This window comes from Nomascus leucogenys, chromosome 9, assembly GCF_006542625.1.
Source record: "Nomascus leucogenys isolate Asia chromosome 9, Asia_NLE_v1, whole genome shotgun sequence".
Classification (NCBI taxonomy): Eukaryota; Metazoa; Chordata; class Mammalia; order Primates; family Hylobatidae; genus Nomascus; species Nomascus leucogenys.
In genome coordinates, this window is record NC_044389.1 from 65,319,138 (window position 1) to 65,463,316 (window position 144,179).

Below are 144,179 nucleotides of genomic sequence, written 5' to 3' on the forward strand. Positions count from 1 at the left end.
AGGGAGAGACATCCTAGCAAAAGCAGAGGCCATTATACACCTGAATATAGGAGAAGGAACACCTGTTTGTTGTCTCCTGCTTGAGGAAGGAATTAATCCTGAAGTCTGGGCAACAGAAGGACAATACGGATGAGCAAAGAATGCCCATCCTGTTCAAGTTAAACTAAAGGATTCTGCCTCCTTTCCCTACCAAAGACAGTACCCCCTTAGACCCGAGGCCCAACAAGGACTCCAAAAGATTGTTAGGACCTCTTGTTTCCAATCTGGAGATAACCCATACCTCAAACCTCACCTGTGTAAATGTTAGCAATTCTATAGACACAACCAACTCCCAATGCATCAGGTGGGTAACTCCTCCCACACAAATGGTCTGCCTACCCTCAGGAATATTTTTTGTCTGTAGTACCTCTGCCTATCATTGTTTAAATGGCTCTTCAGAATCTATGTGCTTCCTCTCATTCTTAGTGCCCCCATGACCATCTACCCAGAACAAGATTTATATAATTATGTTGTACCTAAGCCCTGCACCAAAAGAGACCCATTCTTCTTTTTGTTACCAGAGCAGGAGTGCTAGGCAGACTAGGCACTGGCACTGGCGGTATCACAACCTCTACTCAGTTCTACTATAAACAATCTCAAGAACTCAATGGTGACATGGAATGGGTTGCCAACTCACTGGTCACCTTGCAAAATCAACTTAACTTCCTAGCAGCAGTGGTCCTTCAAAATCAAAGAGCTTTAGACTTGCTAACTGCTGAAATGGGGGGAACCTGTTTATTTTTAGGGGAAGAATGCTGTTATTATGTTAATCAATCCGGAATTGTCACCGAGAAAGTTAAAGAAATTCGAGATCGAATACAACGTAGAGCAGAGGAGCTTCAAAACACCAGTCCCTGGGACCTCCTCAGCCAATGGATGGCCTGGATTCTCCCCTTCTTAGGACCTCTAGCAACTATAATATTGTTACTTCTCTTTGGATCCTGCATCTTTAACCTCCTTGTTAAGTTTGTCTCTTCCAGAATCAAAGCTGTAAAGCTACAAATGGTTCTTCAAATGGAGCCCCAGATGCAGTCCATCACTAAAATCTACCGCGGACCCTTGGACCAGCCTGCTAGCCCATGCTCTAATGTTGATGACATTGAAGGTAGCCCTCTGGAGGAAATCTCAACTGCATGACTCCTACTATGCCCCAATTCAGCAGGAAGCACTTAGAGCAGTCATCGGCCAACCTCCCCAACAGCACTTGGGTTTTCCTGTTGAGAGGGGGAACTGAGAGACAGGACTAGTTGGATTTCCTAGGCCGACTAAGAATCCATAAGCCTAGATGGGAAGTTGACAGCATCCACCTTTAAACACAGGGCTTGCAACTTAGCTCACACCCGACCAATCAGGTAGTAAAGAGAGCTCCCTGAAATGCTATTTAGGCTAAAACAGGAGGTAAAGGAATAGCCAATTATCTATCGCCTGAGACCACAGAGGGAGGGACAATGATCAGGATATAAACCCAGGCATTTGAGCCAGCAATGGCTACCCTCTTTGGGTCCCCTCCCATTGTGTGGGAGCTCTGTTTTCACTCTATTAAATCTTGCAACTGCACACTCTCTGGTCTGTGTTTGTTCCGGTTCGAACTAAGCTTTCGCTCGCTGCCCACCACTGCTGATTGCTGTCATCCCAGATGCTGCCGCTGACTTCCACCCCTCCGGATCCGGCAGGGTGTCTGCTGCACTTCTGATCCAGCGAGGCAGCGCCCACTGCTGCTCCCAATCGAGCTGGAGGCTCACCATTGTTCCTGCGTCGGTTAAGTGCCTGGGGTTCATCCTAATCAAGCTGAATAGAGCTTTAACACTCACCACATGGCCCAAGATTCCATTCCTTGGAATCTGTGAGGCCAAGAACCCCAGGTCAGAGAATAAGAGGCTTGCTGCCATCTTGGAAGTGGCCTGCCACCATCTTGGGAGCTTTAAGAACAAGGACTCCCCCCGGTAACACCATGATTCAATTACCTCCCACTGGGTCCCTCCCATGACACATGGGGGTTATGAGAACTACAGTTCAAGATGAGATTTGGGTGGGAACACAGCCAGACCATATCAGGCCCTGTGGCCACAGCATGTCTGACTGTTGGAAGAACACAGGGAGGCAGAGGGATGAACAGAGAGAAGGAAAGGTGTAAAGGCAGACCTTGTTAGGCCTTGTAAAGCATTTTAATGATTGGGGTTTTTAGTCTCAGTACAAGGAGTTCTGAGTGCTGAGTGATGAGTGCTGGAGGGTTTTAAGCAGAGGAGAGATGATGATGTAAGCTTTTTTTTTTTCTGGACAGGGTCTCACTCTGTTGCCCAGGCTACAGTGCAGTGGCACAATCTTGGCTCACTGCAGCCTTGACCTCCCAGGCTCAGGTGACCTTCCCTCCTCAGCCTCCTGGGTAGCTGGGACTACAGGTGTGTGCCAACATGCCTGGCTAATTTTTTGTAGAGTCGGGGTATTACCATGTTGCCCAGGCTGGTCTTGAACTTCTGGGCTCAAGTGATCCTCCCTCCTCGGCCTCCCAAAGTGCTGGTATTACAGGCATGAGCCACGTCAGGCCTAATTTAGCTTTTAGAGAGATCATTTTGACTTCTGTATTGAGGACACACCTTAGCAAATGATGGAAGAAGAGAGACTAATTTTTATATGTTATTATAAAAATCCAGGAGAGATAGCAGTGGTTTGGACTAGATAGTGGCAGTGGATGAATTCTAGTATATTTTAAAGGTGCAGCAGACAGGATTTGTGGTGTGCAAGAGAGAAGAGATGAGGATTGCTCCAAAGTTTCAGTGTGAGCAACTGAAAGATGGGTTGTCTCTAACTTGGGTGGGAGGAATGCGTTTAAAGAGATTAGATCAGAATGTGTTAAACTTGGGATGCCTTTCAAGTGAAAATGCTGTAAGGGTAGTTGAAGACACAGGTCTATGGTACTGAGGATAGAGGTCTGGCCTGGAGAACCTGGGAAACGTCAGTCCATGGCAATAGTTAAAACTGGAATACTGGACAAGGTCACTCAGAGAGTGAGTGTGGGTAGGAAAGACGAGTTGCCAGGACGGAGCCATGGGGTACTCCAGTGTTGGGATGGCAGGGAGAATGTGGCCCAGCAGAGGAAGTTGGGTGGAGAGAGAAGCAGGAGGCAAATTAAAAGGGCACAATATTCTGAGAGCCAAGTAAAAATGTTTTAAGCAGAGAGGTGGCAAGGGGGTGATCAAATTGTGAAGTGTTGCTTATCGATCTAGGTATATGGTAAGAAAAGCACTGAGAATCAAATAGTGCCAACCCCACAGATGGTCCCTTTCCTCTCTTTCTGAACTATGATGGCTTCTCTAATGATTCTTTGGAACTTCACCTCAAAGGAATGACAATGACTAAAGAAGTTGAGGATCCTGTGGTGGTCACTGGGCTGTTCACAAACGCATCTCCCATCGTGGGCACATGGTAGGAGTGCCATGCTTAGAGAAGGCCACTCGGTTTCCTTAGCCAGTGAAATGTAAGCTAAGTAACATTTGCCATTCCTGGCAGGAGCTCTGAGAGCCAGGGAGCAGTCTGCCACATTTCCTTGGCAGTGAGCGACTGTGGGAGCATGTGCCGAGAGGAAACGTCTATCAGCCAAGGTCGGAGTTGTTACAATGAGCAGAACCCCCTGCTGAACTTGGATAGACATCCAGTATGAGAAATAAACTTTAGTTTTATTAGTTTTATGTTGGGACAGCAAAACCTAACCTATCCTGAGGACGCAATGCCTAAATACAAAAATAATATAAACAGTGGTATCCAGTCTCCATTGATAACCAGTAGATTATACATTTCAGGATGCGAAATTTGACTTTTCCACACCAGGGATAGAGAAAGTCCAGCAAATAACATAGATGATAAAACTTGACCTCATTGTAAGTTCGCCTTTTTTTTTTTTTTTGGAATGGAGTCTCGCTCTTTCTCCCAGGCTGGAGTGCTGCAGTAGTGTGATCCCAGTTCACCGCAACCTCCGCCTCCTGGGTTCAAGTGATTCTCCTGCCTCAGCCTCTGCCTCAAGTAGCTGGGATCACAGGCATGCACCACCACGCCCAGCTGATTTTTGTATATTTTAGTAGAGACAGGGGTTCACCATGTTGACCAGGCTGGTCTCGAACTCGTGACCTCAGGTGATCCGCCTGCCTCGGTCTCCCAAAGTGCTGGTATTACAGGCATGAGCCACCTTATGGGACCACTGCCTTCTATTCAGTGCATTTTTGACTGAAACATTGCTGTGGGTGGATGGCTATATTTGGTCTTTGTCCCCAGTTCCTGCATAGAACTTCTAAAACCTTTGAAGTTTACTTAGAGAGATGTCTTTTGTTCTACATAATGAGCCCCTTTTGATCACACTTGAGTTTATGCTAATGAGGTCACTTAAGGTGGGGCCCCTGGATAACCTCAGGCTCAGGCTGGTCAGCAGAAACACCTCCTGACCTTTGAGCTTTGGGGAGAGAGGGCGTCTGGAGATCCAGCTCCATAAAATAAACTCCTTGAATGGTAAGATTTGCAGAGCTCCCAGGTAGACAAACACAGCGAGGTGCTGGGAGGATTATGCGCTCTCGGCAGGCGTGGAGCTCCAGGCACCTCCCCATGCCTTGCCCTATGCTTCTTTTCAATTTGGCTCTTCCTAAGTTGTAGCCTTCATCATAAACCTGCAAATGTAAGGATTTTCCTGAGTTCTGTGAGCTGTTCTAGCAAATTATTTGAACCTTAAGCAGGCAGTGTGTGGGAGCCCCTTTGACTTTGTAGCCAATATGGACAGAAGTGAGGGTCACCTGTGGACCCAGTATTTGTGACTGGCAGTGGAAGTGAGGCAGTCTTGTGGGACTCAGCCCTTAAACCTGTGGAATCTGACACTAACTCCGGGTAGTTAGTGTCAGAATTGAATTGTAGATACTCAATTGGTGTCAGGAAGAATCAGAGAATTGGTTGATGGTGTTGGAAAACACCCTACCAATATAATACTTAAGTTCATTTTTAACATAATATCTGACTGGGTTTTCACACGTTTAAATATTAGAGAAGAAATAGTGGTGTAAGAGGCAAAGAAATAACAATTATGCATAAAAGAATTTTATTTAGTGGCCAGATCCCAATGAATAATGTCAGTCATTGCTTGGTTCTGCTAAAATGTGGTATTAGATATATTCTTAAGAAAGTGTACAATTGCATCACCAAAAGCTGTTTAATTTGGATTGTGTAGAATAAAAGAAAACTACGTAAGTCTTTATTCTTTGATAAAAATTTTAAAATATAAAAATGAAAAAAAGAAAACCAAAAGCAGTATTCAAAACTAACAAATGTCACCTTGGACTATTTACAGTAAGATGCCTTTTTGACAGGAGAATCTTGTTCTCCGCTTGTTCTTTTCCTCACATTTTACTTACAGGGATTCTCACTCCCCCATCTGATCCCTATTCATGACTTCTTCCATTCCTGTCTCACATGAAACAGCCATCTTCCATGCTCTCTCACTCATCTTTGAGTCTCTCTCTGACACTCCTTTTTCCTACTCTTTTTTTTTTTTTTTTGAGACGGAGTCTCGCTCTGTCGCCCAGGCTGGAGTGCAGTGGCGCAATCTCGGCTCACTGCAAGCTCCGCCTTCCGGGTTCACGCCATTCTCCTGCCTCAGCCTCTCCGAGTAGCTGGGACTACAGGAGCCCGCCACCACGCCCGGCTAATTTTTTGTATTTTTAGTAGAGACGGGTTTTCACTGTGGTCTCGATCTTCTGACCTCGTGATCCACCCGCCTTGGCCTCCCAAAGTGCTGGGATTACAAGCGTGAGCCACTGCGCCCGGCCCTTTCCTACTCTTAAATTATCAAGAATTCTATTCAACAGACATTTATTGAGCACCTAATATGTGCCAGGCACTGCGCTAAGAGGTGGGGAAAAATACAGAGATGAAAAGACATTGACCTTTTCCTCAAGAAGTTCAGACTTTGGGTTGAATTAAAAAATGTTTTCTTTGTTTTTTTTTTTTTGAGACGGAGTTTTGCTCTTGTTGCCCAGGCTGGAGTGCAATGGCGTGATCTCGGCTCACTGCCTCTGCCTCCTGAGTTCAAGTGATTCTCCTGCCTCCACCTCCTGAATAGCTGGGACTGCAGGCATGCGCCACCACGCCAGGCTAATTTTTTTTTTTTTTTTTTTTTTTTTTTTTTTTTTTTTTTTTAGTAGAGACGGGGTTTCTTGACACGTTGGTCAGACTGGTCTCGAGCTCCCGACCTCAGGTGATCCGCCCGCCTTGGCATCCCAAAGTGTTGGGATTATAGGCGTGAGCCCCAAGCCCAGCCTAAAAAATGTTTTTCGTATTATATTCCAGGTAATCCCAGACTTCTATGGGGTAAATCTGGGGATTTCTTGAAAGAAAGTGCATTCGTGGAGGGTCTGTCCACTTGGCTCACTCCAACACAGTTTGAATTTGGAATTCTGCTCTTCTTCATGAAGCACAGTCTCAAAAGCCCACATCTACAGTCTGAGTTCTGAACTCTCAGCAGGTGGGAACTGGGAATTGTGGGTTGGCTAGCAGGGTGGCCAGCTGTGTCAATTTGGTTTTTAGGAAGGGTATCTTTTAATTGGCTTCTACAAATTCCAAATTTGAAAAGCCCTTAATCCAAAAAAAAAAAAACCTACTAAATTTGAGCAAAAGATACATATTAACAAAGTCTCCCTTGATTTGGACTTGCAACAAGATACTGTAAGGTGCCTATCTTTGATAAATGTCCAGCAGCAGCTCTTTTTATTACCTCTGCACATCCATTTTCTTTCCATTTTTCTGTGATATTTTCTTAGCTACTAATGTAAGCCTGCAGGTGACCTCAGTTTTTCTTTGATCATGGTTGAACCCAAAGCAAGCTCAGCTCTTGCATTTGGTCTACATCTTTGTCCATGAGGCTTAGAGAGACTCATGGTAGTTACTTAAAAGAAAAATAAACTATGAAATATAAAACATTGTACATGGCCTACTATGAAAGCAAACACTAAACCATACCTTCACTGCCCCCATCTTGTTCCAGGCCTGGCAGACCAGGTCCCTACACATATTCACATTTGGAAATCATTCTCAGTCACAGTGCATCAAGTCCAGATCACGATGGTGAGCTTTGCTCTCATAGTCTGTGGCATATGTCTCTCCTGGGATCCATGCAGCCGACCACTGAACAACGATGAAGGGGGCTTTCGTGGGAAAGTTCTCCTCACCATGCCTTTCCACAGGCGACACAGGGTCACATCTCAATACAATTTCCATCCTATTCGATGATACACTATTATCCATTCAAGAATATTAGCTCCAGATTCAGAACTTTCTCACGAGCTGGTTCCAAGCCCTTTGGAGCTGAAGGCAACGTCGGGAGTTGGCATCACTCCCAAGGAACATTTGGCCTGCCCTACTCGGTAGGGTGCTTGAGACATGTGGAGAGAATGGGAAGAGGAGGAAGTGCTGGGAAGGGGATGGATAAGTGATCATGCACTAGCTTCTTGCTCTGTCGTGCATATATTTTCAGTGTAACAACATGTATTTCAACACATAAGGGCTTGTGCTTTTTCATTAAAGAAATAACTCGCCCTGAAAAGCTCATTTGGCAAATGTGGCCATGATTGTGTGTGTGTGTGTGTGTGTGTGTGTGTGTGTGTGTGTGTGAGAGAGAGAGAGAGAAATGAGGTTCTGTGTCAAGTCCCGTGAGTGTGTCCTACTGGCCCCTCCCCCACTGTCACACCCACCTCACCAGCAAGGAAAAACTGATGGGTTACACCTGGTCAGTCTGATATTCAGAAGCTTCTGACAGGCTTTCTGAGAAGCTTAGGAAATTCTCCTGGTACTCAGAGCAAACAATCTCATAGCGGTAATGCCGGAACTCCACGGCAAAGGTGCCAAAATAAGACAGGAAGCACATGACCAGGCCCCACTGGACCCTGGCTGCGTACATGTGGATGCTCTGGGCCATGAGGATGAAGTCTGGGGAGAAGCAGTCAAGGAAAATACCCTCATCAGCCACATTAAAACTGGAATCTTTTCAGGGCAGAGAGAGATTATAGGAAAAGTCTGGCTCTCCTCATCACTAGCAAAACTGGTAGCCTGCTAGAGCTTGTTGAACACGAAAATCTATATGAATAATAAGTTAACATTATTGAGCTCCTACGTGGTGGTAGACATGCTTTTAGGTGCTTTCATGGATAGTGTCACTTAATCCTCACAACAATCCTGTTACCGTTGTTTTTGTTTCTCATTTTTACGTGTTCTATTTGCCCTTAAATACTCTCTTATCCAAATAATTGTCAGTTTGTTTAAAAATAGGGAAACTGAGACCAAACGGGTAAGTAACTTGCCTGAGGTCACACAGGTATTAATTGGCTGAGCCGGGCTCAAACAAGCACTCTAACTCCTGTGCCATGTATTCAATAGCCGTACTCTGTAGCTGCTTATGAAACTGGGAGATTAGGAAAAGGATTACAATTCCAAAGTAATTAGTTGGCCAGAAAAATTGAGCTATTTCAAAAAAAATCACTGCAAATGGTGAGCCGAGACTGGCCACTGCTCTCCAGGCTGGGGGACAGAGTGAGACTCCATCTTAAAAAAAAAAAGAAGAAAGCACTGCAAATGACTATGAATTCATAGTTATCGTTATATCTGCAGAAATAATTTTGACCATATCAAATTACTAACTACTGACATGTAAGTTGTGTTTGGCTCTGCAGTGCTACTAACAGTGTCTGAGTGGCTGGCCCGTCTGTCTCTTCTAATTTTCACTATTGTCTTTCAGACAATACTGTATAGACTAGTTTCATTCCTCGTATCGTATCTAAACTTGTATGATAAACAGATGAGGCCAGGTGGGGTAGCTCATGCCTGTAATCCCAGTGCTTTGGAATGCTGAGGTGGGAAGATCACTTGAGCCCAGGAGTTTGAGGCTGCAGTGAGCTACGACTGCACCACTGCTCTCTAGCTAGGGTGACGGCAAGGCCCCATCATTAAAAAAAGAAAAACAGATGAGACTCTTATGCCTGGATATATATATGGAGTGTGTGTGTGTGTGTGTGTGTGTGTTGTGTGTATCTGTATCTGTATATACACAACAGAATAAATGGAGGGAGGAGCTGGGAAGAAGGGTAAAAAGTTCATAGCATGCTTTAGTGAAAGGCCAAGTGTCTGAGGAACTAGATGCATTTACTTAGAAAGATCAGAAATGTCTCCTCAGAATTAGTTCTATCTTCTGAAATTAGACCTGAAATCGGGAAATTTTCAGAGAGCAAGAATGTGAAATTACTTCAGCCAAACTTTGCTCTGCTAACTGGGCCTTCATCCATTCACCTGAGAACAAAAGAAAAAAAAAAGATTGCACGTGTTCAGAAAGAGCATGAATCAGAATCATTTGGTGAAAGCTCAAAGCTTGGGATAGGCCAGGCAAAGTGGCTCACGCCTGTAATCCTAACACTTTGGGAGGCCAAGGAGTGCATATCACTTGAGCCCAGTAGTTCGAGACCAGCCTGGGCAACATGGTGAAACCACGTCTCTATTAAAACTACAAAAATTAGCCGGGTGTTTTGGCGTGTGCCTGTAATCCCAGCTACTCTCGAGGCTGAGATGGGAGGATGGCTTGAACCCAGGAGGCGGAGGTTGCAGTGAGCCAATATCATGCCCCTGCACTCCAGCCTAGGCGACAGAATGAGACCCTGTCTTAAATCACAAAAAACATCTCAGAATGACTTAAAGTCTGCACATTCTTCTGAACAAGGGTGCAAAACATTGCCAAAGCAATATTAACTTATTACTTAAATTAATGGAGAAAGCATATCTCCTTATATCTTATATTGGCAGAGTTTTGATCTTTTTGTTCATAAAGTATTTATTAGGTTGCTAGCAAGAACCAAGTTTTTTGGCTTGAACTTAAGTCCTTAAATGTTCTCTATCTAATGTGACTGTAGAACTTTGGAAAATCAGCAAAACGGTGGAATGGGAATTTGTGAATGAAGACAAAATAAGTAGTCCAAATACTCCACTAACTAGAGAATGGGCTCTTGAACTGTGTGTTTTCATACTTTATTCTTTCCCCCCTCATCTTAGGGTCTGCTTCTATTCATATTTTAGAGCTACTTTCTCTCTCTTTTTTTAAATTGATATACTTTATTTTTTTCTACCTATTTTTGAACTTTTGATTTTTATTTATTTATTTATTTATTTGTATTTCAATAGGATTTTGGGGAGCAGCTGGTGTTTGGTTGCATGAATAAGTTCTTCAGTGATGATTTCTGGGATTTTGGTGCACCCACCACCCAAGCAGTGCATAGTGCACCCAATTTGTAGTCTTTTATCCCTCAGCTCCCTCCCATCCTTTCCCCTGAGTCCCCAAAGTCCACTGTGTCATTTTTATGCCTTTGTGTCCTCACAGCTTAGCTCCCACTTATGAGTGAGACCATGGGATGTTTGGTTTTTCATTCCCGAGTTACTTCACTTAGAATAATGGTCTCCAATTCCAACCAGGTTGCTGCAAATGCCATTGTTTCATTCTAAAGCTACTTTCTCTAAGGTGGGGTCCTGTAGTGGTTAAGAGTGCAAGAGCTGAGCCTGAGTTTAAATCTTGATCCACCACACATTATCTGTGTGATCTTAGGCAAATTAAACTTCTCTGTGATTCACTGTTCTTACATGTTAAGTGAGGATAAAAAGAGTTGATACATTTAAAGTACTTAGAATAATGCCTAGCACACTGTCTAAAAATTGGTGATTATCACGACTGAAGATGTGTAATTGCATTTTCTGTACAATCTACCCTTTAGGAACCTTGATTCCTTTCTCTGGTTTCCTGAGGAGGGCCTTACTGGAGTGAACACTTCTTTTATTTTTGCCTTTTATTTTATTTTATTTTTTGAGTCAGGGTCTCACTCTGTCACCCAGGCTGGATTGCAGTGGCATGATCACAGCTCACTGCAGCCTCAAATTCCTGGGATCAAGTGATCCTCTCCCCAAGCCTCCCAAGTAGCTTGGACTACAGGTGCACACCACCACACCCTGCTGATTTTTCTAAAACAAATTTTTATAGAGACCAGGTTTTGCTGTCGTGCCCAGGCTGGTCTTGAACTGCTGGGCTTAAGCAATCCTCCTGCCTCAGCCTCCCAAAGTGCTAGGATTACAGCATGAGCCACAGCACCAGGCCTTTATTATTTATCTATTTATTGTTAGAGACAGAGTTGATCTTAGCTTGCTGCAGCCTCAAACTCCTGGGCTCAAGCAAGCCCGCCTCAGCCTCCCCAGTAACTGAGATTACAGGTTCTCGCCACAACACCCAGCTGATTTTTAGATTTTTTTTTTTTTTTTTTTTTTTTGTAGAGACAGGGTCTCCCTTTGTTGTCCAGGTGGATCTTGAGCTCCTGGCTTCAAGCGATCCTCCTGCCTCCACCTCCCAAAGTGTTGAACGCTTCTGATTACTCCACTCCATGGAATGAGTGACTGATCTGATTGGTGGGATGGGAACTGGCAGGCTTCTATTGGGCCACACTACCAGTAGGTGAGGTCACTACACTCCATCCTAAGCTAGACTCTCTTTGGGATCTGTGTGGGGCTAAGCGGAGTGAGGTGCTCTCTTCTGCCTTTCCCTGGTTTCTCTGCTTGTTACTGGGTGGTTAAGTTGAATTCCAAGGTGTGAGAGAGGAGACCTGCAGCATTTTCCTTTCCAGGTTTACTAGGATAAAGGCTGATTTCTTCATCCCCATCTGGCTCCTAGCATCTATTCTCAATTGGTTCAAACTCTGAGTGGAGGAAGGGAAATGAATAGCACCCCAAAACCTCAAATATTTGAGGAAAACTACACATGCAGCGCCAATCTAGTGCTTGAATTTGTCTTCCAGAAAAGCTTCATTATTTTCCTGAAAGATATAAATGTATTGGTCGTCTGAAATTCATTTCAGAGCTAATAAATGAAATGAAATAACAGGGCCATTAATAAAGTCACAAATGCATTTTTTAAGCTGGAGGAAAAAAATGACAATTCTGTTTTGGCTATGCATTCTCTGATTTTCACAAATAGAACTTTTACATCATTAGTGAAAGGAGAATGTATGACACCATTCCTGCAGATTGAAACAATCTGGAGAGGGCAGACCTTGTTTTATTTTTATTTCTCCATCTCCCCTTTGGCATGAAAAATTGGTCTGAGGGTTTTTGTTTTTATACCCATTTACCTTTGCCTTAAGATTCTGAGAAGATCTGGCAGAATATCCTAACCCACTGGGTTCTTCTACAGAGACAACCTACTTGTTTTCATCTGACTGGCAAAAGAAGCTTTTCACATTCAAAGGATACAGAGGACCACACAGAGAGTGATAGATGCTGACAGAATAACCCGTGGAATTCCAACTCTCCGTCCTTCATTCTTGATGTTGACCTTGAGTGTCAGCGCAGCCTGGATCCAGCAGGTCAATGTGCCAAATCCAAAGGTCAAGGAAGTTCCGACGTTATGGATTTCTTCATCATTCGTGAGCTTAGGGATGAATGGATAATGACACATGAAGGCCCATTCAGCAAAGAAGACAGGCAAGTTGAAGAAATATATGAGGGGAAAAGATAGGAAAAGAAATATCCCAATAATGGGATGTAGAAAGATTAGCTCTTTGTTCTATTCTCAAATGGTTTGAACTCTGAGGGGATGAAGGAAATAAATAATACCCCCAACCCTTAAAAACATTTGTGTAGAAAAAGTAAAAGAAAACAGCAGGAGAGTTACTGAAAAAGAAATGTTTCTACAAGCATACACCCCAAACTTTTCCAGGATAAGAAAATTAGACCAGGGATTTGGACATGTTTTTTTGTTGTTGTTGTTGTTGTTGTTTGTTTGTTTGTTTGTTTGTTTTGAGACAGCGTCTTTACTCTGTCTCCCAGGCTGAAATACAGTGGCATGATCACGGATCCCTGTCTCAAAGCGATCCTCCCACCTCAGCCTCTGGAGTAGCTGGGACCACAGGTGCATGCCACCATGCCTGGCTGATTTTTTTATTTTGAAGGAAAATTTGTATTACTTTGTTTTTTATGTACAGAAAACTCAACAGTGTACATTTAACCCAGCTTGGTGGCAAGTTCTTTAGCCTTTGCCTTTTTGAGCTTAGCAATGTGAGCCACAGACTTGGGACCCAGGACATGGCCTCCCCAGTGACGGCGGATCTCATCGGATCTGTTGTTGTAATTGGTCCTGATAGCTTCCACCAGCTTAGCCAAAGCTCCTTTGTCTTCCAAGTTAACCTGTATGAAGATGACAGTGGTGCAGGTCTTCCTGTGGACTAGACGTCCCAGTCTTGCCTTCCTCTTGATAATGCAGCAAGAGACCCCCATTTTACGACACAGGGCAGGCAGGAAGACAACTATTGCTTGATGGGATCCACATCGTGTGCAATCACCACCAGCTGAGCCTTTTTGTTTTCCACCAAGGTGGTGACAGTGTTAACTCCTGCTCGAAGGGCAGGTGGTTACTTAGTGGGGATGTCCTCTTTGCAGGCAGCTTTCTTCTCAGCCCTGGCCAACAGCTTCTGCTTCTTCTCTTGCTTTGTCTCTGGTCTGTACCTGTGGGCTAGCTTAAGCAGCTGAGTAGCTGCTTGGCGGTCCAGGGCCTGGGTGAACTGGTTAATTGCAGGAAGCACTTACAGAGGTTAATCGCAGGAAGCACTTACAGAGGTTAATCGCAGCTGCTTATAGAGGATGGCTGTCTGCCGCTGCAACCTGATATAGCGGGGCAATTTCACAAAGCGAGTGAAGTCGCTTTTGGGCTGGATGTCCTGTCCAGTGCCAAAATTCTTAGGCCTTTTCTCAAACCAGGGATTCACCACTTTCTTGGCCTCCTGCTTCTTCACGACAGCAGGGGCCAGAGCCACCTTCTTCACTTTGGCCTTCTTTCCTTTCAGCACCTTTGGCAGCAGGAGCAGAGCGCTAATTTTTTATTTTTTTATTTTTATAGAGATGGTGTCTCCCTGTGTTGCCCAGACTGGTCATGAACTCCTGAACTCAAGTAATCCTCCTGCCTCAGCCTCCCAAAGTGCTGAGATTACAGGCGTGAGCCATCAATCCTGGCCAATATATATTTACTGATGGAGGACAGCCAATTCTAGGGAAGTCAATATTTAATTGGCACAGACAACTAAAACCCTTTAAGCTCTGTTCTTCACTCTTGCAAAACTGGCCCGTCTATGTAATGTGACTAATTCATTGTTTGTTTGTTTTTTTTGAGACGGAGTGCTCCGTCGCCCAGGCTGGAGTGCAGTGACATGATTTCGGTTCACTGCAATCTCTGCCTCCTGGGTTCAAGCGATTCTCCTCCCTCAGCCTCCCAAAGTGCTGGGATTACAGGCGTGAGCCACCATGGTGCCTGGCCTAAATAATTGTTTGTTGTTGTTGTTGTTGTTGTTTGTTTGTTTGAGACAGAGTCTCACTCTGTCACCCAGGCTGGAATGCAGTAGTGCGATCTCCACTCGCTGCAACCTCAGACTCCTGGGTTCAAGCAATTCTTATGTCTCAGCCTCCCAAGTAGCTGGGATTACAGGCATATGCCACCATGCCCAGCTAATTTTTGTATTTTAGTAGAAACGGGGTTTCACCATGTTGACCACGCTGATCTCAAACTCCCAACCTCAGATGATCCAACTGCCTCGGCCTCCCAAAGTGTTGGGATTACAGGCGTGAGCCACCACACCCAGCCCTAATTCATTGTTAATGAGAATTTTTTTTAGTTTTATTTTCCCATAGTAATAAGAAAAACTGTCACCTATGAGCTTTTGCCACATATATAGAGACCCACAGTAGGACAACAGTATTTGAAGATTCATACTTAAGGCTTTTATAGAGGACTCCTGTTTAGGTTATTGCCATTGGCGGTTATAGATGTAAACTCCCCAAATCATTACCCACTGATATTTAAAAAATATATCCATCACTTTTTTATATTTTCATGTGTATATTATACATATATACATATGTAAATATATATATTTTTCAGATTATCACCATTAGATCATAATTTTTTCAGTCAATCATACTTCACCAAGACTATCCATTTCTCCAAAAAAAAAAAAAAAAGTCTATCCACGTCTTCATCAAACCTAGCATATATGTTTGTATATATATATATGTATTTGAGGTGGGGTCTTGCTCTGTTGCCCAGGCTAGAGTACGGTGGTATGATAAAAGTTCACTATGTATTTACATATTTTTTAAAAATTTTCTTCCTTTTCCTTTTCTTCAACATATATTTTTTAAGTGCACATATAAGAAAGTAAAATCTATTGTTGAAGACATAGCTTTTAAACCCATTGTGAAAGTATTATTTTTTTGAATTGCTATTGCCTTCAGCTGTTTCGCTGTTTGACATTGTTCATAAGGGTTGCATCAAAACAATATTACTTTCCTTTTACAATTTTTTCTATTGTATTTGGCTGTAGGATTTTTACCTCTTTTTTGGAAGAAGCCATGTTTTCTCTCACAGTTCAAAAGACATATTTTCAAAATTACTTAAAATAATGATACCTGAAATCAAATTTTGCTTTTAGAAAATTGGTTTTCCATGTTATATAAATCTATTAATTTATTATTTTTAATCTTTAAAAAAAGATAATATAGTGACATAGTTAAACTTAAAAAAATTATAATGAGGGATAGATTGAAAAGTCTGTCTCCCATCCCATATACTAGCCACCTGGTTTCTCCATGGGAAACTAATTTGTCATTTCTCATGTATTCTGTTATATTCCAGCAAACGTTCTTCATAAGTAGTGTCAACATTCATGGTCTTGAGTATTTGTGGTTCACCAAAGCCACCCAATCTTGGGGATTTTTCTAGGACTTTTGTAAAGAACAAAATGTGTTCTTAGTAACTCATCAAAGCCCTGGTCAAGAGAAACAATAGTGATTGAGCACTTTACAGCATGCCTGTACCCTCAGCACAGGCCAGCAAGTGGGGGAAAGACTCCCACCAAAATTTCAGTTAACATGCCCCATGCCTTACATTTTGGATCTTAACAGGATAAACTCTCAAATATTCTCCTGGTAATCACTGCCTCAGCCAATATAATCTAAGAATGCAGCTTTCTGGTTGCCTAGCTGGATATAGATGGGAGATAGAATAGTTAAAGGAATTGGTGGGATTGCCCATTTACAACTCACCAAGCAAAAAGTACTTACTGGGTTGCTACTATGTGCCAGGGGAAGTCTTTGGGAATGAGTGACCCTGGTTTAATGAATCAGCAGTGCTGAGGGTAGGACAAGAAATGGCCTTAGAAAATCCACTACTATTTTCATTAGGAACATTACTAAATGAACAATAGAATGCTGAGGGTCTTGAATGCCTATGTCATTTGGGGTTTCATTCAACAGACGGGGGAAGAGTGTCAGGATCAGTGTTTGCCCTCAAGGAGGAAGTTTCTAGCTGTAGTAGAAATAGCATAGGTTGGAGGTTGGTGGGGAGGGAGGGAAATCAGTCAACCACTGTCATAGTACAGAGGTTTCCTTGTCTATTTTACAAATAAAATCATTCTTGTCAAGAGTTGGGTAATGGTATTGGCAAGGAAAATTATGCTTAAAGGTTGTGACCTTGGGCTTCTGAATTTCTAGAAGAAGAGTTAGGAGTAGTATATCGTTATACAAGTCATAAGTGTTCTGGAGAAATTCTGGGCTTTCAAACTTGACTTCCACATAAATTTGCTAATCTGAAAAGCATCCTTTTATCCAGTAAGGATGTTTGGTGTTTAGTTATAGAAAGCTAATGATCCTATTGGTTTGCTAGAAAGGTACATTAGGATCCAATTTGTTATGAAAAAAAGTATAAACCACTTGGAAATCCTCTGTAGAAAATATACAGCTGTTCTAGTAGCTGCTTTTCTCAGTAGCCACACTGTATTTCATAGGCATATTTAACACCCTCGCACGTTTAAGAGAACTCAGGAAGACCAGGCTGAGAGACTAGAAAGGCCGAACTCCGGAGAACCTGTGCATATTAGGAACCAATGTTCCTAATTTTTTTTTTTCTTTTTGTGAGTCTCATCTTATTTGTTACTCAAAAAATCTTTTTCCTGACTAGATTCAGACTTAGAAGCAGAAGCTCGCAGAGAGGAAAGTCTGCATCTCTTCACAACTTTTTCCTTGCGCTTCCCTTTAGCCTCCTTCATTCTCTGGGCCGAAAGTTTAGCATATTCTGCAGCCTCTTCCCTATTTTTCTTAGTACACTGCTTCTTCAGAGCAATAGGCTGCTGTTTGTGCTGCAGGACACGTGGAGTAACAAGACGCTGAATCTTGGGTACTTTGGTCCTAGGTTTCTTACCTTCTTTGTTTAAGGGCTTTCTTACAACATACTGGCAGACATCATCTTCTTTAGAGACACTGAAAAGTTTGACCAGGCGCGGTGGCTCGGGCCTGTAATCCCAGCAACTTGGGAGGCTGAGGCGGGCAGGTCACGAGGTTAGGAGATCAAGACCATCCTGGCTAACATTGTGAAACCCCGTCTCTACTAAAAATACAAAAATTTAGCTGGGCGTGGTGGCATGCCCCGTGGTCCCAGCTACTCAGGAGGCTGAGGCAGGAGAATTACTTGAACCCAGGAGGCGGAGGTTGCAGTAAGCTGAGATCTCGCCACTGCACTCCAGCCTGGGCGACAGAGCGAGACTCCATCTCAAAAAAGAAAAGAAAAGTCTGCGGATTCTGCTAGCTCTTTTAGGCCCCAGGTGACGAGGCACCCTAGTATCAGTCAGTCCAGGTATAGCCTGCTCTCTTTTTCTCACAATAACAAAGTTGAGAACGCTCGGATTGGCATCCACAATGCAACCACGAACTAATTTTCTCTTTCTTTCTCCAGCTTTCCTTGGTCTGTAACAGGAATGTAACAGGCAGGTGGGCATGGCCATGGGTCAGGATACCCTGCTTGTTTCCACCCACAAACAAGAAACCTTGTTTGTTGTTCCCACCACTGATTCGGACCACATAACCCTTCCATTCTTCACCCAGAGCATAAGCAGCAACTTCTGTGGCCATATGCTTCTCATAAAAAGTACGAAGTTTGCGTTCATCTTCCACTTTAATGAGTTTCTGGCAGCCAATGGCTAGGAAGGAAATGTTCAGCTTCATCTTGAAGCAGCTGAACGCCTCCGAGTTGCTATGGAAAAGAGTCCTAGTTTTTAAAAAAAGGTTTGTGCAGAATTATATGGGCCATATGGTGATTATACCTCAATAGCTTTGATAGTCTCAGAAGTGAAGGTCTTACCAGTGTCAGAGGGAGGTGAAAAAGGCCAAATCAAGTACCTGAAAATTACCAAGTAAGGTCATTCCGAAGGAAGCCAGACACAGAGCCACCAATCCACTAATATTCAGCCACGGGTTTAAAACCTTCGGTTTCAGTTGTATGAAGCGCAGAACAGCTACCACAAGGGCTAGGAACAAAGCAAAGTCTTAAAATGAAAGAAATTAAATCACACACCTAGACTGTGAGGCAGAATTCTATTATTATTATTTTTTTATACTGCACTATTTTCTTAGGTAAGAGGCAGAATTCTAAAGCCGCAATGTGCAAAATTAAACTTTTCACCACAGCACATTTTACATCTCTGGAATGATCCACAATTTTTCAAAGAAACTTTCCATGCAATGCTTATGAGTATTTAGATGTTTTATTATACTCAATCTGGGGAAAGCAGAGAGGCAGAGAGGACTCGAGGCAACAGCGCTGTATGTTACTTGGGTGAGGCAAGGATGATAGGACTATGAATAGTGTTGTTCTCAGAGTTTTCAAAAACAAGGTCAGCACAGGACAGACTGGCTTAGGAGAGCACTGCAGAGGCTTGGCACACAACAAATAAGATGGGATAAAGACAGACCGACTCAGTCATCCTTTAGCTTAGAATAGTGTGGAAAATAATGATAGGGCAGGAACATAATGGGAAGAAGAGAAGGTTACCACATCTAGACAAAACTGCTGGTGCCAGCGCCATAAACCATTCCTGAGAAGAAAGATAATGGAAAGTGTACAAGTTCCTTTATTACTGGTTTTACTCTCACTTCCCTTCGATTCTACTTGGAGGTGTTCACTGTCAAACAACAAAGATAGTTAATCCAAATTAAAGAAGTGACAATATTCACACTTACGAAATCTGTATTTTAACACAGCAGATTGAGGGATTTGGTATGTACTAAAAATCGTACCTAGTATACCAAGAAAACTCAATTCCTGAAAATGATATTAATTACTCATTTTAAAAGTCCACTCTATCTTTTGAAGCAAATTGGTATCTGAGAATTTGAAGAGAGAATGAGGGAAGTTACTTAGATTTCAAATCTGACTTCTAATAGTAACCTTGGGATAGTCCATACTCAAGGCCGTAATCTAAGGATGACCTTTTTTTGCCTAGTGCAGAGATATTTTCATATTTATACAAAGAGTTGGGAGAGGTTAGTCTATAAATGATGAAAAATCACTTTCAATTAATGTAAATTATATCTACATGTAAGGAAACAAACTTACTACTAAGATAATTTATCTTGACATTAAGGTTCAGCAGGAAAGACAATTAGAAATTCAAGAATTACCCTATTTATACAGCAATTAAGTTGGTAATTATTTGCTAAAGGTTTTACTTTGATTACAGGCCATTATTAGTAGCCATTAATAAAGAAAATCTATCCATAAATTTGCATTTCTCAAGTATGTTAAATTTCATAGTGCAACCCTATGGCTTTAAGCTCGATAAGTTGACTTTTAGTTCTAAATACTTCTGATCAAAGAGTGGTATAAAACTTGATTAATATTTGGATTTTAGAAACAAAATAGAGATAAATCATGATTTACAAAAGTCTCAAATTGTTCAGCCCTGACATATCTTTTAGTATATGCTTCAGCTAGTACCAACTATTGATCGGAAAATTAATACACTATACCTGAGTTGACAGTAGTTTCTCAAACTATTGGTTTGAGGGACCTAGGTAGGAGTTATATCCGAAGTCTTTAACAATGACACTAACTATCCTAGAGGATGAAAAATAGGCACAATGTCTTATTAATTTTAGGATAGGAATAGGAGGAGGAAGTAGGGGAGAGGAGTAATTCAACACACGGCACTCCATCACAAAGTGATCATCAGCTAAAGAAGCCATTAGATTAAGCCTAGAGACTCAACACAGGCACCATAGGATATCCTTCTAAGAAGTTGTGTATGGCTGTTAGGACATAATAACAAGACACTAAGATAGCACACTTAATTTTTTTTTTTTTTTTGAGACGGAGTCTTACTCTGTCGCCCAGGCTGGAGTGCAGTGGCATCATCTCAGCTCCTTGCAACCTCCGCCTCCTGGGTTCAAGCGATTCTCCTGCCTCAGCCTCCCAAGTAGCTGGGACTACAGGCCCATGCTACCACGCCCAGCTTATTTTTGTATTTTTAGTAGAGACAGGGTTTCACCATATTGGTCAGGCTGGTCTTGAACTCCTGACCTCAGGTGATCTGCCCGCCTCAGCCTCCCAAAGTGCTGGGATTATAGGCATGAGCCTATAATATAGACGGAGTCTCTCTCTGTCGCCAAGCTGGAGTGCAGTGGTGCAATCTTGGCTCACTGCAACCTCCGCCTCCTAGGTTCAAGCAATTCTCCCGCCTCAGCCTCCTGAGCAGCTGGGACTACAGGTGCACGCCACCATGCCCAGCTAATGTTTTTGTATTTTTAGTAGAGATGGGGTTTCACCATGTTGGCCAGGATGGTGTCTATCTACTGACCTTGTGATCTGCCTGCCTTGGCCTCCCAAAGCGCTGGGATTACAGGGGTGAGCCACTGCGCCTGGCCGGCTAATTTTTTTTTTTTTAATGACCACTGATAGTATTACTCTTAGAACTCTCTGCTGGTCATTTTGTGGGATAGGATGGTGCTGGGACTTGATCTAAGCCCTAAACCCAGTTCCTGAAATGGCTCTTCATGTTGACCCACCCAAACAGTTTGTTCCTTTATGCCCAGGAGAACAGAGTTGATGGCCGCTCTCTTCATTATCTATTTCTGTCCAGTAAACACAGGACATGCAACATCTCCTGGTCCCTGCGTTGCTAGCTGTCCTATTTGTAATATGAATGGTAAGTCATCTTTTCATGAACAAATGATGAAATTCAGCAGGAAACAGAAACCTATCTGAAGACAGAGATTTAACCCAACACTCCTCGCTTCCAGAATTGCATTCTAAACACCACACTTTGCCCTTTTTTAACCTCTTAACTCCATTATTAATCAGATCAGGGGAGGCATACTTTGCTTTTAAAATAGATTCTAGCTGAATTTTTAGAATGATGGCTCTAATAAAGATTCTGCCCCTATAACAGTTTTACTAACACTTAAGTATGAATGGAGGCAGATTTGGACTGTTATGAAGTCCATTTTCAACCAAGTAGTGATTTAATTATACCTTCTTGAAAAAGACTTACAGGCCATTTCAAAGCCATCTTTATATACACTAACTTTTACCACATTCATGTTCCGATCAATAGATATATTTTTTTGTTTCATTAAAATTTTTAGATTTCACTAACAGTTTCAGAAAAGATTTTAAAAACTCTTCCTTCTGTGGTTTTTGGTATTTGGAACAGTCCTTTGCTATACAGGTGTCCCCTACTTAATTTTCCTGTCTATTTTTAAAAGAGCACAAATAGAATAATGGCTGATTTTTCTAATTACATTTTAAGTTCTGAGTCTGACTGGGTTTTTAAAGTTCAAAACTCAAATAACATCTCTTCCTTGCAGTTCTAAACTGGTACCTGGCCAAATTTTTGCTTTGTTTTGTTTCACTCTTTATGCATCAATGATTCCTATTTATGACTGCGGTAGAACACAACTGTCAATATGTTTTGCCTGAAGGAGGGAGAGTGGCTGCTATTAGGTGACTGAAATCATTCAGCTATTAGCTTTATCCTCACAACCTCCCCAGGGCAGAAAATTATATTCCTTTGAAGAAATTTGTCTTAGGTCTTTTTCTCTCCCACCCCGTGGAAAGAAATGCAGTTTCAAGACAAAAAGCATAACTAATTCTCTAAAGAAAATAATTGAGCATTCAATCTTTGATTAGTCTGTCAAAAAAGATAAAATATCTTTGCTAATTTTAATACATGCTACACTGACTCATTTTTAGATTGTAAATTATAATCTATACAGCTGCCAAAAAGCAGTGACTGATAGGCGGTGTGGGTTATTTCTTAAAGTCAGTTATGTAGACTAAAATAATAGTCTGAAGTCTAACAAGGGCAGGCCTGGGGAGATGAAGGTATCCACAGTTTAGAGGAGGAATCATTAGTAAACTGATTCTTTTTCACTCTCAGAGTTGATAAATAAATACTTGTTGGTTTGCTCCCATTGAACACTAATCTTAATCAATTTTATGTCTACCAGATGGCACTAAAAATGAGGAAAGATAATACAGAATAAACACTGGATGTTGTAATACCTTAGAGCAAGAGCTAGCAAAAGCTTAATTGCTTCTTGGTGGAGCAGGAAGGACTAGAGAATAAGATGATGACAAATGTCATCTGGAAGAGGGGATCTTGCTTTCATTGCTTTGTTTTTGGAAATGGTTTTGTAATTAGTCAATCATAAGCCTTACAACTGGATAAACTTGTGAGCTATAGAAACTGGGTTTTTAAAAATTATACACTTAAAGACTACTGGGAAATATCAATTTGTCTTAAGCATACAAAGGAAACAATATGTGGCTTCCAATGTGCTCACTGGTTTGTTTAAAGCCCAGTGGAGGACAGACAGCTGGTGACAGCTTTTTTATATTCCAGGCTTGAGTATCACGCTTAAATGAGGTAGTATTTGCAAATCACTTAGCATTGTTCCTGGAATAGAAATGATGGCTATTAATTATGGTTGTTGCCCCCTGTGGGATGATCATACGAATAGATGGCAGCCTGCAGGCCTATGTGCTATAATGGCAGAGGGGCCAGGAAAGGTCCCTGACCCTGCCATTCAAGGTTCACTCTTGGGGATTTGTGCTCTGTTAAATGCAAATGTTCCTTAGCAGCTATTTATGTCTTGAGATGAATAAGTTTATTAGGTCTTTTCAGAAGAATGGTGTCAAGAGTAGAAAAAAGGAGCACGTATAAAGCTCTTGGCAGCTCTGAGGCTGAAAGCAGTGACAACCAAACCTGACTGCCCAGGACTGGCCCTGGTGCCCACGGATGCACCAGATACTACAGGTGCCATCCTTCTTGATACTTGTGAATGTCTGGGATGTGAAAGTCCTGACTGCCAGGGGCATAAAGAGGAGAGCTTTTTTAAAGACTCGGCAACCCCAGCATCAGGGTATATTTAACTTTCTCCTTAGTGGTAGAGTAGCAGCCCAGGCCTTCCGGACACCTCCTGCTTTGGCAAATGGGATATGCTTTGGGGGTGGCTGGGGAGGGCTTTGACAGAAAGGTGGTTAGCTCCAGGGAAGAATCTTGCTAACTGCCCAGAAGCTCCCCAGTGTACTTCTTTTTGAAGCTTCAGGTTCAAGAGAGGCCTGATGGGCCTGACAGGAAACATTCTCCATGTTTCTCATGTTCTGGGCTTTCTGAACCAGCTAAGTTTCTGCCTGTGTTTGCGTGTTGGACCACCTATCTCCCTTGATTTTCCACTGACTTCTAAAGGTCTTCCTATTCTTACAGCAAATATTTAAAAAGAATACATTAAGAGTGAGTAGGAATTTTGGGGGGTGGAGGTAAAATAACAGGTTACTTCTTTGGGGGACATGTCCCACAAAGGTTGAATATTCCCTCAGTAATAATACCATCTCTTACTTGGAGTGAAAGTCTCACCATCAAAAGAACCACTTCCAGAACACCATTGTGGGAAGGGTGGGCTGTCTCTGGTCCTTCCTAACAGCATGCTGACAGTGACAGCTAGTTGACTCTTGGAGAGACACTGGGAAAGCCTGGCATTGAGGAGATGGTATGCAAGGTAGATTCGAAAAAGGATAGAGTGCATGGCTGGTTCCCACCATCTCCGAAGGACTACGCAGGGTCAGGGACGCACTCACAGAAGGATAGAATATTACAGGAGGGTCTTGGGCCCCAAAGAAAAAGTGAGGAACTGGGGCTAGATATGAGTACTAAAGGTTTCTTCTTCTTCTTCTTCTTTTTAAGCTTACTTCTCTATTTGCCAGCTTACTATGTCTATAGGCACAGGAGAGAGTGTAATCCTAATGCTAATGTTGACCTTTAGGTTTAAAGACAGTATCTACACACATCAACAAATATCACAAAGCCCATGCATTTTTTTCACCTTTGCTAGTGAAGGAATAAATAAAGCATTCCTTTCAAAGCAAATGTATTATACAATATTACATTCTCATGCAGGATTTTATATCCTGAAATATATTATTTTACACAGCAAAATAGATCAAGTCAAGAGTATCTGAAATGATAAAGATGGTAAAGGGAAGAGAAAATATAAGGACAGCAGGGTGAACATAAATGGATGTACAAGAGAAAAAGACTTAAGACAAAGAGCTGGCTTCAGCGTATTGACGTGGTATGAAACTAAATGATCAAATAAGCCCCTCATTGTTTTGATAAGGGTTTGGGAGAATTTAAAATAAAAAATGTACCAAAGCACATAAAGCATTCTTTACCCTCTTCTTACCTAGGAAGGCTGCCATGTTCATAACTTGACTAAACACACAGCTTGCAGGAGGATCATCACCTGCAATGCTTGAAAAAGATGAAATGTTTTATAGTTACTATATAAAAATCTATAATCCTCCTAACTTTTCCTATGCTCCCACAGGGCAGAAGAGAATTGCTGGGTTACCTTATATACGGTGCATGCTTCACACCAGGTTTCCTGGATAACAAAAAAAAAACACAGAAGCTCAGGTTAAAGCACTGTCATTTGTGTAGTTTAACCTTCCCAGTGGGAAAGTTTTTGCTAAATCTCTTGATGAACAATGAATGACCCACAGATAAACTTTACCTTTCAGCTGAATTTAATGGTAAAATTTTGTCATCTTCCACAGCTATGAAGTATCTATCAAAAAAGAATAAGTTTATAGAACAAAGAAATTGAAAAAAAGAATCATTTGTTTCCCAGTTTTATTAAACTAACTGCACTAATTCATATTCATTTTTTCTAACTGAGAAATGCTCTTTTACAATTCTTTACCCAAAGATCATCTAGTTCTTTGAAGCTCAAATGTCATTATTAGTAATATTTCCTTAATTTTCAAAACATCCCCAAAGTAATGGCCATGCTTATAAACTGGAAACTAGAAAACAAGGAAATAGACCTTATAACTTTGAGCAAACTAAAATTAGGGTTCAGTTTCTAACTTCTCAGGAATATGTGTCCTACCTTTCCTAACAAACTTTGAGGAACTAAAATGATTTTCTTAAAGTGAATATTACCTAAAATAAGCAAGTGTGGGAACATTTTGTAGTAAGCCAGGACTTCCAATGTAATGATATTCATTTTATAAACATATCAGGCCAGGCACGGTGGCTCACACCTATAATGCCAGCACTTTGGGAGGCTGAGGTGGGCGGATCACGAGGTCAGGAGATAGAGACCATTCTGGCTAACACGGTGAAACCCCGTCTCTACTAAAAATACAAAAAATTAGCCGGGCGTGGTGGTGGGCGCCTGTGGTCCCAGCTACTCGGGAGGCTGAGGCAGGAGAATGGCGTGAACCCAGGAGGCGGAGCTTGCAGTGAGCCAAGATCGTGCCACTGCACTCCAGCCTGGGGGACTGAGAGTCCTGAGCGAGAGTCCGTCTCAAAAAAAACACAAAAAACAAAAACATATCAGACCCAGGCATGAATAACTGGACCATGAACTGGACTGCAGATGGAATCCATGGCATGTTAGTGTCAAATTCGAAAATCTTGCAAATAATTAATTCATATAACCAGTTTACAAAATGTTCATTACAACAAGAACACATGAACACAAAATAAACTAGTATTCTTCACCACCTGCTTTGCATAACTATTACTCACTCTTGTTACTTACTTTGGTTAATAGGAAATGGGAAAAGAAATGAGGACTTTAGCAAAGTTGAATTAGTAAAATATATTATTTTAAAGTGTTTATAAATACAGTCATAAAGATATGCCATCTACTATTTTTTTTGGGGTGGGGACAGTCTTGCTCTGTTGCCCAGTCTGGAGTGCAGTGGCGTGATCTCAGCTCAATGCAACCTCTGCCTCCAGGGTTCAAGCAAGTCTTGTGCCTCAGCCCCCAGAGTAGCTGGGATTACAGGCGTGTGCCACCACGCCCGGCTAACTTCTGTATTTTTAGTAGAGACAGGGTTTCCCCATGTTGGCCAAGCTGGTCTCAAACTCCTGACCTCAAGTGATCTGCCTGCCTTGGCCTCCCAAAGTGCTGAGATTACAGGCATGAGCCACGGTGCCTGGCTGCCATATACTATTAAGGTTTACATTTTTATCTACATTGCACCTGAATCCTTAAATAATTAAATGAGCAAATACTCACACTATCCACAATCCAGCTGAAGTAAACAAAGTAAATACAAGAGGTAGGAACATCCATACACTGCATTTCTTCCCATCCATGCCTGTACCACTGAAATAAAATAAACACGTATTAATAATTAAGGCAAAACATTTACTTCACTCTTTCAAGATAGAAAGTTTAGTCTAACTGGACCGGGCACGGTGGCTTATGCCTGTAATCCCAGCACTCTGGGAGGCTGAGGCGGGCAGATCGCAAGGTCAGGAGGTCGAGACCATCTTGGCTAATACAGTGAAACGCCATCTCTACTAAAAATACAAAAAAATAGCTGGGTGTGGTGGCGGGCACCTGTAGTCCCAGCTACTTGGGAGGCTGAGGCAGGAGAATGGAGTGAACCCAGGAGGCGGAGCTTGCAGTGAGCCGAGATGGCGCCACTGTACTCCAGCCTGAGCGTCACAGTGAGACTCTGTCTCAAAACAAAAAAAAAAGAAAGTTTAGTCTAACTGAAAAAAAAAAGTGTATTTTATGAAACCATGATTCCTATTGGTATCATTATTCTCACCTACTCATGTGGGAAATCCCTGAAACAGTTAACATGGATGATTGTTATCTAGCTTAAATGTTCCAGAGTTTTAGTTAAGAATTAATAGAAAATTTATTTTTAAATTTTTTTTGTAGCGATGGGGTCTAGCTATGTTGCCCAAGCTGGTCTTGAACTCCTGGCCCAAAGTTATCCTCCTACCTTGACCTTCCAAAGTGTTGAGATTACAGGCATGAGCCACAGTGCCTGGCCAGAAAATTTTTCACAGAAACATTTATCCTTGTATAAGTATTGATACATTTAAGAAAAGACAAAAGAGTTTGGGTTAGGTTAGGACTTTCGCTAGAAGAGCTAAGTACCAAAGGTATACTTCAACCTACTTTTAGTACTAATATTAACATTTATGTATGTATGGAGCTGATCTGTACATAAATCTATAGGTTGGCAGACAAAGGTGTTAAAAACAAATGGTTACTAAATAAATTAGCAATTATCAGGAGGAAATGACAAATGCTTTGCAAATCTGAACTTTTCTCATGACATGTTATTGAGCAGCAATCTCAGGAGACTAAAGATGAATGCTCTGTAAAACAACGCATTGCGTATAACTTTAAATTAGTGCTAATAAATACACTGAAAAAAATACATATGTCTGGCGTTTTGGAGGTTACAAAAATATGTAAATAAAAAATCCCCCCGCACACAAATGAAGTGAAAACTAGAAGCTCCAGAAGTATCTATGAAAAATTATCAGTATTAAACATAAAGAAATAACTATCACTTTATGTCTTAACTGCCACACAAAATCTATCTGAGACATTGGATGCCAACATAATCCTTATGGCAAAAACACCTGTTCTAAGGAAATTAAGTGCCCTAGTAACCTCCACTGGGGACCTGACAATCAGAAGAACAATGTGATTAAATGGCACCTCTAGGGAGATATCAATGCTCTTTGAGTTTTACAATTAAAACAAGTTTCGTTTTTTTTTTCTTTTTACAAGTTTTTACAATTAAGTTTGTTTACTGCACTACCCCATTTGTGAATACCTCCAAGACATCTGCTTTCATATGCTGGGACTCTCTGGACCTTCCAAGTGTTGAGACAAGAGAGGAAACATGATGCTCGCTTCAGGCTGGTGAACCAATCCCTTCTGCAACATCTCAGGAGGTCTTAGTTCCCAGAACTGGTCTACCTGATTACGCAGATCTTTCAGACTAGGAGATTAGACACTGGGCCTAATAAAGTGTCTTTCAACAGTTGTGCCTTAGTCTAAACACATATCTGGGCAGTGGTGTTAAATAAATTACAGAATCTAGTTTACAGATCTAAATACAGAATAGAGTTGAAAGACATTAGAGCCACTTTCAATAATTTAATTTGCAACTAATCTAATCCAATACAATCTAACTCAAAATTACGGACACCCTACCTGTGCCAGGTACTATACCAGGTGGTGGCAATACTGAGGCGAGGTCTAATGAATACGACTATTTATACGTAATATTCTATGCAATATATAAAAACTATTGTATGAACTAGTGGTCCATGGCTTTCTAGTTTATATAATATGGAAGAACAGTGAACATTTTAAGTATACACAGTATTGCTAGTCAGTCTCTATTCATTTATTTATGTCCAAAAAATTGTGGGCTCATAATAAAGCTATCCATTATGCCAATAAAAATAATTCCATAAGTAGCCAAATGTAGAGGGAGCACAGAAAATAGGAGTGATGACTGAGTATGTAAACCAATTATTCTAGGTCTGCCAATGAAATAGGTTCCTCGAATAGGATCAGTACAGCTGAGATGCTTAGGAGATCTGGTTCCCAACCTTGGCTTTCCCAATAACTGACTAATTGGGTCTGGGTCGTTACTTAAATCTGTAACACCATTTTCTTATGCTGTTACAGAATCTAGGAGCTGAAATGTCTTTCAGCTCCCAGATTGTGAGATTCAACTAAATGAACACTATAGAATGCAAAGAAAGGGAGAAGGATGTCAAGGACAGAGTGGCAGTACCTTGGAGGTTAAGCCAAGTCTGGTATTTTATACCTTTGCAAAAACAGCATGATCCAAAGTACTCAGAATTATTGGCCCCAGAGAAAACGTTAACTATTGTTACAACAGATTGATGAATAAATCAGAATGATGACTTGTTAATGTACAATGAGAGGCACAATTGTCAAATGGACAAATATTCATGCTGGCTCCCCTTTTAGTAATGTCTATACGGGAGATCGAAATTTTCAAGCAGGGAGGTAGAGTGAAGAGGGTTAACAAGATAATTCTAAGACTATGGCATCAAGCTACAATAGCTTTATATACTAATTTCCTGGCCCAAGGTCCTGGGATGTCCCATTGAGCCACTGATTCTCATTTACCTGCGCTTGTCAGCTTATATTGTGACTAAAGAATTTGCAATAGAGAAACGACTTTGATGTGCTCTCTGCTCCAGGTACTGGGGAAGGACTCCAGGAGGTTCCTGGAGATGAATGTTTAATTTGGTTTAGTTTCACAGGACTCTCTGAGCTGCCTTGGCTTGACAAGTTCAGATACTTGACTGAAAGTACCTTTTTGCAAAGGATAAACAATCTATTAAATTAACTCTCTCTTTTTTTTTTTTTTTTTTTTTTTTGAGACATGATCTCGCTTTGTCACCCAGGCTGGATGGGGTGCAGTGACGCGATCACGGCTCACTGCTGCTTCAACCTCCTGGGCTCAAGCGATCCTCCCACCTCAGCCCCCAAGTAGCTAGGACTGCAGCTGCACGCCACCACACCTGGCTAATTTTTTGTATTTTTTGTAGAGACAAGGTTTCACTATGTTGCCCAAGCTAGTCTAGAACTCCTGAGCTCAAATTATCCACCCACGTGAGCCACTGCCCATGGGCAAATTAACTTTGTTAACTTTGCCTTACTGCTGCCTGAGAATTAAAGTTAAAAGTAGGAGATGGATCTTTTTCTTGCATCCTTCTAGACACCATGAAAATAAACTGGCCCATTGCTTCTAATCACATTAGAAAGTGTCACCCAAACTCTACTTATATTTCCTAGCAAGAATAAGTTCCACTCCTTTCCTGAGCTAAATCACGAGTTTCCTCCCAGCTAGAAGAGTACATTTCCCTCTTTAAGGAAAGAGGGGGAGAAGAATGGAATATTCCATACTCCTAAAATAGTTTTGTCTTTGCATTTTTTTTAAAGAGATGGCATCTCACTATGTTGTCCAGGCTGAACTCAAACTCTTGGGCTCAAGAGATCCTTCCACTTCAACCTCCCTAGTAGCTGGGACTATAGGCATGCACCGCCACACCTGGCTTGTTGTATCTTTACATTCTTTATTGTGCTTTTTTTTTCTTTTTTGAGATGGGGTCTCACTCTGTCGCCCAGGCTGGAATGCAGAGGTGCAATCTCGGCTCACTGCAACCTCTGCCTCCTGGGTTCAAGTGGTTCTCCCACCTCAGCCTCCTGAGTAGCTGGGATTACAGGCACCTGCCACCACACCCGGCTAATTTTTATATTTTTAGTAGACATGGGGTTTCACCATGTTGGCCAGGCTAGTCTCGAATTCCTGACCTCAGGTGATCAGCCTGCCTTGGCCTCCCAAAGTGCTGGGATTATAGGTGTAAGCCACTGCGCCTGGCCAGTACTTCTTTTTTATTCTACGTAATATTTACTCTATTGATATTATCTTCCAATAATACTTCACAGTAAAAAAATTAAAGATAATTCTTCCCATGTCCTAAATGGTTAATTATATCTAGGACAACGTCACCTCATGAGCTTCTAACAAATGGAGGAAAAAAGCCAGAACTGCATAAACCTTCTTGAAAGGGTTCTGGCATTTAGATTTGCTTTGGAAGACTCTCCTCCAAATGGTATCATTTATCCAAATGATTTGCAAAGCTGTTATCCAGATGGTCAGCTCTTCCTAGAGAGCCAATACTGCAAACTCTCTGTATATTTCTGTCGCATGTTCTTTTCTTCCAATAAATGTCATTCCCTAAGTCTGAGTTATCTTCACTCTCTTTTACTCAATCTGTGGTGTGAGTGAGACTGCACAGTGGGGCTCTTCAACACTTTGAGTCAGATGATGAAAATCCCCACCTTCTACCGCTCGCTTTGTGACCTGGCATCCCTGCAGTTCTCTTTGTTCCTCTCAGAGAAAATGACATGTAGCATGAGGTCTGCAGAGGCTCCCACTGTTGACATTTTTGTTGCTCTGGACATCTTCAAGCTGCAAATATCCAAGAGAACACCTGGCCACTTGAAAATGTACGATTTTGTGGAAGTGAACAGAGTGTTACTATAAGCCCATATTAATTTATTATTTAAGACTCTAACTCCTTTAGTTGGTTTGAAAAGGGGGTCTTTATAAAGTCAAAATTCACGGCCGGGTGGGGTGGCTCAAGCCTGAAATCCCAGCACTTTGGGAGGCTAAGGTGGGCGGATCATCTGAGGTCAGGAGTTCGAGACCAAGCTGGCCAACATGGTGAAACCCATCTCTAGTAAAAATACAAAAATTAGCGGGGTGTGGTGGCACGCACTTGTAGTCCCAGCTATGCGGGAGGCTAAGGCAGGAGAATTGCTTGAGCCCAGGAGTCGGAGGTTGCAGTGAGCCGAGATTGCTCCACTTCACTCTAGCCTGGGTGACAGAGCGAGACTCTTTCTCAAAAAATAAACAAACAAATAAATAAATAAAGTCAAAGTCACATGATTATTCATACTTCTGTCATCAAATTCAAAACAGATAGTTTGTACAGTGGTAGCTACTGAAGCTACAGAGTGAAAGAACATAGCATAGCATTACCCATGCTAACCCTTGAGGACAAACTTTCTATTTTATCAAGCTGCAAATGGAAATGGAAGCTACAAATGGAAAAATAAAGCCCAATCTTCATTTACAGCTTTAAAAACTTTATTAGGGCCGGGCGCGGTGGCTCACGCTTGTAATCCCAACACTTTGGGAGGCCAAGGCAGGCAGATTGCGAGGTCAGGAGATCGAGACCATCCTGGCTAACACGGTGAAAGCCCATCTCTACTAAAAATACAAAAAATTAGCCGGGCGTGGTGGCACGCACCTGTAGTCCCAGCTACTTGGGAGTCTGAGGCAGGAGAATCGCTTGAACCCAGGAGGCAGAGGTTGCAGTGAGCCGAGATCTCACCACTGCACTTCAGTCTAGGTGACAGAGCAAGACTCTATCTCAAAAACAAAAAACAAAAAAAAACTTGATTAGTGAGAACCACTTAAAACAATGACTGTGAAATGTCATTGTAGTTAATATTTCCAAGGGCTGGAAAGGACTTGCTTATTATAAATAGAAGGACTTTGTCCTCCCTGGGGCAATGGAGAGAGGTAGCTATAGTTCACAGATTCTGGAGCCAGGCTACCAGGGCTTGGAATCCAGCTCTGCCTCTTATTAGCTGTGTGTCCTTGGTTAAGCCTTCTCTGTGACTCTGCTTCTTCAACAGCAAAGTGGAAATAATAATGATATCTACCTTATAGGGTTTTACTGAGGATTGAAAATATGTTTAAAGCACTCAGAACAGTGGCTGGCATACAGCCAGCATTTCAATAAATGTTAACTGTATTATGCTGAAAGTGCTGTTCGGGGTCTTTCGTTATCTTTTTTTGTCTTGTAATTTATCAGGAAATGAGCTCCCTGCTGCAGTAATTTTTCATTCTGCTCTCAGGGCCAACTAGAATTAAGCAGAAATGATGAACGAGTCGCCCACTCATGACCACGACTGTCACAGTGTCCATGAACCAAGAGCATCCTTGGTTTGTTTTTTAACCACCTGTAAATCTTATTTTTCTTTTGTGTCATGGGCAAGTGTGAAGGGCTTTTATTATCTTATCATTCATTTGTAATTATAAGGGGTAATGATGAGGACTGTTTATTTTGTTTTTCCCCTAAAATGTTTGCAGGCTCTCAGATATAAATCAGCCTGGGAGCCTGGGGAGATATGCAACACAACCAACAAATGTCACACTTGTTCTGCTAACAATGAAAATTTTGTTTTCACTGAATCCTAAGTTTGGGAAGGCATAATAGTCAGGTGACCTGGTGTCACTTTAAGAGTATATGACTTCCCTCCATCTGCGGATATAAAAAATATTATTCAATTAATGAGGTCAATCCCCCTGTTCCCACAACATTTTTCATAAGTGCTGGCAAGAAACAACATGTAGTAAAGGATTTCTGTTTAACATTACCATTCCCAAAAGAATATGATGATTCCTAAGAAGAACCAATGGCAACTAGTTTTTCTCCAGTGCTGTCTTGATTTCTAAAAGCAATCACCTTCATTCAACTGACAGATGACTATAGGACTATAGGGATCCTTCCATGCCAGTGACCTAAGGATTCTTTTTCTCAGAAATCAATGGAGCACATTGTCCCAACACTATTTTTTTTTTTTTTTTTTTTTTTTTTTTTTTTTTTTTTTTTTGAGATAGGGTTTCACTCTGCCACTCAGGCTGGAGTGCAGTGGCATGATCATGGCTCACTGCAGCCTCAATCTCCCCAGGTTCAGGTGATCCTCCCACTTCAGCTTCCTAAGTAGCTGGGACTACAGGCGTGTGCCACTATGCCCAGCTAATTTTTGTAGAGATAGGGTCTCATCATATTGCCCAGGCTGGTCTTGAATTTCTGGGCTCAAGTGATCCACCTGCCTCGGACTCTCAAAGTGTTAGGATTACAGGCCTCAGCCACTGCGCCTGGCCTGTCCCTACACTATTGACAGAATAATCCCGGAAGGAATTCCCTTCTACCAGCACTTTAATTCAATAATACTGTCTTAGAGTTTCTATGCCAAGATCCTCTTCAGAGTCCGTTTATATCTTTAATAATAATAAAAATATTGCCCACATGTGGCAGATGTAACTGCCAACCCAACAGTCATTTCTCCTCTTTTTCTTAGCTAATAGAAGTCTAATATTATTAGGGACAGCAATGTGCTCAGCCCAAGCTATAGGTCATGAGTTGTTAAGCCAATCATAGTGATCTCATTTTCCTTTAACAAGTACCTTTCCAGACTCCTTTGAACCTGGCCCATGAGATGCAAGGGGAAGTCTACTGAGCAGCAAATGGCAAGAGTTTGCATCCTTGATAGTGGATGGTTTCTCTTATGCCCACCCTACTTCTCTCCCACTTGGGATGCTATAGTGAAAACATGTCACCTAGTACTATGGCAGCCATAATGTAACCACGAGACAAAAAAACATGAGGACCCAAAGTCAACATACTGAGAATGGCAGATTAGACGGTGGGAAGAACTGAGTCCTTGATAACATCATTAAGACACTACCAAATGCTCAATATCACCTACCTCCAAACTTGTAATTTGAATAAATTAAAAGTCATTATTGCTTTATTACTGTAGGGTGGTAGAGCACCAACATTCACTCTCTCTCCTTCCATTATAATTTGGTAAGCGGCTGCTCACCTACCTTATACTTCGCAGCCTCCTTTGCAATAAGTGTGGGCCTGTGAGTAAGTTCTCTCCAATGGAAAATAAGTGAAGGCTCATATGATAACAGGATTGTATTAATACAGGAAAATGTCCATTTTCTAGAGGAGTATACTATTTAGCAGCCAATTGTCACAATGTCTAAAATTCACTTAAAATTTTCATCAATGGGGTGATGAAAAAGTTTTAGAGACAGAGTGGTGATGGTCATACAACACTGAATATAATTAATGCCACTGAATTATACACTTAGCAATGGTCACAATGGCAGTTTTTGTTATATATATTTCACCAAAATTTTTAGAAGTTTAAAAAGCCATTTCAAAAAAGATGAAGTACCACCTCACCCATTAGGATAGCTATTATCAAAAACAAAAAGTGGTCTCTGGGCAGGGCATCTCTGAAAGAAAGGCAGCAGCCCCAGTCAGGGGCTTATGGATAAAACTCCCATCTCCCTGGGAAGGGCAACTTGGAGAAGGGGCAGCTGTGGGTGCAGCTTCAGCAGACTTAAATGTTCCTGCTTGCCGGCTTTGAAGAGAGCGGCAGATCTCCTAGCACAGTGCTCGAGCTCTGCTAAGGGACAGACTGCCTCCTCAAGTGGGTCCCTGACCCCCATGCTTCCTGATGGGGAGACACTTCCCAGCAGGGGTCGACAGACACCTCATACAGGAGAGCTCTGGCTGGCATCTGGCAGGTGCCCCTCTGGGACGAAGCTTCCAGAGGAAGGAACAAACAGCAATCTTTGCTAGTCTGCAGCCTCCACTGGTGATACCCATGCAAACAGGGTCTGGAGTGAACCTCCAGCGAACTCCAGCAGACCTGCAGCAGAGGGGCCTGACTGTTAGAAGGAAAACTAACAAACAAAAAGGAATAGAACCAACATCAACAAAAAGGACGTCCACACAAAAACCCTATCTGAAGGTCACCAACATTAAAGGCCAAAGGTAGATAAATCCACAAAGATGAGGAAAAACCAGTGCAAAGAGGCTGAAAATTCCAAAAATCAGAACGCCTCTTTTCCTCCAAGGGATCACAACTCCTTGCCAGCGAGGGAACAAAACTGGACGGAGAATAAGTTTGATGAATTGACATAAGTAGGCTTCAGAAGGTGGGTAAAAATAAACTCCTCCGAGCTAAAGGAGCATGTTCTAACCCAATGCAAGGACGTTAAGAACCTTGAAAAAATGTTAGAGGAATTGCTAACTAGAATAACCAGTTTAGAGAAGAACATAAATGATCTGATGGAGCTGAAAAACACAGCAGGAGAACTTCGTGAAACATCCACAAGTATCAATAGCCAAATCAATCATGTGGAAGAAAGGATATCAGAGATTGAAGATCAACTTAATGAAATAAAGCATGAAGACAAGATTAGAGAAAAAGGAATGAAAAGGAACAAACAAAGCCTCCAAGAAATATGGGACTATGTGAAAAGATCAAACCTTGATTGGTGTACCTGAAAGTGATGGGGAGAATGGAACCAAGTTGGAAAACACTCTTCAGGATGTTATCCAGGAGAACTTCCCCAACCTAGCAAGACAGGCCAACATTCAAATTCAGGAAATACAGAGAACACCACTAAGATACTCCTCGAGAAGAGCAACCCGGAGGCAGAGGTTGCGGTGAGCCGAGATCGTGCCATTGTATTCCAGCCTGCGCAACAAGAGTGAAACTCTGTCTCAAAAAAAAGAAAAAAGAAAAAAAAAAAAAAAAGAAAATGCGGCACATATACACCATGGAATACTATGCAGCTATAAAAAAGGATGAGTTCATGTCCTTTGCAGGGACATGGATGGAGCTGGAAACCATCATTCTCAGCAAACTAACACAGGAACAGAAAACCAAACACCGCATGTTCTCACTCATAAGTGGGAGTTGAACAATGAGAATACATGGACACCTCGAGGGGAACATCACACACTGGGGCCTTTCAGGGGGTGGGGAGCTGGTGGCGAATAGCATTAGGAGAAATATGTAATGTAGATGACCGGTTGATGGGTGCAGCAAACCACCATGACAGGTGTATACCTACATAACAAACCTGCATGTTCTGCACACATGTCCCAGAACTTAAAGTATAATTAAAAAAAAAAGGAAAAAAAAAGTAACAAGTGTTGGCAAGGATGTGGAGAAATTAGAACCCTTGTGCATTGTTGCTGGGAATGCAAAATGTTACAGCTGCTGGAAAATGGTATGGCAGTTCCTCAAAAAATTAAAAATAGAATGACCGTATGATCCATAAATTTTACTTCTGTGTATATAACCATACAAATTGGAAGCAGGGACTTGAACAGATACTTGCATACCCATGTTCATAGCAGCATTATTCACAACAGCTAAAAGGTGGAAACAAGTGTTCATAAACTGATGAAGGGGTGAATAAAATGTGGTCTAGACATACAATGGAATATTATTCAGACTTACAAAGGAAGGAAATTCCGATACATGCTAAATTATGTATTAACTTTGAAGTCATTGTGCTAAGTGAAATAAGCCAGACACAAAAGTAGTGAAATTCACAGAAGCAAAAGTGGAATGTTGGCTGTCAAGGGATGGGGGAAAAGTGGGAATGAGGAGTTATTGTTTAATGGGTATGGAGTTTCAGTTTTGCCACTGAACTGCACACTTAAAAAATCATAAATTTAATGTCACGATATTTTACAATTAAAAAAAAAGACAGTCATAAGGAAAATGTGTGACTAAAATCTAGCATGTGCCAACAAAGTCTGTTGACCTTAAAAAAAAAAAACCTGTCACCTGACCTAACTTGGGAAGCAGACCACATTTCTATTGAGCCTCTACCCAGACTGATTTGCAAAGAGAGATACAAAAGTAGAGGAAGAGTTTAGAAATTTGGTGTCTTGAAGGGTTGGAAAAGCCAGTGACTTCTATACCTCAAACAGCAAGAGACTGGAAATGAAAATAAGAGTTTTGCCTTCCCTCTCAACTCTGCTGTCTCAGAGGGCTCCGTATAGCTGCCACTACACTGAGACAGGAAAACATGGAGGGCAAGGAAGCAATGAAATAAAGCAGGCATATAGCCCAAGTCTTGGAAAGAAGGTTGGGAGAGAAGGCTGGCATGTGAACTGGCTGGAAGTTCTGAGTACCTGAACTGCATTAGCAAAGGGACCATAGCCAAGCCAGTAATATGACTGTTGCACTCTCAAACTTCCAAATTTGCACCAGCAGACAGTGGGCTGCAAAAGCTGAACAGCCACCAAGTGGGGGATAACCCCAGCACCCACTTTAGATTTGGCGAAGGAGGAAACTGAACACAGAGAAGCCCCTTCCCCAAGGGCAAGGCCAAGGGACACCAAGAGCATGAGCAAGGGCTCTCCTGAAGAGCAGAACCAGAGTCTAGTCAGGCAAGCTCCTCTTCTGCCGGGGCAGGGGCCATTCCCATTGCCTGCTGCAGGATCCCAGCCTCGCTACGGACCAGGGGCTGCTGTGTGCATTTCCTCCTCCTCTTTTTCCAATGGGAGTTTTAATTGTGTTTTTTTCTGCTCCCTGTTCTACCGTGGCATATTGAGTGTGAGTATGAGTGCAGAAGTGGGGAGATAACTTGCCTTTTAGTTCACAGGTTGCAAGACCATCAGGAACCATGTTGGAACGTAATGGAAATAATTCATATGTTACCCGGTGACCATGGATTTTCAGGCAGTGCATTTACTGGATGGGGCTTTGGTTTGTCTCCCTTGGGATGAAGCAAGTGTGTTCTACGTGTAGAAATTGGGGCGTTCACTGATTCTTGGTGGTCAGAGGCACTGACTCCAGCAAACACAGCCAGCTGACTATGAACATCCATTCTTCTCTTCTTCCACTGTGTCAGAAGAATAGCTAGGCACATGGCTGCCTGGCTACATGACTCTCCCCATCTTCCTCTGCACTGTGAAGTAGCCATGTGAATTAATTCTTGCCAATGGAATGTAAGCTGCCTGGCACATACTCATTTCCTACGAACTGGGACATGATGACCAAAAGACAGGAGCTATGCTGCAGATGGCCTGGTTATCATGAGCCCCTTCTCCCCTCACTGATATGAAATAGCCACCATGGACTGTTACGTGACAAAAAAAATTCATTTTTAAGCCACATTATTGTTGCCTTATTGTTGTTATAGCAGCTGAACCTTTCACTGTAGCTAATACATTCAGATACTCTGTTAATTGAAGCCCAAACACCTCACCTGATGTTTCACTCTGTTCTCTATAAAAATGACAAAGTCACTCTGTCCATTAGCTACTAGAGAGGTACATTGATTCTGAGGTGACACTAACTTAACAGAACCTTACTCTGGTGAATCCACTGATACCCAAGAGTTCCAAGTGACTAGGTGGTTCCCCTCAGCACAGGGAGGAATTAAGGCCAGGGAACGGGTTCCTCACTTAGCAGTGGCCCACCTTTGACATATACAATTTTTAGAAAGGTTTTATAAATATGCACACATATGTTTTCCTTAAAGATTTCACTGTATTTTACTCAGCACAGCACCCTGAGAAGTATAGGAATGGCTGGGTAACATGATTAATTTCATTTTATAGATGACAGTGAGGTGATTACTCCCAACATGACTGACTCAGCAGTTCTAAAGAAATCTCTTGGCCAGGCACGGTGGCTCACGCTTGTAATCCCAGCACTTTGGGAGGCCAAGGTGGGCAGATCACGAGGTCAGCAGATGGAGACCAGCCTGGCTAACATGGTGAAATCCCGTCTCTACTAAAAATAAAAAAAAATTAGCCGGGCGTGGTGGCACGTGCCTATAATCCCAGGTACTTGGGAGGCTGAGGCAGAAGAATCGCTTGAACCCAGGAGGCGGAGGTTGCAGTGAGCTGAGATCATGCCACTGCACTCCTGCATGGGCGACAGAGTGAGACTCTATCTCAAAAAAAAAAAAAAAAAGAATCTCTTCTAGTCCTTCAGCCATAGGCAGTGATTTCATGTGCCTTCCTACCCCTAAGGCAAAAACAAACAAACCAAAAAACTAAATCTGTACAGCAGCCTGACCACAAGCTAACTGAAAATGAGATCCTTGTGCCTGGAAGCCCCTGGTCTACAGCTTTGAAATAGCATCACAGCAACCCTCTTTCTGGCCCATAGTCACAGCTCCAAGTGCCAAAACAAACAGTGAGCCTTCACAATGCTGGCTCTCCTTGCTAGGCTCTGACATCAACACCTCAGGCCTGGTTCAGTGAAGAGAAACAACCAAACATGAAGCAAACCAGAGCACAACTAGAAATGCACCACTCAGAACCCCGGAGGACAGACAGGCCCAGAAAGTTCAAGAGATGGGGACCTGAGAAACAAACTCAGGTTGAATCTTATGTGGCTAATGGTAGAACATGAAGACTGAGAAATGCCAGGCGGATGCATTTGACCATCAAGCCCCAAACACTAAACTCGAACCTCCTCCTCAAACAAGCTGGCAGCTGCTCAGTGGATGTGTTATACCAGGGTGATAGTCAAAATGATAATTCTTCCATGCTCCATTCTAATGGGAACTCAGAACAGAGCAAGAACCATGAGCACATAGCCTGGATCCAGATTCTCTGGTTTCAAATCCAGGCTCTGCCACTGAGTAGCTGGGTGATACTGTACAAACTGCTTAAACTTCTTTAAGCCTCAGTTTTCTCATCTATAAAATGGGGATCATAATAGTACCTATTTCCCAGGGCTGTGGTGAAGATTAAGGGAGTTAACATATATAAGACTATTTGATAAGCACATGGCAAGCATTCAATAATTGGAAGCTGTTATTGTTATAAATGGTTGTCTCAGTACCACTGATGCCCATTCCATTTGTGGTCCAGGAAAAGAAGGTAAAACTGCAGATCTATTCCAGCTGAAAGATGACTGCTTAGGAACTCAGTGAGGAACCTGAGAGAGAATGTAGAATAAGCTTTTAATGTCCTCTTGGTGAAGCAAAAGGAACAAATCCTTCAAATAGTCTCTTAGAAATTACTTTACGCTGATGACTTCTTTGGAAGGACAAAACACATGTGAAATATACCAGATCATAAGTTTCTTGTCAGAGTTCAGACTGATGATGGGGAAGGTTGTACATCATCCTGCATCCTTCCTATGGCCAGAAGAACCAATCAACAACTCAGAACCCGAGCTCCCCAGAACGCTTAGGACCACTACATGACCAGAATGAAAAACAGTGAGACCAGGGACTTGTAAAATGCAGTTTACTGCCTGATGCCTGTCCTTCCAAAGCCTGTTGGTGCTCCACACACCTCGGGAAAGGTGACCCAATGTAGTTTCTCACTTCATACAGTACCCTGTACAAAAACCTACCTGGAACAGACCTTGTAAATTATCAGCCTTCCCTATCTTCCTCAAATCCTCTCATTTCCCACCAATGATGTCATTTCATGTTTATTTTAAGCACTTATAAGGTTATAGGATATGAATAAGAGTGTGTCCTCAGAAATAGGAGCAAAATCAGGAAGATCACTGTGATAATTAATTTTAGGTGTCAACTTGATTAGGCTAAAGAATGCCCAGGTATCTGGTAAAACATTATTTCTGAGTGTGCTTGTCAGGACGTTTCTGGAAGAAATCAGCATTTCAATCAGTAGACTAAATAAAGAAAACTCACCCTTGCCAATGTGGGAAGGCATCACCCATCCATCGTGGGCCCCGATAGGACAAAAAGGCAGAGGAGGGATGAATTCTCTCTTTTCTTGCGCTGGAACACCCATCTTCTACTGCCCTTGGACATCAGAACTCCAGCCTCAGCCTTGGGATTCCAGACACATACCTGCACCCCTCCCAGGCTCTGAGGCCTTCTGCCTCGGACTGAGAGTTACACCATCGGCTCCCCTTGCTCTCAGGCCTTCAGACTTGGACTGGATTGTAACACCAGCTTTACGGGGTCTCCGGCTTGCAGATGGCAGATCATGGGACTTCTGGCCTCCATGATTGCCTAAGCCAATTCTCATAATAAATCTCCTCTTATATATCTCTATATATCCTATTGGTTCTGTTTCTCTGGAAAACTCTGACTACACAGTCATCAGCAAAAGTGGCTCCATAGTTAACCAAGAAAATGAAGCACATAGAGCAATAACATATTCTAACAACAACTTGCAAGCACACTGCTAAGAGGACTGACATGCTTCCCACCTCTCCTTACAGAGACTAGGAAATATTCTCAGAAAGTAGTGACCGGGCTGGGCATGGTAGCTCATGTCTGTAATCCCAGCACTTTGGGAGGCCGAGGCAGGCAAATCATCTGAGGTCAGGAGTTCGAGACCAGCCTGGCCAACATGGTGAAACTCCATCTCTACTAAAACTACAAAAATTAGGCAGGCATATTGGTAGGCACCTGTAATCCCAGCTACTGGGGAGACTGAGGCAGGAGAACTGCTGGAACCCGGGAGGTGGAGCTTGCAGTGAGCCGAGATCAAGCAACTGCACTCCAGCCTGGACAACAGAGCGAGACTCCATCTCAAAAAAAAAAAAAAAAGAAAGTAGTGACCGGCATGAGCTGCTCCATGCCCTGGCCCCTGGCCGGTGTGGCCCTCAGCGGCTCTCCAAAGGCTCCAGTGTTGCTTACCAGACCCAGGATGCACTGGGCTTTGTCCTGGGCTACCTCTACAGGACAGTCCTCTCCTGTCCCTTTACAGCTTTTTATGCCAGCTGCCTTCTTCAGCTGCCTCTACTTCCCTATGAAGCGGATCATACGTTGACACCATTTTCGTCTCCTAGGTGGGAGGGTAGGGCAGGGCGGAGGTTGGGGGGGATCATCCTTTGAGACATACAAGGGGTTTCTCTTTTTGTTCCCTTTACCATTCCTAGACCAGCAGGCTCCTCCCTACTGGAGTTTGGCTGCCCAGTTTCTAGACAATGGGCACTGTTGTACCTTTCAGGACTTGCCACCTGCCTGCACAACTTCCTTCCCAGGATTGGAACCTGACTAATTCACCTTTAAAGCAGCTCTACGGTACTTGGTAGAGTACAAAAAAATGGACTGAGAGAATATTCTTCTTTTAGAAGTGGCTCATCAGTCATTACATAGCCTGTTCTCTTCCTTACATAACTATTTATAGCATATTATTTGGATTCTCAAATCAGTTATACTCCCCCCAATATCTTGAATTGTTCCTCGCCTGGGGTGAATTAAGGGCATATCCATTGACTGAAGAAGTTGAACCATTAGCATTCTCAGTGTGAACAGTGCCGTATGGGGGAGAAAACTGCTTTGATTCGGAGGACGAGTGTTGGTCTTCTGGAAAGAGACAACCTGACAGTAAAGAACAGCAATCTGCCAAACCTGCTCGACAGAAATATCCTCACTTCTTTTGTTGTAAATCTATATTTATCATGTCACCTTTTGGCCTACAACATGGTTTTCTGAACAGAGTTATTCACCAGAAAGGATTTTCCTAAGCAAACGACTATTGTTGCTTTAGCCCCATGGTGAATGCTGTGGTACCCCCTTATCCACAAAGGACACACACATTCCATGACCCCCAAGAGATGCCTGAAATCTTGGATAGTAACAAACTCTATATATAGGATGTTTTTTCTTTCTTCCTTTCTTTCTTTCTTTTTTTGAGATGGAGTCTCACTCTGTTGCCCAGGATAGAGTGCAGTGGCCAAGATCTTGGCTCACTGCAACTCCTGCCTCTCAGGATCAAGTGATTCTCCTGCCTCAGCCTCCCCAAGTAGCTGGGATTACAGGCACGTGCCACCACGCCCAGCTAATTTTTGTAATTTTAGTAGAGATGGGGTTTTACTATGTTGGCCAGGCTGGTCTCGAACTCCTAACCTCAAGTGATCCACCCGCCTCGGCCTCCCAAAGTGCTGGGATTACAGGCATGAGCCACCGAGCCTGGCCACAATGTTTCTTCGATACATACATGCATAAGATGAAGTTTAATTTATAAATTAGGCAGAGTAAGAGAGTAACAATAACTAATAATAATAAAATAGAACAACTATAATAATATGCTGTAATAAAAGCTATGTGAATGTGCTCCTCCCCATCTATTTCAAAATATCTTAATATTTTTGGACCTCAATTGACTATGAGTAACTGAAACTGTGGAAAGTGAAACCGCTGATAAAGGAGTCTACTGTGCATTTCCATTCTGGTTTAGAAAACAGTCTTATAAATTTGTCATTGTGAGGTGTTCTGCAGTTTGTGCACCTTCTAGTGAATGATGAAAGAAACCTGTCACACTGAGGGCTTAGACAGTGGACCTGGGCAGACTGGTCTTAGGCATTTTTGTTACCTTTATATTATCCGGACTTGTGAATTATATAGACATGCAATTCATAATTGGAAAGTAAAAACGCCCAGTAGTGCCATGCCTGAAACAGTTAACTGTTAATGGTTCAATATACATCCTCCTAGGTTCTCCCCCACATATGTGTAAGTGTGAAATTTTTTACTTAACCACGCGATGTAGACATCTCAGTGTGGACACCTTTCTATGTCAGCACCCACAGGTGTCCTCCCAGTCTTGCTCCCTAAACTTGCTTTGTCCGCCGTCTGCCTTGCTCCATGAATGGTGGTTCCATCCTTCCTCTTTCTCAGGCCAAAAGCCTTGAGATCGTCTTAGACACCTCAATTTCTCCCACACCCCACATTCAATGTGTCCGAAATCCTGAGCCAAAATAAGAGTTCAAACTGAACCACTCCTTGCTACAGCAGCCAGGGAAATACTATGACAGCACTGGTCAGATCATGTCATCCTTTAGCTCAATACCCTGCTAAGGCTGGGCACGGTGGTTCACGCCTGTTATACCACCACGAAGGTGGGTGGATTGTTTGAGGCAAGAGTTCAACACCAACCTAGGCAACATAGTGAGACTCCGTTTGTACAAAAAAATTTAAAAATTAGCCAGGTGTAGTGGCAGGTGCCTGTAGTCCTAGTTACTCAGAAGGCAGAGCCTTGAGCCCAGGAAACTGAGGATTCAGTAAGCACTATGGTCATATCACTGCACTCCAGCCTGGGTGACAAAGTGAGACCCTGTCTCTAAAAATAAACAAACAAAACACGCACAAAAACTGGCTAAGCCCCTACCTCAGAGCAACTGTCCCTTCCTCTCTGACTTTACGCACTACTCACCCCTGGCTCCAGCCATTCCAGTCTCTTTGCATTACTCGAACACATCAGACACCTCCCTGCACAGGCCACGCATATGGTGTACTGTCCCCTGTCCCGCCAGAAAGGCACATGGCTGCTCCCTCACCACAAGTCTTGGCCAAAATGGTACCTTCTTGGTGAGGCCTTCCCTGAGTATCCCATTGAAAATCCCCTCACCCCTAGAATTCCCTGTGTCACCCTGCTATATTTTTCTCCATAGCACCTAATATTACATTTTATCTATTTTAATCCCAGACTTTCTTCTTTCACTAATTGCAAGCTCCACGAGGGTAGGGATTTTTACCTTTTGCTCCTTGTTTTTCCCCAGTCTCTAAAACAAGACCTCACCCATAGCAATGTTCAATAAGTATCTGGTGAAGAATAAATGAAAGGCACTGTGCTACCAAATGGGAAATATAAGATTGAAAAAAGCAAAACAAAAGCAGAAGCCTTGGCTAAGGGAAAAGAAGTGTAAACAAATAACTACAGCATGCGGAACAGCCTGAAAATTGCCGTACACACATAGAAGATGAATTCTTACATCCACACAGTACGAGTGATTAATTCTGACCTTGGGGATTAGAACAGGGTCCATGGAGAAGGTAGCATTCAAGCTGGGCCTTGGGTAATAAACAGAATTGTAAGATGCTGAAAGGGAATGGAAGGCTATCAGCAAGAGTATCTTGGTGAAAAGGAAATGCAAAATGTTTGTGGAGAAGACTCGGTGACGCACAGGGGATGACACACAGGGTAACTGGTTGAGATGTGATGTGGGAGGTGAGGTTGGAGAGGCATCCACAGTCAGACTGTGTGGGACCAGGACAGAACGCTCAGGAGGGGGACTGAAGGGGGCCATTGCTTGGGCAATGGGCAGCACTGACTTATTAGTGATAAAGTGAAGGTGGTGCTTGGAGGATTAAATTTGCTCTTTGGGCTGGATGCAGTGGCTCACGCCTGTAATACCAGCATTTTGGGACGTTGAGGTGGGAGGATTGCTTGAACCTGGGAGGTCGAGGCTGCAGTGAGCCATGATTGCACCATTGTACTCCAGCCTGGACAACAGAGCGAGAACTTTATTAAAAAATAATAATAATAATTTACTCTTTGTTTGCTCTTTGTTTATGGTATTCTCCAAAACCATAAAAACATGTGAGGTAGAAACAGGTTAGGAGGCTACAGGAAGAACTACCACCCCCATATTCTAACCACAGCTCCCTGCCTTGGGAGTCCTCTGGTCTGAAATGGTAAGACTGAGTGTGGCCAGTCCTGGTTATCTCACCAAAATCCACAAGCGACCAAAGTGAAACAACGTGGAGAGACGAAAACACTGGATACTTTTGAAATGGCTTTGACAAGATGGGAGTAAGCTCCAATAAGACGCCGCAGAACACATTCTGGCAATCAGTTAGCAGGCAGTAGCCCTGGCAATTTTATTTCCTGCTGAGTTAAATGATAAAATTACAAAGGAAACGAGATGCTTGCAGGTTTATTTGGGTACAAAGGAAGTTCAGCATCTTAATGCATGAAATCAAAATTTGTACTTCCCTGAGAGGCATCAGATAGCATGGTGTATGGTCTTTAGGTTCTGCATACTGATAAAAGAATGAAAGAAAAGAGAGATGTTACAGAAAAAACTATTTAATGACACTGGTTAAAGCACAGTAAAGCTGACTTTTTCAGAACCATGGAGACAGGTACAGGGACATCTGCAATGCGATTTGCAGTTAGGAAGAGAGATTGGGCTCAACTCCAAATACAGCATGAGCAAGTGGGAATCTATAGCCAAGGAGCTGGGTGGGGGGCAGTGGACAGAAAATCACTAAGAGGAAATATCAGGGATAAATGGGGATTCTGGCTAAACCAACCTAACGGGATTCTTGCCGAAGACACCAGGTTGATCAGATGTCACCTGGGGGATGGTGGAGACTAGAAAGCCAATAGGGAGAATGATCAGGTATTGAAGGCTGGGTTTTTTTTTGCTAAAACGGGATTTTACAAGGCATTCACGGGTGGGCCCAGTAGAAGGTTCAGGAGCCCTGACTAAGTTGAGTCACACGAAGAATCTTTGTCAGAGGGTAGGGTCCAAATGATATAGCTTTGATGAGTGGAGGAACACCACGGTTCTTGGTCCTCATGCCAGTTTAGATAAAATGACACGGACACACGTGGAGTGGTTTTAAGGAGTTTAATAGGCAAGAAAGAAAAGAGAAAGGCAGAAGGAAGAGGCTCCCCCGTACAGAGCCAGAGGGATGGGGGCTGGGGGGTGCTCCAAAACCAAAAGAGGAGGTCCCCACCTGTCTTGGATACCAGTCAGGTATATATACAGAGGTTGAAGGAGGCGGTGTTTGATTTGCATAGGGCTCAGGGGATTGGTTTGACTAGGCATGTCATTTACGTAGCCCTGCGAAAAAGCTGGCCCTCTCACCCCAGCCTTTTAATATGCTAATGCATTGCCATGATGTTCTACACACATGGGGATATGTGGGGGTGGCCATGTTGCCAGGAACATGTGAGGCAAGGGCGAGAAGGCTGCAGGAATCGCCATTTTGGGTGGACCCAGTTTTTAATGGCCTGCATTTGTACATCAAAGGTTGCCGGCCTGGCGGGGCCTTACAAGAAACTTTCCGGAAATGCTTTAAAAAATGAAAACTTCCCAAAGACCCCTTTTCCTCTCTATTTGCCTAAAATAAATTCTTAATAACTCCTACAACACAAATAGCCTTTTTTTTTTTTTTTTTTTTAAATAACTCAGGCTGGAGTACAGTGACATGATCTCAGCTCACTGCAACCTTCACCTCCTGGGTTCAAGCGATTCTCCTGCCTGAGTCTCCTGAGTAGTTGGGATTACAGGCGCCTGCCACCACACCTGGCTAATTTTTGTATTTTTAGTGGAGATGGGGGTTTCACCATGTTGGCCAGGCTGGTCTCGAACTCCTGACCTCAGGTGATCCGCCCACCTCCATCTCCCAAAGTGTTGGGATTACAGGTGTGAGCCACTACACCCGGCCTCAAATAACCTACTTTATTAAAACACAACAACTTTGGGAGGCCAAGGCGTGCAGATCACGAGGTCAGGAGATCGAGACCACCGTGGCTAACATGGTGAAACCCCGTCTCTACTAAAAATACAAGGAAAAAAGAAAAGGTTAGCAGGGCGTGGTGGTGGGTGCCTGTGGTCCCAGCTACGCGGAAGGCTGAGGCAGGAGAATGGCGTGAACCCGGGGGGTGGAGCTTGCAGTGAGCCGAGATCACGCAAAAAACAAAACAAAAACAACACAACAACTAAAACATGACCGTAATTCAAAATCAGGTTACAGAATCTAAGTTTATTTCATAAGTATTTTCTTTTTTTATTTTTGTGTTGAAAAAAATCTATTTTTTCTTTTTCCAAAAACATTCATTGTGCATTTAGGTAGACATTTCTAAAAAGAGAGACATGTGTCTTGGGACCTCTACGTTTCATTATTTAGCTGTGAATGGCTACCTATTTCTTTTAAATCACAAACAAATTACCTGCAGCTTTCTTTAGTCTCTGCAGAAAATTACTCAAGTAATTGTCTTTATTATATCTTTCCTTCTTATTTATATAACCACTGAAAAAGGAGATTTTCATTCACTTGACAAGTATTTACCCAGTGCCTTCCCTGGGTCAGGTATTGTGTTGGGTAGTAGGAAGGTACAATTATGAAAAAGGCAGACTCTGACCTGAAGGCATCTAGAGGAGGAGACAGACACAATTACGTAACCACGAATGCAAATGTAGCAACTTTGATAATGCAAACAAGTTCTACAAAGCCCAGACTAAGGCAAACATAATCCCACCTGAGGAAGCTGGGACAGATGAATAGAGGAGGTGACATTAAGATGGAATTCACCAAGTAGATAAAGCTAGACAGGCAACCTGGGTAAGGGACCGCTCAAAGCCACAGAAACACGGTGTGATTACAAACTAAATGAGAAGGATTTTTACCGATAGGGAGGATTACAGCATGGCTATAGTACTGGGGGAGCAGGAACCTATTGCAATGTTCTCAGAGAGAGACACAGGTATACTGAATCAAGCATTGTGAAATCAATGAATTCAAGAAATATTTTGGAGGTAGGAGGTGACAATAGAAAGAATGCTTGAGGCATTTCATTCTTGCAAACGCAGCTGAGACAGGGCAGGTAGTACACACCTTTCAATGAATAGAAACTTTAAAATGTACTCTGCTAGTGAATTTACGTGTTTGGAATAAAGTCAGCTGGGGCTTGGTAAAGGAGAAAAAAATTGTTGCATTGACAGGATCTGTAGATTTTGTTATAAAAGATAGATATGTAAATGAACGTACATTCTGAGAATCTGATCAATGCTGAAACTGAGTAATAAAACCAGAGCTGTATTGTTTCCAAAGTCTAGTTCAGTGATTTTTCTCCACTTCAAGTAGCTACAAACCAGAAAATCTAATTAACGATGGGAGGTGGGAGGGATGAAACTAACGATTTACAGAAGGTAAAGATTTATGAAAACTCGATATTCAGGATAAAGAAAGGGGGGTAGAATAGCTCTTTAATTAAAAGATAACATTCGATTCTTTGTTTTTCATTATTTCATCTTTTCAAAGATGAAAAGATATCCAGCCCTTTCTCTCTGGCAGAAAAATGCTTAACAGCATCTGAATATGGTTATGAAATGACACCCACGGCTGTGGATGGACATTAGTCTGTTTTTCTGAGCCCCCACGAGACAAGTCCCTAAATTCTGCCACAGGGAGGCCATATGATCACATGCACACAGCCTCATGAGTGGGCAGGGTGGCTGTGGTTTACTCCCTGGGTTGTAAAACCGTCCTTGCCCAAGGCCTGATAAAAGCAGGTAGTGGAGAAAGGCTGCAAAGCCCATTTCTTAGGCAAAAGAAAAAAAACTTTTGTTTTGTTTTTTGCTTTTCAGGCAGTGTTTTGCTCTGTCATGCAGGCTGGACTGCAGTGGCATGATCATGGCTCACAGCAGCCTCCACCTCCTGGGCTCACGTGATCCTCCCACCTCAGCCTCCATAATAGCTGGGACTACAGGTATACTCCACCACACCTGGCTAATTTTTGTATTTTTGGTAGAGACGGGGTTTTACCATTTAGCCCAGGCTGGTCTCGAACTCCTAGGCTCAAGCAATCCTCCCACCTTGGCCTCCCAAAGTGCTGGGATCACAGGTGTGAGCCACTGCGCCCGCCCAAGATAAAAAACTTTGATAGGAAAGTACAGAAAAACATTTTGGGGTTGTGGCTGAGGAGATGAGGACAACTGTATTTGAATCCAAGGAAGCAATAAGAAGAGGTAGAAAACATTTCTTCTGGCAATCAGTGCTAGATATCTGCTCAATTGGCCGGGTACTCTGAATGGTCAAACATATCATTTGGCCTTTGGAATCACCCTGCCTAAAAAAGTATTTCCTTGGGAAATAATAACAACGACAGTAATAATGATGATGACAATGATGATGACAGGATATTGGCAGCAGTTAATATGCCGTGTGCCTAACATTCTGCCTAGTACTTTACATGGATTCTCTTATTAATCCCTTACAGCAACTCTGTAAGGTGGAGACTATTTTTACTGCCAACTTACAAATGAAAATATAAAGGCCTACAGAGGTTTAATATCTTGCTCAGGGTCACACAGCTAGTAAGTGGTTGAATCCAAGCTCCTGGGATATTATCACTGCAACTAAACTTTATTATCCCTTATGACACTCATCGCTTACAAAAACCTCTCAATTAATTATAATGCTTAGATGGTCTTCTAATTAATTAAAACTAGATGGCCTTGCTTTCTATCCTTACTGATAGTCTTTCTAAAGTCTATCCTACCTCAGTAAAGACTACATACTGAGCGTAATTATGCCTTTCACTGGTGACGAGGTTTTTTTTTTTTTTTTTTTTTTTTTTTTTTTTTTTTTTTTTTTTTTGTTGACCGAGGGTCTTCGGTTAAGAACCATGATTTTGTCTCCCCTGGCATGTGTTCCCCGTGTAATTCTTACCCATCTTTCCAGAACCGATTCCACTGTCAGCCAATCTAGGAAAGGTTTCCCTCACCACCCAGACCATACTGGGTCTTTTTTTTTTTTTTGCAAACAATTGCCCATATCTCCTATTTTACTTCACACAGTAAACCTAAGGTATTTCAGCTTCAGTCATGTAGATATTGTGGTGGCTTTGTACTGTGTCACCTTGGCTCACCTGACCTGTGTTTCCCAGAGTTTCCTTATCTGTGTGTTTCCGGTGAGAATGGACACAAGAGACATTTTCACAGGTAATTTGGAGGTGAAAGTGAAGCAGCAGCCATTTACAAAAATGCTCCCATTTTATTTTGGAATTATTTTAGATGTTCAGAGCCATTATGTTCTTATGCTCTGAGGATCAGGGCAGGTGCTTTTGCGGCTCGCACACGTACTTGTTTTTCTCTGGCTCCCCTACTTGGTGTGGGGCATCTGCTGGGCCTGCCACTGCTCCCCCTTCCTCTAGATGCTTCTTGGGCTTCTCTGACTGCTGGGTCAGGAGTGTGTTTAGCTCCATGACGAAAGGTACCCTCTTTCTGCAGGACACTCACACCATCAAGGTTGACGAGGGCTGACCGGGTTCCAGTGTCCTTGTGGGTCCGGGTTGATGCTCATGAGTTCTAGCTGAGCTTGTGGCAGGTTGTTCTCCCTCCATGCCTCCTTCCCATCCATCTGTCCCTTCCCAACTCTCTGCCCACTGGATTTCTAACTCCAGCATCAGAAGTGAAGAAAACAGCTTCACACAGTTTAACCAGCTCTACAATTAAGTAAGCTCAAATCCCTGCAAACTGTGTGTGTATCCATCATGGTTTTGCTTCTCTTTGAACCCTGACACAGATAGATATAAAGGGGTTGAAAGCTTGAATCCAATGAAAACATCACCTTTGATTGGTAAGGTCTCATTCTGGTAATTTATTCATATCCAGAAGTCAGGTTCAAGCAAAGAAGAAAGGAAGAAGAAAAGGCAAGCAGAGAGTGAAAAGGGGTCATAGGAGCAGGAAAAATAAAAGTAATTTGTGATAATGTAATATATGTCCACTTTGCACAGGCACCAGGCCAGTTCTAGAAATACAAAGACTAATATTAACCTTAGACCTCATAATCTATGGGGGAGGAGGACCTTTAAAGAGCTAACTATAATAGAATAAATGCTATATAATTGGCATGAATAAAGTACTACAGGAACATGGAGGAGAAAGTCATTAGTTCTAACTGAGACGACCAGGGAAGGCCCTGCAGGTGAAGCAGCACTGATGCTGGGCCACGAAGAATGAGTCATTCACCAGTGCAGGGGCTCTCGAACTTCAGCAGGCATCAAAATCACCTGCATGGGCAGTTGCAACAGAAATTGCTGGGCCCCACCTCTGAAGTTCTGGCTCAGTAGGCCCCAGGTGGAACCTGAGAATTTGTGTTTCTACAAGTTCCCAGGTGATGCTGATGTGCTCCTGGCCTGGGGACCACACTTTGAGAACCACAGCTGTAGTGAAAAAAGGTGGGGGATGAAGATGGCACGTGTTCCAAACAGAGCAGGGGCAAATGGAGACAGGCATAAAAATTCATTGGAAATTTATTTCCCCTGCCCACAGCCCCCTCTCTCATTCTCCTCTCTCTCTTACTATTTCTAGTTACTTTTCCTTGTTCTTTTTTTTTTTTAGATGGAGTCTCACTCTGTCTCCCAGGCTGGAGTGCAGTGGTGCGATTTTGGCTCACTGCAACCTCTGCCTCCTGGGTTCAAGTGATTCTCCTACCTCAGCCTCCTGAGTAGCTGGGACTACAGGTGTGCACCACCAAGCCTAGCCAATTTTTGTATTTTTAGTAGAGACGGGGTTTCACCATATTGGCCAGACTGGTCTTGAACTCCTGACCTCGTGATCCGCCCGCCTCGGCCTCCCAAAGTATCCTTGTCCTCTTTACCTACTGTCTTGGATGCATCAAGTTTTATGGTGTCTTTGAGGCACAAAAGTGGAGATGTACAGAAGGCAGGAGACAACCAGGGTCTCAAATTCAGGTAAGTGGTCAGGCTGGACATGTTGATTTGGGAGTCTATACAGAGTGGTAATAGAGGGAACATGAAAGCAGGCGGCAGTCAGCACACACAGAGAGTGTGTGAAGGGAGAGAGGAGCCAGCGGGAGGGCAGGGGAGGAGAGCACAGAGCACAGGAGAGCCAAAGACAGAGAAGCACCAGCAGTGGGAGGACAAAGGGGATGCTGCCAAGGAAGGGGAATGGGAACGATCAGAGAAACAGCAGAAGCACAAGAGAGTTGTTTTTTGTTTCTTTCCCTCCCTCCCTCCCTCCCTCCCTCCCTTCCTTCCTTTTTCTTTTTTTTTTTTTGAGACAGAGTCTTGCTCAGTTGCCCAGGCTGGAGTGCAGTAGCACAATCCCAGCTCACTCCAGCCTCGACTTCCTGGGCTCAAGTGATCCTCCCATCTCAGCCTCCCAAGTAGCCGGGACCACAGGCACATGCTACCATGCTTGGCTAATTTTTTTGACATTTTCTAGAGATGGGATCTCACTATGTTGCCCAGGCTGACTCAAATTCCTGGGCTCAAGCGATTCTCCTGCCTTGGCCTCCCCAAGTGCTGGGATTACAGGTATGAGCCACTATGCCCACCTGTAAGAGTTTTGTTATGGAGGTCAAGGAGTGGTCAACTGTCTCAAATGCCACAGGTGAGGGCTGGAGAGAGGCCAAGGGATTGGCTAGTGAGTCGATCAGTGATGGCCTTTATCAGAGCAGTTTCAGCAGGACTGTGGAGACAGACTTCCCACTGCAATGATGTAAGATGAAAGGGAGGTGGGGAAGTAGAGAAAGTAAATGTGGGTTACTTTCAAGAGAAGCTTGCCCGTGAAAGAAAGGAAAGATGTGCAGGCATGAGTAAAGGGAAACCTACCTAAAAATTAAGAGAGAAATCTGCTTTTCAAAAAATAGAGAATTGAGCATATTTTATGGTCAATAGGAAAGAGGTAGAGGCTGAAAGTATGGAGAGAGGGAGGGAATGTGCAGGGCTCCGTGTGCTGCAGGAGAATTCAGAGGAGGGGCTCTCAGCCCAGGAGGGGAGGGCTGAGACACAGGAAAGTGAAAGGCTTGGATCATGCCTTTCGCTCTCTTTCGATCTCTCTCTTTCTCTCTCTCTCTTTCTCTCTCTCTCTCTCTCTAGAGAGAGTGAGAGAGATGGGGGTCAAAGGGAGGTCAAAGGAGGGATGGAGGAAGCAAGAGAGAGAGAAGGTAGTGGGAGATACAGAGGAGTGAAGAGATATGAATTTGGAGTAATCATTGAGGTGAGGAGGGTGAACAGACTTATAAAAACCATCCTGTTCAGGGGCTAGCCACGGTGGCTCAAGCCTGTAATCCCAGCACTTTGGGAGGCATAGGCAGGTGGATCATGAGGTCAGGAGATTGAGACCATCCTGGCTAACATGGTGAAACCCCGTCTCTACTAAAAATACAAAAAATTAGCCGGGTGTGGTGGCGGGTGCCTGTAGTCCCAGTTACTCGGGAGGCTGAGGCAGGAGAATGGCGTGAACCCAGGAGGTGGAGCTTGCAGTAAGCCGAGATTGTGCCACCGCACTCCAGCCTGGACGACAAAGCAAGACTCCGACTCAAAAAAAAAGAACAAAACAAACTAAAAAAACACATCATGTTCCACACTGAAGGCCTAAATTTGCCTGGAATTCCTAAGTTTGTCTCCACAGAGTTTTTCTTCAGCAGTGATCAGCAGCCAATATACAATGGCATAAAAGGTAGGTGGCTGTATGAATCCATTCTCACACTGCTATAAAGAAATACCAGAGGTTGGGTAATTTATAAAGAAAAGAGGTTTTATTGGCTCACAGTTCTGCAGGCTGTACAGGAAGCATAGTAGCTTCTGGAGAGGCCTCAGGAAACTTACAATCATGATAGAAGGCGAAGGGGAAGCAAGCACGTCTTACATGGCCGGAGCAAGAGAGAGTGAATGGGGAGGTAACATACACTTTTAAATAACCAGATCTCATGATAACTCTATCATGAGACAGCACGAGGCAGACGGTGCTAAACCATTAGAAACAACTCCCATCATCCAATCACCTCCCACCAGGCCTCACCTCCAACACTGGGGATTACATTTTGACATGAGATTTGGGTGGGACACAGATCCAAACCATATCAATGGCAAATGGAGCCAAGGCAGGGCAGATACAGCAAAATAAAAAGAAGCAAAGATGGACACTCAGTAAGGAGTAAAGATCTAGTAACTAAGACAGGAATAGCAAGAAGAAAAATAAGGTGCCTGAGGAAACCCGTCTAGATGAGCTGCACTGAGATGCCTTCGAGACATTTAGGAGAGAAGTACAAGGATAGAAATATAACCTGTAGTTCAGAAGAGGTTAAAGACAGAGGTTTGGAAGTCGGATGCATAGAGGTGCTGATTCAAGTCAAGGTCACTGTTGCAATAACCTAGGTGGATTATGTAGAATGGGAAGAAAGGATGGAGCCAAGGAGAACACTCATGTTTAGGGGGCAATGGAGGAATGGAGGCTGAAAAAATGGTCATGGAAGGGCCAGGCATGGTGGCTCACACCTGTAATCCCAACATTTTGGGAGGCCGAGGCGGGTGGATCACCTGAGGTCAGGAGTTCAAGACCAGCCTGGCCAACATGGCGAAACCTCATCTCTATTAAAATACAAAAAATTAGCTGGGCGTGGTGGCGCGCACCTGTAATCCCAGGTATGTGGGAGGCTGAGGCAGGAGAATTGCTTGAACCCAGGAGGTGGAGGTTCTAGTGAGCCAAGATTGTGCCATTGCACTCCAGCCTGGGCAACACAGCAAGACTCTGTCTCAAAAAAAAAAAAAAAAAGGGTCATGGAAATAGAGGAAAGAATGTTGTCATGAAAGCCAAGGAAAGAAAGGTGCAAGACAAAGAGGTGGTCAACAATGTCAAATGTCCTTAGAGTTCAACCAGGAGTAGCACTGACAGGAGTCTGCTGGATTTAGCAATTCAGAGGTCACCGGTGACATTGGCATGAAAGGTGTTAGTAGAGCACTGGGTCAGAAACCAGGTTATAATTAAGTTGAGAAAGGGATGGGAAGAACTCTGGCTGTAAACAAACAGATGGAGCAATAGTTCAAAGAACAGTCAGGATCAAAGAAATATTTTTGTTTTTTTTTGAGAGAGCTACAGTAAAACAGCACACTAGTACTGAGCATTTGTACAGGCTGATAATAAGAAGCCAGTGGAGAGCTGAAAAGAGAGTATGAATAAGACAAGATAACATGTTTGCTTATCAAGTTAGCAAACTTTTAATCAAAATGACAATGCTGGTGAGAATGCAAATTGATATGCAAATATTTCTGGATTTGTCAAATATGTAGGAAGATGCAGCCCAGGCTATATTCAGGGATAAATTGGTGGTCTTAGATATTTTCATTATAGTAGAGAGAGAAAGGAGGGAAGGAAGAAAAAAAGATGCACCCTCTTCATGAATTTAGAAAGAAACACATAAGGAAACCAGGAGGGTGACAATAACAAAGTAAAAGCAACAGTCAATGAGCTTTTTAAGACAGCAAAATTAACATGAAGAAATCCTAGAGCTGCTTCTAAAACCACTATCTCCACCATAGAAAACTGACATATCAAGTATCTGAAGAAAGATATGCAAAGTAGTGTTATAAAGTATCTATAATATATATTTGTACTGATGGGGGTATGTGTGTTTATATATGTATGTATATACATACATCTATAATTGTATATACATAGAACTTTAAGTTATAGGTTACAGCAAGGCAAAATAATTCTTGTCTATAGGCATGCAAATTCTGTTCTGTCAAGTAAACTTTTTTTTTTTTTTTTTGAGACAGAGTCTCACTCTGTTGCCCAGGCTGGAGTGCAGTGGCACGATCTCCACTCACTGCAAGCTCCACCTCCCGGGTTCACGCCATTCTCCTGTCTCAGCCTCCCAAGTAGCTGGGACTACAGGCACCCACCACCACACCCGGCTAATTTTTTGTATTTTTAGTAGAGACAGGGTTTCACTGTGTTAGCCAGGATGGTCTCGATCTCCTGACCTCGTGATCCGCCTGCCTCGGCCTCCCGAAGTGCTGGGATTACAGGCGTGAGCCACCATGCCCGGCCTCAAGTAAACGTTTAATTGACTCTTCTTTCTCCCACCCTCCCACAAAACAATGACTTTTGCTACCATTTGCACATTTATTTCAATATTTGTTTATGAATCAATGTTGTTGGTCCATAGATGTGTCCACTTTTTGAATTCTCTTTTTAACTGGTTATAACATCTGCCTGATTCCCTCACTGATTAACATGTACCATAAAGTAACACGTTCATTTATGTATTTGTATGAGAGCCATGAATTTGTCTTTTTCTGACAACTATCCTTTAACAGTTGCAAACTTTTAGGGAAAAGCTGATTTTAATGCTAAATCAATTATGCTCAAATATGGAAAATTATGGAAAGCTACTCAAACTTTTTTATAGGCTATTTCTGATGCCAAAAACTGATAAGCATATCTCCAAAAAAAGAAAACTACAAGCCAATTTTATTTCTGAACAAAATATATCAACTCTCACAGTTTTGAGCTGATGCAGTTTTACAATTATTTATGAATTTTTTTACATATCCACCATTTATGTCTTAGACAAACAAAAAAGACATCAATTATTACTGTCCTTAGATCTTGTAAGCAGTTTTATCAATTGGTACTTCAGAAAGATCTCTTTTAACTCCATTTTTCAATATATGGATTGTCAGGCAGCTTTCCCAAACATGCCAGTAAGTACTTTGATAATTTTTTCAATGACCATAGTTTAAGGAGTAGTTAAGCTAGATTTGTAGAAACAAATAAGGAAGACCAAGTCCAAAGCATTAGCCTCTCAATAAAATATAAAGCTGCAGAAATGTTATCCGCACAATGAAAGAATGTAAATCAGGAAAAAAGGTACCTATCACCCCAGGTTTCAATACTAACAAATCTGGTTTGTTTTAGAAGAGGTTACCATCTAGAACTTTCACATTACTGAATTTAGTTACAGATCCAAAACTAAAGTTGGTGCTTTATCCCTAATCCCCTTTGAAATCTTGGTTTTGGTAACTGGAGTTCTGCCAGACAAGCTACATTTTAGAACAAAGTCTCTCACAGTTGGTAAGAAATTGCTATTCTAGAAAATAAAACTTAGAATATAAAGAAAGAGTAGGCCACCACAACTTACAGGGTTGTTATGGGAACAAATTAAGGGTGGGTTCTATTAGTGTTTATTTTGCAATGTTTATTTTGCAATGTTCTGGAAGCTTTGGACAATGTGAACAGCTAGAAATAACAAGTATAATTCTGTAAAGGAGGAGGCAAAAATAATTTGTTTCCAGGTGATAGGCTTATTTACCAACCAAGCCCCTCACTTCACCCCTGCAAAAAATTTAACTGAAAAACTATTACATTTAACAATAGAGCTTAGCAAAGTGGCTGAATACAACACAAATATCTAAAAATCAATAGCTTTTCTGTGTACTCACAAAAATAATTAGAAGATATAACAGAAAAAAGAAGCCATTTACAATGTGCAAGATGTAACATATAAAGGGAAAACTTTGCTAAAAGATAAAAAGACATCCCAAATAAATGGAGAGACAGTAAAAACTTATCAATTATGTGCAGATTACTTTACAGCAGTGTATGTTTAAATGGGGTCCAAGGATTACTGCCTCAAAAATCACCTCAGATGCTGATTAGAATACAGATTCCTGGTTTACAGATGCCTATCTTATATAATCGGAGCAGAGGGAGGGTAAGTTTTCAAGAAACTTGTCTTCTTAACATGCTCCCCAAGTGATTGTAGTACACATTAAAATTTAGAAACCACAGCTTTATGTAGGTTTCATAAAATTCCACGAACATCCCAACTTCATCTAGAATGAGAGCCGTGAAGGGGGCTGGCCTAACATATGTTAAAGTGTATAATACACTTAAACACAAAGTATTTAAAGAAAGTATATCATAAACTTTAGTAATAAAAATAATGTGGTTTTGTAAAAAACCCAGCAAACAAATCAACACAACTGAAGAAACAGCACCAAGACAGACTCCTACATTAAGTTACAACAGAAGTAAAATTGTTTCCGTGTCAATTCTTGCATTCACCAGAGAACTGCTGCATCTTTTTCACCCAGTTTGGAGGGTTTGTTTGGATGAATCTGATGCTACACGGTTGTCTTAGTCCATTTTCTGTTGCCATAACAGCATACCACAAACTGGGTAATTTATAAAGAATAGGAGTTGATTTGGCTCATAGTCCTGGAGGCTGGGAAGTCCATGATCAAGGGGCTGCATCTTGTGAGGGCTTTCTTGCAGGGACAGAATACGGCAGAAGGTGTCAAATGGTGGGGAAGGGCAAGCACAAGACGGAGAAAAACAGGGCTGAACTCCCGTGACAACTAACCCACTCTCTCAATAACAGCATTAATCCATTTATTAGGGTGAAGCTGTCAAGACGTGATCATTCTTAAAGGTCCTACCTTTCAATACAATCACAATGGCAATTAAGTTTTGGCATGAGATTTGGAGGGGAGATTCAAACTGTAGCAATGGTATAGAAGCAATTCAGGTGGGGAGGCCACAGGTACACCTCAGAGGTACAGTGACAAGGAGAAACCACGCAATTCCCAGTCAGGATGTGTGGCCCATATGTATAAATATGTAATAAAACATCTAAAAGGGCCTTCAAGTTGGAAGAAAAAAGGGAACACCCAAGGAAATGTAGGCATTGACCTGGGATTGAGTTGTTTCTCATGAGAGCAACTCTTTGTAGTAGGTTCTAGACTGGGTAGCAGCAGTAGTTTATGCATTAAAGAATATCTAATATGGGGAAGGTTGCTAGTGTAAGTTAATTTTTAAAATAGGGTTTCTCAGCAGAGGCACTATTAATATTTTTAGCTGAATAATCCCTTATTGTGGGGGCTGACTTGTGCATCCTAAGGTGTTTAGCACCATACCTGCCTCTACCCATTAGCTGTATGTAGCACCCCCCTCCCTGCTGCAACAACCAAAAATATTTCCTGACATTGTCAAATGTCCCAGGCAGGGTTGGGAGTGTTGTGGGGAGGGGCAAAAATCACCTCTGGTTGAAAACAACTGCTTTAAAGGAATCAGTGAGGAATATAAGAATTATTTAGGACGGGCATGGTGGCTCATACCTGTAATCCCAGCACTTTGGGAGGTGAAGGCAGGTAGATCACGAGGTCAAGAGATTGAGACCATCTGGCCAACACGGTGAAACCCCGTCTCTACTAAAAATACAAAAATTAGCTGGGCCTGGTGGCAGGCGCCTGTAGTCCCAGCTACTTAGGAGGCTGAGGCAGGAGAATCGCTTGAACCCAGGAGGCGGAGGTTGCGGTGAGCTGAGATAGCGCCACTGCACTCCAGCCTGGCAGCTGAGCGAGACTCCATCTCAAAAAAAAAAATTATTTAATAAATGTGCTGGGAAAATCAATTTTTAAATGGGGAAAAAATGACCCACCTATTTAGATACTCATATCACACACATACACTATAGGTGAAATAAAGAGTAAAAATGTAAAACTTGAAAACTATAACATGGCTAGAAAACTTACGTAAATATTTATCTAATGTCTGGATAGAGAAGCATTTTCTAGGCTAAAAAACAAAGAAAGAACAGCTGAGCATGATGGTGCATACCTGTAGTCCCAGCTCCTCAGGAGGCAGAGGTGGGAGGATCGCTTAAGCCCCGGAGTTGGAGACCAGCATGAGCAATATAGCAAGACCCCATTAAAAACAAAACAAAAAAATGAAATATTGATATGTTTGACCACAGAAGGCTAAAATTCTGCAAAATTAAAAGGTAATTGACAAACTAGAAAAATACTTATAAGCAATACGACAAAGAACTGGCTAATATTCTTCATATGTAATGGTAGTATTTATAAGAAGAGCACTAATGCATTGAAAGAAAAATGGGCAAGAGATGTAAACAAAGATTTTACAGTAGAACTACAAATATCCATAGTAAGTGCACAAAAGTTTTGTTCAACTTCACCAATTATTATTATTCTTATTATTTTTTGAGACTGGGTCTCACCCTGTCACCCAGGCTGGAGTGCAGTGGCTCAATCTCAGCTCACTGCAAGCTCCGCCTCCCAGGTTCACGCCATTCTCTTGCCTCAGCCTCCTGAGCAGCTGAGACTACAGGCACCTGCCACCACGCCCGGCTAATATTTTTGTATTTTTTTAGTAGAGACAGGGTTTCACCATGTTAGCCAGGATGGTCTCGATCTCCTGACCTCGTGATCCGCCCACCTCGGCCTCCCAAAATGCTGAGATTACAGGCGTGAGCCACCACATCTGGCCCAACTTCATCAATTATTAAAGAAATTTTAAAATAATGAATTTCCAATTTTACTCTATCTAAGAAGAAAAGATATTTTTTAAAATGGTAATACTTAATGCAGGTAAAGAGGTAGACAAATGGGTATTCTCCATACCACTGATGATGATAAATGAGCAGGTCCTTTTACGCACTTTGGAAAACAACTGGGTAATAAGTATCAGGAGGCTTAAAAATGCTCCCATCCTTGACTTCGTATTTCTGCTCACACAAATTCACAGTAAGCATACCGGACTGAATTGTGTCCTTCCAGAAGATGTGTCCAAGACCTAATCCCCATTACCTGTGAGTGTCATCTTCTTTGGAAATAGAGGCTTTGCAGATGCAATTAGTTAAGGATCTTGAGAAGTGATCTTCCTGGATTTAGGGTGGGACCTAAATCCAATGACTGATGTCCTTATAAAAAAGAGGAGAGGAAATGGACACACATAGGGAAGAAGCACACATGAAAACAGAGGCAGAGATTGGAATAATGCTGCCAGAGAAGGCCAGGATCCACCAGAAGCTGGAAGAGGTGAGGAAGGATTCTCCCCTAGAGTCTTCAATAGGAGCAGGGCGCTGTTGACAACTTGGTTTTGGATTTCCGGCCTCCAGGACTGTGAGAGAATAAATTTCTGCTGTTTTAAGCCACAAAGTCTGTGGTAATTTGTTGTGGCAGCCCTTGGAAACTGATACACTAAGGAAGCAATCCAAGATGTGAACAAAGGTTCATATATAAAGATATTCATCTCTGCATTATTTTTATTTTATTTTATTTGAGACAGAGTCTTGCTCTGTCACCCAGGTTGGTGTGCAGTAGCGTGATCTTGGCTCACTGAAACCTCTGCCTTCCAGGTTCAAGTGATTCTCCTGCTTCAGCCTCCTGAGTAGCTGGCACTACAGGCACCCACCACCAAGCCTGGCTAATTTTTGTGTTTTTAGTAGAGGCAGGGTTTCACCATGTTGGCTAGGCTGATCTCGAACTCCTGACCTCAAATGATCCACCCACCTCAGCCTCCCAAAGTGCTGGGATTACAGGCATGAGCCACCGCACCCAGCCTATGCATTATTTTATAACAGCAGAAAGTTAGAAAAAAACTTGAAGCAATGAAAAACAGACGAAGGAGTAAGTTATAATGTACCTATGATTACTTCGCAGCCATTCAAATATGTTTTTGAAGAATTTCTAATGCCATAGGAAAATGCTTGTATATGCAGAAAATTCAGGATATAAAACTGTATGTACAATGTAATCCCCAAATGTAATTACATATAATATATACTTATTGCCCTGATAAATAAGATGGGTAAAAAAAGTCTGAAATAGAAAATAGCATAAGTCAACAACATACTAGAAGAAAAACAAACCATGACCCAGGAGAGTTTATCCCAGAAAATTTACAGTCATTATTATCAACAACATATAATATATTAATGAGTCAAAGCCTTAGAACCAACTCAAAAGATGTTAGAAAGACATTTGAGGGGCCAGGTGCAGTGGCTCATGCCTGCAATCCCAGCACTTTGGGAGGCTGAGGTGGGCAGATTGCTTGAGCTCAGGAGTTTGAGACCAGCCTGGGCAACATGGCAAAACCTTAACTATACAAAAAATATTATACAAAAATTAGCCAGGTGTAGTGTCGCACACCTGTAGTCCTAGCTACTCTGGAGGCTAAGGTGGGAGGATCACTTGAGCCTGGGAGGTCAAAGCTGCAGTGAGCTGAGATCACGCCACTGCACTCCAGCCTGGGGAACAGACCTAAACCCTGTCTCAAACAAACAAAGACAAAAGATATTTGATAAAATTCAGTGATCATTCCTTACAAAATAGCTAAGAAAACCAGGAATAGAAAGATTCCATAATGAGTATCTCTCTTTTTCAAACTCTTTTTTCATCCAGCATCATTCTTTGGGGTGAAAGGGGAGCTTTCCTATTAAACAAAATTAGGATGAATGAATACTATTATCATGATGATTAATGCTGTTCTGGCAGTTTTTACCAATTCAGTAAGATGAGAAACAAAAATAAGGGGTCTAATTACAATAACATAGAATTATTATCTGCAACAGCAAGACCAGAGAATTGATTAAAATATTATTGGAATTAATGAGTGTTCATATAATGAATTGGATAAAGGATAAAAATCCAAACAACTTTTAAATATACAGGAAAAAATAGAAACATTTACAATAGCAACAAAACCCATAAAATATTGAGGACTACCTATAAGAAATGTACATGAACAAATCCCACAAAACTACTAAGAGACACAAAAACTTGAATAAATGTTCCTGGAAGGTAAATTATTAATAGAATACTGTGAAGAAAACCACTCTTGCCAAATTTAGAGATATCAGAGAATTCAATAGAAAAACTTAACGAGATTAATTTGGAATTTGACAGTGTTTCTAATGTTCATCTGGAAGAAGGAACTGTTGAGGCAAACACCTGCACGTAAAATTGGTGTCTAAGCCCAAGTAAGTCATAGTCATTCAATGTTTCTACCTATTCTTTTTTTTTTTTTTTTTTTTTTTTTGAGACAAGGTCTTGCTCTGTTGTCATGGCTCACTGCAGCCTTAACCTTCTGGGCTCAAATGATCCTCCCATTTCAGCCTCCTGAGTAGCTGGGACTACAGGTGCATGCCACCATGCCCGGCTAATTTATTGATTTTTTTTTGTTGAGATAGGGTCTCACTATGTGGCCCAAGCTGGTCTCAAACTCCTGAGTTCAAGCAATCCTCCCCACACCTCAGCCTCCTAAAGTGCTGGGAATACAGTGTGAACAACTGCGCCTGGCTATTACCTATTCTTTTAATTAGTGTTTCATTACCTGGGAAGCTTCAAAACTGAAGGGTGTTTTCTTAAAAAGGTTTTGCTTTTTTCCCTCTAAGCATTATTATTATTACTATTAATATTTTGCATCTTATTCCTTTTTATCCTGGCTAGGTTCTTCTAGGGAAATGCAAACCGTTGCAAAGCTCTGTGGTTATTTAAAAGAAGCACCCATTGAAACATTTTTATTTACATAATTACTATATTTTTATCTTGATATAAAGACAGGTTGATTTATTGTTGTGTGCTATTTTTTAATTGACAAATAAAAGTTGTATATATTTATGGCATACATGATGTTTTGATATATGTATGTACGGTGGAATGGATAAATCAAACTAATTAATATATGCATTATCCCACATACTTATTTTTCTTTGGTGAGAACACTTAAAATCTACTCTGTTAGCAATTTTCAAGTATACGATATATCGTCATTAGCTCTAGTCACCATGATGTACAATAGATCTTGTGAACTTATTCTTTTAAGACAGGTTGATTTGAATCCCAGCTCTGTCTCTACTAGCTGTTTGAATTTAAGCAATTTATTTAATCACAGTGCATTCCAATTTATTTATTTTTGAAAAGCAGATTAATGTACCTACCTCAAATATTTGTTATGGGGACGCAGTCACATAATTATTATCTTGTGCAGGGTTTGGCACATACTAGAAGCTTAGTAGGGATGATTTAAGTTATATACTTTCTAACCTTCTATTCCTTTCTCTGTATTTCCCCAAAGTTTTCTTATGTAAATATTTAACCCTGATTTTATTCAATCTCATAATATGGGTAGATCATAGTTGTTCACATGTATGTCTGCTATGCTCAGCTGTAATTTCTTAGAGAGAAGAGGCAATGTTTCATTCATCTACACATCTATACAGCTCCTAGCTCATTGCTCTCCTCATTTCAGATAACCATCAATGTGAAAAAAACAGAAGAAAAAGAAGGAACAGAGAGGGGGAAAGAAAAGGAAAAGGATGTTGATTATAATGATGGATGTACTATGTTTGTACTCTAGCAACAACATTTTATTTCATTATTTCTTTAATAAAACTTCAGTATTAGATGATATTCTAAATTAGTACAAAGAGATGACTTGAAATGTACAAATCAGACTAAATCAGTGAGGAGCCCAAAATAAGCCACAAATCAATCTGTACACATTTATTGAATTCCCACTATGTACTTAAATACTGAATTCCCACTATGTACTTAAATGACAGTGGGGTTCCGGCTCTTAATTCAATAGTCTATCCGTGGTTAAATAGTGATGAAATGTTGATATACTAAAACAGCCCAAGTCTCATGTATTCTAAAAAGTCAAGAAATATATACTTATGGTTCCCATAAAAAGTCAAGAAATATATACTTATGGTTCCCATAATAGTATCAGCCCTGCCTTGCTCTATAATATTATTTTGTTTTACCACATATGGTCTGGACTCTAGGGCCATACTTAATGCGCAGTGAGGTAGAAATACAGCTGCCAAGAGAAAAATGTTATTCATTTATTTTTTTACTTACACATACAAAACAAGGACAGTTTTCCTAAATGCCTAACTGGAAAGCTTATAATAATTTTAATATTATCAACTTGGTCTGAGTCTTTAATGAGAAGATACTAATAAAAAATGGCATCTAATAAAGCTCTTAATTAAATATAACCAAATGCAAAAATATAGGAGGAAGCCAGTCAATGTTTAGGAAAAGGTAAGGTTTATGGAATAAGTGAGTCTTAAAGCTGTGGACAAATGTAAATAAATAGAACGGGCCAGGGATGGCATTTCAATGTGGGAACCATGAAAACAGAAGAAGACAGGACAGGGTTCAGATCACTGGGCAGTAAAAGTCTACATAAGAGAGGAACTGGAAGAAAAATGTGGACAAACAAAATGGGTTCAGATTATACGTGGCCTTGAATGCCAATCCCTGTAGCTTGGATTTGGTCCTATAAATAAGTAGTCACTCAAGAGGGCTCCCAGATGCAGGGAGACCTTGTGAAAGTGAAGTTCAGGGAAGATGAGGTAAGCAGGACCTATGCATGAGACCCCAGTGGCCAAAAGGCAGGAGGTAGGGAAACCAGTGTGGAAACTACTGCAGGGTTTTCACACATCAAACCATGGTTATTTAACATTGTCTTAAAAATTTGTAATGCATGGGAGTTATCAGACTTATTTCTAAACAGCAAGTGGTGGAAGAAGAGAGTAGGTAGAAGAGTTCCAGGCAGGTCAGTTGAAGCTCAGTCCTTCTTGGAACCTTATATTTGCATCAAGATGATCGTCAGTGTCATTAAATGGATCCAGGTGAAAGACACACTAGCTGGACCAAAGAAAATGTGAAACTGAAAGGAATTACCACTAGTTAAGACCAGGAAAGACACAGTACTGAAAGTACTTCATGGGGTCTCCAATAGTCACAAGACCTCATGGAATAAATATTACCTTTATGTGAATAGCACTTTGCAAAATGTTTCATGCACTATATTAATGACTGTTATGTATATAGCACTTACTATGTGCCAGGCACAACTAATGCAACAACCCTAGGAGGTAGGTACTAGCATCCACTTTTACAGATGCACAAAAGTAATACCTGTCCAACATCACACCGCTGGGAATGCTGGAACCAGGATTGGGCCCAGGGGGTCTAACTCCAGGACCTGTGCTCTTAACACTACACTCTGCTGCTTCTCATTCTACTTCCTCTCCAGAACAACCTGTAAAGTAGGTAAGATCAATCTTACTTGTTCAACAAATATTTACAGAGTTCTCACTTGCAAGGATCTATCCCATATATTGAGTGTCCAGTGGTGGATGAGCCATGACCCTTACTTTCAACCACATACAATTTAGAGAGCCAGACAGACAAGTATATCCACATTTTACTGCTGAAAAATGGAAACCTAAGCTTAAATAAATAACTTATCCAAGCACACAGCCAATATAGCGGGTGATTAGGCCAGGACTTGAATGCTGATATTACATCTGCAAGTCTAATGCTTATTCCAAGAACGTTGTTACTACTTTTTCTAGCCTACTAGAAAAAAAAACAAAAGAAAACAACAATATAAAAACCAGAACTAACTAGTCTAGCCAGATTTCTACAAAAGGGCCTCATCTTGGATGAAGACAACATTGAATGAAGAGGCTGTGACTCTGATGCAAAGAGTACAGGTTACCTATGCCAAGATACAACATACTCATTCAGGAGCTAAAAAATGTAGCATTTCAAACATGAAATGTCCTGTCATCAATCAATATTTTTCCTAAAATTATTTCAGATGCTCTGGGTAAATCATTCACATAGGGCCACTTCTCTCAAGGAAAAATCAAGAGAAAGCCTTGTGGGCTGAGAAGCTGAAGACCACTCCAATCAGTTCATTTCCACAGTAATTAAAACTGTTTTTCATTTTTCCTTCTGTCCCTTCAATGTCCCCTAAGGGAGGCCTACAGATCCTCTTTTGATACATAAGAAAATTTTCCCAAACTACCTAACTACACCATTTTGCAAGATTTGTTTTACCAAATTTCGATGGCCTTTCTGAGCTTGTCAGTGTGAACCACTATTACAAACGATCGGATATTAACTGCCCCTCACCGTCCAGGTGTAGCTGGCAACATCAAGTGCAGCAAATATTCATTAAGTTTTCACCTACCAAGGTGCTTAAACACCCTAGGGTGCCATGTCGGTAGATCTTTTGATTTGTTTTTATTTCCCATAAGGGTCCTGTTTGAGGTCAATCATACATGTAGTGTGAGCAGCTAGTCATTATCGCATGACTTGGAGGGTGATAATAGAGGCCTCCTTTGCCGTTAAAGAACTCTTGTCCCAGCCTGTCAAAGTGGATGAATTTAAGGAAGAGAAGTTTGATCACAGGGAACTAGCAGGGTTATAAAGGAAGTTAACAGGTATTTATTGAACATGCCTGACGGGCCCAACACAACAGAAGGCCCTGCCCACCTGACCCAGCATAGGCGCCAGAGTTGACCAGTATCATTAAGATCGAAATGTAGGGCCGAGCACAGTGGCTCATGCCTGTAATCCCAGCACTTTGGGAGGCCCAGGCAAGTGGATTCCTTGAGCCCAGGGGTTCGAGACCAGCCTGGGCAACATGGCAAAACCTCGTCTCCACAAAAAATACAAAAATTAGCCAAGTGTGGAGGTGCACACCTGTGGTCCCAGCTACTTGGGAGACTGAGGTAGGAGGACGGCTTGTGCCAGGCAGGTCGAGGCTGCAGTGAGCCACGTTTGCACCACTGTATTCCAGCCTGGGTGACAGAGTAAGACTGTGCCTAAAAAAAAAAAAAAGACTGAAATGTAGCGTTTTTTTTTCAGTCTTCCAAGATTGAATCAGAAAGTGAAACTCTGGACAGACCAATATCAAGTTCTGAAATTGAAGCAGTAATTTAAAAAAATCTACCAATGAAAAAAGCCCCAAACCAGATGTATTCACAGCCAAATTCTACCAGATGTACAAGGAAGAGCTGGTACAAATTCTACTGGAACTAGACAAAAAATCAAGGAGGAGGGACTCCTCCCTAACTCATTCTATGAAGCCAGCACCACCTTGATAACAAAATCTGGTAAAGATGCAACAAAAGAAGAAAACTACAGGCCAATATCCCTGATGAACGTAGACACAAAAGTCCTCAACAAAATACTAGCAAATCGAATCCAACAGCACATCAAAAAGTTAATTCCCCATGATTGCATAGGCTTCACTTCTGGCATGCAAGGCTGGTTCAACATATGCAAATCAGTAAATGTGATTCATAACATAAACAGAATTAAAAACAAAAACCATATGATCATCTCAATAGATGTGGAAAAAGCTTTCAATACAATCCAACATTCTTTCATGATAAAAATCAAGAAGCTAGGCATGGAAGGAATATACCTCAAAATAATAAGAGCCATCTAGGGCAAACCCACAGCCAACATTATACTGAATGGGCAAAACCTGGAAGTGTTCCCCTTGAGAACTGGAGCAAGACAAGGATGCCCACTCTCACCACTCCTATTTGACATAGTACTGGAAATCCTTGCCATAGTAATCAGGCAAGAGAAAGAAAATAATCAATAGGAAAAGAAAAAGTCAAACTATCACTCTTTGTGGGCGGTATGAATCTATACTTAGAAAATCGTATAAACTTGGCCAGGTACAGTGGCTGACGCCTGTAATCCCAGCACTTTGGGAGGCTGATGCTGGCAGATCACTTAAGGCCAGGAGTTTGAGAATGGCCTGGCCAACATGGCAAAACCCTGTCTCTACTAAAAATACAGAAATTAGCTGGACATGGTGGTGCACACCTCCCAGCTACTCGGGAGGTTGAGGCATGAGAATTGCTGGAACCTGGGAGGTGGAGGTTGCAGTGAGCGGAGATTGCACCATTGCACTCCAGCCTGGATGACAGAGCGAGACTGTCTCAAAAAAAGAAAAAAAAAGCTACGAGCCAAATCAAGAACACAATCCCATTTACAATAGCTGCAAAAAAACAAAACAAAACAAAAAATCTAGGAATATATCTAACCGAGGAGGTGAAAGATCTCTACAAGGAGAACTATAAAATACTGCTGAAAGAAATTACAGATGACACAACCAAATGGAAAACATTCTATGCTCACAGATTGGAAGAATCAATATTATTAAAATGGCTGTTCTTCCTAAAACAATCTACAAATTCAACACTATTCCTATCAAACTACCAATGTCATTTCCCACAGAACTAGAAAAAACCTATTCTAAAATTCACATGGAACCAAATAAGAGGTGGAATAACCAAAGCAATCCTAAGCATAAAGAACAAAACCAGAGGTATCACATTACTATACTATAGTATATAGTATATATATATACCATAATATATATACAACTATATATACTATAGTGTATATATCTATATATACATATATAGATATATAGTTATATATCTATATATACATATATAGATATATAGTTATATATCTATATATAGTTGTATATATATACATATATAGATATATATAGTTATATATATATATACTACATACTATAGTATAGTAATGTGATACCTCTGGTATATACTATAGTATATATACTATACTATATTATACTATAGTATAGTATAGTATATAGTATAGTATAGTATAGTATAGTATATACTATACTATACAATACTATACTATAAGGTTACAGTAACCAAAACAGCATAGTACTGGTACAAAAACAGACAGACTAGTGGAACAGAATAAACACAGAATTAATGCCACACACCTGCAGCTATCTGATCTTTGACAAAATTGACAAAAAGTAAGCAATGGGGAAAGGATTCCCTACTCAGTAAATGGTGCTGGGATAGCTGGCTAGCCATATGCAGAAAAATAAAACTGGGGCCAGGCACGGTGGCTCACATCTGTAGTCCCAGCACTTTGGGAGACCGAGGTGGGCAGATTACGAGGCCAGGAGATCGAGACCATCTTGGCTAACACAGTGAAACCCTGTCTCTACTAAAAATACAAAAAATTAGCCAGGCGTGGTGGCAGGTGCCTGTAGTCCCAGCTACTTGGGAGGCTGAGGCAGGAGAATGGTGTGACCCAGGAGGTGGAGGTTGCAGTGAGCCAAGACCACGCCACTGCACTCTAGCCTGGGCAACAGAGTGAGACTCTGTCTCAAAAATAAATAAATAAATTAAATAAAATAAATAAAACTGGACTTCTACCTTTCACCATATACAAAAATTAACTCAAGATGGATTAAATATTTAAATGTAAGATTTCAAACTATAAGAATCCTAGAAGAGGCCGGGCGCGGTGGCTCACGCTTGTAATCCCAGCACTTTGGGTGGCCAAAGCGGGCGGATCACGAGGTCAGGAGATCGAGACCACGGTGAAACCCCGTCTCTAGTAAAAATACAAAAAAATTAGCCGGGCGTGGTGGCAGGCGCCTGTAGTCCCAGCTACTCGGAGAGGCTGAGGCAGGAGAATGGCGTGAACCCAAGAGGCGGGGCTTGCAGTGAGCCGAGACTGCGCCACTGCACTCCAGCCTGGGCAACAGAGCGAGACTCCATCTCAAAAAAAAAAAAAAAAGAATCCTAGAAGAAAACCTAGAAACACCATTCAGGACATCAACCTTGGGAAAATAATTTATGACTTAGTTCTCAAACGCAATTGCAACAAAAACAAAAATTGAGAAGTGGGACCTAATTAAGCTAAAGAGTTTCTGCACAGCAAAGGAACTATCAACAGAGTAAACAGACAACCTACAGAATGGGAGAAGAAAATGTTGGTTAACTATGCATGTAACTAAGGTCTAATATCCAGAATTTATAAGAAACAATTAAACAAGCAAAAACCAAATAACCCAAATAAAAAATGAGCAAAAGACATGAACAGACACTTCTCAAAAAAAGACATATAAGCAGCCAAAAACCATGAAAAAAAAAAAAGGTTTAATCAGCTGGGTGCAGTGGCTCACGCCTGTAATACCAGCACTTTGGGAGGACAAGGTGGGCGGATCACTTGAGGTCAAGAGTTTGAGACCAGTCTGGCCAATATGGTGAAACCCCATCTCTACTAAAAATACAAAAATCAGCCGGGCATGGTGAAACACGCCTGTAGTCCCAGCTACTTGGGAGACTGGGGCAGGAGAATAGCTTGAACCCAGGAGGCGGAGGTTGCAGGGAGCCGAGATTGTGCCATTGCACTCCAACCTGGGCATCGCAGTGAGACTCTGTCTCAAAAAAAAAAAAGAAAAAAAAAAGGTTTAATCATCAGAGAAATGCAAATCAAAACCATGATGTGATACCATCTCCCACCAGTCAGAATGGCTATTATTAAAATGTCAAAAAACAACAGATGTTGGCAAGGCTGCAGAGAAAAGGGAATGCTTAGGAACTGTTGGTGGGAATATAAATTAGTCCAGTCACAGCGGAAAGCAGTTTGGAGATTTCTCAAAGAACTTGAAACAGAACTACCAGCAGTCCTCTTACTGGATATATAGCCAAAAGAAAATATATCTTTCTACCAAAAAGACACATGCACTCATATGTTCATCACAGCTCTATTCACAATAGCAAAGACATGGAATCAACCTAGGTACCCATCAGTGGGGAACTGGTTAAAGAAAGTGTGGTACATATACACCACGGAATACTATACAGTCATAAAAAAGAATGAAATCATGTCCTTTGCAACAACATGGATGCAGCTGGAAGCCATTATCCTCAGTGAATTAACACGGAAACAGAAAAACAAATACCATATGTTCTCATAAGTGGGAGCTAAACAATGGGTACTCATGGACATAAAGATGAGAACTACCAGAGAGGGGAGGGAGGACAGCAAGGACTGAAAAACTATTGGGTACCATGCTCAGTACCTGGGTGATGAGAACAATTGTATCCCAAACTTCAGTATCACACAATATATTTAGGTAACAAACTTGGACATGTACCTCCCAAACAGCTGAAATTACTTAAAAAATTAAAACATCTTTTTCAATCATTTAAATATCAAATTTATTTTCAATAACATCTATTTGTAATAAAATGTAATATATTTAAAAATCTTTACATTGTTCGTGCAAGGGGCAGCAGGGTGTTGTGGAATGAAGGGCCCCAGGGCAAGTCTTTCATCTCCTTTCCCAGCTGCCTTTCCGAGCATGCTGCAGTCCAGTCCCTCTGAACCAAAAGTGGCTCCCCAAATTGCTGAGCTTATTGGCTGGGCTCTGTGCTAGATGGAGTGAATAGGAAGACACAGTCCCACTCTCATGCAACTCATAGATAATTAATTAGGAAATAAGTATAGCAGCTGGAAATTGGTACAGGAAACCAGGGAGCTCCAAAGAGAGGAAACTAACCCAGCACTGGGGCAGGTGGTGGGCAAGTGAGGAGGCAATGGCCCTGGGCTGGGTCTTCAGGGATGTGAAGGCTTTAAGCTGGTGAGGAGGCACTGCATGCAGATGCCAGGGCATGGGCAGGCCTGCAAGGCTCCCAACCACTTGTGTGTGCAGGAAACAGAGTTTGTGATGCTTAGGGAATCATGAGTAAGGCAGGGAGTGGTGATAGGTGAGCCAGAGAGGTGAGCAAGTGCCCCATCCTGGGGGTAATAGCATTGCAGCCAATGAAGACCCATGGTGGGTAGTCTCATTTGGCTTTCACTACAGGGAAATGTGTTCATTGGAAATACTTCAGAAGGTAGAGATGGTGATGAAGAAGATGAGAAGTACTAAAAAAAATCCCCAATTTAGAGATAACCACTGTTACATTTGATGTGCAATCTTTTGCACAAATATATGTTTGCATGTAATATATTCATATGAATATATACACTTACATATAGTAACAAAAATATTTTTCTTCAAAAATAAAATGATTTAAAATGTGGTATATATACTATGGAATATTATTCAGCCTTAAAAAGGAAGGAAATTATGACACGTACTACAACATGGATGAATCATGAGGACATTACGCTACGTGAAATAAGCCAGCCACAAAAAGACAAATACTATATCATATGATTCCACCTATATGAGGTATCTATAGAAATTAAATTCATAGAGAAAAGTAGAATAATGGTTACCAGGGGCTAGGGGTAGGAGGATATGGGGAGTTGTTTAATGGGTACAGAGTTTCAGTTCTATAAGACAAAAGAAGTTTTGGAGATTGGATGTACAGCAATGTTAATATACTTAGGACTACTGAACTGTACACTTAAAAATAGTGAAGGTGGTCAATTCCGTTATGTGGATTTTTAACACAAGTAAGGATTAAACATTTAAGTAAATAAAATTTAAAAAGGAAATCACTTAACAAAGCTCTTTAAACTCTTTCATTCTTTTTGTAATCATCTCTTTATTGGAGATATATACAACTCTGTCAATATTTCAGATGACTGTAGAGTATTCTATTGTAGAGATCTATCTTAATTTATTTAACCCAGGAGAATTATTTTTTAGAATGGAAGAAACTTGCAAATGCTTGTCTGATGGGAAGGAGCTAGCAAAGAGCAGAGAGAGGTGCAGGACCACAGAAGAGAGGAATATAATAATAGAGCAAAAGTCCCAGACACAAAGGAGGTGAGAGGAGATGGCATTAGGGGTTCAGGTGATGTGCTGGTCTTAAACACAAAGAAAAATGGACATCATATCCTCTGAGGAAAGGAGGTTGATATGGTTTGGCTCTGTGTCCCCACCCAAATCTCACCTAGAACTGTAATCCCCATAATCCCCATGTGTTGGGGGAGGGGCCTGGTGGGAGGTGATTAGATCAAGAGGGCAGTTCCCCCATGCTGTTCTCATGGTAGTGAGTGAGTTCTCACAAGATCTGATAGTTTTATAAGTGTTTAACAGTTCCACCTTCACATGCTCTCTCTCATAAACTCTCTCTCTCTCACCTGCCACCATGTAAGATGTGCCTGCTTCCCCTTCTGCCATGATTTTAAGTTTGCTGAGGCCTCCCCAGCCATACAGAACTATGAGTCAAAGAAATTATCTTTCATTGATAAATTACCCACTCTTGAGCAGTTCTTTATAGCACTGTGAAAACAGAGATACAGATGGATATATAAGAAAGAGTTTGGGCAGCTGAGGGAAGTCAAGAGACTAGAGGGCTCAATGAAAAAACAGATTGAGGAAGAAGGGTATGAAAGAGCTGGAAGGGGCTGGGCGTGGTGGCTCACGCTTGTAATCCCAGCACTTTGGGAGGCCGAGGCGAGCGGATCACGAGGTCAGGAGATCAAGACCAAGGTGAAACCCCGTCTCTACTAAAAATACAAAAAATTAGCTGGGCGTGGTGGCAGGCACCTGTAGTCCTAGCTACTCGGAGAGGCTGAGGCAGGAGAATGGCATGAATCCAGGAGGTGGTGCTTGCAGTGAGCCGAGATCGTGCCACTGCACTCTAGCCTGGGCGACAGAGCGAGACTCCATCTCAAAAAAAAAAAAGAAGAAAGAGGTGGAAGGATGCACAGTCATGTTCAAAGGATGCACAGTTATGTTCAGAGAATGGGATAGTGGGGTTAAGATTTCTGAGGCGAAAAAATAGCAGCCAGACAAGAGTTTGGGTGGAGGGTTGAGAGTGAGTAGGTATGGTTTAGTGGAGGTGAAGATGCTAAGAAGGTCCAGTGGAGTTTGAGGCTGAATTCATCGGTCAGACCCTCTAGGATGATGTCATTGACATAGGTTACTGCAAGAGTTGGGGGAGAAAGGGAGGTACAGGAAGACATGGAGACAGACTGTCTGTTCTTTAAGAAATAAACAGGAGTGACTGGGAGTTGAATGAAGAGTTGGGATGAGAAAGGGTGGAAGGGGGTTGCCTCATTTTGCAATGAAAGTTGTAGTTCTTAGAAAACATTCTCCAGCACCCCCAAATTCTTTACGTGATTTTTTTCTCCACAGCACATACAGCATACACTATACTACTTATTTATCTACGGTCTGTCTTTCCCACTATAATGTAAAGCCCCCCAAGGACAGAAATGTCCATTTTGTTCAGTGCTCTATCACCAATACCTAGATTATGTCTACACATAGCAATGCTTCAATAAATCATATTTGAATGAATGAATGAATGAGTAAATGGTAAAGGCCAGTTAAAATAAGGACATTCCATGAGGTTTGCTAAAATAGCAGGGAGAGTCTTCCTTAGGAAGGAGCGATCTTATAGTGTTCAGACTTAGAGGGACAGAAAAGTCAGCCAGGGCCTCATCCCAGTGTGTATCTGCTTTTTTTCATTTTCCCCTTTTCACGTGACTACTCTTTTTGATCCTATCTCGGAAAGCACCACCTGATGTCTCTCCCCTTATCTATCCAGGACAGCTGCCCCTTGTGTTCTCATGGTACCCTAGGATGCCTCTCAATTAGCATGCTTACCCCACTGTATGATAACTGTTTACATGGCGGTCACCCCACTAGACTGAATAAGTGTGGCATATCTTAAACATGCAGTAGGCACTCTGGTATAGTTTGGATATTTGATCCCTCCAAACCTCATGTTGAAATTTGATACCCAATGTTAGCGGTGGGGACTAATGGGAGGGGTTTAGGTAATGGGGCTGATCCTTCATAAATGTCTTGGTAGCATCCTCACAGTAGTAAATTTTCACTCTGTGAGTTCTCTAGAAAGCTGGCTGTTAAAAAGAGCCTGGCCCCTCCCTCCCTTCTCTCTGGTTGCCTCCTCTCTTGGCATATGATTTCTGCACACACTGGCTCCCCCACACCTTCCACCATGAGTAGAAACAGCCTGAAGCCCACACCAGAACCAGATGCTGACACCATGCTTCTCGTCAGCCTGCAAAACTAGGAGCCAAATAAACCTCTTTTCTTTATAAATTACCCACCCTCGGGTATTCCTTTATAGCAACACAAAAATGGATTAAAACGTGCTCTATAAATGTTTTTGAATATGTAAGTGGAAAGTACTGGATGTGTGAGTTGGAAGATCCTGCATTTTTCCTTCTTTGAAGCTCACCTCTGTCACACACAAATCTACACTTTGGCCCTACTGAGTAAATGGGCCCTGGCGCTAGAGAAACCAGGTGGGAAAACAGCTCGGTCCCCACCAGAGCCTTCCTGTTAAGCTAAGCTAGGGGTCCACCAGCCTTCATGTGTCCATTTCCCTGCCCATCTGCCCGTAAGCATGCCTGTGATGACCTGGTGGAATTCTGAAGCACATGGACTACCTAGCTCACCTGTGATGTTGCTAGCCAGTAGAGCACAACGAAATCATCTGGGAAGCTTTAAAAAAATGTTTGGTGTCTGAGCTCCCCGACCCACCCAGAGATTCTGATTTAATAGATTTGGGGCACCGCTGGAATTGTAGAGTTCTTCAGATGATTTTTTGTGCAGCCATGGTTGAGAACCTCTGCCCCCTGCCTCATTTGCCATCTCTTCTGGGCTTGTGGTGCTGTCCAAAGTAGCAACTCATCAAGAACTTCTTCAGTCCAGGGTCTGCCCAGGCCAGCCATGGGCAAAGGTCAGTGGTCTGTCTGAAGAACCCAGTGGAAGGGTGCTGCATCTTAGGGCAGCACAAGAAGCCAGATCACATAGTTAACTGGCCTGGAGGAAAGCACACCTTTGTGTTCCATCTGAAACTGCTGTCCAGTAGCCACAGAGGCTATTAAAATTTGAATTAATCAAAATTAAAAATTCAGTCAATAACAGGCTAGCCAGTGCATTGTCACCTTTATGGGCCACATGGTCTCTGTTCCAGTTACTCAACTCTTCAGTGTTCATGTAGAGGCAGTCACAGGTAACATGAAAACAATGGGTACGGCTGTGTTCCAATTGGACTTTATTTACAAAATAGCTGACTCCTATCGAAAAAACATCAAATGCCCTAAGACAAAAACATTTACTTAATATAATTTCTAGACACAAAGATATAATGATTTATTTGGAAAGGCAAGGTAAATATGCAACAAGCAAGCAAACTAGAAGCCAGATGAAACCGAAGTAAGCCTTAAGGTACAACATCAGAGTCATGTTAAGTTGGCCTGGACAAACAATATGTTGAGAACTAATATAAAATATTCATAGGCCAAAGTGGAATGGAGTCTCATCCTTCTGTGATGGCTATGGTCAAGCCAAGACTCTAAGAAATAAATTGCGTGCCTTCCAAAGGCATTTTCTAGCTCTGAGACACTGAACAGGGGAACAGTTATCATCCAGAACAATCCTCTTTTTTTTTTCTTTTTTTTCTCAGAACAATCCTCTTTAATTTCCCATTTCGATAAAATAAGTTAGAACTTGTGTTATGAACAAGAAAGAAGAGTGAAAAAAAAAAGTCACTCTGAGCCAAGGACTGTGCTAGGGACTTCACAAATATTGTCCGATAGCTAATAAAAAGCAACATTTCTGAATTGCTACATTTATGGCTCTGTAAGAGAACACTGATTTGGGTCAGTGGCTTGATCTTAAAAGATCACGATGTGCCACTATTTGATCATAACTATATTGTTCTGTGAATCAGTTAATGGAGAATTTTCATCTTTATTTTTATGTGCATACATATACAATCAAAATTTTGTTATAAAATGGCAAACCACTCCTTTTCATATAAATCAATTTTATGCCACATGTAAGCTGAAATTAAAATGCGGAAACACCAATCAAAATGCCACAGAAAAGATAATCAGCTTTCTCAAGAACAATTCTATTAGTTGCTAAAATTACAGGAGATAAATATGGTATTTGTGAATACTGTGCTGTCAATGACAAGACTGGAAAATGTTTCAGAATGCCATACTTTTGAAGTCTATGGTATGTGGGAACATAATACCACAAAGGCAGAAAAAATGTCACCCACAAGTTAATATTCCTGCTACTACATGTAGGTATATTTTAGTTATCAGTGTTTCTATATAAATATACTCCAAGTTTCAGGGCAAACTAGAATTTACAAATTCCAGGAGATATATTTCCATTAGAAATTCCAGGATGATTATATTACAGAATTCTAATTTTAATTTGCAAATACTCCCAGTTCAGTAAAAAAATACTATTTCTATTTGGATTGCATTACAATGGCATCAACATTTCTTAATTAACACTATTCACTCATGAATCAACAGAATGAAAATAACTTGAAAGACTATTTTATCAACCAGCACAGTTTAAAAAATATATGTTAATTTTAGCTACACACAATTGTTTTTTTTTTTTTTTTTTTTTTTTTTTTGAGATGGAGTCTCGCTCTGTCGCCCAGGCTGGAGTGCAGTGGTGCAATCTCGGCTCACTGCAAGCTCCGCCTCCTGGGTTCACGCCATTCTCCTGCCTCAGCCTCTCTGAGTAGCTGGGACTACAGGCGCCCGCCACCACGCCCGGCTGATTTTTTGTATTTTTTAGTAGAGACGGGGTTTCACCGTGGTCTCGATCTCCCGACCTCGTGATCCGCCCGCCTTGGCCTCCCAAAGTGCTGGGATTACAAGCGTGAGCCACCGTGCCCGGCCAGCTACATACAGTTTTAATTTATGCTTTCAAACTTCCAATTATTGCCATTTAAATATTTCTTTGGCAGTCAAGTCATCATAAGTGTAAAAAAAGAGTAAGAAATCTACTTTGTTAATAAATGAAATGTTTGATGAATAGTAAAGCTATGCTATTTTTGGAGACATTTATGTTTATATTCAGTTGATTGTTATTAGAATTCATTATAATTGCTTCGAAGTTAAATAATATCATTTAAACTATGGGCTAATTTCCTATACTGCCATAGTTAAGCATAGTTACTTCTTAAGCTTTGTCTACACTTGTCTAAAAGTATTACCCCACTTTCAATGTTTTCTCAAAGGCAATTCATCTTGCCCCTTTGTATTCCACAGATAGAGTCTGGATCGCTCTCCTCAGAGATGGACGATTCTACAGCCTTGAACAAAATCTGAATAGCTTTAGAATTTTTCACATGTTAGACACAGCTTCTGTACTTTTTAAAGGAAAGTACACATGATGGCAAGCTGTCGCCTCTTCTAGTGTACCTGACAAAGGCTATGGATTTTAAGTGATCCGATTACACTAAGTTTGACCTTTAAGGAAAACTGAAATCTACTTCCAAAATGAAATTAGTTTTACTTTCTAGATTGCACTGGAGAAAAAATATTTCCAGCCTCATTTTCAAGACTTCTTTTGTCATATGAAATTCTTAAAACAACATTGTTTTCTATTTATTTTATTAAAACTATGTCACGAGGCACTTGTGGGCAGGAGGTGATTTTGAAAAGACAAATAACTTAGGATGTAGTAAATAGTGGTAGATTTATAAGATGGATGTATCTATTGAGACCATTTGTCACTATCTGCTACAAACAAATGTGTGCAGAAGTTAGGAAGTGGTTGGGAGGGAAGGAAGACAGCTCTGGAGACACAATCTGTAGTCAGTGTCTGGGACAAGCATATTTCTTTGGGTATATAGCTGTTTTTTCAAGGGCATTAACCTTCAGAGACCACAGGCTGGCAGCAGTGAGGTCTCTTCCTGCCTAAATGTGCAATGATTCCCCTATCACCCGTCAGGCCTCCTCTTACACAGAAAATAACTGGCATCAGCTTATTTCCGCACTTGTACAATGCTCTACAATTTTTGAGCCTCACAGTTTTGTAGATGTACTTCTAGGTATCGCTATCACATTGTAAGATGGGAGGTGAGGTGGTTGAACGCTTGGGCTGTCGCCAGACTGCGTGGGTTCCTATTCTGCCTTCACTACTTACTGGGATGTAGGTAGTGCAGGATAATGGCAATACCTACACCAAAGGACTGTTGTGAGAGACAAGATAACAGATGCAAAGCATTCAGCATGGACGACTTGGTAAGCACTCAGTAATGTTACTCACTGTTAGCTATTATTTTTGTCTTAGGTCAGTGTTTCCTCAAGTGGATCCCAAGCCTAGTTTCATAGGCAATATTTTACATCATGAACCAGTATACACATATACACTTATGTAATAATAATGCAAATAATAAATATGCATATATGCTGCTTATTACATATGGATTGAGTGGCGCAGAGTTAGGATTTGAACCTAGGGGTCCGGGGTCCTGTTTTTCTAGTGTTGTTTTTTTTTTCTTGGAGGGGGGATTACAGGCACACATCACCACACCTGGCTAATTTTGTATTTTTAGTAGAGACGGGGTTTTGCCATGTTGGCCAGGCTGGTCTTGAACTCCTGACCTCAAGTGATCCACCTGCCTTGGCCTCCCAAAGTGTTGGGATTACAGGCGTGAGCCAACGTGCCCGGCCTCTCTAGTGCTCTGAACCACTACTCTCCACTGCCTTGTGGCCTGGTACTTGTTATACATGGAGGAGCCAAAGTTTCATCAAACACTAGTAACCCTCACTAAGAAGGATGCACAGTGACCACTTCTATTACACATTTTATTTCATCAAGAAAAATGCTGATCCTAACCTGTTCAATTGATTTTATGACCCAAGACATGTAATTTTAAAAATACTACAGTAAGTGTTGTAAGAAAAATTGTTTCAAAAACACTAACAGCCAGGCATGGTGGCACACGCCTGTAGTCCCAGCTACTTGGGGGGCTGAGGTGGGCGGATCCCTTGAGGCCAGGAGTTCAAGAATGCAGTGAGCATTCTGGGTGACAGAGTGAGTGAGACCGTCTCTATTAAAAGAGAAAAGAAAAGAACAGAAAACAATAACAATAAAAAGTTAAATAAGTATATGTATCTCATCTTAGAGGCTTTACCATGCTATTGTGCATTATAAATCTCCAAAAATAAAAATAAAAAAGATTATATGGAGCATTTATTCAAGCATCCCCATCACCCTATGGGATGGACACTAATTTGGGAAATGTTATCGGGGGTGTTAATACGTTCAAGACAGAGATAATTTGGGAGTTATGTCAATCTATAATTAGTAGGCACAAACATAGTCAATAAATTTTTAAATAATTGATTGAGGAAGAGTCCCTTCCAGAGGAGGGGAACCCCCAGGACCCTGAGCTCTGGCCTGGAGAGAAGTACCCCAGATGCCTATGCTGGTTGCGGGAGCATCACTCACCCAAGAAACATGAGAGGCACTGTCTTGTAAAACAGTCTAATTAACAACATGTCCCTCTCCATGATCAAAATAATGGCTTTAATCAAAGCAAATTAGTTTAAAAATGGAAACAACATGCTTGATGCTAAATCAAATCCCATTGTAATGGCTTTACTAAAAATAATGGTAGGTTACACCTTAAGTGGATTTGGTAATCTCCACAGGCTGGACTTGAGCAAGAGGATCTGGGTTTGAAACCCAAGGGAAAGAAACCAGACAAGAAGGGCCCAACAGAGGCAGAGGCTTCAGCTGCTCCTGCAGCCAGGGGTACCCATTTGTCAGACTTTTCACAGGGCCTCTGTGACTGTAATCAAGGGAAGAGCGTGAGAGTTGTGCATCACTACCTACTTCCTACCTTTCTCTGAACCTCCTCTCCCTTGAAAAATTGAAACGTACAGAAACTGACTCTAAGAATACATGATCTATAATGTGCAAAAGAGCAAATTAGCTCAAGTTCATGAACACTGACACGACCGGCCAGACATCTAAACAACTCTGGGTGATGCTTATTATTGAGGCTAGCAGACACATAGAAATTAAAAAGAGAAACTGTTTTTAGAGTAGAGTTGAACTTCAGCACAAAATATCTTCTTCAGAGCAAGTGCAAGTGGTTTTTCTTTTCTTTTTCTTTTTCTTTTTTTTTTTTTTTTTGATATGGAGTCTAGCTCTGTCGCCCAGGCTGGAGTGCAGTGGCACGATCTTGGCTCACTGCAACCTCTGCCTCTCCCGGGACCAGGCAATTCTCCTGTCTCACCCTCCCGAGTAGCTGGGATTACTGGTGCCTGCCACCATGCGTAGCTAATTTTTTTTTTGTATTTTTAGTAGAGACAGGGTTTCACTGTATTGGCCAGGCTGGTCTCAAACTCCTGACTTCATGATCCACCCGCCTCAGCCTCCCGAAGTGCTGGGATTACAAGCGTGAGACACTGCACGTGGCCTCACAAGTGGTTTTTCATAGCAATAGGATTATGAAGTCAAATCTCAATTCTGGTATTATCAATGCCAATTGCCACTTTTTTTTCTAATTAAAGGGTAATTGCCTTTAAATGCTATCTCTCTAGGAAATATGGGGAGAAAATTTAGAACTATACTGTCCAATATGGTAGCCACTAGCCCCATGTGGCTATTTAAATTAATTAAGGCTAAATAAAATTTAAAATTCAGTTCCTCAGTTACACTAGCCCACATTTCAAGTGTTCAATAGCCACATGTGGCTCATGGCTATCATACTGGACAGATTACAGAACACGTCCATCAATGCAGAAAGTTCTTTTGGACAGCACTGATCTAGAAAAGGCTGTTTATAGATGCCAAAAAGGAAAATATTAATTTCTCACTTAGTAAAAGAGCTTCAAGCCCTACCTACCAGAGCTGGTTTGGCTCAGAATAGTTTGGGGCTGAATTTGAAGGCTACTGCCAAAGATTTCACAATTATCTCAAAATATTCTAAATGGCTGATCTAAAATCTCTTTGCATGATGATTGATTTTCCATTGCCACAAGTTGTCTTTCAAAATCTAAACATACCAGAAAAAAAAAAATCTAAACATACCAGGAAATGATATTTGGTGATAACAATAACTTAAAGTTCCAATAATTTACGAACAAGTTTTAAAATACTTAGAACAACTATGAAAAAAATATAAAGATACATGGCACCATCAGCTCCAGGAGTAAAAATTTATAGTTAAAATAAGTAGGGGCTGTCAGGCCTCTGAGCCCAAGCTAAGCCATCATATCCCGTGACCTGCACATATGCATCCAGATGGCCTGAAGCAACTGAAGATCCACAAAAGTGAAAAAAATAACGTTAACTGATGATATTCCACCATTGTGATTTGTTTCTGCCCCACTCTAACTGATCAATGTACTTTGTAATCTCCCCTACCCTTAAGAAGGTTCTTTGTAATCTCCCCCACCCCTAAGAAGGTTCTTTGTTAATTCTCCCAACCCTTGAGAATGTACTTTGTGAGATTCACCCCCTGCCCACAAAACATTGCTCCTAACTCCACCGCCTATCCCAAAACCTATAAAAACTAATGATAATCCACCACCCTTTGCTAACTCCTTTTTCGGACTCAGCCCACCTGCACCCAGGTGAAATAAACAGCCTTGTTGCTCACACAAAGCCTGCTGGTGGACTCTCTTCACATGGACCCGTGTGACAGGGGCTGGGCACGGTGGCTCCTGGCTGTATTCCCAGCACTTTGGGAGGCCGAGGCAGGTGGCTCAATTGAGGTCAAGAATTCAAGACCAGCCTGATCAATATGGTAAAACCCCGTCTCTACTAAAAATAAAAATAAATAAATAAAAAAAAATTAGCCAGGCATGGTGGTGGACTCCTGTAATCCTAGCTACTTGGGAGACTGAGGCAGGAGAATTGCTTGAACCCGGGAGGCGGAGGTTGCAGTAAGCTGAGATTGTGCCACTGCACTCCAGCCTGGGCGAGAGAGTGAGACTCCGTCTCAAAAACAAACAAACAAAAAAAGTAGGGACACACTTATTACACACCTGTGTCTAGTCCTACCCTTTGCATGAACTTAGACCCGGATTCAATAAAACTTGGACCCTATAATGTTTTGGGAACTTCAGCGCACATCTCATTTGACCCTTACCAGAACCTAATCACACTGTAGTGCTGATTCTAAGTGTTACAGATTCTTCTGTGAAAGGGGATGATTGAGAAGTAATACATTATCTTGTCAGTGTTTGTCTTGCTTAATTGGTTACTGAACTGATCCCAAATGGCCAGATTACAGTGAAACCAAATGGCTGAGATTGCAGGGTCCAGCTAGCTTTTCCTTTCTCATGACTCCAGGCTGCCCTGCTAATCTGACCCACTGTACTAAAGAGGTGTGGGTCACAGGGGAGACAAAGCAAGAAGACAGACAAGAGTGTAAAGCAAAGGGCCTTCCCTCTTGACAACTGCAAAGCAGGTAAAGTGAGCCCAAAAACCCCTGCAAGGTCATTGTGAACATGATTGTGGTAGTTCTACAACAAAGGCTAAATATAACGCATTATTGTGTTCATGAAAAAAAAAAATTACTCCATAGAGCAAATTATCCCCCCACAAAGCAACATGGAAAAGGCATTTGTGAGAAATGCATGAATTAAGCAATTGCTCTGAAGACTTAAATGCCAATTTAAATAATCCAAACAGATTGCATTCAGCTAATGGCAGATTATAATAAACATGCATTAAAGTGTTTTTCAAATACTTTAATATATTTGTGAATGTCATAACATCTATCAACTAGTCATTATTGTTAGCAAAACTTCTTTACCCTTTTATTTACCATGTCCAGTTTGTGAGCTTCCAACTTGGGGGACTTGCAAAACATTTATTAAATAATGTATAAAGGACGCACCATTAAAATTCCTATGCTTATGCCTTGAAGATTAAACTCACATTTCTAGCTCATTAATAGATGATGGCTATAGTTAATCCTGGAAACATGGAGTCTCTAGAACACATACAAGAAAAAGTTTGGGATTTGATACATGAGAGCTGAGACTAAAATTCTTTGATCGGTCACATATACGGGCCTAACAATTTTTCCTTGAAATAGGAAACTTTAAGTAGGTCAGTTTAACGACTGCTACCATGGAGTTTATAAATCCACACTCAACTATCCTTTCGATGAACGGCTGCCCAGAATGGAGTTATAGCCCTGCACTATTAAAATGTCTTTGGTTCAAGCAGAGAAAGAAGCAGAAACTGATCCTGCCATTTAGGCTTTGTTATTGTTTTAGCTCCAATAACTGTTTGGTTTTGTTTTTCAACATGGCATTAGTATATCTGGTTCCCCAATAGGACCTCGCATGTAGGACATCGGAATGGGTTCACTCGGGAAGACGGACTTCCATTCTACCTGAGCTATGTTCCCACATGCAGTCACAACCCTGGCCCAACCGTGAAAGGCAGTCTGGCCGGAATAAACCTGACCAAAAAGACCAGTGAAATGTTTGGGACATCATAAAATGCTGTGGGGGTAGGGGTGGAGGAAAGGAATGAGTAGAGAGAAAAGGAGAATGAATTTAAAATGGGAAAACCCTCTCATTTTCCATTTGATTCATTTAAGGAGGGGAAAACCACTCAAGGACTCTCTCCAGAACCCAAAGCTAATCACTTTTTTATTGCAGCGGATTACCAAAGAGCCTAGGTAACCCACCTACCACGGCCTCCCGCCGAAAAACCAAAAATCCCATTTCTTCCCAAGTGTGCACCCAGGAAAGGAGGGAAGACTGTGCATTTAGAGTGGAGGGCGGTACACAGGGCAAAGCAAGTTAGTGCCTCCTTCCCAGATCCCCTGCTTCCCGAGCCAGCCTGACCTGGCTAACGGCAAAGTGCAGGGAGAATGGCAAAGGGACCGGGAGGTCAAACTTGGGGTCGCTTCTCACCCTAGTCCACCCGATAACGAGATGATGGGGCGGCGGGTGGGGACACCTGTCAAAAGAGGGGGCCGGGGCTGGGGCCGCAGCGGGCGGGCGGGCTGGCGGCACTGCGGCGGCGGCGGGGACCGAGGCGCGCCAGCTCGGGCGTTCGCAGCGCGCGGGGCAGAGCCGGCACCGACTCCTGGACTCGCCGGGGAGCGTGCGCCCGCGGAGGGCTCCCGTGGGCGGCCCCGCGCCCAGCACGCTATGGGAGGGGGCCGCAGCCGGGCAGGGCCCCGCAGCCTGGCGGACCCAGCCGCCCCAGCCGCGCTGCAGCCCCCGCCGTCCCCGGTCTCCGCCTGCGGGCTGGGCGCGGGGCCGGGCCGGACGCCCCCTGGCTGCGCGACTGGCCCAGGCAGGGGAGGGGGCGCCGCGCCTACCTGCTCTGGTGCCGCGGGGCTGCTGTCGCCTCGAGGGGCTGTGACCTGCTGCGGTGGCGGCGGCGGCAGCAATCGCGGCGGGGAGGGCGCTTCCTTCAGGAAGGGGTGGGATCTGCTCACCCGCCCGCCCGGCCCTCTCCTACCGCGCCGGGGCCCGCCCCCGACTTATTCTGGGGTCCCCGCTGCTAGGCCTTCGGGGAGAGCTGATCCCCTGGGTCTCGGGCTTATGCCACCCCCGGGGCCCCTAATAGTCACCCGGGACAGGAGCCGGGTGTGGACAGGCGAGCCGCTTCCTTCCGAAGCCTTTGTGGACGCGTTTGCCAGGCGCTCCTCATCCAACAAAAGGAAGGACGGAATCTTGGATCCTCCGCCTGGTGGTTATTTATTCCTGACCTGTTGTAACCTTCTGCCTGTCTCTCTTTCGTCCGCACACCTAGGGTTTTTGCACAAAGCAGCTTAAATTCATTTTCATGCCCATTGGCTGAATGTAGTTCTCCTCCACTCAGCGCTGTCCCGCGGTTTTTTTTTTTTTTCCATCCTACTGAACAAACACAGAGCCAACTTCTGACCCTGGCAATGAACAGCAGACACCAAGGCCGACCTCCCAGCGCCAGCTTGCAGCTTTCCTCCCCGGGTTTCGTCTGAGTCCGTCATAAACTGTGTTCATCAGCGTTTTGACAGCTTCCCCCACCCCGGACCCCCAACCTACCAAGGGACCCCATGGCACTATATCAGCGACCTCTGGCAGCAGCATGGATCAATGCCATTTTTATCTTAGGCTCATTATGAGCCTGGGTTCCAAACACAACCTCTCTGGCCTCCCACAGGCGGCTCTCCTTTATCAACCGGCCTTTGTCAGTCCGCCCTCTATTCTTTTGGGGGCTTCCGTACCACACCTGTCTCCTTTAAACTGCTGTCTCTACACAAGCAGGCATTCCCTTGTTTTCTTTTTCTTTTTCTTTTCTTTTCTTTTTTTTTTTTTTTTTTTTTGAGACGGAGTCTTGCTCTGTCGCTCAAGCTGGAGTGCAGTGGCGCAATGTCGGCTCACTGTAACCTCTGCCTCTCGGGTTCAAGCGATTCTCTCGCCTCAGCCTCCTGAGTAGCTGGGATTACAGGCGCCCGCCACCATGCCCTATTAATTTTTGTATTTTCAGTAGAGGTGGGGTTTCACCACGTTGGCCAGGCTGGTCTCAAAACTCCTGGCTTCAAGTGATCTGCCCGCCTCAGCCTCGAAAGTGCTGGGATTACAGGCGTGAACCACCGCGCCCGGCCCAACCAGGTGTTTCTGAGAATCTTCTCCAATTCGGCATATTCAAATTCTGCAATTAATGTTCGGTTCCAGAACTCTCCCTTCCCCACAAATCTTGTGATTATTGTCTACTATGTGTATATTGATTCTTTTTTTTTTTTTTTTCCTGTATATTGATTTCTTGTTACTGTTTTCTCCTGGCTACTAGACTGTAAGCTTCCTGAGACCAGGGATCTTGCCTTCTCTTGTTTTCCTTATTTTAATGAGTGGGACTGTTAGCCATTCAATTAAAACAGCAAAAGCAAAAACTGAATCTTAGCCTAGACTCCCTTGGAAGTATATGCTCAATTTTGTGGGAATTAGCTTATATGTATTTTTCTGAAGAGAGTAACTGCACATTAATCAGACCCTCAAAGTGGTCTGACTCCCCCGAAGTTAAGATTGCTTGAGGCCCATCCATGAACCCCTCATCTGATGATACCTCTACTCCCTGTCCCCATGCCATTCATTTCTCTCTGCAATAACGGAAAGAGTCCTCTAGCTAGACCTTCCAATTCATTCTTTCAGAAGTAGATCCAACCAAAGAATTAGCTGTCCCTCAAACACAGAAGTGGTACTCTGTTTTCACATCAGAATCACCAGTGGGGGCTTTAGAAAAATAGAGATGCCTGGGTTCACCTCAGACCCAGAGTCAAAACCTGATTGGAGGTGGCGGGGGAAACCAGAACATAGGTATTTTGACAAAGAACCGCAGGTGATTCAGACATGGCCATGCCATGTCACTCCCTTTCTTGGGAATAGGGCTCCCAATTTGTAAAATGCCCTTACTTTCCCCTCCCCCATTTTTTGTGGAAGGATTGAGAATCCATGCACCAGGTTTAATGTATTTCAACATTTTCATTTTCATTTAGAGCCAGGCCTGTGTTTCCTAAAAAAAACCAACTTGAGTTTGTGAAGATCGCAGGCTCAGTGCCATTCCTCAGCACCACTAAATCACCGCCGCCTTCATCTCCAAAATGTCCCTCCAAATAAACCCAAAAAGCAAAATGAATTACATTCCTGACAGTGATATTACCAGCTGAAATTGTGTGTTAAAATGCTGGCCATGAAGGAGAGTTGGTTGCTATAAGCAGATTCTGTTAATGTCATGAGAGTTCGAGTGAAGCTTCGAGAGTACAAGCAAAACATGGGCTTTTCTGTGCCTTTTTCTTGGTATCCCATCTGTTAAAATTTGTTGTCCACCGTGTACTCAATATGACCTTGGATATTTTAAATCATATATGGGTGTAAGACTGAAATACTTTTCCAGAACTGGTTGTCTTTTTTTCTTTTGAGTATTTTTTGGGGGGTGAATTTTAAATGAATCTCTGAAGGCTTCCAGCCAGCACTTGCTTCTACCTCACAAAGACCAGTAAAGGCCCCAAGGCAGCTTGGTCCCAAGTATTTGGGGAGTGAGAGCGAGGAATTGTTGTGTTGATGAGGCAAGCACATATTTGCGAGGATCTTCCTACATCCTCTTCTTACTCCTTTTTTTTTTTTCTTTTTTTTTTTTTTGAGACGGAGTCTCGCTCTGTCGCCCAGGCTGCAGTGCAGTGGCACAATCTCCACTCACTGCAACCTCTGCCTCCCAGGTCCATGCCATTCTCCTGCCTCAGCCTCCCAAGTAACTGGGACTACAGGCGCCCGCCACCACGCCCGGCTGATTTTTTTTGTATTTTTAGTAGAGACGTGGTTTCACTATGTTAGTCAGGATGGTCTCGATCTCCTGACCTCGTGATCTGCCTGCCTCGGCCTCCCAAAGTGCTGGAATTACAGGCGTGAGCCACCGCACCTGGCCTCTTACTCCTTTTTATAGGAAGCTAGCTCTCGGAGTATGTGCTATGCCTTGGCATCACTTGAGAGGTTGTCACATTGGTCCATTATAAAATGTGACATTGAATAAAGGTCTGTCCCACTTCTGCCTCCAATTCAAAGGCCATCTCTGGAATGGCCATTGGCGGTGAAGGATTTAGGTTCTCTGTCTAACATCTGCAGCACTTCCCCTGTTCCCAAGAACTCCTACACCACTGAGCTTGGTTCTGCCCTCTCATATGTGAACTCTCTTCCTCTTATCTCAGAACTCTCATGTGTGTCCTACCAATGGTAAGGAGTTTGAACACAACTGGCTGTCTTTTTAAAAAATGCATACAAATATTCATTTTGTACCTTTAAATGATCTGTTGATATGCTCCAAAATGATTCAGTCTGTGAGGAAAGACCAAGCACAGAGTTAGAGACTGGGGCATGGAAGAAACAGAGCGTAAGGCCCAGAAAGAGACGCCAGCCACAAACTTTGTAAAATTTAGTGTCAAATGGAGATCCATACTCAGAGACCTCAACATTCTACAGAACCACAACGAGGCATCCTAATTTCAAGACCATGTTGTTCTACAAGGCTGATGTCCTAACTCTGGTGAACAGCACAAACATCCATCTATCTGAGTTGGCGGGGGGGCGATTTCCTGATGTAAATGAATTTATTATCTAACTGAAACCACTACAGAACATTTAGAATTACAAAGAAATTTTATATTCTTGCTCATTTTCTTTCTCTTGGGCAGTCAATTTGTTTTTGTTATTTTATGATTCAAATCACTTCCCTAATTCATTTGAAAAAACAGAATTGAGAAGCACAGCTCATAAATAACGCTCTCAGGGATTCTGGAAATCCCTGCTGCTGGTCCAATTGCAATGACTTTCATTATAATAAAAATCTCTGTATAACAAAGTTATTGCCAAACCTTATCCAACAACTGGTAATCCAAGTAGTCTTTGATAAACAACAAAATCAGCTGGGCGCAGTGGCTCACACCTGTAATCCCAGTGCTTTGGGAGGTCGAGGCGGGCGTATCACGAGGTCAGGAGATGGAGACCATCCTGGCCAACATGGTGAAACCCTGTCTGTACTAAAAATACAAAAAATTCTCTGGGTGTGATGGTGCATGCCTGTAATCCCAGCTACTCAGGAGGCTGAGGCAGGAGAATTGCTTGAACCAGGGAGTCGGAGATTGCAGTGAGCCGAGATCACACCACTGTACTCCAGCCTGGGGACAGAGCGAGACTCCATCCAAAAAAAAAAATCATAGAAAGTCATTGGAATGGCATTTTATTGTTATCAAAACTGCCTATTAAAGAAAACCTTGTAAGGGCAATTGGAACGATAGTGAGAGTACGTCTGGTCACAGGATGTTAAATGGAAGCCTTTATTTTATTCCCATGTTTAGAGAGGCCTCAGATAAAGTTGTCAACCACACTCACATTCCAAACAAGGTTCTGTACTACTACGTAGGATTTGCAAAGGAGTGTTCCTGAATTTCTTGTTTACATGTCATACGTGTTCTCAGAGGCCCTTTCTCTTCACTTAACAGGGAGGGGAAGGGGCTTTTCTCTCACCTGAAGTCTAGTGAGAAAGAGTTCAGGAAGACCTCTTGGAGAGCTCCGTGGATGTCCCCTGCAGTTCGAGGAATACCATGGACTGGTGCCTGGCTCATGCCTGAGAAACCTAAAGGACCAGAGTTAGCAAAAGTGGCCTGAATATCAGGTAGCGACTGTGGTTAGGGAAGTAATTTACTCTCACAGAAGACAAGTCTAAGAGCGTGACATACGGCAGGATTGACCTTGATTGTACCCAAGAGGATTGCTTGGAAAGGCAGGGGTCTCTGCAGAAAGAGGCCAGAGGTTTGCCTCCAAATGTGTAGGGTCCAGGGCAAGACTCTAAAGCGATGAGGCAGAGGCAAAATGAACCTGCTCATGCCAAGGGGATGAATGGGTGGTGAGAAGCTCCCCAGCAGGGTGGCTGTGGTAAACGATGTCCAACAAACCCATCACAGGGATCATAAGAGAAAGCATCAACTGGAAACATCTGCCATGGCCAGAGGTAGCCATGGTAGCGAGAGCCATCCAACACCTTTCCGGCTCCTCAGCTCTCTTTTCCCCTCTTCCATCCTGGAGGAACCGGGTAGCCGGTGAGCGTAGAAGGAGGTGGAAGCACTAGGCTGGAAGGAAAACACAGGAAGCCTACCATTACCCACCTTTTCCCACCGAAGTGTGGAATTTTTAAGATTATTTTGCTGTACCACATATTTTTAAAAAAACTTTTAGGTTCAGGAGTACATGTGCAGGTTTGTTATATAGGTAAATGGCATGTCACAGGGGTTTGGTGTACAGATTATTTTGTCACCCAGGTAAACGCATAGTATTCAATGGGGATTTTTTCAATCCTGTCCCTCCTCCCACCTGCCAGTCTCAAGTAGGCTCCATGTCTGTTGTTCACTTCTTTCTGTCTATGTGTACTCAATGTTTAGCTCACACTTCTAAGCGAGAATATGTGGTGCCTGGTTTTCTGTTCTTGCATTAATTTGTTTAGAATTATGGCCTCCAGCTCCAGCTATGTTGCTGCAAAGGACATGATCTCATTCTTTTTTACGGCTGCATAATATTCCATGGTGTATATGTACCACATTTTCTTTATCCAGTCTATTTTTTTTTTTTTTGAAACATAGTTTCACTCTGTCGCCCAGGCTGGAGTGCAGTGGCACAATCTTGGCTTACCACTACCTCTGCCTCCTGGGTTCAAGCAATTCCCCTGCCTCAGCCTCCTGAGTTGCTGGGATTACAGGCGCTCACCACTACACCCAGCTAATTTTTTGTGCTGTTAGTAGAGACAGGGTTTCGCCACATTGGTCAGGCTGGTCTCGAACTCCTGAGCTCAAGTGATCCACTCACCTCAGCCTCCCAAAGTGCTGGGATGACAGGCATGAGCCACCGCGCCCATCCCAGTCTACTGTTGATGGGGATTTAGGTTGATTCCCTGACTTTGCTACTGTAAATAGTGCTGCAATGAACATACAGGTCCATGTGTTTTTATGGTAGAATGATTTATATTCCTTTGAGTATATACCTAAGAATGGATTTCTGGGTCAAATTGTACCATGCATATATATATGTGTGTGCATGTGTGTGTGTGTGTGTGTGTGTGTGTGTGTGTGTTTGAGAGAGAGAGAGAGACTTGCTTTATTGAAATATTCTCCTTATTATAGTAGTTTGGAATCGAACCTATAGTATCTCCAAGTTATGCCTGTATCTTATCTCTTCTAATAACCTTTTTTTTTTGAGATGGAGTCTAACTCTATCACCCAGGCTGGAGTGCAGTGGCGCAATCTCGGTTCACCGCAACCTCTGCCTCCCAGTTCAAGTGATCCTCCCACCTCAGCCCCCCAAATAGCTGGGATCACAGGTATGCGCAACCATGCCCAGTTAATTTTTAATATTTTTGGTAGAGATGGGGTTTCACCATATTGGCCAGGCTGGTCTCAAACTCCTGACTTCAAGTGATCCACACACTTTGACCTCCCAAAGTGTTGGAATTACAGGCATGAGCCACCACGCCCGACCTGTACTAAGCATATTAATTACTGAAATGAGAGTGAATTTTTGGCTAAAAGTAATCAGAGGCCTTTTAATTATTTGGGAGTAACCCAAAATGTCATAGGGCCTGTGTATTCAGTCATCTGAGGGGCAGGAAAACTGGCCCCACAGAGCAGATTTAATGGAAGAAAATAAAGCTGCATTCTGAATGTACCCATGAGCCCAGCTGGGTCAGCATATCAGCTATCCATTCAAATACAATGCACTCCATATTATATCTTAAAATCTCCGAGGATGTCTCATTCTGACATCTTACCTGAATTATTAGCATGTCATATGTGTCAAGAAATTCCCTTTGTATGTTTATAAATTATAGTTTAAGCTTTCCAACAAGCAAGTTAGAAATAAGGATACTGGATTAAAAAAGCCAGGAATCTAAATGTTGCTTAGCCTTCTATTAAATAACTGTCTGTAAATAACTGTAAATAAGCTGTAGTTTCCTCCTCTCTAAAGGGCCTGGATAAGATGATTGCCACGGCCTCTTTCAGTAAGAAAATTCTATTTGGAAAGGCTACAGTACACCACAGATCAAGGACCAAGTTTTCAGACTGCTCCACAGGTGAGCAGCCATCAGACCAGCATATCTGGTGTGAGATCGCTGCAATGGTTTGGAGTGATAAGGAAGAACTATTTCCAAAATGAGGTACTGACAAGCACAGTGGTGCCTTCCTTTGGAGGTGACATGTTACCTTGGTGACAGTTTCCATATTATACACTTGACAGTTGTGATCTGGGAATTCCCGAGCATTTTCCTGTATTCTCTGGAGTCCTGTATCACTCCTGCCATCCTCCTCCAGTGAGAAACAGAGTTGCAAAGCCATCTGCGACTGGTGTTCAGAGGAAGAGCCACAAATGAAAACCAGATCCTATGTTCTGAAATTCACTGAAATTTTCCCTATTTTACTCCATTTTCCCTATTTTAACTAGGAGATTCTTGTCTGCTACAAGAGAATAAGCCCAAAGAGTGAGCAATTTTGATTTTAATCAGTCCCCTCTTTGGACTTTTTGACAACATGCATTAAGCTTATGGAAGTCATCCATTCTCTATTGATTAAAAAAACCTTCTAAATTAGAGAAGCTAATGACTAATCATTTTATGGTATGATATCCTTTTTGCCACAAATGGCTGTTTTTGAGGACTTTTAGTAATTCTTATTCAGTTTTTTAAAGTTCTAACCAAGTGATGTTTCTTCAACCTGATTGTTTTATTGTCCCACTCTACTCTCTGCCACCCAACTGCCCAGTCTTTACCCTGAGACCTTGCTATGATCCAGCAACTAAAGAGTTAACAGTAAATGGAGAAGGAGGCCTCCTAGATCTGCTGAGGTGGGTAGCCAGTGTCTGACAGGCTGGTGTCCTTTCTGCACTGGTTGTTACATATTTTAAATGTCATCCCTGATTGGGGTCTCTTGGAAAATATTATCAACTTCTCTCCACCAAAAAGTATCTTTTTATCATCTCTCTTTCTCTCTCCACCCTCTTAGAAGATAAAGGTTTCCAACTTTATTTCCAAGCCAAACTCTATCAGCTGTTATCTTTATTCTGTCCTCTCCTAATACTCTCTCTTTTGGTACCTGATCCCTCCCTCTCAAGTGGTCATTCCTCTTAGACTACAAACATACGTGTATTTCCTCCATCCTAAAAACACCTTCCATAGATCCTGCCTTCTTAGTCAAGCTCCAATTTCATCACTTCCCTTCCCTTTGATGAGAAAATTCTCAAAAGTTGTCACCTCCCCTTTACTTCCAGTCCTTGCTTTACTTTCAGCCCCCATTAATCTTTCAATTCCACACCTCCTCTGTCAAAAATGCTCCTTGTAGCTTTACAGTGAATGACCCTTTGGTCACTGAGTTCCTCTAACTGCTGCAGAGACACCTGGTTGTCCTCCTCGAAACTCACCCATCCTTTTGTTCCTGGGTTGTCATTGCCATCTCCTGGATTTCCTTCTTCCTCTCTGACTGCTTCTCACATATTCCTTCACAGGAAGCTCCTCTTGTGCAGACGTGGTCCTCAACATCCTATGCGTGGTCCTATCTCTTCTAACACTGGTCTGTCCCTCTGTCTAATGGTATCTCTTTGCAAACCACTTATCCATCCTGTGTCTTTATGTGATCAGCCAGCCAGTACCTCCAGTTCAAAACCACACTCTAGGAAGCCTCCTTATTCGTAGATCAGCCTGAAATCTGGGAGTTAGCAAGAACTCTTTTTCTCTTCAAATGATCTCATCTTCATTTAGGAATTAAGTCCTATTTCTTAATCCTACTTTTACAACATCCTGGGAATCTGTCTTCTTTTTATTTCTACTCTTTTAGGGCAAGTCCTGGTCACCTTTAGTATGCTTGATTGCCCTGTTTCCTTCCCTCAGCCTCCACTCTCTTCCCTGCTCCAATCTCCCTTTCTTACTGTCCCCACTCTTTTTTTCAATGATTTGATGTTCTTTCTTTATTTCACTTTTAAAAAGTACATGTTCTACATGCCCAATTAAAAAGTGAAACTGAGAAGCTAAGCAGTGATGAGAACAGCAACCCGGACCTCTCTGGAGATGAGGATGATGCCGTCAGTATAGAAAGTGTTACAAACACCGAATGCTCTGATACACCTACAAACACACCAAAGGCACCTGAAAGGAAAAGTTGGGGAAAGGGAAAATGGAAGTCAAAGAAATGCAAATATTCTCTCAAATGTATAAACAGTCTCCAGGAAGATCATAACCAACAAATGTTTGGAGTTCAGTTTAACTGGCACAGTAAAAAAGGAGATCCATTAGTGTTTGCAACTGTAGGAATCAACAGAGTTACCTTGTATGAATGTCATTCACAGGGAGAAATTCAGTTGCTGCAATCTTACATGGATGCTGGTGGATCCTTTCCTGAGTTTTTAATATCTTTGGTCAAAGGAATTTATTTTCAACTAGTATATCAAAACTTTTATAAATTAATCAACTCCCTAAAGTTTTTTTCTAAAAAAAAGTGAAAAGGCCGGGCGCGGTGGCTTACACCTGTAATCCCAGCAATTTGGAAGGCCGAGGTGGGTGGATCACTTGAGGTCAGGGGTTCGAGACCAGCCTGGCCAACATGGTGAAACCCCTTCTCTACTAAAAACTACAAAAATAAGCCAGACGTGGTGGCACGTGCCTGTAATCCCAGCTACTCAGGAGGCTGAGGCATGAGAATCACTTGAACCCAGGAAGCGGAGTTTGCAGTAAGCCAAGATTCCCCGGGTGACAGAGTGAGACTCCGTCTCAAAAAAAAAGTGAAAAAAATCCAAATATGTGTAATAAAAAGTTAATAATCTCCCCTTGTCTCCAACCCCTTTGTTCCTACCTCCAGTATGAACAGTCTGGTATGCATCCTTTGAAAATTTGTTCATGTACGTACATATATTCACATTTTAAAACAAAAAGTGGGATTATGATATATATATATTACTATAGAACTCTCTTTTCTGACTTAAAAGTATACCATGGACATCCCTCCAAGTCAATACATAGAAATTTAACTCATTTATTTTTTAAAAATCACAGCATTATTAAGATATAATTCATACACCGTACAATATATCCATTTAATGGTATATTCAATGATTTTTAGTAGATGTACACGGTTGGGCAGTTATGACCCCAATCAATTTTAGAACATTTTCATTGCCTTAAAAAGAAATTCGATACCTATTATCAGTCCTATTATTCTATACCTATTATTTCCCACTTCCCCCCAAAGTAGATTAATGGTTGCAAGGGACAACCACTAAACTAATTTTTGTCTCCATGGATTTTCCCATTCTTAACATTTCATATAAAGAGAATTGTATGATATATGATCTTTTGTTTCTGGATTCTTTAACTTATTCATCCACATTGTAGCATGCATCAGTACTTAATTGCTTTTTTGCCAAATAGTAGAGTCTATTGAAAGAATGTACTACATTTTTTTATCCATTCATCTGTTGGTAGACATGTGGGTTGTTTCCATCATTTGACTATTAGAAATAATGCTGCTGTGAACATTCATGTACATATTTTCATGTGGATGTACCTTTTCATTTCTTTTGGTTATATATAGTAGTGGAATTTTTGGGTCATTCAATAACCCTATATTTAACCTTTTGAAGAACTGCCAAAGAACAAAGCCAGAGAATGTCTTAGTCCGTTTTGTGCTGCTATAACAGAGTAGCACAGACTGGGTATTCTGTGAACAGAAATTTATTGGCTCACTGTCCTGGAGGCTCCATTTTACATTAACATCAGCAGTGTATGAGAATTTCTATTTCTCCATATAGTTGCCAACAATTGTTATTGTCCATTAAGTCTTTTTAAAATTATAGCCATCCTAATGAGTGAAGTGGTATCTCATTGTGGTTTTGATTTGCATTTTCCTGAGGGCTATGATATTGAACACCTTTTCATGTGCTTACTGGCCATTCGTATATCTTCTTTGAAGAAATGTTTACTCAGATATTTGCCCATTTTTAATTTAGTTATCTTTTGACTATTGAGTTGTGATGGTTCTTCATACAAGTCTCTTATCAAATATATGACAACCTGGCCGGGCGAGGTGGCTCACGCCTGTAATCCCAGTACTTTAGGAGGCAGAGACAGGTGGATCACAAGGTCAGGAGATCGAGACCATCCTGGCTAATACAGTGAAACCCCATCTCTACTAAAAATACAAAAAATTAGCTGGGCATGTGGCAGGCGCCTATAATCCCAGCTACTGGGGAGGCTGAGGCAGAATTGCTTGAACCCGGGAAGCAGAGGTTGCAGTGAGCCGAGATTGCACCACCGCACTCCAGCCTGGGCAACAGAGTGAGACACTGACTCAAAAAAAAAGTATATATATATATATGACAACCTATTATTCTGGTTGTCTTTTCACTTTTATAATGATATCCTTTGAAGCACAAAAGTTTTTTATTTTGATGAAGTCCAAATTAGCTACATTTTTTCTTTTGTTGCTTATGTCTTTGGTGTCATATCTAAGAAGACTTTGCCTAACCCAAGGCTGCCAGATTTACTCCTATACTTTCTTCCAAGAGTTTTATAGTTTTAACTCTTACATTTAGGCCTTTGATCCATTTTGAGTTATTTTTTGTGTAGGACATGAGGAAAGGGTCCAACTTTATTCTTTTGCATGGAGTTATCCAGTTGGCTTAGCACCATTTGTTGAAAAGATTTTCCTTTCCCCATTGGACTGTCTCGGCACCCTTGTTGAAAATCAATTGACCATAAATGTGAAGGTTTGTTTCTGGACTCTCAATTCTATTCTGTGATTTATCTGTCTACCTTATGCCAGCACCACACTGCCTTGATTAATGTAGTAAGTTTTAAAATTAGGAGGTCTGAGTCCTTCACTATGGTTTGAATGTGTCCCCGAAAGAGCTTGTATTAGAAACCTAATTCCCCAACCCAACAATGTTGGGAGGTGGGGCCTAATGGGAGGTGATTATGCTATAAGGGATCTGCCCCTCTTGCTCTCCTGCCCACATGCACTCTTTCTCTCTTGCTCTCTTTTGCACTCTTTTTCTCTCCCATCTTTTTGCTCCTCTTGCCCTCTCTTTGCCCTTCTGCCATGGGATGATGCAGCAAGAAGGCCCTTGTCAGATGCTGGCTCCTTGATCTTGGGCTTCCTAGCCTCCAGAACAGTGAGCCAATAAATTTCTGTTCACAGAATACCCACTCTGTGCTATTCTGTTATAGCAGCACAAAACAGACTAAGACATTCTCTGGCTTTATTCTCTTTCAAAATTATTTTGGTTATTCTGTGTCCCTTCCATTTACATATGAATTCTTAAACCAACTTATCGGTTTTGGCAAAGAAGCTAGCTGTTGTTTTGCTAGGAATTGTATTGAATTTGTAGATCAGTTGGGAGAATATTGCCATCTTAACAATATTGGTCTTCCAATTCATGAACATGGAATTTTTTTCCGTTTATCTAAATCTTCTTTAATTTCTTTCAACAATGTTTTGAAGTTTTCAGATATAAGTTTTGCATTTGTTTTGTTAAATTTATTCCTAAGTATTTTATTCTTTTTGATGCTATTATAAATACATTGTTTTTTATAATTTTGTTTTCAGATTGTTTGTTGCTTGTGTATAGAAACACAATTTAATTTTTTTTTTTTTTTTTCTGAGACAGAGTCTCATTCACTCCATTGCCCAAGGTAGAGTGCAGTGGCGCAATCTCGGCTCACTGCAACCTCCACCTCTCAGGTTCAAGAGATTCTCCTGCCTCAGCCTCCCAAGTAGCTAGGACTACAGGTGTGCACCACCATGCCTGGCTAATTTTTGTATTTTTTGTAGAGACAGGATTCCGCCATGTTGGCCAGGCTGGTCTTGAGCTCCTGACCTCAAGTGATCTGCCCGCCTCAGCCTCCCAAAGTGCTGGGATTGCAGGCGTGAGCCACTGCGCCTGGCCAGAAACACAATTGATTTTGTATGTTGATCTTGTAACCTGCAATTTTGCTAAACTTATTCGTTAGTTCTGGTATTGTGTGTGTGCGCGTGCATTCCCCAAGATTTTCTATATTCAGGATTATGTCATCTGCAAATAGAGATAGTTTTACATCTTCCTTTTTCAATTTGGATGCTGTTACTTCTTTCTCTTGCCTAATTGCCCTGGCTAGAACCTCCAGCACAATGTTAAATAGAAGTGACAAGAATGGACATCTTTATTTTGTTCCTGATCTTAGGAGAAAGCCTTCAGCCTTTCATCATTGAATATGATGTTAGCTGTGGGGTGTTTTGTAGGTGGCCTTCATCAAGTTTCACAAATACTCTTCTAGTCTAGTTGTTGAGTGCTTTTGTTATGAAGGGGTGATGGATTTTGTCAATTCTTTCTTCCATGTTTATTGAGATGATCATACTTTTGTCCTTAAGTCTATTAGCCTATTGAAGTCTAGTGTTCCATTATTGGAACCCTAAGTATGTGGGAGTTATTTATATCCTACTGCTTAAGGTCATTGCCAAGGTCTGGTTGCAAAAATTAAAAAAATTGCAACTTCAGGCATAAATGGGTTAATTTCATGTGTTACATGGATTGATTTTCAGATGTTAAATCAATTTTGCATTCCTGGAATAAATTCCGGTTGGCCATGATGTATAATCTTTTCAATACACTGCTGGATTTGGATTGTTAATATGTTGTTGAAGATTTTTTTTATCTATATTCCTAAGACATACCAGTCTGTAGTTTTCTTTTCTTCTGATGTTTTTCTTTGGTTTTGGTATCAGGGCCTCAAAAAATGAGCTGAGCAGTCATTTCTAACAGCTGAATAATATTCCATAATTTGGTTGTGTCACAATTTATTTAGCCATAGCCCTACTGATAAATATCTGTTTCCATTTTTTGCCATTAACAATGTAACAATGTATGGTGTGTGTATATATATATATATATATATACACACACATATATATACTTATGTATGTGTGATTTATCTATTTATTTATTAATCAGGGATCCTTTTCCCATTAGCTTTTGTTAATAAAAGAATCACAATTAGGTCATAAATAAACAGGCAAATTATTAATTACATGATTTGAGGCTTAAGATGAAAACCTGTCAAAATTAGTTTGATATACAGCAAAGTTACATGACACACTAAAACCAACTGTTTAATAGTTTTTGCCTTGTGTGAACTGCCTGTAGTGAAAAAGGAACAAATTTTTAGTGATGAATGATTCAATAAACTATATTTTGGAATTTTTCAAGTGGAAGAAGGAAAAAAGATTTCAACAAAATTGAGGGCAAATACAGATCCTAACCAAAGCATCCTGACGTCAGGGAGGCCATGTGCTTGCTATATGTAAAAACTTGATTCCCCCAACAACATACAGAAAACAAAAACTGCACTGGCTTTGTAGTTATGTCTACAGTCTAAGTTTCCCTTATGGATATTAGGCTACAACAAAGCACTTCATAATTGCAAGCCTTTCCACCTCCCCCTGAACTAAAAATAACTCAAGATGTTATTAGTTCCTAAAATCCCCAATAAAATAACCTCTAAACATAATCTTGACCATTTTCTTGGCTGTTTCCCCGAAGCAACTGGGCTCTTCAAAGAATGCACACATACCACACACCAAGAAAGTCCTACCCGTGTTTTCTCATCCCCATTTAGCCACATTTGAAAATACCTTGATTTCAGTGGGAGAGATGACCGTAAGTTTCGGAAGGGCCACACACTAGACATGAAGTGCCTTTTAGTTTTTCTTTTTAAGTTACTAAGACTGTGAAATTTGGCTTTTTCAAAAACCCCAATACCATATTCCAGATAATTCTTTCACCCCAAAATATAAAATCCTATGCTTATAATTTTAAAATCCTCAGTGAGCTGTGGAATATTGTGCATATTTAGTACCGCCTACCAGCAACCTAGAAGTAGATGGCATCCATGTGTCTGTCACACCGACTTTCCAAATAAGTCCTTCACCCATTAAGGACTGCTTTGGCCCTGGACCCTCTGACTTCCTCAGAAACCACCTCTTTGGAACTTTTCTTTTCTACAACTTCTTTTAAACCTGCACCCCGAGCTTTCTCCATCATCCAGCCATTCTGCCTGATTCTATCCCATGTAAAGAAACCTCATCTGAGAACCTGCAATCACCTTTTACCAAACACATGATAAGCCTTAGCAACCTAGGGACTATAACTCTGGCCTTGGCCTAAGTTTACATAAGAACATGATAGTTTGCTGACCTCATGGAGGGAAATCTAAATGAAATAAATGTAACCAACAAAGCTAGCCAAGATCAGGTATTTCCATTCTGAGTATAAAAACAACTGATCTTAAGCAACATGCAGAGATGTTAATGCAGGAGATACATTTGTACAATCAAACCCTCGTGTGCTGGTGAAAGACTTTACGCCCAAAGTCAAGTCAAGACAAAACCAAAGCAAAATGGAGAATGAGTCAATGTAACAATGCAATAAAAAGAACAGGATTCAAGCTTCTTCCTGCAAATACTGAACTGGAATCTTTTTCTTTACAAGTTTGACTAGAAGACAGCAGTCATGACATTTCCCTAATAAGGGAATACCTTCAGGCCAACCTGTGTTCTGAAGCAATTCAAAGTTCAATGAATATTGGGGGAGGGGGATGGGGGTCTAATATACATTTTGTCTGTGAGAATGGCAGCCAAAGTACCTCAGGGTCTCAAGGGACTGAGAGACCTCAGAAAGGAACTACTACCAGGGCTGGATCTAGGCCTTCCTTTCAGGAGCCAAAGTCAGAAGAATCCAAGGATACCCTAACTTCACGGCAAAGATGCCATAGCATTTTATTACTGTTACAAAAGTCAACCAATGATATTTTCATTGAAATATCCACACTGAATGATGTTTCAACATATGAGGCAAACAGGGAGGTCTTTGGAGAAGGCACTTAAGGTAGAATATTAGCAAATCTTACCGGTTGGCTAAAACAAAAATGAGCTCATTCAACCTGGCTGGAGGCCTGTTAGGGCTGTTCCTTCTCACTGTGGCCTGATTAAAAGCCAGCGGCATTAAAAGACTCACATTTCCCAAGTCTGGGGGTGCCCCAGTGGGGTGGTGCTGCTCTCAAAAGCCCTGTGTCCCTAAACATATCCATCCTCACAAGATCAGTTTCCCCAAATGCTGGTTCCAAAAATAGGCTCAGAGCTGGCAGAAATCATTCAGGAAGCTTCTTGAAGGCCCTCTTTATTTCTCAGTCTGACTTTCAGCTTGTCCCTGCTGCTGTAAACAGTTTCGGCTTCCCAAGGTCACTAGCAACTTCTACTTTTGCTAATATCCTTGGTTTTCCATGGCACTGGTTGTGACTGTCTGTTAGACTAGTGGCCCCCCGATTAACGGCACCTCCACTTCACATCCTTTTCTCGAACCTGGGCTGGGCTTGTGACTTGTTTAGTAAGTAGAGGTAATACTCCAGCTCTCTTCTGATTAGAAAAAATCATCATCATCATCATCATCATCAATAGAGGGCAGTAGAAGGGATGCTGTGGCAATTCTGGACTTAAGCCTTCAGAAGGCCTGGCCACTTCTTTCAAGCTCTTGGGAGCTCTGAGCTGCATGTGAGAGGTCTAACTACCCTGCCAGCAAAGCCACTTAGAGAGATTACACAGAGAAGGAGAGACACAGGACTGCAGGCAGAGAGAGAAGCCCAGCCACCCCAGTCTCTCTGCCAACCTGCTGACCACATGACTGGCCACCTGCAGGCTAGCAAAAGAACAGCCCAGCTGAGCCCAGCTCAGATTGAAGAACAGTTGGGGGTGGGGGATTTTTTAAACCACTAAAGTTTTGGGGTGAGTTTGTCAGCAACATTTGACAACCAAAAACACCGGTCATTCATAGATGCTTTTTTTCTAAGTATAAGACAATTACTCAAATGCAAAGAAAATATGGCAAACATTTTCCTACCACAACCTTCTCAGTCAACAGCCAACTATAATGGGTGATGGGCTGGAAAAAAAAAAGCCACACCTCTTATCTTAATTCATAAATATCCATGATTCTTTTTCTATGACTCTTTAATGCCAATGCAAAGGTAGACCAGTCAGCTTCTGACAGTCTCAGGCACTGGCCTAATTCTCATTTGGCTAAAACTAGAAGCCATCAAAATGAATTATCCACTACTGGATACATTATGGTAAATGAGATTGTTCTCACTTTTCTAGGATGTTGTTGCTTAATTTTCCCAAATCATTTCTTCTTATCATCCCCCACAATGAGGAAAAAAAAACTAAACTGGTTAAGGTTATAAAAAGAAAAAAAAGCCTATAACTAGAATTTGAATCCCCATAATCTGCAAAATATAGCACACATTTTTTTTTCTTTTTTTTTATTATTATACTTTAGGTTTTAGGGTACATGTGCACAATGTGCAGGTTTGTTACATATGTATCCATGTGCCGTGTTGGTTTGCTGCACCCATTAACTCGTCATTTAGCAGTAGGTATATCTCCTAATGCTGTCCCTCCCCGCTCCCCGCAACCCACAACAGTCCCCGGAGTGTGATGTTCCCCTTCCTGTGTCCATGAGTTCTCATTGTTCAGTTCCCACCTATGAGAGAGAACATGCGGTGTTTGGTTTTTTGTCCTTGCGATAGTTTACTGAGAATGATGTTTTCCAGTTTCATCCATGTCCCTACAAAGGACACGAACTCATCATTTTTTATGGCTGCATAGTATTCCATGGTGTATGTGTGCCACATTTTCTTAATCCAGTCTATCGTTGTTGGACATTTGGGTTGGTTCCAACTCTTTGCTATTGTGAATAGTGCCGCAACAAACATACGTGTGCATGTGTCTTTATAGCAGCATGATTTATAGTCCTTTGGGTATATACCCAGTAATGGGATGGCTGGATCAAATGCTATTTCTAGTTCTAGATCCCTGAGGAATCGCCATACTGACTTCCATAATGGTTGAACTAGTTTACAGTCCCACCAACAGTGTAAAAGTGTTCCTATTTCTCCACATCGTCTCCAGCACCTGTTGTTTCCCGACTTTTTAATGATGGCCATTCTAACTGGTGTGAGATGGTATCTCATTGTGGTTTTGATTTGCATTTCTCTGATGGCCAGTGATGATGAGCATTTTTTCATGTGTTTTTTGGCTACATAAATGTCTTCTTTTGAGAAGTGTCTGTTCATGTCCTTTGCCCACTTTTTGATGGGGTTTTTTTTTTTTTTCTTGTAAATTTGTTTGAGTTCATTGTAGATTCTGGATATTAGCCCTTTGTCAGATGAGTAGGTTGCAAAAATTTTCTCCCATTCTGTAGGTTGCCTGTTCACTCTGATGGTAGTTTCTTTTGCTGTGCAGAAGCTCTTTAGTTTAATTAGATCCCATTTGTCAATTTTGGCTTTTGTTGCCACTGCTTTTGGTGTTTTAGACATGAAGTCCTTGCCCACGCCTATGTCCTGAATGGTATTGCCTAGGTATAGCACACAATTTAACTGCTTCCTCAATTTAAAACAAAATTCTATAAAATATAATGTCTACATTGTGGAGATGATTTCTTCTTATCTGAGGCAATGAGTAATTCAGAAGCAAGTATTGTTGAGTTAAAATACAGTGGTCTTTAAATGGTTTCAAATTTTGCTTATCAAAAAATAGTCAACCACAATACAAGCCTTCAAAATCCAAATTCTGTCTTCAGATAAACTTTCTTGCGTCTGTTCTTGATCTTTTTAGGGAGAGGGTGAAAGTCCACATCTATTTCTGTGCTGAAGTTTTGGCAGGTTTTCTCATCTGAAACATTTCTGCTGTTGCATCAGGCCCACGTTTTCATAGACTCTAGCACTGTCTTCTCTCATTTCTGCACAGGGTGGCTTTGGAGTATAAGGTGGGAGGGGGCTTTGATTTCCACTCATCTGGTCCGCTAGAGAATACTTAATATTTATATATTCCTGCCCTTTCCTCTTGCTTTTCTGCTTTTGTTCAATCCTGAGCTGTAGTGTTTCAATATAACGCTGGACCGCCATATAGATAAATTGGTACAGTGCTTCTGTCTGGACCATCCCTTACCTCTTAGACCACACCATCTGGATGGTTTGGGGAACATCAATGTTGCAGTCAACACCTTTCTCTCTGATGATGTCAATAAGAATATTAATCACAATGACCATCCCTGTCCGGCCAATTCCAGCACTGCAGTGCACCGCGACCGGCCCTGCATCCATGGTGCTCTCCCGCTTATGGTGCACCTTCTCCGGGAGGTCCAGCACACCCCCGGGGTTGCTGAGCACTCTGTGGTCCAGCCAGATCTGAAAGTGGTATTGCCAGACTGTTCTCTCCGTATTCCCTTGTCCAACATTTGAAAGTTTAAGTTTTCTTAGCGTATAGTCATGAGCAGTGCTTTCTCTGACGTTCCTAACAAGCATGACACCATATTCTTTTAGAGCATACTCATCAGGCCAGTGTTTGACACATTTACTCTTTCCTCTCTCCACTTCTTTCATTGTCATGACAATCACTCCAGAGTTTTCTTGGAACACCATCCGCCAAAAGTCGTTCACTGTGGTTTGCAGGCAGCCTTGTGTGGCAATGTAACTCTTTTTGGGCTTTGAATTGTTGCACTTGGTTTCAAATTCAGGCATGATGATACTTGCATTGATGTAATCTGAAACAGTCTCATTGGGATCACTGTCATGTAGAACAACCCTGATATGATCAAAGGGCAGGATGTTTTTAACATCTATTTTTGTTTTTGTTTTTGTTTTCTTGCCTTTGACCCTCTTTTCAGCTGTAGAGAAGTTTGCACTCCTGTTGTTGCAGTGTCTCAAATTTTTTCCAAAAGCCTTGTTTGACTTTATCTGTGGTCTCAGCTAATTTGCTTAGTTCTCGAACTCTGCTTTCTATTTCAGCAGCATTTATACGAGTCGTGTTAAGGGGCTGCTTGAGTTGTAGTACTGTACCCAGTGTTTCCACAATAGGATTCTTCTTGTAATGCTCCACAAGATCCGTCAAAGAATCAAACCGTTCTCCTCCACCAATGTTGTGTTTCAGTTCCTGAGAGCGAATCATTTATTCAGAAATCATTTATTTCTGAAAAAATTCCTAAATTTGAGATTTCTGATGCAGAGAGTAGATATTTTTCTTTTTGGGGGGGACGGAGTCTCGCTCTGTCACCCAGGCTGGAGTGCAGTGGTGTAATCTCGGCTCACTGCAACCTTTACCTCCCAGGTTCAAGCGATTCTCGTGCCATGCCTCAGCCTCCCGAGTAGCTGGGGTTACAGGCACTGGGATTATAGCCACCACACCCGGCTAATTTTTGTATTTTTAGTAGAGATGGAGTTTCACCATGTTGGCCAGCCTGGTCTTGAACTCCTGATCTCAAGTGATCTGCCTGCCTTGGCCTCCCAAAGTGCTGGGGTTACAGGCATGAGCCACCACGCCCAGCCAAAGGTAGATATTTTTAGTGTTCACATATATTTTCAGATATCTAAAAAGGTGGTAACAATTTATACCACTATCAGCAATATATGAAAATATTAGTTTCTCTACACCCCACCAAGACTGATTGTTATCATTATTTTTAAAGGTTTTTACTTTGCCAAGTTGATATTTTCTTTTCATTTCCCTGACTATTATTTTTCTGTTGGAAACATTTTAGGTCTTTATATATTAGGGACAAGAATCCCTTTTCTCCTATATATTTTACAAATTTTTTTTTCAGTTTATTACTTTCCTTTTGACTTTGGTTTTGATGTTTTTGACATAAAAGTATTTTTAATTTTTTAAGGTCAAATATTTCTCTCTCTCTCTCTCTGTCTCTCTCTCTCGGCTTCTGGGTTTCCAGGCTTACTTGGAAAGGTTTCTTCCAACCCAATATTATTCAAATATTCTTTCAATTTTCTTCTAATGTTTTTAGTGTGTGTGTGTGTGTGGTTTTGTTTTATTTCTTTTAATTCTCTGATACATTTAGAATTTCTTTTATTATTTTATTTTATTTTATTATTTATTTATTTATTTTTGAGACAGAGTTTCGCTCTTGTTGATGAGGCTGGAGTGCAATGGCGCGATCTTGGCTCAATGCAGCCTCCACCTCCTGGGTTCAAGTGATTCACCTGCCTCAACCTCCCAAGTAGCTGGTATTACAGGCGCCTGCCACCACGCCCGGCTAACTTTTGTATTTTTAGTAGAGATGGGCTTTCACCATGTTGGCCAGGCTGGTCTCAAACTCCTGACCTCAGGAGATCCACCCATCTTGGCCTCCCAAAGCGCTGGGATTACAGGTGTAAGCCACTGCACCCAGCCTTATTTAGAATTTTAAAATTTCTGTTACAAGGTAGGGATCTAACTAACTTAGTTTTTATCCAGTTTGATTAATTATTATGCCAGCACTTTTAATTAAAAGTGCTTTACCATCAAATTGCCACCTTTGTCATGAATTAATTTTAATATCAACATATCTATGTCTGGGTTCTGTATGTCAATAACATTTTATTTTGATAATTTTAATAAAGTAAGACAAATTCTCCTTTGCTGTTCTTCTTTTTCATGAATTTCTTTCATATCCTTAGGCATTTATTCTGCCACATCATGGTAAACATTTTCATCTGCCTCTTGGGCTTTCTTCTACTGTTCAGTAGTCATGTCATTTGGGCAGATTGATCTTGGCTGTGGAGGTGACCTCAATCAGCCAAAGCCAATCAGTTTAATCCAAATTTTCTGGCTACATTAATTTGTTCATGGGGGATGATACCTAAATTGGTCTGATCAGAGTGAAACTTAGGACTTTTCATTAATGATTTGGGGGGGAAGAATCAAATAGCTCTGGTTTCTGCTGGTAGCAATCCTGTAACCATGAGAGAAACTAGTCTGGAGATGATGTCAACACATGGAGGAGGAAAAAGCCAAGATAATCATGAGAAACTGAAGGTGGGATCTTGATCAAGTTGTGCCTGAAGTCCACCCTACTTCTGGACTTTTTAGTTTTACAAACCAGTAAATTTCCCTCTTTGTTTTAATTCAGGCAGCCAGGTTATCTGTTATTCACAATGAAAGCCATATGTGTAACTGATACTTATTGGGTTTTACAAAAATTTTCTTTCTAAAAACTAATATGAAATGATCTCTCATTGTCCTCAAACTCTTCATTCTCCTCATTAGCAATAAAATGCTACTCCAGCTCTTTGACATGGCCTGATTCTATTCCACTTCCTAGCCTCCTTCCTCATTAATATTGTTCCTCCCACATACACACATACCTAAATTCACCTCAAAATCATCTCCCAGTTTCCACTCCTCTATTTTCTCTCTTGAAAAGTTCAGCCTTATATTAAAGTTGTACACACATTTGGATCTAAATTCCTTAAACATACATTAAATACCTACTATTATGGGAATGGCCTATGAAAGGTGGTGGGGATGCAAATGTGAGTGCGGGATGAACACTGCCTTAAAGGAACTACCTTTATTTAGGGGAGTCAGATGCACAATCATATCATTCCAGTGTAAGGTGATTAATGCACTAATAGAGACATGCACAATGCCTTGTGTATAGTAAACAATGAATGAGTATTTGTTAAACAAAATGGAATTTAAGGTCATGTTAACATAAACATAGATTCTAGATCTTTAAAGTTATACAAAGATAAACTACAAAGAGAAAGAATTAAGTAAGCATGAAGCCATCCTTACAGGGTTAACAGGAATTCTGGACAGAAATAGAGTTATAATTAAGCATTAATCAGATTGCACTTTGGCCCATTTCTTTGTAAACAAAAGTCGTGTAGCACCAGATACCATTTGTATCCCTGTTGCTTCTATAGATGGGATTTCTGACATTAGAATTACTTAAGGCTTTTGTTTAAAATAGACAGGCTCTCTGACACTAGATTCATAAGACCTTTGTTTAAGAATTGCTTAAGATGATTTTCAGCTCCCAAATTGCAGTGAAACAGCTGACGCCAACAAGTTTGAAGACCCCCACAGAGGACTGGAATCAGCATGAGAATACAGTTTCTGTATCTTCCTGTCCCCTGACTTCACCCTGCACTCTTTGACCGATCAATAATCTCCACACTATGGTCATCCCAAAACCCTTAAACAGTCTACCCTCAAACTCCACAGGGAGACAGATTTGAGGTTTCCTTCTGTCTCCTTGTTTGGCTGCCCTACAATTAAATTTCATTCTCTGCTGCAACCCAGTGTCTCAGCCTATTGACTTGCTGTGTGCATCAGGCAGTGAACTTATTACGGTTACAAACATGAAATAAACAAGACCTTTTAAAATAGAATAGAGTAATTTATAGCTCTTTTCTTGTGATGTATTTGTCTGGTTTTGGTATCATGGGTAATACTGGTCTTGAAAAAGGAATTGAACGAAGTCATTTTTAACAGCTTTATAATACTCCATAATTTGCCAGCACAACCCCCTCCCCCCCACCACCTCTGCCAACACCACACACACACACACACACACACTCACTCACTCACTTTGGGACTGCCACAGGCCCCAGGCTGCTGAAGATTGAAGTGAGATGAGTAGAACCAATTGGTGCTAAGAAGAAAGTGGGCCTCAGAGTTACACTGAGTGAAGAATGTGGGCTATGAAGAGGAGGGCCTCTGCTCTGCCCCTCTTAGTAGCCTGTTACGTTAGTGCCCTTCTGACACTTAAGGTTGGCACTCGGTGATTATTGAATTGCAAAGTACTCCCCTCTTCCCGCTTCAGAAAGCTGGGTCAGCCTCCTGGTTAACAAAGCCCTATCTTATCTCCCCAACTGCCTAAACTATTTGTTTCCTATTCCTGCCCCTTTCTTCTTCAAGGCTGCCTGCGCCTTCATTTGAACCTTGGTAACCTGTAAAAGAAATTAGGCAGGGCAGATAAGCACGGGGTCTGATGCATGCTAAATTCTAAATCTGAGGCCTGTCTCCTAGGACAAAATGAATAAACCTTGGGCTGTTCATTTCTGAAAAACAGGTCCCTGAGAACCAGGCCCTGCAGTCTCAGATCATAGCCGCCACTATGTGAGCCTGTCAGATTTTTATATGTCATTCAGAACTGCATATCCATACCGAATTGCCTCCCTCACCTTTTGCCCTTTTGAATGCATTAATTGAAAGGTAGGCATCCAGTACTACCTTCTGCAATCCCGGCCCCTGATCTCCACAGATTCAAACTCCAGGGTGCCAGCCCTCCAATCCCTGCTCAGACAGCCCTTTCAAGCCCACAGAGCCCTGAGCCTTGGAAAGGAAAGCTGACTCCATCTTTTCCCTGAGAGTTCTGGCTGGACCTTTCCTTGGCTGCCCTTTATTAAAAGTTTTTTTTTCACTATAGATACAGTACTCGAATGTAACAGAACTGCCCTTGTTCGAAAGTCTTTCCACTGGTTCCATCTGTTCTCCCCCTAATTGTGAGTTAGTGAGACTAATTCCACAAGCACAGCTTTGCAAGGGGCCATTCTGCATTACAAACAGGCATGACAGGCCTTCAACTACCCAGCAAGAAGAAGGTCCCTGTGGGAAGTCAAGTCAAGCCAGTTCAGTTAAATTCCAACCAGCAACCTCCTGTCAGGGAACTGCGTTAGTTCTAAGAGGGTTCTTGTGCCGTTAACTGATTGTGTCACCTTGAGCCAGCCAAATTCTCTGTGTCTCAGCTGTAAAATTAAAGCCGCAGACCTTAGATACTCTAACAGTGCTCACAGAGTATGATTTTAGAGATAGGGTCGCCCACGCAGTATGGGACTGAGGCAAGCCACTGTGGGAGCCCCTGTCCTTCTGCATTAATAAGTTTGGACAGATGAAACCAGATGAGAATAACATCAAGAGCAGCCTTGCTTGACTAATTAAAACTTCTAATACTAAACAGGGAGGGGGGGGCATCATGGTTGCCAGGCAACCAGCCTCCATTCTTGTTGGCAGAGGGGTGGAGTTGGCTCACGTCTATTTTATCGGCAGTTTATGGAACCACTCAGTGGCCCTTTTCCTGACCGTTGCCCTCCTGTGGAGCTCTAACCAAACCATCTTCACAGGAGTGTAGGGACACTCCTGCTTTCTCTGCAACCCTGAAGTTTGCATACTGAAATAATGGAACCAATTTTTGGTTCTATAAAAACAGCTCTACTCATATTCCTATTTCTTCATTGAAGTCTATCAACAGACAGTGCCGGCACACACCTGTCCATCCTTCAGTCACCTGAGCTTGCCTTTCCTCTGACCTCCTCATGTGGACGACTCCCTGTAAACAGCCATGGACCTTGTAGACTATCTAGAAGCATTGCATAGAGGGGAAGGCAGGTATCTTGACACCTCTAGGAATGGCGGTGGAAAGAAAGGGCAGCCCAAGCCCCAAGTGAGGAGACATAGAACAGTCTGAAATCCTCCACTAAACCAGCGTAATGGTGGAACACGTGGTCCTTATTAAATACACAAACACACATGCAAATGGCTGCCTGGACTCCTCTCCATTTTCCTTGCCACCACCTCTTTTTCGACCTATTAGTATTTAAGCTGGTCTCCCTGATTAAAAATAAGCGCATTTGGCAGACCATGTCTCTCTTTAGTGGGCTCTATTGCATAAGAATACAACCCAAGTGCCTTCCCACCACCTACAGGGTGCTGAGTGCCCTGGGGCCTGAACACCTCTTCAGCCCGGTTGGGGCCCTACTACCCTGGCTCACCATGTTGCAGCAATGTGAGCCTTCTAGACCAGTCTAGAACAGGCCAAACTCTCTTCCTTAAGGTCTTTGCCCAAACTGCCCTCACTGCCTGGGAAGTTCTTCCCTTGGCTGTTTACATGGCAGACTGCCTTTCACCAGTCTGATCTCAGGTTAATTGTTCCCGCCTGCACAACCTAAGACTGTTTCTCTTTCTCTTTTCTGTCTCATCACTATGTTTATTTTCTTCACAGCATTTCTTATAATCTGTCATTACATTGTCTATATATTTGTTGACTTATTTATTATGGTTTCTCCCATCAGAGTACAAGCTCAGCAATATCAGGACGCAGTCTACCTTGCTCATAGTTGTCTCCAAGTGTCTAGCTCAAGCCTGACACATATTCAATATTCAATAAATATGTGTTCGATAAAAGAATGATGATGAATAAAAGATGTGCCAAGATAATACATTTAAATGTAGTCACATGTGTACATCATACCATCATTCCTGTCACGCTTACTGTGTGCCTGCCACTGTTCCAAGTACTTTCTACAGGTTAACTCATTTGGTTCTCACATAACTCTATGAAGCAGGGTACTAATCATCCCCAGTTGACAGGGAAGGAGACAGAGGCACAGAGTGGTTAATTAACTCGTCTAAGGTCAGACTGTGAGCTGGGTGGATGGATTTGTTTGCCAGGGCTTCCCTAACATGATACCATAGATGGCTTAAACAGAAATTTATTTTAAGTGGCAGCTTAAACAGAAATTTATTTTCTCACACTTCTGGAGGCTGAATGTCCAAGATCAAGGTGCCAACAGGAATGGTTTCCTCTGAGGCCTCTCCTTGGCATGCAGATGGCCGCCCTCTTGCTGCCTCTCCTCATGGCATCCCTCCATGCATGCACACCCCTGGTGTCTCTGTGTGTCCTATTTCCTCTTCTTATAAGGACACCAGTCAGATTAGATTAGGACCCAGTCTAATGGCTTATTTTCACTTAATCACCTGCTTAAAGGCCTTATCTCCAAACAATCACAGTCTGAGACACTGGGGGTTACAGCTTCAGCGTATGAATTTGGTGAGGACACAATTCAGCCCATAATAGTGGGACTGGGATCGAATCCTTGGTAGCCTCTCTCCAGAGTTTGTGCATTTAACCATTATGCTATAAAAACTCGGAACAAATTAGAACATATTTAGCACATTATGAGTTTCCCAGTGTGGCAGCCACTTTTAGCTGCCCATTCAATACCCATCTCATCTCCTCCACGTTTTTTCTTGCCAACAGAGCCTCACTTAGGTTCAGAGAGGCAACGTGACCAGCCCCAGCATTAAAACAATCTTGGTAACTCTGCTCTCATTTGCTATTTACGCACTTTCTCAGGCTTTCTTGCATTTAGGGGTGGGTGCCATGTGCCCTGGTTCTGCCCAATAAAAGGTCAGAAGAAGTGAGCTGGGAGACTTACAAAGACAGCAGGAGTTAAGAACTCATTGATACCATGTTTCCTCTAGGCAGGTATGTGGACCTGATCCTGGGGCTGTAACAGCCATCTTGGGACCATGAGAGGAGGCGTGTGAGGAGAACAGGCCAACACGCTTGGGATGGCAGACCAGAAACAGGAGGAACGTGAGTCTGGGAATTGCTACTTTTAGACATCTCATTATAAGAAATCATGAAATATCTCCGCAACTGTTTTTTATAAAGAGCTTTACTGAGGTATAATTATACTTAGGCACCATAAAATTCACTTGTTAAGTGTACAGTTTTAGTAGATTCACTGACTTGTGCAACCATCATAACAATCCAGTTTTAGAACATTTTCCGTCACCCCAAAGAGGTCTCTCATGCTGGTTTGCTGCAAATCCCTGTTCTCACTCACAGCCTCAGGCAACACTAGTCTGCTTTCTGTCTCTATAGATTTGCCTTTTCTTGACATTTCATGAAGCATCTTTTTTTTTTTTTGGTAGCTTTAAGTATTCCTAACTGTTATTCATGGCACATGGATATGCAACTGCTGATGGAATCCACATTCAGGCAACAGCAAGAGTGAGGAAAAAATCATGGCCAACAGTATGTTACAGTGCAAAGAGCCTCCAGTCCGGGAGACCCAGTTTTGGTCTCAACTATTCTCCTAACCAGCTGTTTACCTTTTGTTTTTTTAGAGACAGGGTCTTGCTCTGTTGCCCAGGCTGGAGTGCAGTGGTATGAACATGGTTCACTGTAGCCTTGAACTCCTGAGCTTAAGCAATCCTCCCACCTCGGCCTCTAGAGTAGCTGGGACTACAGCCATGTGCTACTATGCTTGGCTAATTGTGTGTGTGTGTATGTGTGTGTGTGTGTGTGTGCGCGCACGCGTGTGTGTTGTGTAGAGATGGAGTCTCACCATGTTGCCCAGGCTGGTCTCCAATTCCTGGGCTCGAGCAATCCACCTACCTCAGCCTCCCAAGCATTGGAATTACAGGCGTGAGCCACCACGTCTGGCCCCTGTTTGCCCTTTGTAAATTTTTAAACTTCTCTTCGTTGATTTTCCTCATCCATGAATTGAAAAGATCCTGATAAATGATTTTTAAGCTCCCTTCCATCTTTTGGATTCTAAGCTGTTTTTAAAGAAATAAAAGCAGTATTTGAGTTATTTCAGATAAAACACTGTATCATTCAGCAAAAACTTAAGACCACTCCATGCTTCTAAAAATATAAACACTGAGTCATTTTTTAAGGTGTACAATTCTACTAAATAGGATAACTGAGGGTGTTATGAAATGTCTGTCAAACACAGAGAACTGTATTGGTCAGGAAGATTATTATATGCAGAAGAAATGAATAAATTTTTGCAAAAGGGTCATGTTTATTTGGACCTCTTGTCAGAAGCAAGGGTGAAGAATGCTTAGAACATGTTAGAACAATGTACACATAGAACATGTTTAGAACATGTTCTGTGTATATATGTATTTACACATAGACATGAACACGTTGTTTGTAAAAGGGGTACTATGAACTGGAGTGTGTTGGGGGACTGCCCATGACTGCAGGGAAAAAGGATCATGTTTACTCTTAAAATTCTATTTGTTGCTGTCAATTTTTAAATGGTGTAATAATGGTTTTGTGGCTGCAGATAAAATAGAGTCCTCTGGGGTAATGGAACTGATCTGTACCTTGATCATAATGATGGTACACAAACCTATACATGTGTTAAAATTTATGTGTACACACCAAAAAAGCATTTTTACGGCATGTTAATTTAACTAACTAAAATAAAAAATGCCCTTATCTTTTAGAGATACATATTGAAATATTCATGGATGAAATGATACAGTATCTAGCATTTGCTTCAAAATAATATGGGAAGAAGCAAAGTGTTGGGTACAGATGAAACAAGATTGGCCATGAGTTGGTAATTGTTAAAACCAGGCTCATTATCCTCTCCAGGGGCTCATTATGCTCTCTTCTCTCTTTTTGTGTATGTTCAAAGATTTTCATTATAAAAAGTTAAAAATAAAAAGCACTGGAGAGCAAGAATAAAATTCCTTCCTGCTTGCATGCTTAAAAGAAGCTTATTTTTCATTTCCAGACTGATGGCTCTTTCTAAGGTAAGGAGTTCTCCACATAGGCAAAGCAATAGGAAGAATATAGCATCTATCTGTATAGCTTATGCACATTTCACGATATAGAAAGGGTTTTCTTAATATATATGATCAGCTGGGCTGACTACATTTAAAAAATTATCCTTACATCAAATCAGAACTAATAGCTACCATTTATTGAGCACCTGCTTATGATACTCATCAAAATAATCCTTCCAAAAAAAAATCTCAAATGTTTGCACCACCGCCTCCCCACCAGAAGATATTATTCCCGTTTTACAAAGGAGGAAAGCAAGTCTGAGGGGGACAGGTTAGTAGCTAGTATCTCTGATAAAGTGAAGTTAGAATGCAAATTTAGACCCCTTTCCAGAGCTGTGTTCTTGACCAGCAGGCAGTAGGGCTTCAGAATGGACACTGTCCTGAGCAGGATGCCTTTTAAAGGTTCTGCACACCCACCCCCCACTTCTCCCTGCTTTTCTTCTAGGAGCCGTGATCTTTTTCAGAGGAGTCCCCAAGGGCTACCGGATTTGCTTTGCCCAAGTCTGGAGAGCCAAATGTGCCCTGAGTGTACATCTCTCTCCAAAGCCAGTGACTGGCTGGCACAGGAGTACCAAAGTTCAGCTCCCTTGCCTAGACTGAGACAAACTCTGAGGTATAATTACCACTCCAGAGCTTCCCTGGGGGGATCAGGCTGAAGCAGAAGCTTCACCTGAAATCACACCCTTGCTCAGCTTTTCCCATTTCCCTGTCCTGCTTCCCACACTCTCTTACTGGTTTCTCCTGGGAGTATTTCCTTAGTAAGTCACTTGCCCATGAGCCCCTGTCTCAGGGACTATTTCTTGGGAGTCCAGACAAAGACAATGTTTTTTTCCTATTTAGATGCAGATTGGTTGCTAATTATTATTATTATTCCACACCTAGGAAGCATTTGTGAGAATGTTTATGTGTTTTTATATATGTAAGCTCATATATACTTTTTTTTTGTATACAATTACTGTAGTGACTGGAAATAGAAATGTCAAAGGAGGGACAAATATGATGTCTATGAAGATCACACTGAGCCATAATAAGGATCTGGAGAATGTGCTCGTCCCTGTGTCCACTGGAGTACTCTAGTAGTACAGCCATATCAGAATGGGCTTCCAGGTGCTATCCAAATGCTGGCTGCTGAGCAAACACTGCTTTAACCCTTGAAGTTGGAGATGAGGGTTAGGAAGGGGGCCTGTTATGTGGCAAGAGGAAAGAAAGAATACATTTTAATAAACGTAAAACTGGGTCTTCAAGCCTTCAAGAACAAGACAATGCTTTCCAATAAGCCCCTTGCCAGAAAGAAGGCATTACATTTACAGAGGACAGAGCCCAGCTGTGCCCATCCTCAGTGAGAAAGGGATTTCAGTTTGTAAAGGAGTCTCCTAATTGTGGCATATTAGCCACAGAAGAGAGTCTGGTTCAGTAGCTGAATTGGGTGAATTTACAGCTCAGTTCCATGACTTTTGAGCTGTGTGACTCTGGTACATTATTTTACATCTTCGAGCTTCTATTTCTTACTCTATAAAACAAGACAATAATAAGTACCTCACATTGTTATTAAGAGAATTGTATTAGATACATAAACTCTTAGAACATGATAAGAGTTCAATAAGTGATCATTATTACAATTAAGGGAACTTCAAATTTCCTTCTTTGCATGTCTCTAGTAATGACATTGGGGCCAGAGAGATTGCAAGGAAGCTGGCATACCCATATGTTGCTGGGGCAGGGAACATACACATCTTTTAAAAAGAAATATAGCAAATCAAACACCCTCCCAGACAAGTTAGTCTGGGCTTTATAGCAATTTGTTCTTATCTATTTTATAGTTTACCATGGTATATTCTAATTTATTTGTCACTATATCTCTCTCCATCACCAAGAAGAGAGGTTTTTGAGGGCCAGGACACTATTTTTGTCATTGTATCTCCAGCATTTAGCAGCTGAAGCAGTAGATGCTCAGTTATTGTTGTTGAATAAAAGTTGAGCCTTAAGCCAGTGTCAGTGCTTGGACAGAATTATTCTAAAAGAACCAAGCTAAAAGAAAAGAAGAATTTATGCAAACATGCCTAATGCAATCATATTTGTAATAGAAGAAAGAAAGGGAGAGGGGAAGAAAGAAAAAAAAGAAAGAGAGAGAGGAAGAGAGGAAGAGAGAGAAAGAAAGGAAGAAAGGAAGGAAGGAAAGAGAAAGAAAGAGAGAAAAGAATAAAAGAAAGAATGAAAGACCAAATTAAAAAGATGCCCATAGCAGGAGAATTTAAGTAATTTAATACATATCTAATCAATGATGATATTACAGAGCCATTAAAACTAAGAAAGTTTCTGTAGCAAAGTGGGGCAAATAATTACGATGAATTGTTAAAGGAAAATGAGAGAAAGATTTTTATTTGAATAATGACTACAACCCTGTAAAAGTTATATGAATATATATAAGCAGAGACAAGCAGGGGACGTGGACTATGAAAACAGGTTATTTTATTGCAGTGATAACACTGAGGATAAATTTTTAAAAATTTTAGCTTTCCATTAGTATTGCTATAATATTTGTGTGGGGGAAGTTAAGTAACATTTTTAAATAAAAGAGAGTGGCTAATCTTTCATTGCAGAGCTGTGTCTAGTTTTTATAGAGCAATGGCCTTTCAAGATCTCTTCCAGCCCGGGCGTCTGGCATTTACCAGCTTCTAGTACAGGGCTCTGAGACTCCTAGAGCAGCGCAGAAGCAATTGCTTATGCTTAACGTCTATGCTGTCAAAACCCGATCGAAAAATAAGAGCCACACTAAAGCAGAATCAATACAAGTTGTGAAAGGGCTGACCCCTAACTCTAAAAGTACTTTCTAAACATTAACTGAATATCTGCTATATACCAGTCACTCTTCTAAAGGCTAAGGATACAAAAGACAAGTAGGACAAAGTTCTTGCCCTTGAGGAAGTTCAAAGCCCAACAAGGAAAGGAGACAGCAAATAATCAGCTACAGTGTAATATGGTCAGTGCTAAGACAGAGCATGGAGCAGGTGCTGTGGGATGTTAATTAGGGCATGTTTGGTGCAAAGAATAAGAATTACTTCAAACTGGCTGGAATCAAGGAGGGCTTATTATGAGGATGTAGGAAAATGTTGTGGAATTCAAAGCAGGAAGTTCATTCTGGCCTCACAAGACCCATGAGCTGGAACCTGAAATATCAGAAACCAGAGTAGCTAGTAGTCTGTCTCTATCTCCCCGTCTTTCTCATTCCTTCTGGGGATAATGGAGTCTTTTGTGTCCATTTCCTTTGGCAGCTCTATTCCTCTCTCTCTTTCCAGATTAGTCCCATTGCTCTGTTTTTGTGAGGCTCACCTTGGCTTCCCCAAAAAGGGCACCAAGCTCCAGCCTCTACATCATGTTCAGATCCACCACTTACAGCTAATTAGACTCACTGGGTCCCAATTCCAAATTACCGACAAAGATAATCTGATAGGTCAGTCCTGAGTCAGGCCCAAATGTGGTTGGGGGCAGGAGTCATGAAGCCTGCTGCCTGTTTAGCAAGGCCCATGAGCACAGACTTGCTGAGAAGGGGCAACACGAAAGCAGACAGTCTCCTTCACGGGAGAGCAAGGGACTTGACTTTGACTAGGGATGTTGCAGTTAAGAAGGTGGTTTTGAGTTGAGTTTTGGGGTGACAGTGAGGGGTTAGACTACAATAGGTTGCGAATTTCAAATATAATTAGGAAGTAGAATCAATAGACTTGATTACATGATAGAAGGAGGTTGTAAATGGAATTTCAATGTATCACATAATTGCCTTGGCTCGTCCTGTTTGCTAAGGAGCTGTTTAAATGTCACTGTCCTTGGACCCATCAGAGGTTTTTCCATAGTCAAACGCAATGAACTCCCACTTACTCAGCGATGGTCCCTTGTATTCATCAGCAATTCCAACTGCAGTAAGAGCAGAGTTACAAGAAACAGTTTGATTCCTCAGAGGAATTTGAGACATCCATCTACAGTTTAAGTTTTCTGCTGCATAGCACATTCCAAGTTCACACACACACACACACACACACCCCAAGCACTTTCATGGAATGATGAATTGTATTTCTGCCTGGCTCTATATATCATGTGTATTTTGCATAATGTATGGAATAAATTCAGCACTCTATTACTTGAAGAGAATTATAGCTGGCTTATGTGGTATGTTATAGTCTGTGTATAAAAGAAAACATAGCTCATTTATAAACAGTGATTGTATACACATGTATGTCTAAAATCATTTTGGATTTTTTTGGTTTTTTGTTTGTTTTGAGACAAGGTCCCACTCTGTTGCCCAGGCTGAAGTGCAGTGGTGTGATCTTGGCTCACTGCAACCTCTGCCTCTTGGGTTCGAGCGATTCTCCTGCCTCAGCCTCCTGAGTAGCTGGGATCACAAGCACACACCACCACGCCTGGCTGATTTTTGTATTTTTTGGTAGAAATGAGGTTTCACCATATTGGCCAGGCTAGTCTGAAACTCCTGACCTCAGGTGATCCACCCACCTCAGCCTCCCAAAGTGCTGTGATTACAGGCGTGAGCCACTGCACCTGGGCTAAAATCATTTTGTTTTGCTTTGTTTCTTAATAGAGGAGGTGCCAGTTTACAAATCCTTATTTATAAAGCTTTTTGCACATTAGTCCTTTCCATTCCCATGGCCGTCAGCCTAATTCAAGGTGTTACCATCTCATCCTATATTGTTGCAGCAGCTCCTAACCATTCCATCCATGGCCACCAGATTTCACATTGTTAAGCGTCACTTGCATGATGACACTCGCTGCTCACCAACCCTCTGTGTTCCCCTGTTAACTACCAAATAAAGTCCAAGTTCTATGTCCTAGCCTTCAGCATCCTTAGAATTTAGTGCCCACCAACCTTGCAAGTTCCTTTGCTACTTATCCATGGTTCAGCTGCATTGAACTATACTTTACCACTTCCTAAATGCACACAGATCTCTTCAATCCATATAGAACTTTCCTTCTGTCTAGAATAACTATTCTTTTCTCTTCTCCAACAGTCTAGCTGATGCCACTTTTTTCTACTGCATCTTTGCTAATGAACTCAGCACATACTTATAAAATTATATTATATAAATTATATATATTTATAATTTTAAAATAGCCTGGCCACAGCTATTTTTTAGTAGGATTTCACCACTGCTTCTGCTCAGCAGTGTTGCTGTTGGCCCCACTTTTATTGTAGATAAATTCTACCCATCCCTTCTTTGTGCCTTTCACACCAGATTCAACATCCTGGGCAGGGGGTCTGGCAGGCTGAATTTAGTTTTTTCTGTACATGCCCTGGCTTCTAAGAAAGAAGGAAGGACATGGAGCCTCTTAGCCCTCTGACTTTCCTTGAGGGGGTCAACAGTACCACACACAATGAAGAATTTTCCTGCAAACAAAAGGTTTATCCAAAAAGACAGATATCAACCGCAACTTCTATTCACCATTCAAGCCATGACTTTGATGTCACTTTGACGTCACTCTAAGAGGCTGATGTGAACTTCTCTCCTCTCCTTCCAGGAGGAGCCAGGGACTCCCTTTGGGATCCCAGAACATTCTGGCCATTTCTCTGTTAAAACGTTATATTGCATTTTAAAATAATATGTGCTCTATCTTGAAAGTAATGTTCATTTTTGAAAATAGTCAAGTATTAAGTGTAAAGAAGAAAGCAAAAGCCCACTCATAATCCCACCATTAGGGTTTGAGTTGCTTATCTTTACTCTTTCTTCTACTATATACATACATAACTTATCATGTATGGAGCTTGAGTCATACTTGTTACATGGCCTTATAATCTTTATTTATTTATTTATTTATTTATTTATTTTTGAGACAGAGTCTCACTCTGTCTCCAGGCTGGAGTGCAGTGGCGTGATCTCGGCTCACTGCAACCTCCACCTCCCAGGTTCAAGCGATTCTCCTGCCTCAGCCTCCCAAGAGGCTGGGACTACAGGCATGTGCCACCACACTCAGCTAATTTTTGTATTTTTAGTAGAGACAGGGTTTCACCATGTTGGTCAGGATGGTCTCGATCTCCTGACCTCGTGATCTGCCCGCCTCGGCCTCCCAAAGTGCTGGGATTATAGGCGTGAGTGAGCCACTGTGCCCGGCCTGATGGACTTATAATCTTTATGTTCACATTTTTCTCTAGAAAGAGGTGGAGGCGCTGGTGTTTCCAGCTTTGCCTCCCCCTGCTAGTAATACCTGGTATGGTGTTTGGCACATAGTTGGCTCTCACTTGCTAAGTCAATGGAAAAGCTCCCAGAGGACAGAAACCACATTTTGAGTCACTTTATATTTAATTTAGGACCTATTATACTATCTTGCACATAATAAATATTTTAACTTAATGCTTTCAAATTAAATAATTCAAGTCATGTCAATCTTTTAAATGTTAAAGTTTTGGGGTATAGATATGCATTTTGTGGTCCCCTCACTACACAAATTTAATAGTAAGACCAGGAATGTGAATTACAGTAGCAGTGATAATGAAAATGGCCTTTGTTTCTGCTGTCTTACTAATGAATCACCAGAAACACTGAACGCCCCAAATTTCTCTTTCCCTCCCACTTGGAGGGACAGACATTTTCTTATTGACAACCTTGAAGTTATACTTCCATAGCTATTTATTGTGACATTCAATGGCTAACTTTTTTCATTGCCCATGTAGAGTATTAGAGATGGCAGCGAATTCTTTGTCACTTTTGTTACTCAGAGATGGAGTCTCTTTCTCCACCCCTCTGCTTATGATCTGGGCTTTGGTCAATAGAATACAGTGGAAGTGATGCTATGTTGGTTCTGAGCCATGCCATTAAGTGGGACCAGCAGCTTCCTCTTTTTCCCTCTTGGAATCCAGCTTCCATGCTATGAGGAAGCCCAAGCAGCCACTTGGAGAGGCCAACATGGAAGAGAGTCAAGGCCCGGGTCTACCAACCTCAGCTAACAGCCAGCCCCAACTGGCCAGCCATGTGAGCATGCCAATTTGAAAGTCAAGTTGTCCCAGGAGATGCTATATGGAGAAACCTGAATTGTCCCAGCCTAACCCTGACCTAACATCAAAACTGCGACCAAATAAATGGTGGTTGTTTTAAGCCATTAAGTTTTGGAGTAGTTAGTGACACAGCAATACATAACTGAAACAGTCCCCACAGTTAACCCTGCTTTTCTTCTAGAGGGAAGGGAGAGCTCTCTTGCCTCTAGGGCAAGATCAGGAAACTTGCTCTTCAGTTTCTAATCTCTTCTGAGTTGGATAAGAGAACTCCTGAGTTCTCCAACTTTTAAATGTCTCATTCTATAGAATTTCCATTTTTCAACAACTGACCAGGGTTTCCAGAGAGTTCTTAGGGCCTTCGACTTTGCCTTCCCACAGAGTAACCTCTCCAAACACCTAAGGCACTGCCCAAGAAAGTGAAAGGGGGAGCCCTTGATGGTCTCTTCTTGTTTAGGAGTCTTCATCACAGCTTCCTGGAGGCCTTCTTTCCCCAAAAAGATTCATCAGATCTCTGATTCTCAGGTAAGACTCCACTTGCTCTGCCCTGGTAGACAGAGCTGGCTTCCTCTGATGTCCATATGTTAGCTACTTGCATGATATCCAGAGTGCCTTATTAACCCCAAGCAAACTTCCTAAACCTTCATTAGCTCATTGTAAAGCAACTCATTATCTTTCTCTTGGTTTTTGCTTTCCAGGCCTCTCAATTTCTTCTGCTGGATGCTTTGACTATCTGCTTTGAGTATCACTCCAGCATCTTAAATCAAGAGCTCTCTTCTGCTTCAGCAGCTCCCACGGTGCAATTTCCTCTTCCAATTCTGAAAAGCTGCAGCAGGACGTGCATTATCAGAGAATCCTGGGGATGGGGAGCACCTGGGCGAAGCATTTAAAATGTTCCCCTGACTTTAGGCAGGACTGTGTGCACACCAGAGTGGTAACAATGAATTTAGGACCTAAAAATTGCTCAGGGAATACTTAACTTTCTATAAGACATCTGGGATTCTCTCCTAATTCCCAATCTACCCCTCTTCTACCCCAATTCTCAAATATCTAAGGTGGGGACTGAAACACTTACTAAAAACTCTAGGCTGGGTGCGGTGGCTCACGCCTGTAATCCCAGCACTTTGGGAGGCCAAGGTGGGTGGATAACCTGAGGTCAGGAGTTCGAGACCAGCCTGGCCAACATGGTGAAACCCCGTCTCTACTAAAAATACAAAAATCAGCTGGGCGTGGTGGCGATTGCCTGTAATCCCAGCTACTCGGGAGGCTGAGGCAGGAGAATCGCTTGAACCTGGGAGGTGGAGGTTGCAGTGAGCTGAGACCGTGCCATTGCACTCCAGCCTGGGCAACAAGAATGAAACTGTCACAAAATAAAACAAAACAAAACAAAACAAAAAACTCTAGAAAGCTGAACAAGTTCTCTTCATATCCGAGCCTCCTACCAACCCTGGGCTAGGCACACATGGATCTGAAATAAAGGAGTGGTGGAGGCAGAGTATTCATGAAACCAGCACTACTGTTAGGGCTTTTAGCTAGGGCAACAAATCCTCCAAATTGGGACACTTTTGAGAATAAAGGGGTTTGCTATTGATAATTATGCCATGGCAGTAGTGATAAACTGGGGCTGTCCCAGCTAAACCAGGATGTATGGTCACCCTATATTTGGGAGGTGCTAAGAACATGAGGTGGGGTGGGGGAGAGAAGGCAGGACTGCACTGAGAAGGAAAAATAGTCCTAAAATACATCTCTTGTGTCCTCTGGTGCTTTTAGACCAATGGTTCTTATATTAAAATTGCCTGAGGAGGTTTTAAAAATTATTAAGCCCTAGACCCCAGCCTAGGCCAATTGCATCAGCACCTGTGAGGGTAAGAGCCAGGCATAAACATGTTTTGAGTGCCCCCAGGTGGCTTTAATGTATGGTCAAGGTCAGGAACCACTGTTCGAGGCCTGAGGGAGAGTACCTAGACTCACATGAGCCGACTGGTCCCTTTGGAGCCAAAAGACTCAAACGTACCTTAAGCTTTGACACATTATCTAAGTTGTCTTTCACTGCAAAGAGCAGAAAACCCTGGCAATCAATAAGGAGATTTATCTTTTTTTTTTTTTGAGACGGAGTCTCGCTCTGTCGCCCAGGCTGGAGTGCAGTGGTGCGATCTCGGCTCACTGCAAGCTCCGCCTCCCAGGTTCACGCCATTCTCCTGCCTCAGCCTCCTGAGTAGCTGGGACTACAGGCGCCCGCCATCACTCCCAGTTAATTTTTTTGTATTTTTAGTAGAGACGGGGTTTCACTGTGTTAGCGAGGATGGTCTTGACCTCCTGACCTCGTGATCCTCCCGCCTCGGTCTCCCAAAGTGCTGGGATTACAGGCGTGAGCCACCACGCCCGGACTTTTTTTTTTTTAATTGAGGCGGCGTCTCACCCTGTCGCCTGGGCTGGAGTGCAGTGGCGCAATCTCGGCTCCCTGCAACCTCTGCCTCCCAGGTTCGAGCAATTCTCCTGCCTCAGCCTCCCCAGTAGCTGGGATTACAGGCGTGTGCCACCGTGCCTGGCTAATTTTTTATATCTTTAGTAGCGACGGAGTTTCACCATATTGGCCAAGCTGGTCTCGAACTCCTGACCTTGTGATCCACCCACCTCGACGTCCCAAAGTGCTGGGATTACAGGCGTGAGCCACTGCGCCCGGCCCCCTCCCTTACCTTCATCTCTTGTTTCATTAGCCAGAACTGGGTCATTTGCCCACCTCCAAAACAACCACCAGCGGAGAGAAGAAAATCATCATGATTGGCTTAGGCTATTCAGGGCTTGCCACTGAGCTGGGTAAGTCCTCTTCCCTGAGGGAGGGACATCTGGAAAATCAGTGTCCTTTTGGCAAAGAAGGAAGGGTGTATAGGAACCAACAATGTCTGCAGCACCTAACAGTGATCAAAGTCAGATTGGTCTGTGCATAGGAATATCCACCCTAATGAGATAGTGCGTGGAAAAGTGCTTATGCTAAGTACTATTTTAAAAGATTTTAAAAAATAATTTCATTTCACAGAAAGAAAAAACTAAGGCACAGGAAAATTAAATGTTATCAAAATTTACCCACGTGATCTAGCTTGTTGGCCTGTGTCCTTCATAGGTGACTAGTGCTACTTGAAATATTCTTCAAGCACATCCCACAATCTGGCTTCCTGTAGCTCAGCAATGGGATCTTCCAACAGGGGATAAGAATGAAGTACAAGGTAAATATAAAATAGAAGCTGATACTTGGGAGGCTGAGACAGGAGGATTGCTTAAGCTCAGGAGGTGGAAGTCGCAGTGAGCCAGGATTGCACCACTGTACTCCAGCCTGGGCAACAGAGCTAGACCCTGTCTCTGAAAAAAAAAAAAAAAAAAAAAAAAAAAAAAAAAAAAAAAGCTGAGGAAAACTATTTTGAAATAAAAAGTTTATTTTAAAAAAACATTGTCATTTTTTTCTAACACGTATTATTTAATTAGTCCTACTATTAATTACTACTAATTGCAACTGTTAACTACTAATATTGTTGTGTTGCTTAAATAATAGCATTTATGTCACAGAAAGTAAATAATACAGAATATAATGTATAGCGAGAGAAGGGAGGAGGGGATCAATGTACAGTATTTACCGTGGTCAGGAGAGGAAGAATGGGGATGAACTAAAAAATCAAAAGGAGACCCAGAAACTACATAGATTTGTCAAAACAAGCAAACAAACCAAAAGACAATCCTGGCAGAAGCGTGGGAAGTAGAACACTATTGCTTAATATCTGCCAAGCCTGCAAAGGGTTCAGCACACATGGTTGCATCATGGGATTTTTTTGATCCCTTGAGGTTGATCTATGAAAAAACAGATGCTGCATTAGACTACTTTGCCATTTACAGGGCAGCATGGTACCTTATATTAAAGATGTCAACTGCTTGGAGAGTCTTTGCAGAGGAGAGGATGGAGGACTGATATGTCCATAAAGCTGAGATTCCTTTCTGTTGAATTGTTTTAGAAATTAACTTAGTTCTTTCAAAATGTGGGTATTGCTTTCCTTCCCCTCATTCCGTCCTTTCTTAAAAATCTTGGCCCTAGTCTAGGTAGTTGGCCTGCTTTTGGTGTGGGAATAATGATATGTTTGAGAATTTTGAAATCCAGACCATGAAACAAAATGTTCTGTGGTTAAACCACAGTGCTAATGATACTGCTATCCAAACAACTACATATACCAACGTGTATTTTCGGGTTAGACATTGTTCTGCCATCTCTAGATTCTGATTTACAGTTGGAATAGTAAGCCTTGACAAACAGTAGGCAATGGATACCTCCTTGGTAAGCATGTCCAAATAAGGAGAACTACTCTTGGGCAAGATTATGAAGAGGGCAATGTTTCCTTTCGGGCCCACCCAGTTCTTTTCTGCACGTCTCTGTTCTCTGCTTCCCTTCCCTTTCCTTCTGTGGAGGAGGTGATAAGAGTTCTCGGCCTCCACCATCCTGGATTTGTTCCCCCTTCGGCTCCCTTCCCGCTCACCTCTCCACTAGCTCCAAAATGATCACACTCCCCAACCCTCGGTATATTCTAGCTCAGCATGGCTGATCTGTGCTGGGTGTTAGGATAGGGTAATACAGAACAGCAATCTTTGTGAAGATATGAATGACTGAAGATATTTACCTTTCAAATGAGATACTTTAAACCCAAATAGATCTGTAATTGGTGGAATTTCAGGCAATGACAAAAGGAAGAGAAATGAGGAAAATCCAGGGCCATCTTTGACATCACCACACATAGGCCACAACAAACTCGTTCTTCTTAAAGTCAGTTGTAGAATTACTCCTTGTCTTCAAGAGTAGAGAGGAAAGCAAGGGGAAACTCCTAAAGTCATGAGATACATCCCTTGGGATTGTGCCTCCTATCTCTCTTTATGTCAACAATCATGTATCTCTCTGGGCTATGTCCTTAGTGCATCTAGCATGGGTTTTCAATTGCACAAATTTGTGTTAAAGGAAACACACACTTCAAGATACCGTTTCCCAGAAGTACTTCTTCTAAGATATCAGACCTTAGACCAGCAAGCTCACACAGACCTAGGAGTATAGGGCAGAGTTTTAAAATAAGCAAACCTAGACAAGATTGGTAACAAGGGATGATGATAATGATACATTTGTGGGTTCGGATTCTTAGGTGCCTGGGGGTTCCCTGATCAGAAGACTCTGAAAGAAGGAATAGTTCTTTAAGTCAAACCGGATGAATTTCTTGTATTAAACATCAGAAGTGGGTGAGAAGTGGCTGCACTGAACAAACCAGGGAACTAAGAGGTTCTGCTACTGACTGTCTGTAATAGCAAAAGGTTGGGGAAAATTGAATGTCCATCCATGGGGAACTTGTTAAATAAATGATGATGTGTCCACATAATGAGATTCTAGGCAGCTATCAAACAAGATGAGAAAGCTATTTGCTGGTACAGGAATATACAGATTAAACACATAAAGGCGCTACTTTTTGTGTAAGAAAAAGGAAAAACAATAATACACACATTCACATTTGCTGTATTTGCAAAATAAATAATAAAAATGCTTACTAGTACAGAGAAAATAGGAAGTGGAATGAGATAAATGGAAGGGGAGAGGGAGCCAGACCCGTCACAGTTTGATATTGTTTCGACTTTTGAGCCATGAAAATATATTACCTATTTCAAAAGGTTTTGCGATTTGATATTGAAGTATTGTCAACGTGGTTTATCGAGCATTTAATATATAATTTTCCAGTGAAGTAGGCTGAGTTTGTATGATTGACCCTATTGGATCCAGGAGGAAATAGGGCCTAGTGTGATTTAGATATAATCCCACCTCTGCTATTCTTTGATCCTGGGCAAGTTGCTTAACTTTTCTAACCCTATCTGTAAAATGGGAATAATCGTAGAAGTGAAACAATGAATGTGGAGTCAAGTGAGGACTCAGTAAGAGTTAACTATTATTATGATTATCATCTACCATAGCTGGTCAGTAGCTGAGATGCTAGAACCCAGGTCTCCTGACTCCTAGTCCAATTTGTGTTTCACCAGAACATAGGCAGGAAAGCGTTTGTTGTGTCTGTTCATATAGAGATTTCTTGGAAGAAACACACCTTCTAAGAGGTATGAGCAGGTTGGTATTAATAAAGAAAAGTCTGTGTAATGAAATGAATAGATAATTCCTTTAAAAGAGGTTCTCTCCTCTATTCAGCATAGCAATATAAAACTTAACTGCAGTGGATGAATTAGTATTAGGGCTTGATTTAAAATAATATAGGGGTAGAGAAAGTGGGTGGGGTATACATGAAACAAATTAGCCATGAGTTGACAACTGTTGAAGCTGAATGATGGGTACATAGACGTTTGCATACTTATTGTGAACTTTTATATATATTTAACATTTCCATAATAAAAAGTTAAATATATATTGTAGCAGCTTAAACATGGCTACAAAATTCTCTGATACTCTTCCTGTTTGAGAGGTGAAGTCTATGTCACCTCCTCTTAATCTGGCAGGTTTGGGGACTGTTCTGACCAATAGAATACAGTACAAGTGGCCCTGTGCCAGGCTCCCTTTAGGCCTTAAAGACTGGCAGCTTCTACCCTCATCTCTTGGAATACGGTCTGGAGCCCTGAGCCACCACATAAGAAGTTTGACAACCTTGCTAGAGAGACCACAGAAAGGGGCTCTTGAGACTACATAGAGAGAAAAAGGAGCCCGGCTTCCCCGTTGTTCCTGCCAAGGAGGCACACATCTGAATAAAGCTTTCTTGGACCCTCCAACCTAGCCCCACCACCAGCTGAACTCCACAGAGTGACCTCATTGCTGTGATAGAGGGCATAACAATTGTCCAGGAAAGCCCTGCCCAAGTTCTCAACCCACGGACAGTAAATATGGGAAAACGATTGATGTTTAAGCCATCAAGTTTTGGGACAGCTTGTTACACAGCATTAGATAGATAATCAGAATACACATGCCGCACACACACATGCACACACACATGTGCACACACACACCCACATACACACATACACACACATACACATGTACACACATGTGCACACACATATGCATGTACACACCAGACACATGCACACACATACACACACATACACGTGTACACACACATACACATGTGCACAAACATACATCTGCACACATATACATTTTAAACAGCAACAGCAGGAATTTAGTCTGAAAACATTTGCATATCTGGCTACCTAAAATTTTGCAGTGTGATAAAACTAAAGTACAAAATTATGAAGAACTTGGTTATCAGTGGAACAAAGATATTCAAGTATTTGAAATTTAGGGCAGTATTTTAAAGGCGGAGAGGGTCTTTTTAATAAAGTAAATTGCAATAGTAGTTTGTGAAAGATTTACTTTCAAAGTCTGAATAGGTCTTCTAGTCTTTATTTGCTGCCAATTTAGTCGTTGACAAAACTACGGAGGGGCAAAAAACCCTCAAATCTCTTAAGAAGAAAGAAACCATTACAAACAGATCCAGCCACATTTCAAGGGAGCATGTTTTGATGGCTGCTTTTCAAAATTTTCAGTGTTATCCTTTTATTTAAAAGCACACATATTTCATAGAGTAGATGATATTGTGTTTTTTTTAACAGCCACTGATTTTTAAAAATCCAGTAGCCTCATCAATTACTTGTACAAACTGCACTTGTGTTGATTTCAGTGGTAATTTCACTTAATCAAGTGATCTCTGTTTTATTTATTTTCATATGTGATACAATTAGTAAAACAACAATGAAAGAAAACAAAAGAGACAAAACTTCATGTGGATGTTGTTGTGCTTTATAGAACACCGTTCCCAATTTGCCAGATAGGATAGGTTGTATCAAACATCAGCTTTTCCACAAGCCCTCCCGCTCACCCTATCTGGAATAGCAACTCCTGTAGCTCTACAGTCTGGCACCATTTTATTTTTCTTCCTTGTAAGTATGAAGGCATTCCATTTTACAGTCACTTGTTTGCAATCCTCTTTTCCTGTCATTACAACATAAGCTCTTTGAGAAAAAGACTTTTAGATCCTCCTGGACCTAACACAATGACTAGCATAATGCTTAATAAATATTTGTAGAATGAATGAATGAGGATTTTTTTTCCCTTGAGACAGGGTTTTGCTCTGTCACCCAGGCTGGAGTGCAGTGGCATGATCACGACTCATGGCAGCCTCAACCTCCTGGGCCCAAGTGATCCTCCCACTTCAACCTCCCCAGCAGCTAGGACCACAGGTGCACATCACCACACCTGGCTAATTTTTAAATTTTTTGTAGATGAGATCTCCCTATGTTGCCTAGGCCTGCCTCAAATTCCTAGCCTCAAGTGATCCTCCTGCCTCAGCCTCCAAAATGTTGGCATTACAGGCGTGAGCCACCATACCCAACCCTGAATGGGGATTTTTATCTCAGTTAATTTATAGTAGGAAATCACCTAAATATATCAAAATATGGGAAAAGTTAAATAAGTTACAGTATATTATACCCATGTGATAGGATGCTATGGAGCTTATGGTAATTATGCTGAATTTCAAAGTAGAACATGGCCAGTGGACTTTCAAATGATGCCGGACATTTCTGGGTCTGTAGGAGGAGACCACCAGCCTCCTGACTTCCTTTCCTTCTCATGAGAAGAACACCTTAATAGTTATGTACTTGCTCTGAAATGTCAGAGGCAGTTAGGCACCTGTTGCCTGAGGGAAGGACAGTACCTTTTCTGGGCTGAACCAAGGTATTGCTCCCAGTGCTTCTTAGTACAAGTTGTTCTAAGGAGGAAGTGGTCTCGCTTGTCTAAGGAGCCCAGGAGCCTTCTGAGGGGGAAGTGACTGAGACTCTTAACAACTTATCACTGAAACGCAAAGTTGGACAACTTTTTGGGGTGGATTGAGAGGGCCTAAAAAGGCTCACCAACAGGATCAGGCAAAGTGTCGTTTAAAATACGATCATCTTGAGTGTGGAAAGAGATGGGACAGGTGGTCTGCCGTACCCTGGAGTCAAAAGGAAAAATGGTGTCAGTGATCGCTGTGGTCCATGAGCAAGGAAACACAAGTCTCCTCTAGGGCAGTGCCTCGGGAGACAGGTGTGTGCCCAGGCAGTGGCTGTGCGAGTGCTGACATTACAACGGCCCTGCTCAGCATGGTGGCTCACACTGAGCTGTCTTGCCCTGTGAAGTGGCCAAGTCCAGGGTGTAGTTTCTGTGATTCTAGGGAGACTAGATTTTCCTCCCTGGGTCCCCGATGATGTCAGAAGCCCCTGTGCACTTCAGGATACCCTACAACCTAGAGTATCCCAAAGTACAGTATTTGAATCTCCTTTCAAAGATTAGCAGTATTTCTGAGTGAGCGGGGATTCAAATACTGCAATTTGGGATACTCTAGGTTGTAGGGATAGTATGGTATCTTACACTGTGAAGTCAGCTATCTTCATTACATGCTCTACTGGGTTAAATGATGACTCCCAAATATTCATGTCCACCTGGAGCCTCAGAATGTGACTTTATTTAGAAATAGGGTATCTGCACGTATAATTAGTGAAGCTAACGAGGTCATACTGGATTAGGGTGGGCCCTAAATCCAATGACTGATGTCCTTATAAGAAGGCCCTGTTAACATATAGAGACAAAGAAACACAGGGAGAAAGGCCATGTAAAGACAGAGACAGAGGTTGGAGTGATGTTTTCAACAATCCAAGTAACATCGAGGATTGCCAGCAACTACCAGAAGCTAAAAGAGGTATGGAAGGATCCTCCCCTAGAACCTTCAGAGAGAGTATAGCTCTGCTGACAACTTGCTGTCAGGCTTCTGACCTCCAGAACTGTGAGACGATAAGTTTCTGCTGTTTTAAGCGACCCAGTTTGTGGTACTTTGCTAATAGCAGCCCTAGCAAACCAATGCATATGCATTCATAGAGTGATCTTGATTTTGAAAAAATTTTAATGTACACAGGCACACACATATACACATATATGAATGCACAGGGGAAAGCATGCAGAAAGTGGCATGTTGCATACCAGAGCATGTAGCTAAATGTAAATTCTGGTTGTTTTTAGTGGTGGGGGAATGAATGACTTTCATTTTCTTCTTCAAATTCTCTGTAACTAGCACTTATTATTTTAATAATCAGAACTAAATTAAATGCTCATCTAGTTGATGCTTCTGGCAGATTAACACCCAAATCTGTAAATCAGATTGTTTTAAACCTATTTGAAAAAGTACTTACATTGGCATTGAACCAGTATTGCCCACCAAAAGGATTTGTCTTTCCAAGCCCACCTATGGTTTGTTTTTACTTAGTTTTTTATTTCTTTGCTTAGTTTTCTGTCAAAAGATAATCTTTATCAAATTAAAATACTATCAAGTTTGCTACAGTACCATGAAGTTCTAAATATTTCTCAATTCTCTCTTCCAACAATGTTGATTTTTTTTTTATTATTTTTTTTTTCTTGAGACAGATTCTCACTCTGTCACCCAGGCTGGAGTGCAGTGGCACCATCTTGGCTCACTGCCACCTCCACCTCCCAGGTTCAAGGGATTCTCCTGCCTCAGCCTCCTGAGTAGCTGGGATTACAGGCACTCACCACCACGCCCAGCTAATTTTTGTATTTTAAGTAGAGATGGGGTTTCACCATGTTGTCCAGGATGATCTCGAACTCCTGACCTCAGGTGATCCCCCCCCTACTCAACCTCCCAAAGTGCTGGGATTACAGGTGTGAGCCACTGCGCCTGGCCCATGTTGATGTTTAAAACTTGGTGGTTCTCATCTTCTAAGGAGTAAATGAAAGCTTCCCTATAATGATAGCAAGCAGCCCTTACTATGTGACAGGTACTATTCTAAGCACTTTATATACATTGACCTATGCTAGAACCCCCCTATCTCCAAAATGTCCACTTTGTCTGATAAATTAAGTGATCACTCTGCCTACTGAGGTCCTACTATTATTCCCCATTTTATAAATGAGAAAACCGAGGAATAGAGAAAATAAGTAATCTGCCCAAGTTCACACAAAGAAGTAAGTGCTAGAGCTGGGATTTTGAACCCAGGCTCCAGAGTCCACACTCTTTAAGATACTACACCATACTGCCTCACCTTTGAGTCTGGTAGGAGAATATGGAAGAGTATAAATACTACAAGTGAAATAGAATGTTTTTTCCTAATTACTCCTCATGTTATTTAGTTGTTATTTAAAATCTATTTTATATCCCACAAATGAGCATGAGAGAAAGTAAAATGGATGTGATGGGTTCCCTGACAGTCCTGGAAGTGGAGCATGGAATTGCTCTTACATAACAGTGCAACAGGCAATGGTCTGATTTTCAGACCATTTCCAACACGGTCTGAAAATCAAAAGGCTGCAGCGACTGATCACAGTACACGGATCAAACCAATGCCTGACTTAAAACCCTTCACTGCCTTCATGTGCCCTGAGGATCAAGTCTAACTGTCCTCGCAAGGACTCCAAGACTGTGCCCACCTTTCAGGTCTTAAGGGCTTTCTTCCTGCTTTTGGAACATTTCATCCTTTCTGCTACTTTGGGGCCTTTCCTGCATGTGCTGTTCTGTCTGCCCCAGGGGTTTTCCCTTCCCCGTCGCCTTTGCCAAGAAAACTCCAGAGTGAAATCACAGGTCCTAGCTGTTTCTTGACCCTTGCCAGTCCAGGGGCCCTCTGAGAGGTTAGTCTCTCGTTTCCACAAGCCTTGGGCCCTGCCTGCTCCTCCTTCCTAACACTCCCTGCTCTGATGTGAAGTCTATCTTCTCCACCATGCTGAATGGGCATCCGGCACACAGGCAATCACCTAGAAGTATTTGTTGACTAAATTCCTGACTGCGGACAGACTAAGAGAAATAGAAGATTCACCCCCCTCCACCCACACATACACTTTGGGCTTAAGAAGCCCAATCGGCTGGGCGCGGTGGCTCACGCCTGTAATTCCGGCACTCTGGGAGGCCGAGTCAGGCGTATCACTTGAGATCAGGAGTTCGAGGCCAGTCTGGGCAACATGGTGAAACCCCCGTCTCCACCAAAAAATACAAAAATTAGCTAGGTGTGGTGGTGGGCGCCTGTAGTCCCAGCTGCTCGGGAGGCTGAGGCAGGAGAATCACTTGAGCCCAGAAGGTGGAGGTTGCAGTGAGCCAAGATCACACCACAGCACTCCAGCCTGGGCAACAGAGCAAGACTCCATCTCAAAAAAAAAAAGTTTACAATTAATGAAAGCAATAAATAAGAACACACAAATCATAATACTTCAAAATTCACAGAGTGGTGTCAATGCCATGGCTAAGGCTGTACTACTTAGTTGCTTAGTTAAAAACAAAAGTTAATTCTAATTCTTTCTCTTTGAGGGAATAAATAATTTCCTGTAGTGACTGACACAAGATATGCCTTGGAGTTGAGAATCCCTCTCTTAGAGGGAAGGGGTTGTGAGCTGGAATCTGTTTCTATATACAAATCCTTCTATTCAGATCAGGAGAAAGTGCCTCTGGCTGAGATAGGGACAACATGACAGCTGAACAGCCAGGCTGACCTTGGCGATTGTATAAAGACACGTCCAGTCATCATACCAAACCACCTTAGGTAAGTGACAGGGTCAAATCACGTGGGAGTGGCTCACCAGCCTGGCCATTCCACTTCTTCTTCCTACAATGAGAGGAGTATAACTTCTAGTAGATTTGCTGTTGTTTTGTTGCTGAAACTGGGGAGCAGTTGTTTGTTTGTTTTTCTTTTTTTTTGAGACAGGGTCTCGTTCTGTCACTCAGGCTGGAGTGCAATAGTGTAATCTCGGCTCACTGCAACCTCCGTCTCCAGGGTTCAAGTGATTCCCCTGGCTCAGCCTCCCCAGTAGCTGGGATTACAGGCATGCGCCACCATGCCTGGTTAATTTTTGCATTTTCAGTAGACATGGGATTTCACCATGTTGGCTAGGCTGGTCTTGAACTCCTGGACTCAAATGATCACCCTCCTCGGCCTCCCAAAGTGCTGAGATTACAGGTGTGAGCCACTGCACCCGGCCCAGTTGTTTTTTTTACTTAAGATGACATAATTCATAAGTGCCTTTCTTAGGCCCAGCATCTCAAGGACTTGTGGGATTTTCTGCACTAGAGGTCACACAGGTGGCTGACCAAGTTTGTGCCCAGCCACTGCTGACAGCCCTCAATCTGTGCGTTTGCCTTCATCCACTCTAGTATATGTACACTGCAATTTCATTTTTTACTTCACTCTGCTGTGATAATTGCATATTTGGGAAAAGGCATCTAAAATATCACCAAGAAAATAAGAAAAAGGCAATTTTTCTTAAGGGGCTTTGATGAATTTCAGTCTTTATTCTGATTGCTTTTGCTTCGGCTTCTTATTTTATGTATTTACTCTTCAGGGTTGGAGTAATTGCATTTCTGATTTCTCTTATTTGGGTGACCAGAATTGGCTTGGTAATGCTGTTTGAACACCTCACAGGTTTCTTTTATTCCGACATAATGGGGTGTTTTTTTCGGTTTGTTTATCCCATTGTTGTGTTCACTCCTCCATCCCCAGCCCTTTTCAAATTTTTCGCTGTTTGCAGACAAGTTTCCTTTCTCACCTGGAATTTCTTGCCAAGATGTCTCTCTTCTGCCAGCAAAAGGGAAAGAGGCTGACACAGTGGAATTGTGTCTTTTCTTTCTCAGAGTGCCCTTGCATTTTCATGACAGTTTGGGTTATGAATTAACATCCTAGTGTTTGGCAGCACACTAGGACTGTTGGGGTGTGCCTCAGACCTACATCCACAAGGACACTTTATAAAAAGCTATGATTAAATCTCTAAGAACTACCTCCCATCTATATTCACCTTTGTGTGGCTCAGCTGCTGCCCCTTTAGTGAGATTGTTAGATCAAATGAGAAAGGGGCCGGGTGCAGTGGCTCAAGCCTGTAATCCCAGTGCTTTGTGAGGCTGAGGTGGGAGGATCTCTTGAGGCCAGGAGTTCAAGGCCAGCATGGACAACATAATGAGGCCTTGTTTCAACAAACAATAAAAAATTAGCATGGTGCTATTCTTTTAGGTGTGGTAATGTGTGCCTATAGTACCAGCTGCTCAGAAGGCCGAAGAGGGAGGATCACTTGAGCCAGGGAGCTGGAAGCTGCGGTGAGCTATGATCACACCACTCTGCTACATCCAGCCTGCATGACGGAGTGAGACCTTATCTCAGAAAAATTTTTTTTAAATGAGACAAAATTATTTTATAGGTTATGTTTTCCAAGGTAGCAATTTAACCATGGTTGTTATCCTTTTATAAAAGGGTTTTCTAATTTTGGAATGAAACAAATGAAAGAGAAATTCCACTAAAAATAACAGTGAAAGGAGAAAAAGGAGAAAACACACTCACCAAAATTTAGAAGTAGCTCATACAATATCATCGAATCTCGATACCACTTTAGATATTGGAGCATGATCACCAATTAGTCTTTCTAGTTGCTTTGCTCGAACCTCTCTTTGAACACTGGCTCTATGGGAACAGTTGTCAAGGAAACCTGTACAGCGTGGCTCTTCTGCCAGTTCATTCGGCGGGTCCCTGACTCCGCAGCATGGGTGTGTAGTGGGCTTTTCTGTAGCTTATTATAGTTTTATCTTGATTAATATGAACGATCATCAGTCACTTGGTGACTTGAAGAAATTTTTTTTATAGCTTGTGGTGAAGAATTGAAAAAAATGTGGCTGTCATTTTGTTCTCCAACTGGATCTTAATTGATGTGCCTCCTAAAAAAATTCACTAATATTGAGTACAATTTACCACCCCCAGATACTTTCATAGGTGGGTTTAAAATAACGTCCTACTAAAAGTGTGAGTCATAAATACTGCCTAGACTTTCAATTCTGTGAAGATGTGAATTGAGGTCTAAACATTATACATAGCCTCCATTTCCCTACAGATATCAACATAAGACTCATGGATTAAGAGAATCCTCACCCTCTCTGTTTGAATCTTTAAGTGCTTCAACACAGCTTTCAGATTTTCCTTTGCTTAAGCCACTGTCTTCTAGTATAAGGGTTTTAAACAGATAATTTCTCATTTGTTTTGTTTAGGGAAAATCTGTGGTAGTCTATTATTTGGCTCTATTTTAAATTTAGCTATTCTCTAAAGTCACTGTTTAAATGAAATGAGGCACTTGGAAAAATAATTTATTTCCAATACCGTAAGAAATTGGTAGATTATCTTTCCTAGCTCAGCAACTTGTACTAATACCCTTGAGTTATTAAATTCAAAGCCAAAACTAAATAGCTTTGTTTTTGTTCCATCCATCCATTCTCCATTCTCCATCCATCCCACTCATTCACTCGACATTTACTTTGAGGAGCCTCTAGTAATAAAAGGTGTAACTTTAATGAAAGACCATGTGATAGATCAGGTTGAATTGACTACTGTATTAGTCAGGGTTCCCCAGAGGGACAGAACCAATAAGATACATGTATATATAAAAGGAAGTTTATTAGGAAGAATTGGCTCGCACAATTACAAGGCAAAGTCCCATGATAGACTGTCTGCAAGCTGGGAAAGAGAGAAGCCACTAGTGGCTCAGTCCAAGTCCAAAAGCCTCAGAACCAGGGAAGCTGATAGTATAGTCGTTGGTCTGTGGCTTAAGGCCTGAGAGCCCTTGGGAAGCTGCTGGTGCAAGTCCCAGAGTCCAAAGGCTGAAGAACCTGGAGTCTGATGTCCAAGCACAGGAGGAGCACAAGCAAGCACCTGGCAGGGGAAGAAGAAAGAGCTGGAAGTCTCAGCAAGCAAACCGATCCCACCTTCTCCCACCTACCTTGTTCTGGCCACACCGGCAGGTGATTGGATGGTGCCCACCCACGCTGAGAGTAGGTCTTCCTCTCCCAGTCCACAGACTCATTTGTCAATCTCCTCTGGCAACACCCTCAGGGACACCAAGAAACCATCCTTCACCAGCCATCCAGGTATACCTCTATCCGATCAACTTGATACCTCATATTAACCATCACAACTATTATATTTGAGCTTCCTAATGTTGTTAAGAAGCTACAATTATCTGGACATGCGTGCATGTATACACACAAGCACACATGCACACACACACACACACACACATATACACACAGAGTATCCTTCTGCACCTTTTTAAATTGGATATTCACTCAGCTCATCTCAAGGTGACATCTTAAAAAGGTCTCAATCAAGATTGTGGAATGGCACAAGAAAAGGCTGGCTGAATACCTGCCCATCAAGAGGTCTCACTGGCTGGCATTTTGACAACACCATTCTCAGGTCTTGCCCTCAGCTCTGTAGGCTCAGAAACGTGACTCCATCAGTACTCCTGAGGAAAGATTCACAGTAGCCTTGCTCACAAGACACTGAAGGGCAAATCAATGGCTGGGGTGTTAATCACGATGAGAAACGCGACTGACGCGTGGATTGTAATACTTAGTGGGTTCTCATCCTATAGGAGAAATCAAATTATAATGACAAGAGTGCATGCTGAGCATGAATCAGATCAAGGGAAATGACAGTCCACATATCCACTGGCGTTAGGTTCGGAGAGTCTGATGAGGGACATCTAGGATAGGAGTATGGTCCCTGGGACTGCAGAAGGAAGCCACGGGCTAGTGTACATACACCGCACAGACAATACAAGATCTGCATAGCAGACCCTGTATTTCATGTTGTCCACCTTCCCTCTGATGAATCTCCTTTTGTCTTTCCCTCTTTGGATACACTAATAATTGTTTTTTTTTTTAGACTGAGTATTGCTCTGTCGCCCAGGCTGGAGTGCAGTGGCAAGATATCGGCTCACTGCAACCTCTGCCTCCCAGGTTCAAGAGATTCTTATGCCTCAGCCTCCTGAGTAGCTGGAACTACAGGCATGCGCCACCATGCCTGGCTAATTTTTGCATTTTTAGTAGAGATGGGGTCTCACCATGTTGGCCAGGCTGGTCTCGAACTCCTGACCTCAAGTGATCTATCTGCCTTGGCCTCCTAAGGTGCTGGGATTACAGGCGTGAGCCACCGCGCTCAGCCTGATACACTAATATCTTGTAGAGTGTCTATAGCAACTTTACACACAAATCCGGCCTGATTTCACCCAAAACTATTCCCTGATATTTGATTGAAAGAATCTTTTGGTTCCACCCTTGCAGGATGCATTTCTATAGTTCGATTCTGAAAAGTGTTCCTTACTCGACGTTTGAGGGAGAGGGGTCCCTGACTCTGGCCCCGTTTACTGCTCACCCCTGAAGTCTTGGTTGCTTTTTAGATAATGCTGTTTCTCCTTTGCCTTTAGCAGAAGTGTAAGTCCTTGTCCATGCTCTGGATCTGTGCCAATTCCTACAGCTTCTTCTGGTTGGCATCCAAAGCCCTGAATATCATCATCCAAAGAGAGAAACACTGCGATCTGACGACATGCAGTTCTGTAATGTCCTGTTGGTTACAATCAGTTCTGACATAATGTATTTATGGGATAGATAAGATCAGTTCAAGATCATAAAGTATTGAAAGGTGGATATACCAGAGGTAGAAAAGAGGTTTAGGAGGATAAATCATGGCTTCCCCCTGTTCATTTCCCTTTGTCCAATGCCATCAATATGCATGTGATACCCAGAGAGTGAAAGATTTATTTCCCATTCAGCTTAATTACACAAACATTTATTTATTAAGCACCTATTGTCTGATACATTCCATACCAGGCAGACAGTGAAATGAGGAATTTGGAAAAATAATTTTGTTTCTAATACAGTAAAAAATTAGTAGTTTGACTTTCCTAGCTTGACAACTTTGTATTAATACCTGTGAGTTATTAGGTAGAATATACAGATGAATGTGACATAGTCAAAAAGCTTGAGGTCTTCTGGAAGAGACAAAATATGTATTTATTCATTCAATAAATATTTTTTGAGCATTTATTATGTACCTCCCATATTTTGCTCCAGCCGTATCAAACCCCTTGTCATTCCCTGAGCCCATTGCACTGTTGCATCTGCCTGCTGTTGCCCTTCCTGAGAGAGTGAAATAAGTAGGAGCAAATGGACTAGTTAATGAAGCAAGGACCTGGAGCAAATAGGATGCAGGCAATCAAGGACACAGGCAGGAAGGCAAGAGAGCCCCGGCTGAGATTGTAGGAGAGGTGTGTGGATGATCAGGGATGTAGGTAAACACGGTGGTGGTAGAAGGGCCACATGTGGAACACAGAGGGAACATTGCACCTGGGCCAGTTCTGCCCAACACAGCATTCCTCTAATGGGAAATTTTGGCTCAGGGACTCTCCAGAGACCTGACTGAGATTTTCTTCAACCTCTGCTGAGGTCTGAGGCTCTTCCCATTCAATCCCTCCTTCCCTTCCCACTCTCCTTCCACAGATGTAGACCTGCACCATGGTTAAATGCTTTTCCTAATTACCCCTGCTCCCTCGCCCTTTGTCCTCACAGGCATTTCCCTCAACAAACCTGTTGAACATAGAATTCCTGCTTGGTGTCTGCCTCTCAGAGGACCCAAATTGATACCACATCTTATAAGTGGGGGGAAATGGAAGGCTGAAGGGACTCAGTGTGGTTTCTCCATGTGATGGAAGAACAGACGTAGAGGGAATGAGAGTACAGGAATTGCAAGGGTCGGCGGCAAGGGCTGGAGAGCAGATTAGACAGATCAGGATGTAAAAGGGTTTGGGGGAACAGAGTTCAGAGAATGGCTGTAGGAATAGGTTGCTGGAGGAGAGACGAAGGTCAATGATACTAGTCTGGAACTACCGGGCAAGATATTAGTTGCCTGTTCGTTACTAATAGAACCCTGCTTTTATTCAAAACAGCAGTGGACCCAGCCGACAATTCTCAGCTTCCTTTGCAGTTAGGGGTGACAAAAAATGTGTAAGTAAAGATCATTGGCTAGGGAAGGTGGGGGGGCACAAGAAAAAAAAGTGAGCAATCACCTAGAAGGTGTGCCCATTTGCCATTTCTTCTCCTTTCTTCTTCCAGCCTTTCAGCCAGTTCAGACCATGAACCACTTTAAGGACGGAAACCAAGGCTAGGATGGTGGAGCAAAAAGACACGGGTCCCTAAACAACATGGAGTCACCATTCCAGCCCTGATTCGACTATATGAGAGGGTTTGTATTATTTAAGCCACTTTGCTGGGTATTTCATGTACAGTCAAACCAATTCTAACTGGCAGAGTTAGAATTGTTCACACAGACATAACTATCTCCTGGAGGTTGAGGTACAGAGAATGTATATAAGTCAGATGGAAAGATGCATAGTGTTTAAGGGGGAATGTTTTGGAGGCTGAGAGGAACAAGAAGAAAATGGCATGTATGTGAACGTGTACACGTCAGGGGCGGAGGGCCAAAGGGCAGAGGTTCTCGCCTGAGAGTGGAGACGTGCTGGATTGGAAATATCGATGAGAAGTGGCCAGTAGGAGAGTATTTATCTCCCCTCCCTGGCCCTAGATGATCGTGGGGTGATGGAGTGGAGCAGCTTCTACCCTGGAAGGCTGAAATAAGTGTTTGTTTCCAATGGGAGTTTAGAAAACAATCAAAATGGACAGGGGAGCTCTATTCAGTGAAGGAAAGAGTCAGAGGAAATAAATCGCAAAAGAACACTGAGGCGAGCAGAGAGGAGAGGGCGCAGTGGGGAGTGCAGCGTTGCCTTTGCGGGGGGTGGCTAAAGACTGCAGAGAGCAGAAGTGTGGAGGGAATGGCTTGCACTGACTTTCAGCCCCTGACAGAGCCTCCTGCAGTGTCAGGCCCAGGTCCCATGGAAGGGGAGTGGGGAGGGGGAAGAGCAGCGCAGCCTGCAGATTTCCTAAGTTTTTGCTGCAGTTCCGGGACAAATTTGCCTAAGGTAGGAATGAGTCCTCGTCACAAATGTGGATCCTGACTCAAATACAGTTACAGTTACAGTTCAGCTCCATCTGAAGGTGAGAAACAAGCTCCCAGGTGAAGGAGCTCGGAGTCTGAAAGCTGCCTGGGCCAAAGTACCTGGTAATTAGGGTTCGTCTTGCTGTCTGAGGACTGGAGCTCTTTCTGCCCCACTTGGCATTTCCCTATGTTCTCCCCTCAAATCAACAAATCATGACAACTCTAAGGATTTGGGGGTGGGGGACATTAAGTGAAGATCATTGAGTTTAATGTGTTACATGAAAGAACCAAGGACCGATATGAATGGAATGAATCTTAGCATTTTTTAAGTTTGAGAACTTCAAGTTCAGTCATACTTCCCCTTCCCCCATCTCTTTGCCTCTCCTAAAAATACTGCATGGACAATAGGACCCAATTTTCTGAACCTCAAAGAAGATACACCGTTTGCTAATAAGTATATTTTTTGTTCACAGGCCAGCATTTTTGAAATTCGGAAAGCCCTCAAAAATGCAGGCTCTGTCTTCCTACTCTCTAGGACATATTCACAACTAAGTCAGTTTCGTTTTTAGGATTTTGTGGCACCCATCTCATCTGGTGAGAATTAAAAAATTCTCAGGGTGTTGTAAAAATAGGTTTGGGAATTACCAACCTAGATATTTCCCAAAAATGCATTAGACATCCCGTGTCCTAAGCCAAGCAATTCACAGCCATCCTGCCTGCAGAGAGCCCGCTTCTTAATCTTCTCTTGTTCAGAGCACACATCAGGCCTGGGAAGGCCAGCAAGCCCAGTTCCCAGTGAGTGACAAATTTGGATTCCAGGGGTTCTGAGTAGACTTTGAACCTTCTCAATACTACTTTTGCCTCACTGCTTCAGTGACTTTGGACATTTTCTTCTGATTGATTAGGATTAAATGTGCTTTTCTAAGCTCCTGTTGAGACATGTGGTTCTCATTACTGTCACTGCTCGTTCCCCACAGTCCAGCAGCCTCTCCCCCTTTCTCCAGCATTGCCTGTTATCTCAGGATCCCATTACAGGCCTGGAGGAACCGGCTGGGAGTCTGGATGTGGGTGATGAGGAAGGCTGGTAGGGAAGCCAGGAACCCACAAGAACTATGGTCCAGGAGTTCCATTCTTCTTTGTCCACAAACATGACAGGGCAGCCTGGGAGGGTTCAGGAGAGTCTTCTCCCCAAGTCAGTACGTTAACTCGTGGAATTTCACTAAATGAATGTCAAGGTGCATCAGTCAGGGGCCTGACAGGAAAGACGGCACCATCAAATTGGGTGATTTGAGTAGAGTTTAATCAAACCATGTGCTAGTTGGATTCTCTGGGAAGCAGATGCCGGGATGGAGTTAGGAGTGTGGAGTTAGTTAGAAGTTAGGATTTATTACGGGTTATGTCTATGGAAGACAAAAGGAGCAGGAAGCAGGAATGAACAGGGAAAACCTTCAGTCTCGATGCAAATCACCTGTAATGAAAAAAGAAGGGACAAAGCAGGACTGGGCCAGGGAAGCTCAGAGCATAAGTCTGATCTGACTGAGTCTTAACCAACCCAGTCGGGAGCAGGAGTGAAGACAGCCAGTTAGAGGAGTCTCTGTTGCTGCACAGAAATGGTCAGGACCCCCGGCCCTGGTATCCCCATCATGTTCAGTCATTAGCTGGGGCTGTTCAGAAAGAGCATGGCAAACAGCAGCAGCAGCAGCAGCAAGAACAACCATAAAATCGATCTTGAAGGTTGAAGGCAGTCAATTCACTGCAGCC

General features: G+C 42.1%; 2 protein-coding genes and 3 pseudogenes across 3 annotated transcripts; 1 reads left to right on the forward strand and 4 right to left on the reverse strand.

Annotated features, from left to right (window-relative positions):
- The first annotated feature begins 672 nt into the window (after nt 1-672).
- Nucleotides 673-7,612, forward strand: LOC105738246 (syncytin-1). Of its 2 annotated transcripts, none has more exons than XM_030819069.1 (2): nt 673-1,144; nt 7,055-7,316. In XM_030819069.1, the coding sequence occupies exons 1-2, from the start codon at nt 760-762 to the stop codon at nt 7,297-7,299; spliced, it is 630 nt and encodes a 209-aa protein (XP_030674929.1). In that variant the 5' UTR covers nt 673-759; the 3' UTR covers nt 7,300-7,316. The 2 variants fall into 2 exon arrangements, 1 of the variants encoding a protein (XP_030674929.1); XR_001114014.2 differs by lacking the exon at nt 673-1,144 and adding an exon at nt 6,245-6,535 and having other exon boundaries at nt 7,055-7,612.
- TMEM150C (transmembrane protein 150C) lies at nt 6,750-86,284 on the reverse strand. The gene is made up of 8 exons (XM_030819068.1): nt 86,171-86,284; nt 26,494-26,583; nt 24,976-25,029; nt 24,814-24,846; nt 24,646-24,713; nt 18,304-18,431; nt 12,337-12,514; nt 6,750-7,995 (listed from the first exon to the last, which is right to left on the reverse strand). Exons 2-8 carry the CDS (start codon nt 26,571-26,573, stop codon nt 7,787-7,789), a joined length of 750 nt encoding a protein of 249 aa, XP_030674928.1. The 5' UTR covers nt 26,574-26,583; nt 86,171-86,284; the 3' UTR covers nt 6,750-7,786.
- Nucleotides 13,087-15,485, reverse strand: LOC105738192 (annotated as a pseudogene).
- On the reverse strand, nt 16,980-18,129 carry LOC105738245 (annotated as a pseudogene).
- Nucleotides 86,285-105,074: 18,790 nt separating the features above from the next.
- LOC100589730 lies at nt 105,075-106,387 on the reverse strand (annotated as a pseudogene).
- Nucleotides 106,388-144,179: the final 37,792 nt, after the last annotated feature.

Excerpts from the sequence above, each read along its gene's own strand:
- LOC105738246 (XM_030819069.1), top strand. The coding sequence starts at position 760 with ATGGGGGGAACCTGTTTATTTTTAGGGGAAGAATGCTGTTATTATGTT. Across the intron at positions 1,145-7,054 it reads TAATGTTGATGACATTGAAG|GCCTGGCAGACCAGGTCCCT; the intron begins GTAGCCCTCTGG and ends ATCTTGTTCCAG.
- TMEM150C (XM_030819068.1), bottom strand. The coding sequence starts at position 26,573 with ATGGATGGGAAGAAATGCAGTGTATGGATGTTCCTACCTCTTGTATTT. Across the intron at positions 24,714-24,813 it reads AAGCATGCACCGTATATAAG|CATTGCAGGTGATGATCCTC; the intron begins GTAACCCAGCAA and ends ATCTTTTTCAAG. Across the intron at positions 18,432-24,645 it reads GAACATGGCAGCCTTCCTAG|CCCTTGTGGTAGCTGTTCTG; the intron begins GTAAGAAGAGGG and ends CTTTGTTCCTAG.